The 132,104-nt window shown below is 37.6% G+C and overlaps 5 protein-coding genes across 10 annotated transcripts; 4 read left to right on the forward strand and 1 right to left on the reverse strand.

Moving 5' to 3' along the window:
• The first annotated feature begins 6,823 nt into the window (after window positions 1-6,823).
• LOC127427443 (semaphorin-4G-like) lies at window positions 6,824-39,294 on the forward strand. Its single transcript, XM_051675054.1, has 14 exons — window positions 6,824-7,001; window positions 18,625-18,776; window positions 18,889-18,951; window positions 19,947-20,045; window positions 20,167-20,257; window positions 22,088-22,201; window positions 22,635-22,789; window positions 28,856-29,031; window positions 32,378-32,516; window positions 32,797-33,019; window positions 33,141-33,256; window positions 34,172-34,326; window positions 35,430-35,491; window positions 35,858-39,294. The coding sequence occupies exons 1-14, from the start codon at window positions 6,872-6,874 to the stop codon at window positions 36,835-36,837; spliced, it is 2,655 nt and encodes an 884-aa protein (XP_051531014.1). The 5' UTR covers window positions 6,824-6,871; the 3' UTR covers window positions 36,838-39,294.
• Window positions 39,295-39,437: 143 nt separating this feature from the next.
• LOC127427455 (39S ribosomal protein L43, mitochondrial-like) lies at window positions 39,438-45,582 on the reverse strand. The gene is made up of 3 exons (XM_051675074.1): window positions 45,320-45,582; window positions 43,288-43,394; window positions 39,438-43,099 (listed from the first exon to the last, which is right to left on the reverse strand). The coding sequence occupies exons 1-3, from the start codon at window positions 45,448-45,450 to the stop codon at window positions 42,891-42,893; spliced, it is 447 nt and encodes a 148-aa protein (XP_051531034.1). The 5' UTR covers window positions 45,451-45,582; the 3' UTR covers window positions 39,438-42,890.
• A 240-nt stretch (window positions 45,583-45,822) lies between these two features.
• Window positions 45,823-53,343, forward strand: LOC127426923 (twinkle mtDNA helicase-like). 3 transcript variants are annotated; one of them, XM_051674083.1, is made up of 7 exons: window positions 45,823-45,883; window positions 47,571-47,716; window positions 48,514-49,904; window positions 50,109-50,349; window positions 51,775-51,882; window positions 52,076-52,217; window positions 52,375-53,343. In XM_051674083.1, exons 3-7 carry the CDS (start codon window positions 48,539-48,541, stop codon window positions 52,717-52,719), a joined length of 2,202 nt encoding a protein of 733 aa, XP_051530043.1. In that variant the 5' UTR covers window positions 45,823-45,883; window positions 47,571-47,716; window positions 48,514-48,538; the 3' UTR covers window positions 52,720-53,343. The 3 variants fall into 3 exon arrangements, with proteins under 3 accessions (XP_051530043.1, XP_051530042.1, XP_051530044.1); XM_051674082.1 differs by having other exon boundaries at window positions 45,829-45,878; XM_051674084.1 differs by lacking the exon at window positions 47,571-47,716 and having other exon boundaries at window positions 45,829-45,883.
• A 1,323-nt stretch (window positions 53,344-54,666) lies between these two features.
• On the forward strand, window positions 54,667-60,629 carry galk1 (galactokinase 1). The gene is made up of 8 exons (XM_051674085.1): window positions 54,667-54,994; window positions 56,719-56,908; window positions 57,240-57,359; window positions 58,467-58,602; window positions 58,709-58,890; window positions 58,973-59,123; window positions 59,332-59,494; window positions 60,351-60,629. The coding sequence occupies exons 1-8, from the start codon at window positions 54,788-54,790 to the stop codon at window positions 60,420-60,422; spliced, it is 1,221 nt and encodes a 406-aa protein (XP_051530045.1). The 5' UTR covers window positions 54,667-54,787; the 3' UTR covers window positions 60,423-60,629.
• Window positions 60,630-69,059: 8,430 nt separating this feature from the next.
• LOC127426922 (LLGL scribble cell polarity complex component 2) lies at window positions 69,060-118,240 on the forward strand. Of its 4 annotated transcripts, XM_051674078.1 has the most exons (27): window positions 69,060-69,269; window positions 72,534-72,640; window positions 82,397-82,540; window positions 85,863-85,960; window positions 86,481-86,562; window positions 90,210-90,325; window positions 91,236-91,394; window positions 92,949-93,111; window positions 93,246-93,378; window positions 93,927-93,981; window positions 98,617-98,771; window positions 98,995-99,206; window positions 99,468-99,535; window positions 101,607-101,760; window positions 101,902-102,006; window positions 103,985-104,277; window positions 106,056-106,203; window positions 106,382-106,532; window positions 107,656-107,772; window positions 111,325-111,491; window positions 111,582-111,843; window positions 111,978-112,140; window positions 112,255-112,283; window positions 112,793-112,840; window positions 113,274-113,316; window positions 113,401-113,462; window positions 117,234-118,240. In XM_051674078.1, the coding sequence occupies exons 3-27, from the start codon at window positions 82,466-82,468 to the stop codon at window positions 117,236-117,238; spliced, it is 3,063 nt and encodes a 1,020-aa protein (XP_051530038.1). In that variant the 5' UTR covers window positions 69,060-69,269; window positions 72,534-72,640; window positions 82,397-82,465; the 3' UTR covers window positions 117,239-118,240. The 4 variants fall into 4 exon arrangements, with proteins under 4 accessions (XP_051530038.1, XP_051530037.1, XP_051530040.1 ...); XM_051674077.1 differs by lacking the exon at window positions 72,534-72,640; XM_051674079.1 differs by lacking the exons at window positions 69,060-69,269; window positions 72,534-72,640 and adding an exon at window positions 69,655-69,872.
• Window positions 118,241-132,104: the final 13,864 nt, after the last annotated feature.

Consider the following 132,104-nt stretch of genomic DNA (forward strand, 5'->3'; position numbering starts at 1 on the left):
TTGCGCCTCATTTCGTAAGCGGAGCCTGCTGATATCTCAGCACGCAGGTGAAGGTGACTGGGAATGAGTGCCAGAAGTGTCCTTTAAAAATACCGCAGTGTGCAGTCTGATGGTAGAACACATACCGACAAAAACTGAAAGACTTTACTCATGATAACCTGGTCCTGTATACTTTAATTTACAGGCGAGGTAGTCTATTTCTAATTATAGCCCAAAATGTAGTTTAGGAGGGATAACAGGCTAAATGTAAACATGATACCTTTTTAAGTTGCTTAAATGGTTGATCTATCTATCTATCTATCTATCTATCTATCTATCTATCATCATCATAGTTGATCTATCTATCTATCTATCTATCTATCTATCTATCTATCATCATAGTTGATCTATCTAACTGTCTATCTATCTATCTATCATCATCATCATAGTTGGTCTAACTATCTATCTATCTATCTATCTATCTATTATCATAGTTTATCTATCTATCTATCTATCTATCTATCATCATCATAGTTGATCTATCTATCTATTTATCATCATAGTTGATCTATCTATCTAACTATCTATCTATATATCTATCTATCATCATCATAGTTGGTCTAACTATCTATCTATCTATCTATCTATCTATCTATCTATCTATCTATCATAGTTCTATCTATCTATCTATCTATCTATCTATCTATCATCATCATAGTTGATCTATCTATCTAACTGTCTATCTATCTATCATCATAGTTGATCTATCTATCTAACTATCTATCTATCTATCTATCATCATCATCATCATAGTTGGTCTAACTATCTATCTATCTATCTATCTATCTATCATCATCATAGTTGATCTATCTATCTATCTGTCTATCTATCTATCTATCTAGCTATCATCATAGTTGATCTATCTATCTAACTATCTATCTATCTATCTAACTATCTATCTATCTATCTATCATCATCATCATAGTTGGTCTAACTATCTGTCTATCTATCTATCTATCTATCTGTCTATCTATCTATCTATCTATCATCATCATCATAGTTGGTCTAACTATCTGTCTTTCTATCTATCTGTCTATCTATCTATCTATCTATCATCATCATCATAGTTGGTCTAACTATCTGTCTTTCTATCTATCTGTCTTTCTATCTATCTATCTATCTATCTATCTATCTATCTATCTATCTATCTATCTATCATCATCATAGTTGGTCTAACTATCTATCTATCTATCTATCTATCTATCTATCTATCTATCATAGTTCTATCTATCTATCTATCTATCTATCTATCTATCATCATCATAGTTGATCTATCTATCTAACTGTCTATCTATCTATCATCATAGTTGATCTATCTGTCTAACTATCTATCTATCTATCTATCATCATCATCATCATAGTTGGTCTAACTATCTATCTATCTATCTATCTATCTATCTATCTATCTATCTATCTATCATCATCATAGTTGATCTATCTATCTATCTGTCTATCTATCTATCTATCTAGCTATCATCATAGTTGATCTATCTATCTAACTATCTATCTATCTATCTATCATCATCATCATAGTTGGTCTAACTATCTGTCTATCTATTTATCTATCTATCTATCTATCTATCATCATCATCATAGTTGGTCTAACTATCTGTCTTTCTATCTATCTGTCTATCTATCTATCTATCTATCTATCTATCTATCATCATCATAGTTGATCTATCTATCTATCTATCTATCTATCTATCTATCATCATAGTTGATCTAACTATCATCTATCATAGTTCTATCTATCTATCTATCTATCTATCTATCTATCATCATCATAGTTGATCTATCTATCTATCTATCTATCTATCTATCTATCTATCATCCTCATAGTTGATCTATCTATCTATCTATCTATCTATCATCCTCATAGTTGATCTATCTATCTATCTATCTATCTGTCTATCTTAGTTCTATTTATCTATCATCATCATAGTTGATCTATCTATCTATCTATCTATCATCATAGTTGATCTATCTATCTATCTATCTATCTATCTATCTATCTATCTATCTGTCTATCTATCATCATCATAGTTGATCTATCTATCTATCTATCTATCTATCATCATAGTTGATCTATCTATCTATCTATCATAGTTCTATCTATCTATCATCATCATAGTTGATCTATCTATCTATCTATCATCATCATAGTTGATCTATCTATCTATCATCATCATAGTTGATCTATCTATCTATCTATCATCATCATAGTTGATCTATCTATCTATCATCATCATAGTTGATCTATCTATCTATCTATCTATCTATCTATCTATCTATCTATCTATCTATCTATCATCATCATAGTTGATCTATCTATCTATCTATCATCATCATAGTTGATCTATCTATCTATCTATGTCTGTTTGCAATACATGTACTTTGCAGGACTGTGCTTTGCGCTTTTTTTGATCATTGTCTTTATGATACAAACAAAGGCTTACATAGGATGGTATGACCCAAATGAAAGTTAAATCACAAATGAGATCTCTAATATATCTATTATTTTTCCTAGACATAATGAGTTATTGTCCACAACTGATTGTGGTCATATTTGGCAAGATACTAAAGTCTGCAATCAAAAGTCAGATATTTTATTAGCTCAAAATCATTTCTCTTCAGTTCTTCTAAGACCAAATAATCTGAGCTACACTACCGTCATTACTTTAGCTCAATACTCTTATACCGTATGTCAACAATGGTCTCGTTCGTGTCTATTTTATTTATCCTAAGGGACTTCTAGGAGAAACATCTGAGTCAAAGTTGATACATGAAAAATAATAATTGAAATCTCTTAATATCTCTCCAGAGCTAATACAGTTTTTCTCAATCGCTTTGGCTCATTTTTTTAAACAGTCTTTACATTCTCTAAACTGTAAGTGCAATTGTTACAACTGTTTTATGGGACATCACAACTCTATTGCATGTCTGCAAAATGTAGTAACTCACCCAAAGCATTTCATTCATGCTTCAAAACCTAGTTATTGTGTCAGTAAATTGGCCAATGCCACCAAAATGAAAAGTTTTTTTGTCATCGTGTGAGCCGTACTGGTCAAAATGTTTAGATGTTTTTTCACCATGGCAGTCAACCCTGGAAATGTTTGTTATATACAAATTTCATTTTTGTTCTACTTTTTTGTTGACACTGACTGCTTACTGCTTACTGTACTTACAAGAATGTCAGTTTTGTCTAGCTGAATGCTATTGTGTATCACACTGAGCTTTTTAGATATCAATTTCAACAGTAGGTAAAAATGTACTGGGAAAAGTCAATACTGTACAATACTGTAGTACACAGAAAAAGGATATGCACATTTGCATACAGTAAATGTATTTTTGTAGCAATGTGTTACATGTAAACAGAAAATTCACATTTGCATGTCCATTTTTACAAATTTCTTACATGTAAAGTCATATATAGTGAACAGAAAATTGCCACAAAATGACATCCATGCAAAAAGAAAAAAAAGAAAAAAGAAAGAAAAAAACAGCAACAATAAAAAAAACCCAGCAGTAGTTCTGTAAAAAACAATATATTGTACCTCCTCACATTACGTAACGCTACAAGTTCCCATCTTCTTGGTGGACATCCTGTCGCTCTTGTTGGTCTGGCCAGAGATTTAGCAGACATCACAATCATTTCATGTCATAGATATTTATGGAATCTACATGTATGTCTGACAGATTTTGATAATTGAATGGATCATTTTGCATGTGATGGCTCACACGATGAAAGACTATTTAGAAGTTGTGAAGAGTATGACAATTTCACTGAGAATTATCTCATCAGTTTTGATCAGCAGGACATGTGCATTTAGTTATTGTGCAAATTGTAGACAATTGTACTTACTCTTTTGCACACGTGCCAAAACACATGCAATTTGCTTAAATGAATAAGAAGTTCAAATCTGGTGTGAACAAGAAACTAATTGTTCATAGATTTGAACTTATTGTTTTGAAAAAAATAATTCTCATTCGAGAATTGAGCCAAAGCGATTGAGAAAAACTGTAAAATAAGCAATCCCATGTCTGTGTGCATGCTGACATACCGTACAAGATTTGTATGAACTTCATGATTTTGAACTCCTAACAGATCCAGTGATTAGAGGATAGCTATTATCATCAGAGGTATTAATGGTCACAAAGTTGTCAGTTGATGTATTTTGGCACAAAATCTTAGGCAAGTGCATGACATTTCTTTACCAACCAACTCATGAAAACGTCTTCTAAAACTGAAAGTATCAATTGATTTGATTTGATTGTAATTTGATTAAATTAATCCAAGTAAGACAGATAATATGCTTGTTATTGGTATGAAAGGAACATTAACTTTGTCTCTTAATCTTGTCTCTAATGCACTCTTCCACTAATTGTGGATGATGATTTAATGAGAGGTTATGAGCAGGGCAATGTTCCAAGTTATTTCTGTTTGTTTGTTTGTTTGTTTGTTTAGTCACTAAATTACTGAAGTTATGAGTAACACTCTCCTGGGAGAAAAAGACTATATAACCTTATAAGGAAATACATAATGTACAATAGTCAGTTAACATGAAACATGACCATTCTATATATTCAAGAAACATTGGCAGCACCTAGAAAATACCTTAAATAAAAGACATTAAATACAAAATAAGACTGCATGAATAAATACAGACAATTCAAAATGTCATTTCGTCAGGGGCGTAACTAGAGCGAAGGCAGGGTGGGCTGCCGCCCTAGGGCCCGGGGTGAGAGGGGGCCCATAAAAATGACCACGGGCCCGAGGGGGGATGAAAAACTACCAAGGCCCCCCAAGGAGGGGGCCCGACAGTTTCTTTGACCTGGGCCTGCAAGATCCAAGTTACGGCACTGCATTTTGTGTATATAATTTTAAATTCATACGTGCTTTTTCTCAGTTTGACAATAATGTTTCTGAACCTCAGATCTGTCATGGCATCAAAATATGTGCTATGCTGGAAACTCATATAAATTATATAAAATCATTATGCATGGTCTACCCTTAGTGTGGTGCGGTGGTAGCATAATATGGGTGAGCAGTTCTAAGGTTCCAACCCGGAAAAGGGTGATTCCTGATGTTCCCGAGAACTTTGAATCAGTGCAGTTTGCTTTAATTTATTCTTCCCATTACATCAGATCAAAAACGTTATTGCTGTTTTGCATATCTCAACATAAATCAGAAACCTTAGTTAAATTAGTTGTCATGATTACTGTATGATGAAGTGCATGCCTGAAATTTTTTTAATTTACATGAGTAAAATAAGTTTTAAGTAAAAAGAAATGTAAGGCATTTTGGGAGGCAATAATCAGTATTTTATGAGAGAATTTGAAATTATACTTGAAAATGTTCATTACTCACAACTCTATTTTAGTGCAGCTAAACCAGATTAAGTGCAGATGGAGAATTAACGAGAAATGCCATAATATCCCACATTTGGGTGATTGGAGGTATTTCTTTGCCATCTGTGGAAATGTCAAGCTGGATATATTGCACTTATAATTGTTTGCCTGACAGATGGCTAATTCAGAGTTTATTCTTAATTTTACATCTTTCTACATACTTATAAATATTAATTTAGCTCAGAATATTTTAGAAAAGGTGAGGAGCCATGAATATGACACTAATTTAATATGTACAACAGTGTAATAAACATGGTATGCTAATTTTGAATCTGAAATATGCGTAGTGGATATAGTTAATAATTAAGATGGCTTTAATAATTAATTATTGATCCTTTGAGGGATATGGTGCAGTAGATTTTATATGTATATATATAATATATTATTATTATTATTATTATTATTATTATTTTATTTATTTATTTATTTTTTTCTAAATTGATCGATACACATATCGTATCACATAGTAGTTTTTCTTTTTCCAGTGCACCAAGCAGGCATACATATTTACTTTTCCATGTGGAGTGTTTATGATGGCCAAGGTGACGTGTTGTCAGTCCATCCCATCCCAGACAGGGTGCTCATTGAAATAAGAGAGGTGTTAACAATGACATTTCCACTAACCCCACTAACCTAACTGCACTAAACTGTATGACAAATCAGTTTAAAACACTGGTTTGCAGAGACACTCAACAAGCAATTTGATTCAAAAACTGAAATACTTTCCTTATCTGGGAACCTTAAGATGCATGCAATGCATATTTAAGGATTTTTTTGTTTTAATCATTAAGCCCTGTTTTGCCAAATTTACTTTTTTACATTTACATGTATGCATTTGCCAGATACTTTTATCCAAAGCAACTTACATTTCATTCGAGATATACATTTTATGCATATGTGTGTTTACTGGGAATCAAACCCATATACCTTGCCATTGCCAGTGCCATGCTGTACCAGTTGAGTTACACAAACTTTAATTTTCTTAACCAGTTTTATGTGATTCTCAAAAACAGGCTATTTTTTAATATCATTAATAAATAGTTTGATGTTGAAATATTTTATCACAGCATTTCATACAGAAGACCTGCATTGCCTTTGGACAGTCACTGCTGAGAATGTATTTTTATTTTTTATTTTTTTGTGCATGCATATGAGTATGATGTGTTTCTCATCAACCTATCTGCTCTTCTTGTTATGCTTCTTTGGGAGAAAAGACTTAGTCATTTCTTTTTGCGGATGCAGTTGGAAACCTTTGACAGAGCAAGACTGAGTTAGCAGCAGCCCATGACTGCACTGCTGAAGGGAGAGCCTGCTCTAGTGAATCAGCATCAGTTACACAACAGCATTATCTTCAGCACAGTGGTCCTGAAAGAACCTGTCTAGTTCCAAGGAGAATCTCAGTGTTTACCACAACCTGTTGATCATGGGGCATACCAAACAGCCTGACGTCATACTGGTTGTGCTTGGATGCCTAATACCCATCACTTGGAGTTTCCCATTTGGCCCTGTCCTTGACCTGGATGTCACCGCCAGGGTAACTGTACACATCAATGGTAAGACTCACATTACGTAACTCGATATCACAATGTCGTGTTACGTGGCATGTACTTGGTATGTTTAATAGTTTATTTTCTTATTAAATAATATTGGTGTAAAGCTGAAGTGTGAATTTTTTACACGTAAAAAATATTTATTTCCTTTTTTTTAACCCAGTTTAATATACTTAGTATAAGTAAGCCATTTGTAGGTTGATTTTTCCCATAAGTCTAAACAGTGTAGCTGTTTGATGCTTTAAAACTCTGTTTGTATGAGCATCCAGACCCAGACTGATCTCACAGTGAAATGGCAAACAGTAGGTTGACTTTTCTTTAGCTAAAATCGGTCTGTGCTTACCAAAATTTGAAACACTGCCCCCAGTGGCCAAAGCGGTAAGTGTTGTTGGGCGTAAGGGCAAGTGTGAGCTCCATTTTCCTGGTGAAATGGCCACAGAGGGGCACCAAAAGCGAGTTGTGAAGCGAGTTGTTTTCAGCTGTACAGGCTGTAATACAGTGAAGAGGAATGCATATTTTATAGTGGAGTAAAATGTAATGTAAGAGGGGAAAATTCAACCTTTGAATCGTGCTCGTCACTGATAATGCGAACACTATTACTTCCTGGTTTCAACGCACGATCCGAACCCAGGTCTCTCCAATGCGCTTCCAGTCGCACCACAGAAAAAGGTAAACGCATTAAAATGAAGTATTGAAAAACAAATTCAAGTGGCCATTTCTCCCTGTCATCTCTACCCTTTTAGAAAGAAAGCTTGGCTTTCAAGTATGTTCTAAAGTACACAACTAGTTGGATTCCAGTCAAAAATATTATTTAACATGTCTGAATCAAACTGATTACAGTATGTTACATCATCAAAACAAATTTTTAAGGGTTAGATCAGGTAGAAAAAGTTCCTTAAGGTAGCAATAGAAGGTTACCACTTTTTTTTTAGTGTAGAAATGAAGCTAGTGCAGCAGTAAAATGCAAAAAGGCATGGATGAGCAAAGGAGTTATCTATTGTTTACATTTACATGTGTTTTGTTTTATGCTTTTACACAATACATCAGTAGGGATCTGAATAAAGTGTAGGTGGACAGTAGTAGCTGTTATTAATGAATTATGCCTGCAGTTTGTAATAAAACCCAAGGTTTCTCTACAGTGGAATGTTCTCTAGGAGTGGATTTGCCCTCAGGCTGCACTGATTAAGATAAATGTCTATAGGAATATCATGGCTTTTTTATTAAGAAGGTAATCTGCTTAATTTCAGGCAAGTGTCGTGAATGCTCAGTTTTGTCAATGTTAAATAATTACACTCACTGGGCACTTTAGTAGGAGCACTGTGGTCCTAATAAAGTGCCTAACATGGTTTTCTGCTGTTGTAGCCCATCCGCCTCAAGATTCGACATGTTGTGCATTCTGAGATGCTATTCTGCTCACTACAAATGTACAGAGGGGTTATCTGAGTTACCTAAATGGTTACCTAAAGTTTATGCATTGCACTGCTGCCACACAATTGGCTGATTAGATAATTGCATGAATAAGTAGGTGTAGAGGTGTTCCTAATAAAGTGTTAGTGTGTGTAGGTAATGTATGATAATGTCATTATTGCATACAAGCTAAATTGACATACTGCAGTCAACACAGTGACACTGTAAAAAATTACTGGGTATGTTTTGATACCTTCAAACTTATCAATTCGCGTAACGCATTCAACAGCTTTCCTTTACTGATGTAAGGTCATTAGTGGCGTAATAATATACCAAACAGCACAAGTAGATTTTTACCCATTACCAAATTTTTTTAAGTAAGCTGATTTTTTTGAGTAATCAGCGTATTGGTGTGCATGTCAACGCCCTCAATGTTGCTATGTTGGGCTGGTCGGATGCTCAAAGAAACAGAGCAAAGTTTAACCACAATGTTTACACTTTTCGGGAAATCAGCCTAGAAAGAGCTTACCAGTAGCTCTCTGTTCACATTAAACTATTAGAGAAAGCATTTTAACAGTAAAAATGACACACTTAAGCTTTAAGTTGTGATGTTGATGCTGTATAATAACACATACGATGCATTTGTGCTTGAAAGTTTAAACACATACGCTACAGATCTTGTTCATGTTATTTCTTCTCCATCATTTTATTTTTCTCCTTGCCCTGTTTGAGTCCTTGACCTATATTTGGACTCTCATGGGAAGAGAGAGAGAGATAGAGCATAAAGAGGGAGAGAGAGAAAAAGAGAAAGCATACAGGCGAATGCAGGAGCATCAGTGCTCTGTTAAATCTCTTTAAACATCACAACTGTATCTCACATTCTGGCTATTTGGATAGAATGTTAATATGTTATACCCAAAAGAGATCGTCATTTTGATGGAGGGTGTAACAAAAGGTGCTAATTTGTTTTGTTGTGGTTTGCTGTGTGTGAGTATTTGGAGTGCTCTTGCTTCTTCAGGTCACCGGGTTCATGGTTGTCTGGTTTTTGTAGTGTTTAGCAGACTTGAAGTAATGCAGAAATGAAATATGTATACATGTGTAATTCGTCTGGGGGAGCAGGAAAAGGGGAAAAGTGCATCTGGGGTCTTTTGAGAGAAGCACTTTCTCTCTGATGTTGTTATGTGTCTGTCTAGTGAAGGTCTAATTGTATTGAAGAAGTTATATGATGCATGATGGAATGCCAAAACTGGCATAATTTTGTAGCTGTTGTTGGGTTGCAAATCCCTAATGTGCTTTTATATAATCTTATTTAAGTGATGAATAAGCTTGAGGTAACAGTTTTCTGCTCTTGTAGTGAGTAAAATTGTTCCTAGTTTTAACCGTAAATGGTGGTAAAAATGCTATAGTAAAAAAAAACTTTATTTATTTACCAGAAGTTACCATAAGAAAAATTATAATATATTTAATTGGATAGTTCACCCAAAAATAAAAATCCTCTCATTATTTACTCACCCTCATGCCATTCCAAAGGTGTGTGACTTTCTTTACTCTGCAGAACACAAATTATGATTTTTAGAAGAAATTTTCAGCTCTATAGGTCCATACAAAGCAAGTGAATGGTTGCCAAAATTTTGATGCTCCAAATATCACATAAGGCAGCATAAAAGTATGATTTTACCATTTAGTTAACAGTAAAAATGTAGATCATGATTAACAAGAGAATAGGTAAACTATTGTTAAACTTACGGTGAAAAACAACAATCGGGTGTTCCCAGAAGTCCCTGCGTGACCCATCACATTTCATTATATTTTATGGGAATAGTTATGTTTCTTCTTATTTTTTATATCAGTTATGTACATTGGGTTGTTCTGTTATATTTCATGTTGTTTTATTCATGTTTATTGCATTATTTTACTGTTACATGTGTTACCCTGATGGTGTTTTATGTTTGTGAGAGTCTCTACATGTGTGTTAATACTAATGTATTATGTGTATTAAGATTTTTATAGTTCCAGAAGGTCTGTATGTCAGGTTTATATCATTTAATATGAACGATAGTGAACCATAAAATATACAAACATCAAAATCATATCTTGTAAAGCCTGAAACATGGTCACCGTATTTTTTTACGGTAAATTTCTGGCAACCACAGCTGCCGGTATTTTACCATAAATGGTGCTCAGCTGGTGTAGGCCAGTTGAAAATTGCTCTAAAACCAGCTATCAGACCAGACTGACATACCACCTTAGGCTGGGTTAAGATGTGTTTTTTCAGGCATGGTTATCCTCAATAAAATATTTCACTGGTTAGAAATGATTTTTTTTATGAATGCAATCTCTCTGATATTATTTATATAAAAGTCTTTTTAAAGAATAATCACAAAACTCAAATCACAAACTAATGGAAAAATTACAAGGTACTGAATGGGAACCCTGGCTTTTCTGCTGTACATCAGATAAATAGCCTCACAGATTGAGGTTTGTAATGTGCACTGTGTACAAAGTCAGGATGCTTTTGAGTCCAGGTAAACAAAAGCTGCAGAAAATAGCTAGATCTATATTTGCTGTTTGGACAGCTAGATTACATTTTTTGAAAACACAGAAAAGGCACTTAAAATGCACATCTAACATTTCCAAATTATGTGCGGTTTGTTTTAGACACTCTTTAAGAATGATAGCTCTTCTCTGGCACTTGTAAAGGGTAGGTTTCTTAATCCAAAACCAAAGAAACCAATCCTCTACTGGATGGGGTTTTATCTGCGTGGGGGTGGTTGTTGTCTTGGTGACAGGATTTGAGCAGTGGCATCTACTTCCTTCTTTAAGGACAGAAACAACATCAATAATAAATCCATATCTGGGGTTGCTTATGTTGCACTTGCTACAAATGATATCTTACAATATGTGAAAATTATTTAGTGTGTTTGAGACTGATTTTATTGATTGCATTGATTTGGTAGAGTACTACTTGTTTTTAGTTTTCCCACATGTGCTTACTTGACATTTAGGCCAATTTTAAAACTGTTTGGCATTGGATTACCAGCCTCCACAAATGCATTGGGGTAACTGAGGAACTGGAGCATTGATCATTGACCATCAATAATCATTATGCGCTTTGGGCAAGACAAAAGTGACTCTGACACCTAGAAACTTGTAGGTCTGAAAAAGAATAACAAAAACCAGTACAAATAAAGTAGAGTTTGGACCCCTAATGATGCATTTCAGAGCTTTTCAGATGTAGATTTCTGAAATCCAATAACTACATATACATAGGTATTGCACTAACTGCAGAGCCAAAGGCACTTTTTCTTAAAGGGATAGTTCACTCAAAAATGCAAATTCTCTAATCATTTACTCACCCTCACGCCATCCCAGATGTGTATGACTTTCTTTCTTCAGCAGAACACAAAAGAGGATTTTTAGAAAAATATCTCAGCTCTGTAGGTCCATACAATGTAAGTGAATGTTGATCAGACCTTTGTAGCTCCAAAAATCACATAAAGGAAACATAAAAGTAATCCATATGACTCCAGTGGTTAAATCCATATCTTCAGAAGCGATATAATAGGTGTGGGTGAGAAACAGAACAATAATAAAGTCCTTTAATATTAAATACTTAATTTAGATACAATTATTATTTAATTTCTAGACACAATTTACAATCATATTTAATCAAACTACACAATGATCACTCTAAGACTTTATAGATATTACAGTTTCATTCATGATTTCCTGTAAAGCTGCTTTGAAATTATGTGTGTTGTGAAAAGCGCTATACAAATAAAAATGACTTGACTTGTCTTTATTATTCTAAACCTCCACTTTAACTTTCACTTTCAGATAAGAAAGTGAAAAACACAGACCGCATGTGACTTTCAGGTGTAAAAGTGAAAGTGGAGGTTTAGAGTAAAAAAAGGACTTAAATATTGAACTGTTTGTCAATAACAAAATACTTGGTAAATGTTGATCCATGGCATTTAATATTTTGGCTTTCATCATCATTTATGTTTATCTTTCTTTAGAAAATTTGACATGAAACAATATAATACAATATAATAAAGTGTATAATAGTGCATCTAATAGTGTTTGTTGATGATTTACATTTGATGCACTATTAATGTAGTATATTGTGGTAAGATTGTTAGTGAGTGAAATATATTGTAATCCTGCCAAGTCTGACTGGGGTTGTGTAATGTTGATCACATCTGCAGCTCAGTGTTCCTCTCCCAGTGTCAGTATAGTCAGCGTGTGCTCCCTAGCAAACACGACTCTGACTGGGCACATGACCACCCAGTCTGCATGCCCGATTTTGTTTGGACCAAGGTTGGAGTGAGTCAACAGTCAATTTGCACACACACTCGCACATAAACACAGTTATATATTCATAGTCACATAATTACACTCTCATGTCAGAAGAATCGAATCTTATTGCAAGTTCATATAGATACACACATCCTTTGCACACAGTTTGCATAATTCTAGGTTGGCCCAAAGGTCATAGTTGGATATGTGGTTGAAATGTGGTTCTAGTCTTCATTCTAGAGAACAGTAAACAAACTGTACACACACTCTGTAACACAACAGGAGGCCTCGGGTGCTGTGTTGACTCTGCTCATGGATTTGTTAGTCCAGCGTGAGTCTGTTTTTATTGATAGGTACAGTTGGTACACTTACTGTAGTCCTGTAAGGCATAAGCAACCTATAGAATCCATAAATGACTGTTCTTCACATAAACAGCTCAAATTTCTGCTTGGTCGACCTTCCGTCTTACCCTAAGTTCCATGAATATTTATGCAGTGCATCATGAAAGGCTATTTGCAATCCATTTTACTTCCATAATCTGAAATATTTCTGAGTGAAACAGGATATTCAATGGGAAATGATGTGCAGTGAGATTTTATCCATCTGTAATTGATTGGATCATAAAAGTGGGGTAAAACAGCCCAAAATGGAACCAGGTGGATGGAGAAAAGGGCTTTAAAAATAAGAGGTCTTGGTGACATCAACTGAAAAGGAAAGTTGTTTCAAAGGCAGAGCTATTACATTTTGATGAAAGACTTTTTTTTATTATTTATTTAAAAATAAATGGTGCACAGATAGATTGTACAAATTAACATACATTAAGAAAGAACATTTTTATTGCATGTTGACTTTTATTGCATGAACAACAATCGGTGGGATGGCTGTGTGTGTGTGTGTGTGTGTGGCTGTGTGTGAATATTGTCCAAGGACACACTATGTGTGCCTTGGGCTCAAAGGCTTTTGTGTGATCTCTGTTTAACGTCATCACTGCACTCATCGTGAATGTGTGTGTGTGTTAGATCACAGTCACTATCTTTTTTCTATCTACACGATGAGACACAACGATTAATCACAAACACAGGATGTCGTCACTTAGCCTGAGGTCTTGAATCATGTTTGCATAACTTAATATTTTCTTTCCTGTTATGAGTAATATTTAGACTAACCTCTGGCCCTCCCATGCACACAGCAACCCTTAGGTCTGTGCCGACCTTTTCTTTGATTGATAGTTAAGATCCTCCTTGCATTGACTTCTGGGTTTAGACACTAGAGAGATATACTGCCACTCACACTAGCTCACACACTAGGTCAGTGCTGCTTGTTTTGTTCAGTTAACAGCTACTAGTGTATAGTCAATCTGTAAAAATGACATGGCATTTAGTCTTTATATATCTAAAGCTAAAATTTAAATCTCTTTAAATTTATTGCCATTTCCACTCACAAAAAAAGTACCAGAAAATACCATGGTATTACGATGATTTCTTAGTCATAGTACTACTGTAATGCTGTCTTTTTTGGACATTTCTAATCATGTTTTTCTAAGTACCTTGGAGTGCATTGTAAATACCATGGTGCATGAATTAAAAATGGTAATCATTTTGTATGGTATACATCAAAATACCATGGTATTACCATTTGATATCATCACTGTACCTTGGTATCGCCACAGTACTTTTTTGTAAGGTTAATTGCATCCAGATTTTTCTAGTTTTCAGTCCATGATTTATTATTACAGAAATAAGTAACATTGTAATTCCAACTTCTGTACTTTTAAGATATATTTAGATTTTTAAATTTTCTGATGAAAGAATGTGTGGTGCTAGTCCATGCAAAAATCACTGCAACTATGCTACTAGAGCAGGGCATTGCTATGCTGTTGCTATGGTGTTCTGAGTGTTTTCATGACATTGTTATGCAGCTTTAATGGTGTTCTGGTTGGCTGCTAGGGCATTACAAGGTGGTTGCTAGGGTGTTCTAGGTGGTTGATAGAGCATTGCTATGCGGTTGCCTGGGTGTTGCTTGGGTGTTGTTAGATGGTTACTTGGGTGTTCTAGGTGGTTTTCAGGGCATTGTTTTGTGGTTTCTGAGGCGTTCTGAATGGTTTTTAGCATGGTGCTGCTAGGGTGTTCTGGGTGGTAGCTTGGACATTAATAACTGGTTGTTAGGGGGGCCTGGGTAGCTCAGCGAGTTTGAATCCAGGGCGTGCTGAGTGCCTCCAGCCAGGTCTCCTAAGCAACCAAATTGACCCGGTTGCTAGGGAGGGTAGAGTCACATGGGGTAACCTCCTCGTGGTCGCTATAATGTGGTTCACTGTCGGTGGGGCGCGTGGTGTGTTGTGCGTGGATGCCGCGGAGAATAGCGTGAAGCCTCCATGTGCGCTATGTCTCCGCGGTAATGCGCTCAACAAGTCACGTGATAAGATGCGCAGGTTGACGGTCTCAGACGCGGAGGCAACTGAGATTTGTCCTCCGCCACCAGGATTGAAGCGAGTCACTACGCCACCACAAGGACTTAGAGAGCATTGGGAGAAAAGGGGGAGTTAGTGTGTTCTGTGTGGTTGATTGAGCATTGCTAGTTGGTTGCCTGGGTTTTGATGGGTGGTGAGTAGAATGTTGCTTGGTAGTTTCCAGGGTGTTGCAAGGTTGTTGTTAGGTGGTTGCTAGGATCCTTTGGGTTGTTGTCAGGGCATTGCTTTGTGGTTGCTAATGTGTTTTGAATTATTTTTAGCATGGTGCTATGCAGTTGCTAGGGTGTTCTGGGTGGTTGCTAGGTGCTAGGTATGATATTCTAGTCCCTATATGGCCTTCAGTGTAATCTTTTGCCTATTTTATTGTCCACCAGATGAAAATCGTAAGTCTGCTCGCATAGAAAAGTAAATGCAGACCTTTCCTTTAACAAGCCAAATAATTTGAGGGTGAGGAATAGCAATAGTATGCATACTAGTAATTGATTGTGATGTTTACCTTAGCAAGCACCAGTAAGAAGCCTCAAAACCAAAGTGATGCCAAATCCTTCCAACCTTGGATGATGGATTTGATATGTATGGATGCTGATGCAGTATTTTGACAAAGTATATGGGGGAATGGATGTTTTGACTGGTAGGAGAAGGGCATCTGAGGGGTACCATGGTTTATACGTATGTGGCCTAATACTGCCAAGTTTCATCAGTGCAGACTACCCATCTCTCAGTATGGGGGAGGAAATCTCAGCATGAATGCAGTGTGTTGTTGATGGGTAATACAAAACTGCCACTATTTGAATCTGTCTTTGTCTGTGTTTACTGTATGTCCTTAATTTAAAGAAGCTGTATGAATATTTCAGAGAGGATGGTAAAGTATATAAACAGGAAGTGTTTGAACAGAGAAGGCTTAGGAAAAATCAGTATCTTAGAAGATTACAATGGCTGTTTACATCTGGTATTAAAGCTGTAGTGTGTAATTTTTGGGATGTAAAATTATTTTTTTTAATACCAGCTTAAAGGAATAGTTCACCCAAAAATTTAAATTCTCTCTTCATTTACTCACCCTCATGCCATCCCAGATGTGTATGACTTTCTTTCTTCTGCTGAACACACACAAAGATTTCTAGAAGAATATTTCAGCTCTATAGGTCCATACAATGCTTGTCAACAAGGTCCAAAACTTCGAAGCTCAAGAAAGGCAGAATAAAAATAATCTATACGACTCCAGTGGTTAAATCCATGTCTTCAGAAGCGATATGATGTGTGGGTGAGAAACCGATCAAAATGTAAGGAGGGCTGTTTGAAAGTTTAGATTTATAGTAGACAAAAGGACTTAAAGATTGATCTGTTTCTCACCCACACCTATCATATCGCTTCTGAAGATATTCATTTAACCACTGGAGTAGTATGGATTACTTTTATGCTGCCTTTAGATGCTTTTTGAGCTCCAAAGTTTTAGATCTTAACTTGCATAATATGGACCTATAGAGCTGAAATGTTCTTCTTAAAATCTTTGTGTTCAGCAGAAGAAAGTCGTACACATCTGGGATGGCATGAGGGTGAGTAAATGATGAGAGAATTTACATTTTTTGGTTAACTATTCCTTTAAAATGCGCAGAAAGCATGCCATTTTTTTGGTTGATTTCCCCAAAATGTATAAACACTGTGGCTACTATCTGCTGTGGCTGTTTGCCCGGCCACTGGCAGATAGAGGGAGTGTTCGGAAAGCCTGTTTGAAAACAATCGTTATTTGTGCAATTCCATTTGGTGATGAAAGTAGAGCAAAAAGTACACACTTTAGCTCTATTTTTTCCCCTCTCATTCTCCTCTTCTAATTTTAGTCTTCAAGCTCTGGCCATTATTTCTGTTTCTGATTTTCATGGTCATGTTTTCTATGTACATACACATACTGAGTCAAGCACTTAGCCACTCACTTTGCTCAGGTTATGATTCACCTCTCCATTCATTCATCTCAGTTCAAAGATTTCCTAGAACAGACAAAAGAATGGAGCTATCTGGAATGAGTGTGTCTTTATGTTGTTGACACTATTTGATCATATTTGTCCCTGTTTTTCTAACTGGGAATAACTCTCTCAATCAAGTAAGAAGCCTCAAAACCAGAGTGATGCCAAATCAAGTGATGTAACTCTAAATAAAACTAAATATACAATGTGTTCTTGACAAGTAAGGTAAAAAGTATAGTGTTAAATAATAAAAAAATTACACAAGTTTAAAGTTACACATAAAGGAAAAATAAAATATTACTAAAAAACTAGAAAGAGACAAAGTATGTTGGAGATGCAGACTCAGGTCAGTTCACTCATTGGTAGACAGACACATATTGTGCTGCTATCACACAGCAGTCCTTGTATTCACCTAATAAGAAGGGCAGTTTTTTATTGTTTGTTAAATGGTCAAATGTGTTTTCCCAGATGTCTGTGTATTTTGTGCATTCTGTTGCAGCTCTGTCACAGTGTAGACACAACCTTTCTTCCTGTGGCAGCCATTGTTTCCTCTATCTGCCCATTCTATAGTGAGGTTGTTTCCACAGAGTCTGTACTTTTTCAAAGTGGCTCTCAATTTTTTTGTCTGTCACTGTGTACAGATAGTCTGCCATGGTATATTCTCTTTTTATGGTCAGATAGTATTGCATTTTACTCGGATGTTATGTTTGAGTTTCTCAATAAGTGATATAATTATGTTTTATTTGTGCTGTAATTTGGCTGTATCTAATTAGTTTAGCAGTATTGTTCTGGTCCAGGTCTCCAGTGTGATGAGGGTTAGTAGATGCTGGTGAAACATTAGAACTAAAACTCCGGACCAGCTGAGAGAGGGGATTGGTTTCTTTGCTCAACTCTTGGTTTTTCAGGGCTTTATAATAGTATGAGTGGGGGTCACTAAGTTTTATATGTTTCCAGAATTTGATTGCCTGATTTTGTATTTTTATAATTAGTGGATATTTGCCTAATTCTGCCCTGAATGCATTATTTGTTATGTGCCGTGTACTTGTAGAATATTTTGACAGAATTCTGCATGTAGGGTCTCAATTGGATGTTTTTCCCATTTGGTGAATTCTTGATTTGGATATGTCAGTGGACCCCACACCTCACTGCCATGCAGGGAAATCAACTCAATCACTGATTCAAACATTTTTAACCAAATTCTAATAGGCATCTCTATAGGACATTGTCTTTTTATGGCATAGAAGGCCCTGCGAGCTTTATCTCTCAGTTCATTCACTGCAGGGTTAAGGTTTCCAGTGGAAATGATTTTTAGTCCTAGATAATTGTAGTGTGATGAGTGTGTTATTTGGTTATTTCCTAATGTGAATTTTCGTTGCATTCCCTAGGATCTGGATCCTTTCTGGAAGGTCCTGATTTTAGTTTTATTGAGGTTCCTATCTCTCTCTTTATCTCTCTCTCTCTCTCTCTCTCTCTCTCTCTCTCTCTCTGTTTGTAGGCCTCTTGGGCTGTAATCATTTCCAGGGGGCTGCAGTGAACTACAGCACTCTGTTGTTGGAGGATGGTCAAGGGTTACTGTATGTAGGGGCCAGAGAAGCCATTTACGCACTGGATACTTCTAATATCTCTGCCACCAATAGCACTCTTTCTGTGAGTTTTTCCTTTTTAAACTTGCCTAAAATATATTTAAATATGTATCATTCCTCTGATGCAGCTTGGCTGATAATATTTGTTGTACCTGTTGTTCATATCTGTATAACAGTTGGATTGGGCAGCATCTGCTGAACAGAAGAGACAGTGCCTGAGCAAAGGAAAGAACAATCAGGTATTGTCATTCTTGCTGTATAAGATATCCTCACCTAAAGCTTTTGGAACCGTTAATAAATGCCAGCAGTAAATGAAAATCTATTAAAGCCTCTGAGGTATTTAGTGTGGTGAGCAACATAGAAATTAATGTCAACATGAATTTAAATGGACCCTATTTACTTCATACACGGTCTTGTTCTTATCGTGCATGAATCATTTGTGCATTTTGATTCAAATGTAATTTTTAAAGGGATAGTTCACCCAAAAATGAAAATTCTCTCATAATTTACTCACCCTCATGCCATCCCAGATGTGTATGACTTTCTTTCTTATGCTGGACACAAATAAAGATTTTTAGAAGAATATCTCAGCTCTGTAGGCGCATACAATGCAAGTGAATGGTGGCCAGAATTTTGAATCTCCAAAAATTACATAAAGCCATCATAAATATAATCCATAAGACTCTAGTGGTTAAATCCATATCTTCTGAAGCAATATGATAGGTGTGAGTGAAAAACAGATTAATATTTAAGTCCTTTTTTTTACTATAAATTTCCGCCTTTGACCAGCCTCACTAGTAGGTGACGATATGCATGAAGAATGTGAATCGCCAAAAACAAAAGAAGAATGTGGAAGTGGAAGTGGAGATTTAAAGTAAACAAGGACATCAATTTTGATCAGTTTCTCACCCACACCTATCATATCTCTTCTGAATACATGGATTTAACCACTGGAGTTGTATGGATTACTTTTATATTTCCTTTATGTGATATTTGGAGATTCAAAGTTCTGGCCACCATTCACTTGCATTGTATGAACCTATAAAGCTGAGCATTCTGTATTTCAATCATATATATATATATATATATATATATATATATATATATATATATATATATATATATATATACTGTATATGTTCACATGCATTTTACAAAATATTTACATTTCAGTGTAGTCTCGTAGTTTTGTGTTTCAAAATCATTTATTTTCTTTTTTCTTTTTTTACCATAGACGGAATGTTACAATCATGTGAGATTCCTGGACAGATATAATGACACTCACCTGTACACCTGTGGGACTCATGCCTTCAGACCACGCTGTGCCTACATAGTGAGACATATACCTCTCTCATTCTCTCTCCATCATTTAGCAAAGAAATTGTGATCATGAGTGTTTTATGGCTTATTATCAAAAAAAGCATGGTGCTTTAATATCTCTTTGTCTTTGTTAGGATGTGGCACGCTTCACCTTTGTGCGTTTTGAGGAGGGAAAAGAGAAATGTCCTTATGATCCTACAAAGGGCTTCACTGGATTTATAATTGGTAACTAGCATAAGGGTTAACAGATTGAAATGCATTTTGTTTTGTCAACTGACCAGCTAGGCACCCTGAATTTTAAGTGAAAAATAATTTAAAGCTGAGTTGTGTCATTTTTTTAAATGTGTCTTTTGATACTTTCTCCTATCCTAGCTAAATACGCAGGGACAATTAAATAAGCCATTGGTACTAGATTGATTTACAAGTGCAAATACTGTAGCTCTGTGATGCGATCAAAACATTGCTCAGTTTGTTTGAGCATCCTAACTAGCCTGACATACTGACCACATTTACATGTACTTAAGAAAATGGCTTATTCCAGGGTTTTTTTCAGGTGGTGTTCTGAAACGTCATGTAAAGTAGAATGCGGATTTCCTTACATCGCTAAAGGGATTAAGAGAAAGCGATTTAACACACCTAGGTTTCTCTCAGAAAACACGGCTTAATGTGGCCATGTAAGCAATTTCTGGGAGTACAGTGCGAAAAGCACATAGACTGTAAACTATACCCATTTATACACATGAATGTAAAACATTGACTGTCCCTAACTTCCGGGTATATGCGCTGGTTCATTGGGGGAATTCCAGAGTTTTACGTAAGAGGGAAACCCCACTCTTGCAGCGCAATTCTACTGCAGGTCATGATAGAAAATGAAGGAAACAAACACAGCAACAACTCTGGAATAAAGTGAAACAACGGAGAATAAAATAGCTAAGTCTTCCTCGGATCCATTGTTTGTTATCCATTGCTGTGGAGAAAGCTGCTTACTGACCGAGCCATGTGTATACAGGAGTAAAGAGTACACTGCTTATACAATGCATGTAAACCGAAACGCAGTTTTCTTGCAATAAGCCGCTTTCTGGTGTCCATGTAAACGTAGTCAGTGTTTCAGACTGTAGCAATATTAGCTCAACCAATGCTGTGAATTTGGGGCAGGACTATATACAGTGGTGGAAAAGATTACTGATTTTTTTACTTAAGTAAAAGTACTCCTATTGAAGAAATAATTCACTTGAGTAGACGTAGAAGTACTGAGAAATATTATGACTCAAGTAAAAGTAAATAAGTAGTTTGTCAAAAAAATACTCAAGTAATTACATTACAAGTTACTTTATGAAAATTATATTATATATAGGATATACGCTTCCATTTTTAGAGCACAATGACATTTTTGTTCTTGAAAGAAATTGATGCTTTCACCCAGGATGCATTAAATTGATCAAAAATACTGCCAAAATCATTAATTGCAAATTATTATTATGGTTTGAAATAATTATTTTAAGTGGTATTTATTAAATTTTTTTCTTTACCCGTGATGGCAAACATGTACTGTCACCTATTCCTTGTAGTGACAGGGCAGAAAGTCTTGGAGAAGCTAGAGAAGAAAGGACACCGGTGGCAGTTAATACAAGCTGCTGTGCTCATGATGCTGTGCCCTGCAGGCTTCCGTACTGCCGCACACAGCACGTTTTAGTTTATAAACTGATTTAGCGCTTATAACTTTCTTCTTCCCAAAAATTCAGAAATATTATGTATTTTTTTGTACTTTGTAATTGTGGTGAAAAACAACTGTAGCGAAGTTGAATACTTAATTTTTAATCAACTCAAGTAAAAGTAAAAGTACTATTATTTATTTATACTTAAAGTAGAAAAATGTGAAAAATGTACTCAAGTACTGTAATGAGAGTAGTTGTAATTCGTTACTTTCCATCTCTGATTAAATAATTGGCCAACCATTGGGAAATGGGGGAGTGTTTGGAAAAACCTTCAGCTTTAAGTTAATACATAATTATTTTACAACTTGCATTGCTTACAATTTACAATTTGACTTCACAGATGGTGAGATGTACTCTGCTTCCCAGTACGAGTTTCGTTGTACACCTGATATTAGACGCAACTTTCCCTTCCCCAACTTGAGGACGGACGATTCTCCAACAAGATGGCTTCTGGGTAGTATAGCCATATTTTTCAAAATAGCAAGAAAAACTAGATTTTTACATTTGCTGAAGAAAATGTGAATGGTGCTTGCTCCAGGGTCAGGATGTTGTAGGTGGTTACCAGAGCATTGTTATGGAATTGCTAAGGTGTTCTGAGTTGTTTTTAGAGCATTACAATTCGGCTTCCAGGGTGTTCTGGATGGTTGCTAGGTGGTCAAAAGAACCCTCCCCCAAAATCTCTATGTAATTCTGTTATGATATTGTTTCTTCTCAATAAAAAAGAAAGAAATATGATTAGAAGGAACAGAACATCCCAAAAGACTCACAATATTTTAATCAATAACCATTGTACTTTTAAACTTCTCACGGACACAATAATATCTGTATGGCTCATAATTGGTCCATTGTGGTGTGGGCAGCTCTAATGCTGATGTTCTCTCCTGCAGAGGCAGATTTTGTCGGCTCAGCGTTACTGAGAGAGAGCGCCAACAGCTCTATCGGGGATGATGACAAACTCTACTTCTTCTTCACAGAGAGGAACACAGAACCAACTGCTTACTCCAGCCAGACCAGAGTGGCCAGGGTGGTCCGTGTATGTAAGGTAGGAATAGGGTGATAAGGAATGTATGATGTGGAAGTGTTAACAAATCACCATTATTTCACTAGTTATATCATTAACAAGTTGGATCTCCTCTTATATATTTTGCATAAAGAAATTGAAGCCCTTTTAGGACCATTATGATGCTCTGTGATTATATTCATGACAAATAAACACATTTTCCCCTAACATTTGCAAAGTCATAATGAGCCTGGCCATTTAATTTTTTTACGTTTCGTAATTGTAGTGTTATTCTGTAATTTTGTTAATCTAATGGCGATTCTCATTACTGTAATACAGTACTTTTTTATTTTATTACAGTAAAAATACTGTAATACAATGTTTTTATTAGGGGTGGTAAAAACATAGATTTTCCGATCTTCATTTGAACTACTTCGATATCGATTCTTAAATCCCAAGATTGAACTTTTACTCTCTGCGCAACTCTACTACAATGAGAGGAAATCTCTCACATTTGCCACCAAATTTCACTCAATGCGACTAAAATGTATATATTTGGCAACTGCTGGTAAATGTTTAGATTTCACTCACCAGTGATTGTGTTGAATATAGTGGTGGAGTGTTCAGCAGCGAGATCCTTCCATAGCATGTTGAGAGTAAATTTGTTCCGTGTACTGTTTGTCTGAAGACGAGATCCACGCAACCCATGTCATTGAATAATGTCTCTTTTAAAACCCTTTCTGTTCTCTACAGTCAGTTGTTGATCAAAACCAACAAAAAATAAACATTTTATTCTAATCATGCATAGCACGGTTGAGGTAAAGCCATTCAAGTCCTCTCTCATTTATAAGCGCTCATTTACAGACACTATTTACAGAAATGCTGGTTTTCTTAAAGAGATAGTATCGGTTTTTAGCACAACAAATCAATGTAAATACCTGTAATCAATCTAAATGTAAATACTTGTAAATAGTACAAATTATGCAATAAAACAATAAACATGTAACAAAAAATTATATATGCAATATAATATCATATTTATTTATTGAATACATGGATTTATTCATTTTTAAAAAGCTAAAATGGGACCAAAATGATGAAAAACTAATAAAATATAATTAGTAAAATTTATATTTTCATAATGTACCTAGTTAGAAGGTCCCCATTATAATTAACAGCATTAGCTGGGAGAGAATTGTAAGCAAATGTAAACAAAAGGGCCATTATAACTGAAATATACCCATATGAATCGGTGAAAAAAAAAAATCGAATCGAGAGCTTGTGAATCGGAATCAGATCGAATCGGGAAATCTGTATGAGTACCCAGCCATAGTTTTTATATTTATTTAAAAGAGCATAAAAATATATTATCTCTCTTGTCTACTACTTTTCTGCAGTTAAACTTCTACTATAGCTTTTGTACAGTAGTTGTAGTCTTGAAACTTGGTGTTGTGGTACTTGTGTTAATATTTTTAGGTCATGTATGTTAAATTGTTTGTGATTGTTTTGGATAAAAGTGTTAATGATTAAACGTAAATGCATAAATTAAAGGCAAAGCAAAAAAACAATACCATTATGTATTAATACATGACAATTTAAATTACACACACACACACATATATATATATATATATATATATATATATATATGTAGTGTATATATATATATATATATATATATATATATGTGTGTATATATATATATATATATATATATATATATGTATATATATATATATATATATATAAATAATGTTTTTTTGTTTTTTGTTTTTCCAGTATGCTAATAAGAATTGTGAGGGGTGTTTAAGAAATAGAATTAGAAATAGAACTCATATACCCCCCCCCCCCTTGTTCTTGACAAAAGGAAAAACAAAAGGACACGTTCTTGATGATAGGTTTTGTGTGATTCAGCCAACAGCAGTCCATCAAAACTGACTAAAAATAGTCCATGAAGCTCCTGAATGGTACAGCTAATCGTGTTGTATCTCTGTGTACACACTGTGAATAGCATTTCATGCTGTAAGTGTACTGCCCTATGAACTGTGGTATAAATAGAAGGCTTATGTTTGTGTGTGTTCCAAAGTTTGTGCATTTGGAAACATTTGTTAAATTGCACAATAACAAGGAAGTTTTTTGCCCATAAGTACAATTCAGATGAGCTGAAATTATTCAGAGCTTTGTGAACTTGTGACTGTGCCTGCCTTCTGTTCACCATGTTCCTGGAGATTCTGTGATTTGCCACTGTTGTTGGGCAGATAAAACCCCACTCCCCAAACTTTCTCTCTCTCTTTCTCCTACACATACTCTCCCACCTGCATTATCTCACTTATTGTCTTCATTGTGCTTGAATGAACCACCCATCATTTTTACTTCACTGTTACAGTATATCTTCATTACTTCATGCCTGCATTCACTCTGCAGCTGAGACCTCACGGCTCTGGGAAGCAGGTCAGGTCCCCTTCTGGTTGACTTACTGAGTTACAAGAAAGAGTAGTCCAAAGTAGGCCACACTAGACACACATATCCATATGCGCAAGCACACACATGGACTCATTCACATAAACACACTTGTGCACATATAGTACACAAGTCCAATAGAAGTATTCATGAAAAAAATCATGATTTTATTGCTGTTTAGGTGGTGCTTTTATGGTTGCACCATTGCCATTTTTATTAATGAGATATTTTACTACAGAATGCACATTTGTACACATGAGTATACAGTACATTTACATTGTTTTTCTATGGACATTATTTCATTCTTCATTGGAATACACTTTAAGGAATAGTTCACCCAAAAATTTTAATTCTCTCATCATTGTCAAAACAACCTTGAGCTGAACACGCTCAAAACGGTGGAGATCATTGTGGACTTTTGGAGAAACACCCCAACACTGACCCCCCTCACCATTCTAAACAGCACTGTGGCAGCAGTGGAGTCATTCAGGTTCCTGGGCACTACCATCTCACAGGATCTGAAGTGGGAGACCCACATTGACTCCACTGTGAAAAAAGCCCAGCAGAGGTTGTACTTCCTTCGCCAGCTGAGGAAATTTAATCTGCCACAGGCGCTGCTGATACAGTTTTACTCAGCAGTCATTGAGTCTGTCTTCTGCACTTCAATAACTATCTGGTTTGGTTCAGCTACGAAATCAGACATCAGAAGACTACAAAGGACAGTTCGGACTGCTGAGAGGATTATTGGTTGCCCCCTGCCCCACCCTTCAAGAACTATACACTTCCAGAGTGAGGAAAAAAGCTGCAAAAATCACTCTGGACCCCACTCACCCTGCCCACTACATTTTTGAACTGTTGCCTTCTGGCCGACACTTCAGAGCTCTGAGCACCAGAACCGTCAGGCACAGGAACAGTATTTTCCCTCAGGCTGTCCATCTCATGAACAGTTCAATTGCCCCATTGAGCAATAACTATGTGCAATACACAGTTTAGTCTTTTTTATATTTATCCAACACATCCAACCTCTTCTGCCATTTCATTCCTCAAAAAAAAAAAAAAAAAAAAACATTTGCACTGTACATAACAGATTTGTTTTTGCATTGTACGTAACAGATTGTATTAGATTTGCACTACCCATGTGTATGTGTGTATGTATGTATGTGTGTGTCTGAACGTATGTGTATAATTAGTTTTATTTTTTATTTTTTAATATTATCTGTGTCTTGCTGCTGTTTTTGTGTTGTTTTTGTATTGTTGTACACTGGAAGCTCCTGTCACCAAGACAAATTCCTTGTATGTGTAAGCATACTTGGCAATAAAGCTGATTCTGATTCTGATTTACTCACCCTTTTGCTATCCCAAATGTGTATGACTTCCTTTCTTCTGCAGAACATGAACAAATATTTTTAGAAGAATATCTCAGCTCTTTATGTCCAAACAATGCATGAATGAAGCTCCAAAACTTTGAAGCTCAAAAAGCACAAAAATGTATCATAAAAGTAATCCATATGACTCCAGTGGTTTAATCAATGTCTTTTGAAACGATTCAAATGTAACTTCTTATTCACTGTACATCTTGCCATTGCAGTCTCAACAAAGGGACTGCAGATGTCAAGATTTGTAGTGAACATGGAGTTATATTTTGGTTTGTTCTTATCCAACCTTCATTTGAGTTCAGCAGATCAAAGTCATACACATCTGGGATGGTATATGGGTGAGTAAATGATGGGAGAATTTTCATTTTTGGGTGAACTATTCCTTTAAATAATCAAAATGTTCATGGGGGGCCAGGACCATATCCTTGCAGTGCTTGTGGATTTGGTGAAGGTCAGAGTGCAAAGAGACAGTGGAAATTACTGGCTGAAATCACCAGTTTCGGTTTGATTGGCTGTCTTGACGCAACTTCCTGTAGTAAGACACACTTTTTTTTAAATGTCAGAAAATGAAAATTCAGTTATCATTTATTTACTCTCATGTTGTTCCAAACCCAATTGGCTTTCTTTCAAAATTAGATGTGTAAGTCAAGAAATCGTTGAAAAGAGTATTTTGAGACACTTAACTAATTAAATTAATTTAAATATCCACAAGCAAAAATGGTTTGCCAGATGACACTCCCATATTAGTAAAAGATCATTTGACTTGATCTGCATCACACTGACTTGAAATTCGCATGTGTGATGCATATCTACATAATCAAAATCAGACATTTAAACTAAAAATGTCACATCCCATCATAATGGAAGCTGGAGTGATATTACTTTCAGTATTTGTTCATATTTTTACCGCTGCCTTAGTGTGACTCACGTCCCTTAGGAGAAAGCTTTCAAAGAGCTACAGACTACTTGTGATACATATTGACACTGGCGGCCAAAAGTTTGGAATAATGTACAGATTTTGCTGTTTCGGAAGGATATTGGTACTTGAATTCACCAAAGTGGCATTCAACTGATCACAAAGTATAGTCAGGACATTACTGATGTAAAAAACAGCACCATCACTATTTGAAAAAAGTAATTTTTGATCAAATCTAGACAGGCCCCATTTCCAGCAGCTATCACTCCAACACCTTATCCTTGAATAATCATGCTAAATTGCTAATTTGGTACAAGAAAATCACTTGCCATTATATCAAACACAGTTGAAAGCTGTTTGGTTTGATAAATTAAGCTTTGTCTTCGTGTTTGTTTTTGAGTTGCAATATGCAGTATGCAATAGACTGGCATGTCGTAAGGTCAATATTAGGTCAAAAATTACAAAAAAGAAAACGTTTTCTCTAGAAACTCGTCAGTCAATCATTGTTTTGAGGAATGAAGGCTATACAATGCTTGAAATTGCCAAAAAAAACTGAAGATTTCATTCTAAGGTGTACACTACAGTCTTCAAAGACAAAGGACAACTGGCTCTAACAAGGACAGAGAGATGTCTAGATGTACAACTAAACAAGAGGATAAGTACATCAGAGTCTCTAGTTTGAGAAATAGACGCCTCACATGTCCTCAGCTGACAGCTTCATTGAATTCTACTCGCTCAACACCAGTTTCATGTACAACAGTAAAGAGAAGACTCAGGGGTGCAGGCCTTATAGGAAGAATTGCAAAGAAAAAGACTTTTGAAACAGAAAAACAAAAAGAAAAGGTTAGAGTGGGCAAAGAAACACAGACATTGGACAACAGATAATTGGAAAAGGGTGTTATGGATCTTAACCCCATTGAGCTTTTGTGGGATCAGCTAGACTATAAGGTGCGTGAGAAGTGCCCGACAAGACAGCCACATCTATGGCAAGTGCTACAGGAAGCGTGGGGTGAAATGTCACCTGAGTATCTGGACAAACTGACAGCTAGAATGCCAAGGATCTGCAAAGCTGTCATTGCTGCACGTGGAGGATTTTTTGATGAGAACTCTTTGAAGTAGTTTAAGAAGTTCTGAACATTTTTTTCAAATTGTAATAGTAATTTTTCACGTTATTAATGTCCTGACTATACACTGTGATCAATTGAATGCCACTTTGCTCCATAAGAGCAAAATCTGTACATTATTCCAAACTTTTGGCCACCAGTTTATATTTTATTGTTCCTTCCACCCTATTGAGTTAGAAAAGTAGTCATACATTTGTATATAATATACTGTCCATCTCTTTCTCATTCACAGGGGGATATTGGGGGTCAAAGGACTCTACAGAGGAAGTGGACATCCTTTCTCAAGGCCAGGCTGGTGTGTTCCATTCCTGATTATGAGCTTCAGTTCAACATCCTGCACAGCGTTTATGTCGTTGAGGGGGCCAGCGTACAAGACAGTGTCTTTTATGCCGTTTTTGGACTTGAGTGGTAAGAAAATTAACTGAAGTGATACTTACGTGAGATTTGATGGTAACACTTAAAAATAAAGTTTTCATAAGGTATTCATTAATATTAAAGGAATATTCAGGGTTTGCATTTGACAGAATCTGTGGCATAATGTTGATTACCACTCAAAATAATTTTGACTTGTCTCTCCTTTTCTTTAAAAAAGCAAAAATCTGGGTTACAGTGAGGCACTTACAATGGAAGTGAATGGGGCCAATTTTTGGAGGGTTTAAAGGCAGAAATTTGAAGCTTGTAATTTTTATAAAAGCACTTAAATTAATTTGTCTGTTAAAACTCATGTATTATTTGAGCTGTGAAGTTGTTTATATTGTTGTTTTTACGGTCGTTTTAGGGTTTATAGTGTTACATTGTTTGTGCCAACAAAGTTGTAAAATTTTATTTAACTTTACACAGAAAAAGGTAGTAAGTGATTTTATCACACTAAAATCACATTAACATGCATAATGTTTAGGTCTTGTGGCTATACTTTTGAAACAGTGAGTATTTTAACATTTACAGATTGGCCCCCATTCACATCCATTGTAAGTGTCTCACTGTAACCCAGATTTTGCTTTTATTTAAAGAAATGCATTTTTGTGGTAATCAACATTATACCACAAATGCTGTCAATTGAGCTCTACTTGTTTTGAACCCAGAATATTCCTTTAACTATGCTAGTCAACATGAAGTAACAATGAGCAATAGATTTACAGCATTTATTAAACTATATGTTAATTTCAACATGTAATGCATTTTTTTTTTTTTATTAAAAGTTGTATATATTAACATTAGGACCATCATAATAGTATTAGATAGGGAAATCTACAGATTGTAAAATGAATACATTAAATGTTGCTGACTTCTGAGGCCTTACCATAATTTTGGGAATGTAGAGAATCTCATTACTGAATCCAGTTGTATCGGAGTGGTATTCGAGAGTATGATAGGTGTTCTCTGCAACAGTCTCATTAAATGTGATGTGAACAGAAGTAACAGTAATCTGCAAGCATGTGACTGTGTGTTATCTTCAATCTCAGAGCTTGTTTGACTAAAGAATTTTCTAGAGAGCACGAGAGAAGCCATCTCTAATTATTCCCATGTGCTTAACTCCTTTAAGCAGGGACACTCACAATAGAACACAGGGCATGGGCAGTATTTGAGTGGGCAGAAACAGAACACACACACAGAGAGAGAGAGAGAGAGAGAGAGAGAGAGAGAGAGAGCGAGTTATGTGGAGTCGTGCTGCATCAAATTGTCCTTTAAATGTCTACAGACTAGTTGGGACCAAATTCTCCTATCAAATTTATTTTCTGATAGTAAACAGGACAGGGCACTTAGTAGCAACCCCATAATCGCCCAGAAGAGAGTTATAACATCAATATTTCATTTTAAGGCTTTCCAGTGTTTTGTCCCACAGGTAACAAGAATAGCATCCTAAAACTTGTATGATTCTGTTGCCTTTGTGTTTTACAAGTTTAGAGAAATTTTTCTGGAGAGGCTTTCTCTATTAGGCTATAACCTAAGACAGAGGTTCTCAATTGGTTTTAGACCATACCAAAATTGTTCCTCAGACAATATCCTTAAATCAAACATTGAAATCTCTTGATATTGACTAACTGTTTGTGCACTTCAGTATGCCAAATTATTAACATGACTTTGGCTGAATAGGAAAATTTGCCGTTTTTAAATGCACAAACAACTGCCAAATACAGGTGCATCTCAATAAATTAGAATGTCGTGGAAAAGTTCATTTATTTCAGTAATTCAACTCAAATTGTGAAACTCGTGTATTAAATAAATTCAATGCACACAGACTGAAGTAGTTTAAGTCTTTGGTTCTTTTAATTGTGATGATTTTGGCTCACATTTAACAAAAACCCACCAATTCACTATCTCAACAAATTAGAATACATCATAAGACCAATAAAAAAAACATTTTTAGTGAATTGTTGGCCTTCTGGAAAGTATGTTTATTTACTGTATATGTACTCAATACTTGGTAGGGGCTCCTTTTGCTTTAATTACTGCCTCAATTCGGTGTGGCATGGAGGTGATCAGTTTGTGGCACTGCTGAGGTGGTATGGAAGCCCAGGTTTCTTTGACAGTGGCCTTCAGCTCATCTGCATTTTTTGGTCTCTTGTTTCTCATTTTCCTCTTGACAATACCCCATAGATTCTCTATGGGGTTCAGGTCTGGTGAGTTTGCTGGCCAGTCAAGCACACCAACACCATGGTCATTTAACCAACTTTTGGTGCTTTTGGCAGTGTGGGCAGGTGCCAAATCCTGCTGGAAAATGAAATCAGCATCTTTAAAAAGCTGGTCAGCAGAAGGAAGCGTGAAGTGCTCCAAAATTTCTTGGTAAACGGGTGCAGTGACTTTGGTTTTCAAAAAACACAATGGACCAACACCAGCAGATGACATTGCACCCCAAATCATCACAGACTGTGGAAACTTAATACTGGACTTCAAGCAACTTGGGCTATGAGCTTCTCCACCCTTCCTCCAGACTCTAGGACCTTGGTTTCCAAATGAAATACAAAACTTGCTCTCATCTGAAAAGAGGACTTTGGACCATTGGGCAACAGTCCAGTTCTTCTTCTCCTTAGCCCAGGTAAGACGCCTCTGACGTTGTCTGTGGTTCAGGTGTGGCTTGACAAGAGGAATACGACAACTGTAGCCAAATTCCTTGACACGTCTGTGTGTGGTGGCTCTTGATGCCTTGACCCCAGCCTCAGTCCATTCCTTGTGAAGTTCACCCAAATTCTTGAATCGATTTTGCTTGACAATCCTCATAAGGCTGCGGTTCTCTCGGTTGGTTGTGCATCTTTTTCTTCCACACTTTTCCCTTCCACTCAACTTTTTGTTAACATGCTTGGATACAGCACTCTGTGAACAGCCAGCTTCTTTGGCAATGAATGTTTGTGGCTTACCCTCCTTGTGAAGGGTGTCAATGATTGTCTTCTGGACAACTGTCAGATCAGCAGATTGTGTAGCCTAGTGAACCAAACTGAGAGACCATTTTGAAGGCTCAGGAAACCTTTGCAGGTGTTTTGAGTTGATTAGCTGATTGGCATGTCACCATATTCTAATTTTTTGAGTTAGTGAATTGGTGGGTTTTTGTTAAATGTGAGCCAAAATCATCACAATTAAAAGAACCAAAGACTTAAACTACTTCAGTCTGTGTGCACTGAATTTATTTAATACACGAGTTTCACAATTTGAGTTACTGAAATAAATGAACTTTTCCATGACATTCTAATTTATTGAGATGCACCTGTATATGGAACAATGCAAATGTTTTTACTTCCTCTCTCTTTCTCACTGCCAGGAGAAATGTTAAAATGTCTGCAGTGTGTCGGTACTCCCTCAGAGATGTCCAGACAGCTTTTGATGGGCCTTACATGGAGCTACATGACTCCAAATGGAGAGAATATACTGGGAAAGTTCCAGATCCAAGGCCTGGCTCGGTAAGGTCATTAAGATGCCTTTGCTCCAAATCAGTATTCATTGAAACCATGACAAGCCATGAATAAATGTTGTATAATATCTGTTGGACAGCTCTGTATCATTATTCTAGCTGTACAGTATATTCAGCCAACCTGAGGACTGTAGATATCATATAATCCAGGAATCTGAATAGTTTTCTCTCAGGGCCCTGGCTCAGAGTCTGGGACTCAAATTGCAGTCTTGAATCTATTTTCACTCTTCTGATGAATGTTATATAACAGTCTCCTTGTTTCTTTTCAGTGTATAACCGATCAGCATCGTGCTCTGCTTATAAATTCCTCCCGGGATCTCCCTGACAACATACTGAATTTTGCTCGAAGACACCCTTTAATGGCCAGGCAGATCCAGCCAGTTGGAGGACGCCCTCTTTTGCTCCAGAGAAGTGCAGACTACACCAAGATTGCTGTACTTCAAGTTGCAGGTTTGGATGGACTTGTTTATGACATGCTCTTCATTGGAACAGGTACTTTAGAGTTACTTCACATCAAGCATTATATAAATATTTTTTCAATTTATCAAGTTGCTGCATCAATGTAGATTATTTACTTACAATGTTTGTTTTTTGTGCTCATGTTTGTTTTCAGATGAGGGCTGGTTACACAGGGCTGTAAAGATCAGAGACCATGTGCACATTATTGAGGAGCTTCAGCTGTTTGAGGAAAAACAACCCATCAATAACATGGCAATATCACAAAAACAGGTGACCCATTAAAAGCAGTTTAAAAAGCAGTAATGGTTGCTTTTAAGCTAATTAGTAAAATACAGTTCAGCCACTCCACTACACACTTGGATATTTGATGGATATTCTGTCATCATTTACTTGCCTACATGATGTTTCAAATCTGCATGACTTTATTTCTTCCTTGGAACACAAAATGTCTTTGGCTGAACTTGATTCAACCATGTACAGTGGTTCCATGTGCTTGAAATGAGTTTTCTTTCTTTCTTTTTACCCCCTTTTCTCCCAATTTGGAATGCCCAATTCCCACTACTTAGTAGGTCCTCGTGGTGGCGCGGTTACTCACCACAATCCAGGTGGCGGAGGACAAGTCTCAGCTGCCTCCGCTTCTGAGACCTCCAATCCACGCATCTTATCACATGGCTCATTGTGCATGACACCGCGGAGACTCACAGCATGTGGAGACTCATGCTACTCTCCGCAATCCACACACAACTTACCACACGCCCCATTGAGAGCGAGAACCACTAATTGCGACCACGAGGAGGTTACCCCAGGTGACTCTACCCTCCCTAGCAACCAGGCCAATTTGGTTGCTTAGGAGACCTGGCTGGAGTCACTCAGCACACCCTGAATTCGAACTCGCGACTCCAGGGGTGGTAGTCAGCGTTATCTTTTTTTTTTCTTTTTCTTTTTTTTATGGAAAGGAGATGACATTAGAAACTTTTATGATACTTTATGCCTTATCATTTTTGGTGCTTGACAGCTCGGTCCCCCTTTCACTATCATTTTATGCAAAATATCAGAGTGAACATTCTTCATAATGTCTTTTGTGTTTCATGTAAGAAAGAAAGGTTTGGAATGATATGATGGTGAGTAAATTATCATTTACATTTTTAGGAGAACTAAACTTTTAAGATTTTGCTCTTTCAACAGAACAGTATCTATGTGACTGCCCCCTCTGGACTGGCTCAAGTACCTCTGTCATCCTGCAAGCGCTACACCTCTTGTTATGACTGTGTGTTCGCACGAGATCCACTTTGTGGCTGGGATGGAAGAGTGTGTGCTGAGATATCATCTTACTCTAACAGGTAAAAGCAGACTTGGGGTGTTTATTTTCAGTAACAGACACTTTCATACATGTACTGTGTTTTTTTTTCTTTCTCCCCAATATGGAATGCCCAATTCCCAATGCGCTCCAAGTCCTTGTAGTGGCGTAGTGACTCGACGCAATCCGGGTGGCGGAGGACGAATCTCAGTTGCCTCCGCGTCTGAGACCGTCAATACGTGCATCTTATCACGTGGCTTGTTGAGCGTGTTACTGCGGAGATGTAGCGCATGGAGCGTGTAACTGCGGAGATGTAGCGCGTGTGGAGGCCCACGCTATTCTCCGCAGCATCCACGCACAACTGACCACGTGCCCCACCGAGAGCAAGAACCACACATTATAGTGACCACGAGGAGGTTACCCCATGTGACTCTACCTTAGCCAGCAACCGGGCCAATTTGGTTGCTTAGGAGACCTGGCTGGAGTCACTCAGCACACCCTGGATTCGAACTCGCGACTCCAGGGGTGGTAGTCAGCGTCAATACTCGCTGAACTACCCAGGCCCCCACATGTACTGTGTTTTAACAGGGACCAAAATGAACTTTTTATTAATGAAGAATGAATTAAGAATTTTTACTAGAAATAAATATTTTTAATTAATAATGGGATTACTTTGCCATCTTTTCAGTTTAAATTTATAAACAGTCCGGGTCATCCTCTCATGAAACTAGATCAAAATACAATTTTGTTTTGCATACGATTTTGTTATTCTTGTTGTTGTTGTCTTGTTTTTATTTGAAATGCATCATATCAACCTTTACTTTTTTTTTTTTTTTTTTTTTTAACTTTGGTCACCCTAGATTTTCATCTGAGGTAAATTTGAAGAAAGATTTTTTGTATACACCGTTTACATCAGCAAGGGTCAGACTGTTGTTTTTAAAATGAAATTTAAACAATGTTATGTTGCATGCATTTCCTAATAAAATTACTAGCCAACTAGTGAGTAAGATTTATTTACTTGCCAAAAGTCGGTTGTACTTGCATTTGGCAATTTGAGAGCATTACTGTTGGACCCTGTGTGTTACAATGTGTTCTGCATGTTCAGTGTAAGGAAGTTTATAAATGTAACTGATGTGCTTCTTTTAGGTCCAGTCTTGTCCAGGACATACAGATGGGGAGCAGAGGCTGTACAAACATTACAAGTGATGGTGTGTTTCATGCATGTGATTTTGTTTCTTAGCAACCTAGTTAGGTCAAATGGTAAAGTTCACCCAAAAATGAAAATTCTGTCATTTACTCACCCTCATGTTGTTCTGAACCTGTGTGACTTTTTCTTCATTGGAACACAAAAGGAGATTGCCTCAGTCATCATTCACTTTGATTGCATTTTTTTTTTGCATACAATGAAAGTGAATGGTGACTGAGGCTAACATGCTGCCTAACATCTCCTTTTGTGTTCAATAGAAGTAATCAGAACAACACGAGGGTGTGTAAATGATGGCAAAATTTTATTTTTGGTGAACTATACCTTTAAGAGTAGAATAATAATACTAATATGTCTTATATCTTGCCAGGTTTTGTCACGCACCGGATACGTGCGGTGATGGCTGGAGATGATGTGCTTTTGCAGTGTGAGATTCGCTCCAACTTGGCCTCCCCTCATTGGACACTGAACGGTCAGCAGCTTCAGGGGTATGGTGTTGATGTTGGCTACCGCACTGGCAACGACGGTCTCCTAATCATTGGAGCTCATAGCCAGCAGAGCGGACACTACCGCTGTTACGCAGTGGAAAACGAAGTTTGGATTCCTGTCAGCAGCTATATTGTGAGAGTGCAACCCGTACCACCTCCTGCAACGCATCTGTCAGCAAGACCAACGGCTCTACCCGAGAGTGTCTTCACCACCACAACTGTACCAACTCAGAGCCCGTCCAGTGGTCCTGTTGAGCAGCTCCTGTCCCCTCCACCTGCCCCTTTACCTTCTGGACCAGAGTTCCAGACCTACAGACACATGGAGGCCATGTTTATCTCTCTGGTGGCTGTTCTTGGAGGACTGTGTCTAGTTCTTACAGTTGTCTTGCTTTATGTGAGCTTCTGTGCACGTAGCACTCCCAACACCAGGAAGTACTCTCAACAAGGTCTTTCGGTAACCGCGGCAACCGAACGAAAGATGAGTTCGCACTTTGAGCTTAAAACTATCTCAAGCCACTGCAATGGCCGAAACGAGGGGCGGAGCAGAGCGGTGTCAAGGGATGGAGAGTTTCTACAGTTTGTTTCAGGAGACTCCCAGTCCACACCCTGTAAGGAGCCTCCACCTGCTCCACCACTTCCAATGCCTCCACCCCTACCATCATCTGACTGTGCCAATGGAATGTCGGCTACGTTACCCAGTGTGCTGAGAAAGATGAATGGAAACAGCTATGTGCTCCTGAAACAGATGGACTCCGAGATGACGTCGCCACTTTACCACTCGTTTACAGAGGAGCTCAACAGGATCCTGGAAAAAAGGAAACATACACAGCTGGACATCGAACCAGATGAGAGCTCAGTGTAGCTCCAGGTCACACCATTACTGTATCACCCCCTTGTGGTGGGAAGCTTTACTTTTGTAAAAGGAACACCCTTCCACCACAATGATGGTTTATCGTGGCATTTTTTGTAGGATTCGTATATAAAACTTAAGCTTCCTCGGACTGATGCTTCATGGTTTTTTTCTGGTGACTTGTTAAAATGAGTTTCTCAAACACAAATTTATTCTGGCCTACTGATCGATAGAGGTACAGACTCTCGGTAGACCTCAGGAAGGACTTTGTTATGGACCTCAGAGGAATAAAATGCAAGTTGATGCTTTTTTCACAGAATCAAGAACACTGAAAATCTGGACTTATAGTTGAGCTCTTTAGTTTTGCAGAAGGAAATTTTACAGAATATGTACAGACTGTCCAAAGACTGTCTAGGCAAAGCAATGCATATTTGTACATAATCAAGGAGAGACTGTTGTTCAAATGCAGATATGTTTACAGATGTGTTTTTACCTAATTTAACCTAATGTAAATAACACACATTTTAAAGGGGTTAGTTCACTTAAAGGGATAGTTCACCCAAAAATGAAAATTCTCTCATGATTTCCTCATTCCATCCCAGATGTGTATGACTGTCTTTCTTCTGCAGAACACAAATTAAGATATTTTGAAGAATATTTCATCTCTGTAGGTCCTTACAATGCAAGCGAATGTGTGCCATAATTTTGAAACTCCAAAATCCATACAAAGGGAGCATAAAAGTAATCCATATGACTCCTGTGGTTAAATCCATGTGTTCAGACACAATATGATAGGTGTGATCCTATATGATCCTCCCTGTGTCAGGAACAGTAGAAGAGAGGGTGAGAACTCATAGAAAAGTGAGAAGACTGGGTTTTCATTTAATATTCAAAAAATAAACAAAACAAACAAAATCGACCCTGAAGGGGAAACCTCAAAGGTCCAGGGCAGAACACTGCAAAACAGACTGGGTTCGATGCTTGGAACAGACACGGCAAGGCAAGGCAAGGCAAGGCAGGAACTGACACAGGAGAACCTAACAGGGTGATAAACCATAACAAAAACACAATGGGGTTAAATAGGAAAGAAAACGAGGAGGGTAATAAGGAAAGCAGGTGAAGAAAATGAACTAATAATGAGGTAACAAGGGGCCTAGGTCAGGACAAGAGGCAGTAGATCACATGGTAAACAACTTAACAAGAATCATGTGCTCACAAAAATCACAACAGACCGCACAGGAAGAGCACCTGGCAATGAAGCCGTCATTGGCCATGTGCTCAAACAAACACATAAGACAAGATAATAAAGCACATGGCAATAAAGCCATCATTAACCATGTGCTCAAACAAAAAGACAAGACCAGACAAGAGTGCATGGCAAGAGACCCGAAACCAAACACGAAGCCATGCACTCACAAAGACAAGACATGGAGCATGAGTGTCTGGATCCCGACACAGAAACAAGACTGAACCAGACCGAAGAGTCAGGATCCAGACGCCATGCTCTGAACATGAAACACAGACTAGACAGAAGAGCACACGCTGTCCTTTGCTGCATATTGCTGCCCCCTTCGGCATATCACGGCACAGTTTTGTGGCCCGTTCTGCATAACGTGACGGCTCATTTCAGCTTATCGCGGCTCATTCTGCCCGTTTTGCAGCCGGCCCACTGGCCCGCCCGGTTCTCCCAATGGCCAGTCTGCCCCTGATCAGCCCCAAAGTGCGTCGGCCCACCGGAAAAATGCCAGATTACCAATCCAGCCCTGTATGAGTTGAGAAATACTTCTAAGTTCAGCAGAAGAAAGTCACACATCTGGGATGGCATGAGGGTGAGTAAATGATGAGAGAATTTTCATTTTTGGGTGAACTAACCCTTTAAAAATGAATATTCTGTTTGCATTTACTCACCTTCATGTTCTTTCTGAATGACTTTCTTTCTTCTGTGGAACACAAATGGACATAATGTTTGTGCTGCTCTTTTTCATACAATGAAAATGAATGAGGACGGATACTGTCGAGCTTCAAAAATGACGACGACAACAACAAAAAAAGCACTATAAAAATAGTCCATACAACTTGTGTACAATATTCCAAGTCTTCTAAACCCATGTGATAGCTTCGTAAAATCAAAGTCAATAAGTCAAGTGAGTTTGGATCTACAAAAGTGTGAGTAAATGAAGAATTTGCATTTATTTTTGGGTGAACTATCTCATCATTAAACCTAGTGATAGCAGCTCATCAAAATAATAGGATCACAATATATCTAAAATGGACTTAATTGTTCTTTCAGGTAAGGTTCATAAAGTGTTTGTAGATATAAATGGTTTGAAGACTGATGGAAACATGCCATGAGCCTTAAAGGCACTGGCAATTAGTTTTTGGGCTTTGATAATAACAATATTTTACTCAAACCATTTCTAAAATGTCAGATTGCAAGAGGATCAAGTTTTACCACATGCATTGTTGACATCTGCAGATACGTATATTTTCCATGCCACTCAAAAAGCCTCAGAGTGGAGGAATCACCCTTGCCTAATATTGTACAGTAAATGCTTTCAAATGAAGCAAAAGATGCCCAGAGAGGAAAGTGCAATCAATACATGCTAGGATAATTCCATTACACTGTAGTTTATTGAGATGTTTTAATGCAATCATGGAATTTGCAATCCGTTCATTTACTGCATGACAATGTGCCTGGCTAGTTATGTTTCATTCAGATTCACAAATTGCTTCAAACACAATTCAGACATTTATGTATTTATATATAGTTGTATTTCTTGTCTCCAGTGTGTGTAATGTGACTCTGGTTTTGCACTGGTTTGTAAACAGTGTTAATAAGCAGTGATGATGCCTTGTACAAAGTATTGAGTCACTGCCTGTCTCTCCCACGTGGCTTTCCCAGCTCATGCTGCTCTATTTGTTACTGTTGCCGACAGGACAGCAATGGTTAACAAGAATTTATCAAGATGTAGATAGCACTATGTAGTCTTTTTCTTAAAACACTTTTGGAAAAACTGACACTGCTGCTGTCAGTCTGACATCCTGCACCTGAGTTTGTCTTTTGTTCACCGTGTAACTCACCATTTTTTCCACAAATTATTGTTGTTTTGCATTCGCACACTCTGACACCATTGTCATAACATTTAATTGTTCATTTTCCCCTATACATTTGTGAGGAGTATGTGCCCTGCTATCTTTCCTTTAAACCCAGATGGTGACTGTCACTAGGTAATTCTGTTGCCTTGTCCAACCTTTGTCTGATCTACTTAACATTTTTTATCAGTCCTCCTTTTGTCTTTCTATTGCATAAAGTTGCCCCAAAAAGTATGTGGTCTAGGGATGGGAATTTTAAAGAACTGACAGTTCCCAATTCTTAACGATTCAGAGTCCTTAACGGTTCCATTAATGATTATTTTAGTACTTTTGAGGAAGAAGTATCTGGAAATAAAAAACAATTATTTTTATTGGATTTAGATCCCTCAGCAGCCTGTTACCAATGAATGAGATCATTTCATATTTTATCAGCACAGATTGTTGTGAAAAGGTGTGATAATAGACTTTTTAATTGAGATATTTTAATACCACTAATTACAACAAAACTCATTTTGTGTGTTTAACTACACATTGTCATATCAACAACCATACAGTAATTAATTTGATTTAAAGGAATAGTTGACCCAAAAATTAAAATGTTCTCATCATTTACTCACCCTCATGCCATCCCAGATTTGTACGATTTTCTTTCTTATGCTGAACATAAACAAAGAAGAATATCTCAGCTCTGTAGGTCCATACAATGCAAGTGAATGGTGACCAGAACTCAGAATGCCAAAAAGGACATAAAGGCAGCATAAAAGTAATACATAAGACTCCAGTGGTTAAATCAATGTCTTCTGAAGCGATATGATAGGTGTGGGCGAGAAACAGATCCATATTTAAGTCCCTTTTTACTGTAAATCTACACTTTCACTGTCACATTCAGCCACTTACTAGTTGGTGCTGGTCAAAGGTGGAGAGTTATAGTTAACTATCTCACGAGAGTTGCATGCAACAGAATCAAAATTCGAATTGGTTATGAATAAGGTTCTCGGTTTCCATCCCTCACACTTAAAAATGTATGAATGTCTTTGCATCAGATAACAAAATATCAATCCCAGTGATATTTATTTTAAATAAAGATAGCACGGGCACATACAAAACCACCTTGGAGGCAGTTGGTTAAAAGTCATTGCAAAAATGGCTGCAAAAGTGAAGTTTGCATAATGTACACTTCTATTCATGAAATGCGATTCATAGTTTGTTTGTTTTTTAAATGTTAGCAGTGTGGCAGTTATTGTGTTTGTGAATATCCACTGCCTTCCCTGTAATCTCACAGAACTTTTTGCACCTAATATTTTCCCAAAGGTTTATGCTTATATATCAGAGTATATTAGGCTACATATTGTTTTAAACAATATCTGATGAGTACATCCTATGAAAGGATTTATTATTGTCGTTAAGTTTTCTGTATCTTGTGATTCCCAAAGTTAAGTATTATTTTGCATGAAAGTCTTAAAATGAAATTTGACCAAACCAAATCACAAATGTTTGTCACAGCAGGCGATTTTTAACCAGACCCCCATCTGTATCATGCCTGTTCCTATGTCCCCTTTGTATCTGTTACTTAGCAACACAGCTCTTAATTTAGAACTTTCTTTAATCCACATAATAGGTCAAGCTAGTTTTCACAGGGGAGAAAAGATGTGATCAGAGCACTAGTCTCAACTGGTTGTAATAAATGGGACATTTTAATAAATATACTTCTCTCTTGTACACTGATTCATTAGAACATGGCTTTCATTGATTAAATGCTCAGCCTTGGGTTATCTTTCTAAGTTATTTCTGTGCAACCTTTCATCTCCCTGGAAACTTGGTTTTCGTCTACTGTGTTGCTCTAAGTGACAGCCACTACATAAATAAGCTGAAGTCATCACAGATGCATTATGCTGAACAACATTGTGATTAATATTATCCAAATTCTGCTAACAGAGGTGCTGCTTTTGAAATCAAGTGCCAAAATTGTTGATACTGATTACATTCAACATAATGTTCTCACTGCCAACCTGATCAAGGTCTATGGCCCGCTGTCTTTTGCTTTTTTTTTCTCTGATATACCGTATGTGGGAGAGAGCCAGGCTTTTCTCATTTGTTTGTAAAGTTTGTGTTGCTGTTACTGTAGATTTATGCGCATAGACTAATGCATGATTCATCAAACAGAAAAGTATCATCTTAAAGGGCTAGTTCACCTAAAAATGAAAATTCTCTCATCATTTACTCACCCTCAAGCCATCGAGGATGTGTTTGACTTTCTTTCTTCTGCAGAACACAAACAAAGATTTTTAGAAGAATATCTCAGCTCTGTTGGTCATTACAATGCAAGTGAATGGTGACCAAAACTTGAAGTTTCAAAAAGCACATAAAGGCAGCATAAAAGTAATCCATACGACTCCAGTGCTTTAATCCATGTCTTCTGAAGTGATCTAATTGGTTTTGGGTGAGAACAGACCAAAATGTAACACCTTGCCATTGCAGTCTCAAGGCACGTTCATGATTTCAAGCTCGATTATACTTCCTAGTGCTTGACGCATGCGCTGAGTGCTAGATGGCGCTAGGAAGTGTAATCAAACTTGAAATCATGATCGCCAAGAGGACTGCTGATGTCAATATTTAGGGTGAAAAAGGCGATTGGATCGCTTCAGACGACATTGAATTAAACCACTGAGTCGTATGGATTACTTTTATGCTGCCTTTATGTGCTTTTTGGAGCTTCAAATTTTTGGTCAGCATTCACTATCATTGTATGGACCAACAGAGCTGAAATACTCTTCTAAAAATCTTTGTTTGTGAAAAATGTCATACACATCTGGGATGGCATGAGGGTAAATTGTGAGAGAATATTTATTTTTTGGGTGAAATATTCCTTTAAATCATCACAGTATGAATGAATGAGTGCTGAACTTAGTGCTGTGGCAGAGGACGTTCACACTCTTGCAGCTTAAATAAGTCAAAATTAAAATACATTGTTCTTATTTTGATCGTGGGCCAACTGGATCTATGCTGGGGGGTCGATTTGTGAAAAGATGCCACTGGCCCTGGATACTGGGGCTGTCTGTGTGGAAGGGTTTACGAATGCGGATGATGTCTAATCCTGACTGGTTGGACAGCTTCGTTATAAATTCAGCAATCTGCTGTGATGTTTTGTTGGTGACGGTCTCCTCCTTCACATTGCCGTTCACTGCATAGATCAAATGGAAACAGTGAGTGCACAGGTATTTTCATCTAAAATGGCACAGCTGCTAAATTTTATACTCATAAATATGATCACATGTGTTTTGAAAATAGATCAACAGTCAACTTTGCATGAAACAACAATATTCTGCAGATAAAATGTTTAAATGAAGTATGAGGGAAAGTAATACTTACAATATTCAGCTACTATTTTTGGAATTCTGGAGGACTGAGGGGAGATGTAAACCACAGTTCCTGGGTTCTTCTTGGCAAAGTCGACCACGCCTTCCTCAACAAAGTCCCTGGAGGAATTTTATATATATATATATACATACACACACACACACATATATATATATATATATACACACACACACACACACACACACACACACACACACTCTACCGGTCAAAAGTTTTGAAACACTTGACTGAAATGTTTCTCATGATCATAAAAATCTTTTTATATTTTGAAAAGTTTTTGAAATTGATGACTTGGACCAAATAATAAAGAAAAGCATCCAATAAGTGCCCAACATAGATGGGAACTCCTTCAATACTGTTTAAAAATCATCCCAGGGTGATACCTCAAGAAGTTGGTTGAGAAAATGTCAAGAGTACATGTCTGCAAATTCTAGGCAAAGGGTGACTACTTTGAAGATGCTAAAATATAACAGTTTTGATTTATTTTGGATTTTGTTTAGTCACAACATAATTCCCATAGTTCCATTTATGTTATTCCATAGTTTTGATGACTTCATGATTATTCTAAAACGTGAGAAAAAATAATTATAATGAGATTATCATTCTCATTAAAGAATGAGTGTTTCAAAACTTTTGACCAGTAGTGTGATATATATATATATATATATATATATATATATATATATATATATATATATATATATATCTTTAGAAATAAATGATTCCCAGTGAATGACACACAGATAATGAGGACTGAGTGCCAGTAAAAGATATGTCACATGATCTTAATAAATCATGGGGAAAAATACATAGTATATTACATAGACACAGGAATACTGTTTGGCACTGTCTGGCCCAAATTACATACAGATCCTTTTGAGACTCATCAAAAAGTCCCTTAAAAAAACCCTACAAAAATACTGTGGGTTACCTGCATAATATTCCTGCAGAATTACTGTGTAAGGGTTTTAGCGTTTCGATTTAGCCTAAACGTTACAGTGTCTGATATGTGAAATATCGCACCGTTTTTAAAATAATTTCGCAGTATGTTATCATATATATATATATATATATATATATATATATATATATATATATATATATATATATATATATATATCACATCGTGTTATTAAAATATCAAACAGTAGCAAATATGGTCTCAGACTAGTGTTGCCACCCGTCCCGTAAAATACGGGATCGTCCCGTATTTAAACATGAAATGATGCGTCCAGTATTGAATCAATACGGGACGCGATTTGTCCCGTATTTAAGCTGGTCATATTTCATCACGGTGAAATCGTTCCAGATCGCCAATTTAATATTGATACAAGTTGAGAAATTTGCCTACGGTGGGTAAGGGACCGTCTGACAAGTCCACATATTTGGCTAAAACGTGCTAATACTGTGGGGTGTGGTAAGGGACCGTCTGAAAAGTCCACAAATGGTGGTAAAACTGTGGAGTTTTTTCTATATAAATGTTCAATAAGATCAAACAAAGTATGAATACAATCATAAAGACAAGTACAGGTGAAGGGGAAAAAAAACAAACAAATAAAATTATAAAAAAATTAAATAATAAAAAAAATATGCATAAACCATCCAAAATGTATACATAAATAAGATAAAGAAGACAAATAATCGAAAAAATTAAAATAAATATAAATATTTTATAACATATAAATGATGTATTTTTTTTTTTATTATTATTTTTTAAAAGTCATGGGTCAGGAAAGTTCTCATTTTAGCATATAAGGAAGGATATACATTTTTTAAAAAATTTTATTTATTAATAACGCACATTAACTCAACGCATTTATTGCTAAAAACCCATTTAATTGTCCCTTATTTTAAAACTTCAAAAGTGGCAACCCTATCTCAGACATACTAACGAAAGAACATGTTCTTTATAGTGGTCGAATTCTGCATGCTGGGTCTAATGAAGGTGCAGATTTATCTACATACAGAGTAAATATTTTGGGGGTAAATTATGTAACATGTTATTATATGGGTGAAAACATACCTGACTCCTAAAGAACCCTGTCCTTTCTTGGAGAAGATCAGAGATATTCTCTTTAGCTGACACACGTACCGACCTTCTCCATTGTGAAGAACGCTCTGTAAGAAACGACTCGGTGATCCTCGAGCAGTCATCTCCACCTCGTCCGAGACACTACATTCAGTTTAACTTACTCTTAGATGACTGTTCGTTTTGGTTGCAGTAATATCAGGCACTTTGAAAGTTTATATTTAGAGGACAACCGTCAGGAGGCATGTGTATTACCATGTGCGTTAGAAATTGTCGTCCGGGTAAAAACTGAGTCTGAGCATCAGAAATGATTGAAATATATTGTTGAAATAACACGATGTTTCCCAGAATTGAAAGGCGAAATAATTGTCTAATAAATTTTTTAATTATTTATGAATACATATTTAAAAGATTTGAAGCCACACAGTTATATTATCGGTGTCCTGATTAACAACGATAAGAGTTTGATGTTTCATACGGAAGTATTTTGGAGTGCGGACATGATGGGACTCAGCATGCAGACACACGAGAACAGTTTGGCGCCTTTCTTACAGTTCAGTGAGTTTATATATGTTTGTGATATGTGATGTCTAATATTTATGGTATATAAATCGAGTTGTGTATCTTGGCATATTTTCTGCAACATTTTCTCTTTGATAGTGTTATGCATTTTATTGTACACTTGCATTATAGCTGAGTAGGAACGTTAGGGGTCACGCATGGACATTATACAGTTTGGCATTTTGGTGACACTTTATAATAATAATAGTCTTTATTAATAAAGCAGTAGCGACATTACACAAGATTTTACAGATAAGTGGTTCATATTCAAATAAGATATATATATATATATATATATATATATATATATATATATATATATATATATATATTACATATACAGTGGTGTCCAAAAGTCTGAGTCCAGGTAACAAAATATGGGACTTTTTTTTTTTTGTTTTTTTGTTTTTGTTTTTCCTCATTTGTTTAAAAACATGTGAGAAATTTTGTGGCATTGACCATGTAAAATAATTATTCGGGGTTCAATACAAGTTAAGCTCAATCTACAGCATTTGTGGCATAATATTGATTACCACAAAAATAATTTTTTTCTTTAAAAAAAGGCAATAATCTTGGTTCCAGTGATGATGTAATGTCAACAAACCCCAAAACGACTGTTAAAATTAAAATGTAAACAATTTTACAGCTCAAATAATGCACAATTTTTAACAGAAGAATAAATGCAAGTGCTTTTATAAAATTATAAGCTGCACATTTCTGTTTAAACCCTCCAAAAATTGGCTACATTCACTTTCAGTGTTCCCCATTCACTTCCATTGTAAGTGCCTCACTGTAACCTCGATTTTTGCTTTTTTATAAGAATGGATAGGTCGAAATTAATTTTTGTGGTAATCAACATTATGCCACAAATGCTGTCGATTGAGCTTAACTTGTATTGAACCCGGAACATTCCTTAAAGGTGCTTTCAGTAACTTTTTGTTTGTATCATCTTGGACTTACAGTGACACCTAGTGGTGTGGATACAGCGTCTTTCAAAATCAATAGTTTTCAGTTACAGATACCATTGTAGAAATTCACTATTCACAATCAGCCATGATTAATTTAATCCAAGAGTGAAAGTATCCAGTAACCAGTGTTGCCAACTATTTCTCATGGGAAGTCGCCAAAGACTCGCTGAAATGTCACTAAAAGTAGCTAAATCACACAATGACGTCATTTATTATGGAATACGTCAAATTTACATATGTAAATGAATTGCTGTAAAGAGCTATGGCAGTTCTTTAAAGGTGTAGAACCATGTTTTTTTTTTTTTTTTTTTTATTGAACTAATGGTTTAACGAATAGTATTTTACTACTAATCATTTAGCTATCACTAATTGAACTTGTCAAACATTCAGACAGTGGGGGATTTCTATTTATTTATTTATTTATTTTTCTATATGCTTATCTATATGCCTTATAATGCCTCACATAGAGCTGTTTTGGAGATAATATGTAATATATCTTTTATTTTTTACATATCTGTTGTGTGATGCTGAACCATCAGTGTGTACTACTTGTGTCAGTGTTACTGTATCACAATGACTTTTTGATAGTGACACCTCATCTGTTCATATCACTTATCTCTACACGTTATTATAGATCAGGGGTTCATATCCATTCTCTCTCTTTCTCTCTCTCTCGCCCTGCTAAATAATTTCTCAATGCACTTCTATCCCTGTAGGCTGACTTTTCTTTTCTAAACGGAGAGCATGCACGTGAATAGAGGTTGAGATTGTGGCAACAAATATCAACAACACGTCAGCTCATCAGTCATTCGATTTATAGAACATCCGTATGCACAGAAATCCAACCCATGATGGCATGCAGGTCAGTCATATTATTTGAAACACAGGGGGCGCTAGAACACCATGAAAAATTCATCATTCACGATAGAGCTGATGTTCTTTATGTCGCCAGATGTGGAATAATGTCACTAAAGCAGACTACTAAAGTTGCTAAAATTGTCGCTAGTCGCTAGATGGCTCTTTTACTCGCTAAGGGGTTCAAAAAGTCGCTAAATTGGCAACACTGCCAAATAACAAGACGGTTACTGAGATTAAGCGAGTAGTATTCAGATGGTCATGTGATTCTAAAATAGCAGCCCCCATGAGGGCGCCCCTCCCCTATGTAGAATAAAACAGCTTTTAAAAGGTTACTGATATGACTAGATTCCTCATCTCATGTGAGCGGTCATGATTTTATACATATGTTTCAAAATTACAGTCAATTTCTTTAGGAGTAAATCTTTTTTAATGGGAAAAAAATTCATATTTTTGCTTTCATTGAAACACACAATATGTTCTTTTTCACTAAAATTGTTATGCTGTCATTTAATCATCTGTAATGAACAAATTGCTTTAAATTAGAAACGTAAAAAAAATTAAAATAAATAGGTTTCATGGGATTTCAAACTATTTGAAAGCACACTGGCAAATGATCTGTTATGCATTATATAATATTATAATGATTCCTAATGTTATTGTATGTTAATTATATGTATTATGAAGTGTTATGTAGCAACTTTTAAGATAAATTTAAAGCTTATTTGTTTTTGTTCTGTATAACTGCATATTGAAGCCTAATAATTTGCTGTGAAGACATTCTCTGTAATTTACATCTTGCAGGTCTGATGTCCTGAATTAACAGAAAATGTGGAGGAGCAGGTTTCTCAGGGGGGCAGCCTGTCTCTCACAGGGGGCAGGCCACTGTAGTCCCTGTAAACTCTCTCAGCATCCTCCCTGGAGATATATCTCTGTCTACCAGCCATGCCTCCACTCAGCGCTGCAGTACTCTTTTAGAGGACCAACTTGGTATCGCTTTGAAAGCAAATTAAGGCCAACAGTTGCCTTACATTTCTGCAGAACTTTAAGAAAAGATGCAAAGTCTATAATAGATTTCCCTCTCCACCCCCTCACAGTGACTGATATCAAACAGTATCTTCGTTCTAAAGATATCCCTTTTCGTGATGCATACAGCTGCTTGCATGCTCCTAGTATCTTTTTGGAACCAGCTCCTGGGGGTTCTGGAAGAGAGAATTTCTCACTGTATATTGATAAAACCACCGGACAGTTTCTTTGCAAGGAGACTCTAGTGGAGGGAAGCTGGGAAGACCTGCAGGATTGCATAGAGGTTATGTTGAATGAGGGTCAGGCCTCCATCAGTCCTAATGTACTGTTGGGGTTTCCAGAGAGTCTGGAAGAGCAAGAGGAGAGAGAGATGGAGCTGAGGGAGGTGCGGCGGATCTGGAGTAGCTCCGTGCCTTTTTCTGATCTCCTGGAAGAGGAGGCACAGCTTGTTAAAACCATGTTCCAGATTAGGAAACTCACCAATGCCACACTGAAGAAGTTTGGGGTCAGGTTCTTTAAGCCCACCAAGAGTTTGGTGTTCCCTTGGTTTAGTGGGCGTGACTCAGGTCTTCGGGGTGTAAAGCTGCTTTCTGCTTCCACGAAAGATGACGGACAGGTGGTCTACACCGAAGCCACAATTCCAAAAGTTTCCAGCTACCACAATCTCTTTGGTCTCCCTTTGATTGGATGGAAGGATGTTGAGGTGGTGCTCACAGGTCGTGAGGTGGACAGCATGGCGGTAAGTCAGGCCACTGGCCTCCCGTCTTTGGCATTGCCACGGGGTGTCAGCTGTCTACCCCCAATACTCCTACCTTTTCTGGAGCAGTTCAAGAAAGTTACATTGTGGTTAGGGGGAGATATGCGCTCCTGGGAAGCCTCGAAAATCTTCTCTAGAAAACTTGGACTTAAGCGCTGCTCTCTGGTCAGGCCAGGAGAGTTTCAGCCGTGCCCCAGTGAGGCACTGGCCAAGGGCAGGAACCTGGTGCGCATTGTCAAGGCTTCCATCCCTGCTGCCCACAAGTCCATTGTGTCCTTCAAGCAGCTCAGGGAGGATGTGTATGGAGAGCTGGTGAATGTGAAGCAGGTGGCTGGAATACAGTGGTGTAGATTCCCAGAGCTTAATCGAATTCTTAAAGGTCATCGCAAAGGGGAGCTGACTGTTTTCACAGGTACAGCCAACATGATTGTGTAATTGCATTTAGCTACAAATATGTTGCTCAATTGTTTCAGCAGATTAATATTATTTAAGGATGTGCATAAATGTTGTAAAGTGTATTCGGGCATTTTCCATACTGTCCCAACTTTTTCGGAATTGGGGTTGTAATATAAATAAAAACAAATTTATTTATTCTTATGTGTTTTTATATATGCAGGTCCCACAGGCAGTGGAAAGACCACCTTCATCAGTGAGTGTGCCCTAGATCTGTGCATGCAGGGTGTCAACACATTATGGGGCAGCTTTGAGATCAACAATGTGCGCTTGGCCAAAATTATGCTGACCCAGTTTGCCGAGCAAAGGCTGGAGGAGAACCTGGACCAATATGACATGTGGGCTGACAAGTTTGAGGACTTGCCTCTATACTTCATGACCTTCCATGGGCAACAGAACATCAAGTAAATCTTTTTAAAAATAATTCTTAGATGAAATTGAATGCATAGTTTGGAATGGATTAGAGGTAGACCGATATATCTGTTTTGCCGATTAATCAGTGCTGATAGTTGCTTTTTGAAACTATCGGTTATCAGCAAAAATCTATGCCGATAGTTGCTAATACTTTTTTTTTTTTTTCAGTTGTACATCTGGCCTTCTACATCTCTTTCTGTCCTTGTTAGAGCCAGTTGTCCTTTGTCTTTGAAGACTGTAGTGTACACCTTTGTATGAAATATTCAGTTTTTTGGCAGTTTCAAGCATTGTATAGCCTTCAATCCTCAAAACAATGATTGACTGATGAGTTTCTAGAGAAAGCTGTTTCTTTTTTATATTTTTGACCTAATATTGACCTTAAGACATGCCAGTCTATTGCATACTGTGGCAACTCAAAAACAAGCACAAAACAATGTTAAGCTTCATTTAATGAACCAAATAGCTTTCAACTGTGTTTGATATAATGGCAAGTGATTTTCTAGTACCAAATTAGCAATTTAGCATGATTACTCAAGGATAAGGTGTTGGAGTGATGGCTGCTGGAAATGGGGCCTGTCTAGATTTGATCAAAAATAACTTATAGTGATGGTGCTGTTTTTTACATCAGTAATGTCCTGACTATACTTTGTGATCAGTTGAATGCCACTTTGGTGAATTAAAGTACCAATTTCCTTCCGAAACAGCAAAATCTGTACATTATTCCAAACTTTTGGCCGCCAGTGTGTGTTTGTGTGTGTGTATGTATATTTAATTTGTTGAATATATGTAGGTTATAAAAAGCTTTGTTTGGTAAATACTTAATTATAGAGGATTCAGTCTTGAAAATTCAAAATTCACTTGAAACATCAGCCAAATAATCAGTTATCAGCCTTTACCACCACCAAGTTTGCAGAGTTATTGTATCAGCAAAATCCAGTATCAGTCACTATAATGTATATTGATATTAACAATGTTTATTTGATAGTAATGTGAAGTTTACGTCAACTTAAACACTTCATTGATTACTTGATAACACTAGCTTTTACTTGATTTTGCCTTTTTATTATTTTATTTTTATTATTATTATTATTTTGAATCGTGTTTTATTATTAACTGTTTTTGATGCATGCTTATATACTCTGTTTTAATCTCTGTACTTCTGTTTTCAATTTCTTTTTCCTATGTAAAGAGCCTTGAGAGGCCTTTTTAAAGGCGCTATATAAAATAAAGTCTATTATTATTATATTACTATGTAGTTAGTTATTTTTCATTAATTGATGAGTTGCCAATGTACTGTTATTGTGGTGCAAGTTTATGGGACTTGTGACGTTTTTGACATTGTGTGAAGAGCTTTTTTAAATTATTTTTCAAATGCAGAGGACATTATGAACTACCGTACTTTCTTCCCTTCACAGGACTGTTTTGGATACGATGCAGCATGCTGTTTACCTGTACGATATCAGTCATGTGATCATTGACAACTTGCAGTTTATGATGGGCCAGGAGAATCTGTCTTTGGACAAGTAGGGCAACAATATTTATTTATTAACAATAAATATGTATTTATTTAACCAGTGCAGATGTCTCTATTAATGATCCTTTTAGATGAGAGTATACTATAAAATGTATAAAAACATACGTATGTCTGAATGTTTCACACTGAAGTGAAAAGGCAAACAAGATTAAAAGATGATTAAAAATTACATTTACTCTTAGGTTTGCAGTACAAGACCATATTATTGGAGCCTTCAGGAAGTTTGCCACACATAGCAGCTGTCATGTGACCTTAATTATCCACCCTCGGAAAGAGGAGGATGATAAAGAGCTGCAGACAGCTTCCATCTTTGGCACAGCCAAGGTTGGTAGATAAAGACTGTGTCCACATGATTATTTTTCTTTAGTTGTGTTTTAAACTTGACATACAGATATTCATATGTACATGGTTGTTCATTTTATACATGATGTATTTGTAAGAAAATGTACAGGATCTAATGTATCACTTTTACCCACACCAGGCCAGTCAGGAGGCAGATAATGTGCTCATCCTTCAGGAGAAGAAATTGGTGACGTGTCCAGGCCGTAGATCCCTACAGGTAGCCAAGAATCGCTTTGATGGGGATGTCGGGATCTTTCCCTTAGAATTTAATAAAGCCTCGCTTACCTTCTTGGCTCCTGTGAAGGGCAAGCAGAAGCTCCGTAAGGTCAAAGTGGACAAGAATAACAGCGGAGAGGAAATAGAGGACACTGAACCCAAAGAAAAATTTGATAAAGCTCTCAAGCTTGCCAAAGTGAAGACGTCAAGGACAGTTAAGGGGTCAACAGCAGGAGAGGAAGCCGCGGATGGAGAAGGAAATAAATAGTAGAGAATTAGATGAATTGAGAGATCAAATGAAGCTTACATGAGACTTCTAGGAGACGTTGAAGGGTCAAACAGTAAAAGCTACATATCAGTCTGTAAATGTGTTATACATGAAAATGTAATGTTATGTAGCTGCAGCATTTTTACTACTGTGCTGGCAAATATCAACGACTGGTTCTGGATGGACTGATATGAGTACAGTGTGTATGTTATCATACATTGTCTCATTAAGTAAAGGAGTGAATGCCCAAACTGAATGCTTGTTAGTATTTTAGTTCTCCCTATGCAATTTTTTGTACCCCTTGATGTTTTTATACACCTTAAAATATGCAAACACAACTAATGAGTATTTTAGTTTTCAAAATGATATTCCTGATCAGTTGTAAAAATCAGTTTGATGGTTTAAAGCAATTGAAAAACGTATTCAGGACCCCAGTGCTGAAATCACTTGTAGAAATCCTGCTATACATTTCATCAATGTAAATATATTTTCTGGATAATGTTCAAAAATATAATGTGCGCTCTGTCTTAATGTTCATTGTTAGGAGAAAAGTGTCAAGCGCAAACAAGTAAGCTCTATTGTAAAGGAGGCTGTGAATATTGTTAATAAAAGTGTTTTATAGTATTGGTGGGTTCTGCTCATCTATCAGTGGTTTGATTTCTTAAAGCAGACTTTATTTTTGGTTTTAAAATAGTTAACGTATGCTTTAAAGTAATTCAAAGTGCAATAAATAGCGAATAAACAGTTATGAGCTCGAAAATTCAGTCCCAAGATAATGTGTTTATTCTAGCCTTTGTAATCTAAATATGACATGTGGGCTGACAAGTTTGAGGACTTGCCTCTATACTTAATGACCTTCCATGGGCAACAGAACATCAAGTAAATCTTTTTAAAAATAATTCTTGGATGAAATTGAATGCATAGTTTGGAATGGATTAGAGGTAGACCGATATATCTGTTTTGCTGATTAATCAGTGCTGATAGTTGCTTTTTGAAACTATCGGTTATCAGCAAAAATCTATGCCGATAGTTGCTAATACTTTTTTTTTTTTTTTTTCAGTTGTACATCTGGCCTTCTACATCTCTTTCTGTCCTTGTTAGAGCCAGTTGTCCTTTGTCTTTGAAGACTGTAGTGTACACCTTTGTATGAAATATTCAGTTTTTTGGCAGTTTCAAGCATTGTATAGCCTTCAATCCTCAAAACAATGACTGACTGACGAGTTTCTAGAGAAAGCTGTTTCTTTTTTGCCATTTTTGACCTAATATCGACCTTAAGACATGCCAGTCTATCGCATACTGTGGCAACTCAAAAACAAGCACAACGACAATGTTAAGCTTCATTTAATGAACCAAATAGCTTTCAGCTGTGTTTGATATAATGACAAGTGATTTTCTAGTACCAAATTAGCAATTTAGCATGATTACTCAAGGATAAAGTGTTGGAGTGATGGCTGCTGGAAATGGGGTCTGTCTAGATTTGATCAAAAATAACTTTTTCAAATAGTGATGGTTCTGTTTTTTACATCAGTAATGTCCTGACTATACTTTGTGATCAGTTGAATGCCACTTTGGTGAATTAAAGTACCAATTTCCTTCCGAAACAGTAAAATCTGTACATTATTCCAAACTTTTGGCCGCCAGTGTGTGTGTGTATGTATATTTAATTTGTTGAATATATGTAGGTTATAAAAAGCTTTACAATACAAAGCAGACTTTATTTTCGGTTTTAAAATAGTTAATGTATGCTTTAAAGTAATTCAAAGTGCAATAAATAGCGAATAAACAGTTATGAGCTCAAAAATTCAGTCCCAAGATAATGTGTTTATTCTAGCCCTTGTAATCTGAATTGTTCTTGCAATTCGGGACCTTCACAAAGTGTAGAAACAGTTGCTTATTATTACGTATCATATGACTTTTTGCGCCAATAAAATCTAGTTCGCATAAAAACAGGAAGTATTCGTTTCAGTTCCTTCAGAGGCCACTTGAACTTATGGATTGAATCTATTTCACACGCGTTATTTCGCTTATTTACTGTAGTTAATGATTTTTACTCAGTGATTCCATTTGCATGACTTCAGCAACCGGAAATCTCCCAATCGTCACAATGGTCAAAAGTTGTCCAATTCAAAATGTTGCTGATTTACTATCAGAGGCGCGTCGCGTGTACCGGGAAAGATTTGACGGCGATGATGCAAATATTGCAGTTTGCGCCCCAGGACGCGTGAATTTAATCGGAGAACACACCGATTATAATCAAGGATTTGTCCTCCCAATGGTAATGACACTTTCATTACAATGTTAATAAATGTCTTATGGGAGTAAGAGTTGTTCAAGTAAATGTAAAATGTAATTACCATGCTGTAATATAATGTAGGCCTACTGACATTGTAAGTGTGTGCATGTTTACGACATTCTTTTGATGCACAGGCAAATAACATGACCCATTGTTGCGTCATAGTATATTGTCACGTGTTGATCCGATATGCAGAATACCTTATACTGTTGAACTGATATCCTGAATGATTCTGTTCTTCCCACTAAATCAGTGGTTCTTCCACGTCCTTGGGGACGTCACGTGAAATCTACTTCATCATAGACAGTTGATGAGTTGACAAAAATGGCACATTTTTAAAACTTTGATGTGTAATATCATCAGCAGGAGCAGATTGGCATCTTGAACCAAAATCATCATCATCATCATCATCATCAAACGGATGGTTCCAACTCTAAATTCTAAACATTGAACGCATTTTTTGTCCTTATACGCTCTTTTCCGTTGTTTTTCTATGTAAATATGCGCTAGATGGACATCTGACATCTTTAAGGAGATTTAAAGGGATAGTTCACCCCAAAATGAAAATGATCTCACCCTCATGCCATCCTAGATGTGTATGGTTGCTGCAAAACACAAAGATTTTTAGAAGAATATCTCAACTTTGTAGGTCCATACAATGCAAGTGAATGGTGACCAAAACTTTAAAGCTCCAAAAAGCACATAAAGGCAGCATAAACGTAATATGTATGACTCCAGTGGTTTAATAGCCTATATGTCTTCTGAACCGATCTAGAGCCCAAAAAAGAACTCCTTTTTCACTATAAATCATAACAGTCTCCTCTGCTATCACAGTTTCAAGCTTGTTTACACTTCTTAGTACCATCTAGTGCTCTGCGCATGCATCAAGCGCTAGGAAGTGTAATCCGTCTTGAAATCATGATCAGCGTGGAGACTGCAATGGCAAGATGTACAGTGAAAAAGTAGTTACATTTTGGTCTGTTCTCACCCAAAACCGATTAGATCGCTTCAGAAAACTTGGATTTAACTACTGGAGGAGTCATATGGATTACTTGTGTGCCTTTTGGAGCTTCAAGGTTTGGTCACCGTTCACCAGCAATGTATGGACCTCCAGAGCTTAAATATTTTTCAAAAAATCTTCGTTCATGTTTGTAGATATTCTTTTAAAAATCTTTTTGTGTTCCTGCAGAAGAAAGAAAGTCATACACATCTGAGATGGTATGAGGGTGAGTAAGGGATGAGATAATTTTCATATTGGGGTGAATTATTCCTTTTAAAACGTGAATAGAAACACTTGTGTTCAGTTCGTTGCGCTGCGTCTAGCTTTTTGTAGCGCAAGAAAGCATTCAGTTTGAACTGAAATGCAGATAAATGCTCACCTGTAACCGCACATTTAGTTTCTTTGTTTACTGTAAAAAGCCTACAGGCTAATGAACTATATTGCGGAATAATTGTTTATTATGAATAGGATTAGTAATAAATTCAACATTGGTGTGTTTTGCCATGTTGTGTTTGATGCTGTTGTTTTATAAAAGCAATAAGCCACACGAGGCAAGCTACATTGCTTAATTACCACTGTTAAGATGAGGGTTTGCTGTCCAAGAACACCCCTTTCCCATGGTATAATAACACAGTGGCATCTCGTGCCTTATTGCTTTAATTACCCACTCACATCTGTGTTGTAATGTTTGTTTGAATGGTCTCAGGCCTTGCCTATGGTTACCATTGTGGTGGGCAGCAAAATATCTGGCCAGAACTGCTGTGTTGTAACTCTGACTGAAGCTGCCGATGAGCCCAGGGTGGTGGACTTTGATCTCCCAACTGAATTGACCCCTCTTTTAAGAGGGCAGCCAAACTGGGCCAATTATGTAAAGGGAGTTGTACAGCACTACAGAGGTAATCATTTGCAATAATGTTTGTCTTTCTGGCACAGAAGGGAAGTAAGGAGGAAGCGTAGATTTAGTCTGTGTCCAGCACGTAATGTCACCCTAGGGGCCCATGTCTTGTCTTTGGACTAACTTTTTAAATGCAATGTTTCCAATAACCACTTGCAGTACTGCAGAATAGTTGCTGAGCACACTATTTCCTTGAACTCAAATGAACTAGAGCTAAATAGTTAAACTTGGTGCAAAATGTACATATTAATAAGATGCATACATTTCTAGCCTGAACTGGAGCCTTATTAAAACAATGTTTTCATGAATGCTCATGTCTGCCTTTTACACAGCACGACCCATACCTGGCTTTAGAGCTGTAATAGCCAGTAGTGTGCCACTAGGGGGAGGGCTCTCTAGCTCAGCCTCACTTGAAGTGGCAGTGTACACCTTTCTACAGCAGTTGTGTCCAGGTAAGGTCTTCTGGTGTTGGTCTTGTTTCTCCCACACATTTTAAATAACCTTGGGCTTTAGTGAGGGCCAGAAAAATAAAAAATAAAAATAAATAAATCAACAAGCAACAACAGCAATGAAGAGCTCTCTAGGTGCAGAAAGAAATAATTGCCCGAGTCTTAAAGACGTTATTATTTCTGAAATATATGTACAGTAATTATTAGTCCCATGTCTATTTATAGAAGATAAAACACAGGAACAAGTGCAGAACTTAAAGGAATAGTTGAAAAAATGAAAATTCTTTCATCACTTACACACCCTCAAACCATCCCAGATGTGTATGACTTTCTTTCTTTTGCAGAATGCAAACAAAGATTTTTAGATGAATATCTCAGCTCTGTAAGTCCATACAATGCAAGTGAGTGGTGACCAAAACCTGGAAGCCCAAAAAAGCACATAAAGGAAGCATAAAAGTAATCTATACGACTCCAGTGTTTTAATCCATGTCTTCTTAAGTAATTAAATCGGTTTGGGCAAGAACAGACAAGAAAATAACTCCTTTTTCACTGTACATCTTGACATCAGTAGTCTCCTTGGCTATCATGAATTCAAGCTCGATTACACTTCCTAGCGCCATCTAGCACTCTGTGCATTCGTCAAGCACTAGGAAGTATAATCGAGCTTGAATTCATGATCGTGAAAAATGTTTTTGTCGGTTCTCACCTTAAATCACTTTAAAAGACATGGATTAAACCACTGGAGACATGGATTACCTATAGGCTGTCTTTATGTGCTTTTTGACGCTTCAAAGTTTTGGCCACCATTCACTTGCATTGTAAAGACCTACAGAGCTGAGATACCTTTCTAAAAAATCTTTGTTTGTGTTCTGCAGAAGATAGAAAGTCATTCACATCTGGCATGGCATGAGTGTGAGGAAATGATAAGAAAGTGTTCATTTTTGGGTGAAATATTCCTTTTAAGGGGCTTATCATACAGTTGTATTGCTTAATAATTTTTTTCACAGGTCCACTTATAATGTTTGTAACATTTTGTTCTCAAAATATCATGGAAAACTTTCTTTTTTATGAAATGACCCCCTTAATATAATTATTTCTGTCCATCCACAGATGATGGGGATCAGGTAGCAAAAGCAGTGGCCTGTCAGCAGGCTGAGCACTCTCATGCTGCTGTGCCCTGTGGCATCATGGACCAGTTTGTGTCTGTTTTGGGTAAAGAGGGCCACGCATTGCTCATTGATTGCAGGTAGATGTCTTTTGCATATCCTTGTATGATGTGGCATTTAGGGCTTTAGTTGCTCTCTACAGAAAACTATTTACTAATTTGTGTATTACATTGTTATCCCTTTTAGATCTTTGGAAGCCATTGCTGTCCCCTTGGCTGACCCTGGACTTGTAATCCTGATCACTAATTCCAATGTTAGACATTCACTCACAGGCAGCGAGTATCCCACCAGACGAAAAAAGTGTGAGGAGGCAGCAGTCATTTTGGGCAAAAGTAGCTTAAGGGATGCTACATTACAAGATCTGGAGGGTAAGAGAACAATATTCTTTATGAGGCACCGTAGTGTATCTGCTATGCATTTTCATAAAAATACTGTATGCTAAATTCATAGCTGCCAAGGATCGAATGGACAGTGTGACATATAGACGGGCACGCCATGTGATTGAGGAAATCGAACGCACCTCACAAGCAGCGGAGGCACTCAAGAAAGGGGATTACAAAGAATTTGGAAAACTGATGGTCGAAAGCCACAATTCTCTTAGGTAAACATCTATATTAGATGCGAGATTATGAGGGTGAAAGAGTAATGAAGATCAACTATGTAAAAACATCCCAAAATGTTTTTAGAAGTGCTTTTAATTGACTAAATGTTGTTTGCTTAACACATTTGTTTGATAGGTGGAGTTAACTGCTGGTTAAATGACCTTAAATGATGTGTTCTTTGATTAGGATTAATATTGTTTATCGTAGGGAAAATTACGAGGTCAGTTGTCCAGAACTGGATGAGCTGGTGTCGGCAGCACTGGAGGTGGATGGAGTGTTTGGAAGTCGGATGACTGGGGGAGGGTTCGGTGGATGCACAGTAACTTTGCTACAGGCTCATGCCACAGAGAGAGCAATGGAGCACATTCAGGTTTTTACATGTTTATGATCTTCTGTGTTTCTTTATGGTATTCCATTCAAAGAAACAGTCGGCATAGATGACAGTGTATGTTAGAGATGTGTAGTATTCTGGATAATACAGAAACAACTTCATTACAACTCTGTACTTGCTCTTAACTTTCTCTTATAATATTTAAAGGGATAGTTCACCCAAAAATTAAAATTCTCTCATCATTTACTCACACTCATGCCATGCCAGAAGTGTGACTTTCTTCTACAGAACACAATATTTTTTTTTTAAGAATATCTCAGCTCTGTTGGTCAATCCAATGCAAGTGAATGGTGGCCAGTACTCTACAGCATAAAAATAAGCCATATGACATGATAAATCTATTTCTTCAGAAGCGATATGATAGGTGTGGGTTTTTAAGCCTTTTGTTTTACTATAAATCATCACTTTCACTTCCACATTCTTCTGTTTTTTTTTGCCGATTCACATTCTTCATGCATATCACCACCTACTGGTCGGGCCGGTCAAACGTGGAGATTTATAGTAAAAAAATCCATCACATCTATCATATCGCTACTGAAGATATGGATTTAACCACTGTAGTCATATGGGTTACTTTAATGCTGCATTTATATGCTTTTTGGATCTTCAGAGTTCTGGGCTGAGCTGAACTGAGATATTCTTCTAAAAATCTTTGTTTGTGTTCTGCAGAAGAAAGAAAGTTGTACACATCTGGGATGGCATGAGGGTGAGTAAATGATGAGAGAATTTTCATTTTTGGGTGAACTATCCCTTTAAGGATTTATCGACCAGGTATTAGACCTTTAACAGGAATTCTTAACAATATCACAATACTTTTTTTTCTGTTTCTTTACAGGAGAAATATCATGGATCTCCAACTTTCTATATAACTACACCATCAGAAGGAGCTCGTGCTCTCAGGCTTTGAGTTTTCTAACAAGTGCTAAAATGAAAAGAAGTACTTGAAATTTAAATTCATTTGCATTGTTTTTCTTTTTGTGTCTCACTAATCAGAATAAATTATCTTTAATCAGTGGCAAAAATGGTGCTTATAATATTAGTTCACACATATGCCTAACATCCATATCCAAAATGGTTAGTGATTTCAATAAAAATTATTTATGTAATGAGTGAATTGTGTTTGACTTCATTGACTTTGAAATACTGATATACAATATAGCAGCAAAACTCTCTGAATATCACTCAGGCATCCTTTTAGTTCTCTGAGAAACATACTCTTAGTTCCTGCAAGAACTCTAAAGAACTCTAATTACTGTCAACATTTTCTTCAGTAACCCCATCGTAATCTTAAAGTGGTCATGACATGCCTTTTTTTATTATCTTAATATGTTACTTGAGGTTCACTTATAATATTAGTAATATTTTTTTGCACAGACAAACAGTCATATATTTGTAAAACATGACTATTTTCCATCCCTATTCTGACTCTTTGTCAGAAACGCTCGGTTTTGGTGCTGCTTCTCCTTTAAGACTTAGCAGTAAACGCCCACTGTTATGATTGGCTCTCTGATCTTGACTGACCTGCTCTCTCTTTGCCATCTCTCTGCAAACCACTACTGGGCGGGCTAAAGCAGTGATAAGGTAAAGGAGGCATTGATTTATTGTGGAGGAGGTCAGATGCAAATGTCTACTAAAGCATCACAATGTGGAGGAAGTTGAGAATGATTCATTTTGGCAGCTTGGTTTCAATAAATGCTCTTTTTACAGTGAGGAGGAAGTTTTGAGTTCTGAAACTTACAGTATGTTTTTATAGTACAATGAACTCTTACATGTGAAAAGATCAAGGAAAATTTGATTCCTCGTGTCATGACCCCTTTAAAGTTATAGAGTACATAAACAGGTTATTTGAGGCTCCTTTAAAGCAGAGCTCTGCAGTGCGACCATTGAAAATTACCCTGTGCGACTGAAAAATTATTTAGGCACATCAGTGCGAGTTATCCGATTGAAGTTGGGGTGGGAGAATAAATAGATTCTCTGATGGATCGATTCTGAGAACGCGGCAGCGCAGTGGCGCTTATGCATGCGCCAGCGACAGATGTTAGAAACGCGCATATCCTAAAGCCAAGCGCATCCTACAAAACTGTTCACAGACTGGATGTATCAACCACACACCATTCGTCTCCTAATGAGACTGCGATCCCAAAATTAATTCACAAACTCGAGCACATGGCAGCAGGAGAGTTGATTTCGTGATTACATGTCACCAAAGAACATGAAGTACGAGCTCACGCCCGTTATTGCGCTAATTTGCACAAGGAAAAAACACCTGAAAGTAATGATGAGACTGCGGTTCGGGAGACGTGGGTGATGTTTTTATTTTCTAATTAGGTCAATTTTTTTTCTGCTGTTTCCCAGTGTCTTTTAGTCCTCTTGCAGCCTTTCATTTCCTGTTGCACGTTGCCGGTCTCTCGCTCGTCAGGAAGAGTGCGCACATCTGACGGCTCATTAGATAAATGTATTTTTTTTTATTAACAGTTTTTATTGATTCCATCCACAAGACGGATAAACAGAACATAAAATACGGAATCAATTATATACATTAAACCCCTCCCCCCGAACCCCCCCCCCCCCGACACAAACATGCACTATAGTGGTCACTTCTAATTAGAATATAAAATAAATTAAAAACAAGAATGCACATGCACATTAAACAAAAAATTAAAAATCCCTCTCCTCTGCCCCTCCCCGAGAACCCTCCAAAAAAGCCAAATATCTACCCCACTTCCTATCAAACAAATCCCATTTTCCCAGCCTTCTAAAAATCACCTCCTCAAATGCTGCCACCCCACCCATCTCCCCGCCCCACTCCCGAAACAAGGGTGCCCCAGTCGTCTTCCACCCCTAAGGATAATTTGTCTGCCAACCATAACTCCGGCTAGGACCCAACTTTTTAAGTGCCTATTCCCAAAATTAATGACTCTGCACCAAAGAAGCAGAGTCTGAGGCAAAATGAAAATTGAGTATCCAATACGTCACACATAAATCTCTGAACCCTCAACCAAAATTCATGGATCTTAACACATCCCCAAAAAACATGGGTTGTGTCCCTGTCTTCTGATTGGCATTGCAAGCAGGTGAGTGTGTCTTTAAGACCAAGAGCAGTAATCACCACTTCAAGAGTATCTGCCGCTTTAGGGGGGTGTATGCTACTCCCAGAAATAATACAGAGCAGGTGGCGCAGCTGTAAATGCCTAAAGAGCTGAGATCTGGGAATCCTGAAATGTTGAACCATATTTTCAAACGATCTCAACACTCCACTCTCATATAGGTCACCGAGCGTATTAACCTCCCTCACAATCCACTCTGACCAGCAAAAAGGGGACTTATTAATACGTAATTTTGGGGTTCATCCATATGCTCGAGGCAACATTTAAATAAATGTCCGAATTAAACACTCTGGACACTTTTGTCCATACCGCGTGCGATATGACGGGGTGTGACGTAACTTCTCCGGTTAGTTTAACAGAAAAGCTTTGCAATGGCAAAATAGGGGCAAGAACTTCCTGTTCAATACAAAACCAGGGAGGGGCTGTCTCAGGTGGAAGTGACCAATGAGCCAAATGTCTGAGACCAAATGCATAATAATATAAAACAAAATCTTGGGTAGGCCAAGCCCACCTTTGTCAATCGGCCTATGTAACTTACTGAAATGTAATCTGGGACGCTTACCATTCCAAATGAAGGATTTCGCTATGCTATCAAATTGCTTGAAATAAGAGATTCCAAAATTCCAATGTTGAATAACATAATAACATTAACCTTCCCAATCATGGATAAAGGTAATGAAGCCCACCTGCCCACATCGCTCAAAAATCTTTTTATTAAGGGGTCAAAATTAACTAACTAAATCACACAAATTTGCTGGGAATAAAATTCCGAAATATTTAATGCCCTGTTTGGGCCACTGGAAAGCACCTGGCTGAAAAGCCGTTGCTGGGCAGTACGATGTCAGAGCCAAAGCTTCAGATTTTGACCAATTGACTCTGTATCCAGAGAACTTAGAAAAGGAATTAATAATTCTGAGGAGGCAAGGCATAGATCTAGTGGGGTTGGAGACTAATAATAAAATATAATCTGCGTAAAGCAAAAGCTTATGCGCCATACCTCCTGCCACCACCCCTGGAAAATCATCTTCCTTTCTTATCGCGGATGCTAATGGTTCCAGGGCAAGACAGAACAATAATGGGCAAATAGGGCAACCCTGCCAGGTGCCCCTGTCCAGAGTAAAGTAATCTCAAATTAATCCATTTGTTTGTACCGCCACTACCGGGTGTCTATAAAGTAACTTAATCCATCCAATAAAAGTATTCCTGAACTGTATATTTCCAAAATCTTAAAAGATAATCTCATTCTACCATATCAAACACCTTTTCGGCATCAAGTGAAATGGCAGCAACCATAGTCTGATCATTCGCCACTGACCACATGATATTGATGAGATGCCTGATGTTATCAGAAGAGCTGCGGCCCCGATTAAACCCCACTTGATCTATATGTATATAAGATGTCATAACTTTACTTAATTGGTTAGCTAAAATTTTTGACAATATTTTAACGTCTAGCTGGATCAGGGAAATTGGACGGTAACTCTTACACTCACTTGGATTTTTGTCCTTTTTAAGAAACAGACTGATCCGGGCTTGTGTCATGGTTGGTGGAAGCTTTCCATTCTTTAATGGTTCTGTATAAACTTCTTGCAAAAGTAGAGCCAGTTCTGTAGCATAAGATCTAAAAAATTCAGCGGCAAAGCCATCTGGCCCCGGAGCCATGCCAATAGGCAAGGCCTTAATTACCTTGCCAAGCTCCTCCAAGGTTATCTCAGAATCAAGAGAATTTTTTTGCTCAGTCGTTAGTTTAGGGAGTTCTAATGGTTCCACAAAGTTTCTAATATCTAATATCTTCATCAGTAGATGAAGACGTGGAACTATAGAGATCAAGATAGAATTCTTTAAAAGCATTATTAATATCAATGGCTGAGGTAAAAAATTCACCACCAGCAGATTTCACTGAGGGAATGGTAGAAAAAGACTCTCTCTGCTTTATATATCTAGCCAGAAGCTTCCCTGCTTTGTCCTCTGACTCAAAGTATGACTGTCTTACCCTGAATAGCCAAAACTCCACCTTCTGTGACAAAATAGTGTTATATCTGTATTTCAATCGGGTCAATTCTCTGAGGCCATCAGATGACATTCGGTGCTTCAGCTTTATCCTCGGCACTTTTAATATTCCCATCCAACTCCACAAGTTCTCATGCTTTGGATTTTTTGATGAATGAGGCATACTGTATAATCTGAACCATAAGAACCACTTTAAGTGCCTCCCAATCCACGCCCACAGAGGATACTGAGGACCAGTTGATCTCCAAATAAACACTGATTTCAGCCTTTAACATTTGTTGGAATTCAGGATTTTGCAAAAGGGATACATTAAAGCGCCAACTATATGATTTATTTTTCTCCGTATGTGGCAACACCTCTAAACTGACCAGGGCATGATCTGAGACTAAGATGTTTCCAATTGAGCAATTCACAACAGAAGAAATGAGGGACTTATATATATATCTATATGTATATATATATATATATATATATATATATATATATATATATATATATATATATATATAAATCTATTCTAGAATAAATCTTATGGACTGATGAAAAAAATGTATAGTCCCTACCAGATGGGTTCAAAAGTCTCCAAATATCTGTAAGACCATCAAAAGATTAAAGTCTCCTCCCAATATTATATCATGAGGGGTGCCAGCAGCTTGCAACATCCCTTCAAGATCTATAAAAAAGCCCTGATCATCAGCGTTAGTTGCGTTAATATTAGTCAAAATCAACCTTTGCCCCTGAATTTCTGCTAAAACAATAATGACTCTTCCTAATTTATCTTTAATCTGTTTGAAACAGTTTAATTGTAGATGCTTATTTATCAGAGTAATGACTCCCCTGCTCTTACTTGAGCCAGCACTAAAGAAAACATGTCCACCCCATATCTTCCCAAATTTTTCAGCTTCCTGTGGGGAAAGATGCATTTCCTGAAGAAACACTATATCATATTTCTTACATTTAAGAAAATAAATAACCTTCCTTCTTTTTATGGGGTGCCCCAACCCATTCAGATTCCACGTGGAGAGAGACAATCTGCTCATATTAACATCTGACATTTTGACATATTAGAAAAAATAGATTGTGTCAAAAATAAAATTCTAACGACCACATTCCAACATTAGTGCAACAATCAAACCCTGAACATTCCCCAGAACAAAAACAACAAAAAAAAAAAACAGAAAAAGAAAAACGTGTGCATTAAACCCGTGCATGACAGCACCAACCTGCGTCCATCCCTCTAAACTCAAACAGTCCATGTACACCTATGAGAGGCCCCGTGACAACTTTGCCGTCGGATTGCTCAAGTCTGGTGCTTCTGTACAAATTTTGTGAAACAGAATTACACAACAGAAAATAATCTATAAAACAAACTCCAGCCAATAGGTGGGATAAACACAAAGACATGTAGATTCATCCACATAACTGTTCCGAAGGTGTGTTCTTCCACAAAACAAACTCCAGCCGCTAGGCGGAACCAGCACAAAAAGGAACAAAGAAGGCACTCAGTTCCTCGGACGGTCAAGTGAATGTTCAGTGAGTCAGGTCCACTCGGCTGTTACATGAGTGCAAAAAATGCCCTAATCACTCCAATGTTTTGCAAAAAATACTCCACAGAACAAACTCCAACCAATAGGAGGCATAAGCACAAAGAACGTGCAGATTCATCCACAAACTGTCCCAAAGGAGTGTAACTCCACAAAACAAACTCCAGCCGCTAAGTGGAACCAGCACAAAAAGTAACAAAGAAGGCACTCAGTTCCTCGGACGGTCAAGTGAATGTTCAGAGAATCAGGTCCACTCAGCTGTATAGACTGTATCACACAATAACTTACTTATTGCATTGACTTTATGAAGGACATCGCTTGTGGGCATGTAACTATTTTGCGACCATCCATAGTATCTATTCTCAATTTGGCCGGGAACATCAGTGCAAAAGCGACCTTCCGTTGATGTAAATGTTTCTTGCATTCCTTGAATTGATCACGTTTCTCTCTTGTCGAATTCGCAAAAATCTGGGAACAAGAAAATGCTGTGGTTCTTCCAATAAAGCCTTCCTTTACTCCTCACCTCATGTACACAAAATCTTTATTGGATGATCTCAGAAATTTGGCCAGAATTGATCGGGGCCTGTCTCCCTGTGAGCTCGCTCGATTTCCAGCTTATGGCCTGTTATGTCGAGCAGACATGGGAAGAGCTCGTCTAGGTATTTCACCATATCTCGGCCTTCTTCCAACAATGCGGATGTTGTTTCGCCGGCTACGATTCTCTAAGTCTTCCGACTTTTCCCAAACGCGTTCCAAGTCTGTCTTGGTCGCTAATGGGTAAGCAGCTAATTCCCTCTCCGATGACTCCAGATAATCAATCCATTTCTCAACATCTGACACTCTTGTAACCAACTCAGAGAATTTCGTCTCCGTGGCAGTGATCAATCGACATATTACAGCAAGATCCTCCAAGTCAGCAACGACCTTCGCCAGCATTGCTGACATGCTCGACAGTTGACGCTGAATCTTTCCCGCCGCACCATCCAAACTGAGTCCCTGGTCTGCAGTCCTGTCTGGGGTATCAGCTTGAGCACTTAAGTGTCTTTTAATGTCTCCAGAGCCTGAGGATTTTGAATTATTTTAAATATTGTCTTCATAGAACAGTTATGGAACAGATTGTATCGAATCTCACCGGTTTCTGACACAAAAAGTATTAAACACTAGCAAAGTGCACAGAGCTTGCCATTCACACGTCCGACCCTCACATGGTGCCACACGACTCCTCATTAGATACATTTTAAGCAGGCGAGACCTCTACTCACAGAGCAAACAGAATGAACAGCGGAAACGAGATGCTTGATAGATTTTCTAAATAATAATCCCACTATTTGTGCCACTTTATCACCTGTGGTGAGGACAGGAGAAGCTGACATCTGCGCTCTCACAGAAGCAGATATCTCATGTAATCAACCTGGAACACCAACCTGTATTTATAGTTAAAATAAAAAGATCAAAAGGCCTTGGATAGATTTATTCTAATTAAAAACGTAATACTATAAAATAAAAATTATTAACAATGCTTTAAACATATAAAAGTTATTTAACATAATCAGCTGAATTATTTAATTTAATAGTACTATTTTTTTAAACCAATTTTTATTTTCTTTAATTTATTTTCTTGTGTAAAGAGTTCAGTGTTTATCACTTTTTATGATGACAATAATGCCATACAAATGCTGAAAATACACTGTACACCAACAAAACAGTTATTTGATTTGAGTGTGGATTTTGTAGTAACTGCAATTTTCTCAAAACCTGGTTATAGTTGAGCGAGACCTGTCTGTCATAGGGCAATTTACAGCCTAAGAACCCCAATTTTGGTCAAAATGTGAAGTTACTATGTTTTGCCTTTGCACAGCAGAATAATCAATAAGAATATTTTTTAGATGTATCATGAATCACAAGGTTCACAAGGGTTAGCATGAGCTTTTTTTTTTTTTTTTGCAGACAGCCTTTCAAACTAACTGAAAATATTAAATTGGCTTTATAAGAATTTAAACTCTATTGTCATTACTCACACTATGTTCCTGAATATTGCCATATTTGATGTGCTCAGTTTTCTCATGCCTTTTTGTGCATGTTATATTTGTGGCACATTAATGTTACCATTTCTTAAAAAACAAAAAACAAAACTGGACTACAACTGTGTTCCTAAATTTTTGACTGTGCTCCTAATTTTTTTTTAAATTAGGAACACAAGTGCTCCTAAAACAAATGTAAGCTTAGAGCCCTGCTTTAAAGGATGTCTGGAGGATCTCCAGATGAGCTGTTGCGGCATGTGTGGAACCCCAGATGGTGCCTTGAGAATCCTTACATTTTTACAGAGTACAGTCATGTCTGTACTAAGATACATGGGTGAAGAACACGCGAGGGATGCGGAGGACACATCCCCCTCACTTTCAATGAAACCAAAGTTTGTCCCCGCACTTTGTCACAGGGCAAATGTGTTTACGCTGTGTCTTTCATACAGCAAATGTCTATATGTGTAAATGCAAAAGTTAAAATTCACTGGTCAATCATGTAATTAGTTCAATAAAAAATTTTAATCGACTGAGAGCCTTAAAAATATAGCTTATATATTTATGTTTGTCTTGCGCTAATCGTTCTGTCCCTCTAACTTTTGAAATGATTGCTACGCCCCTGCTAAGATATATGCTATTTTTTCCATTTAATTTAACATTTATATTTTCGAGCTTCATCGTGTTTGTATTTGAAGGGCTGAGTATTTATAGACATACTTAAAATACGCTTAAAAGCAGAATTTTGTGATGTGTGGTTGGTTCTAGACAGAGTTAGTGTCTATTGTCCAGATTGTTTCGTGCGCCCCCTGCCGGCCGCACACTGAATTGTCCCGGAAGACGCTTGTTCAGGGAGGAGCCAGAGTGCAAATCAGCAGTGAGTGCAGCAGGAAACACTCTGCTGCTAATCCTCAACCCCTCTGGCAACACACGGACATCGAAGGCGAGGTAAACATCATTTGAGTCTGCTCTGCATTACCGCCCAGTCTGGTTTACTTCTTCACCTCAGGATATTTGAGCTAACCCGCTTGAATCGTGGACAGTGCCTCCGGAACATCGGGCCGCGGTGAATCAGGTGAGTACTGCCCGGGCCCGTCGACTGCTGACCTGGCCACAGGTGTTACCACTCACCGACTCTATGGTTGTGTCTCAAAACCTAGTGAGCTGCATAGCTTGCGAACGTTCGAGCGTTCCTATGATGCTCAGAATTGCTGTCTAGGTGAGCAGCTCACTAGGTTTTAACATGCAACTAATAACTTAAACTTATATCTCTGTTTTAACTTATCATGCATTGTACATACTGTGTGGTTGCATACCTCCTCTTCACTTTAATCTCGATATATCTGCGTCTTTTTTATCTTGAGTTTCATCAAGTTGGTTAATAAATAATGTTATTTACTCTAGAACGAAACCAACACCAATTCCTGACCTTGTTCTCTACTGCTGACCTTATTATCATGAACTACACCTCTATTGAATGGGAAGTGAATGTATAGACACTGGTTACTTTGATATCACCTGTAAACTAGATATCTTTCCCATACAGTTACTTTCAATAGCTTAGTGTAAACACATGAGTTTCTATGATATTGGCCTCATTTATTGATTTATTACACCTATAAAATATTCTCACTGTGTCCAGATGCAGACTTGGATGAAGAACCATCTAAATATACTAGTATGTACTAAATATAGTGTATTGTCATATTGTGTACCATTATGTAGTCTTAAGTGTATAATATAGTTATATGGTGTGCAATTATGTACTTATATACTGTGCTATTATATAGCATATGTAGTGTCCTATTAGGTTGGGTATAGTTATCAGTGTACTAATAGGCCTATATGCTAGAATCAGTACTTGTATAGTATTGGACATTATATATAGTTAAAAGCAGAGACCATGGTCTGTTCTCTGGGTCTGAGTGTAAAGTTTAAATATCTTGGGCATGGGCAGGGTAATAAAGGATATAGTTATATAGTGTACTGTTATATTATTGCATATAGTTAATAGTGTACTACTATATACTGTATTGGTATCAGCACTATTATATAGTTCAGAGCAAAGACTGTGTTTTTTCCTCTGGATTTGAGTGTAAAATGTTAGTTGCCTAGCTTTGGCATGGACTGGGGAATTAGGTTGTCCTTGGCATAGATTGGTAGATGGCTGTCCCACCGGTTTGACAGGTTGAGAATCGAGAGTGATACAGCCGCCGCCTCTTAGCACCTCATGTTAATTCACAGTTCACACATGGCCATGTCCTGTCATCTTTTGCTCTGTTATTGTGAGCAAAGGGTCTTAAGTTGGGTAATTTACATTCATAGCTCATGCAAGGATTAAACATATTGTTACAGACTGCAAATGTCATTTGTGCCTTGGACAATAGTGTTATTAGGACTGTAATTCATCATTTTTTTTCAGTGGCTGGTTCATAATATGTGGCTAGATTAAGCTTTGCCCTTAGGAGAACCCATGCAAAGTACTCGTGAAATGTGGTCTGAGATGTAACCTGTTTAAGGAATAGTTCACCCTAAAATGAAAATTCTCTCATCATTTACTCACACTCATGTCATCCCAGATGTGAATGACTTTCTTTGTTCCGCAGAACACAAACAAAGAAAAACCCATAATAAATTCTTAAATTTAAAACAAATGGCAAACTGAGTAGGATCAGTGCACCATGAACAAACTCAATGAAATCAGCCCTATTGTTGGCAAAAGAAGTTCCTCTCTGTTTTCAAATCGCTGGGACCAGATCGTCTACACCCGCTGATGAATAGGTCACTCCAGGATGACACAAGTTTTTAATATTAGGAGAAGATTCACCAACATGTACCTTCCGCCAGAATCCATTATCCCTGAAACATGTTTTATTAGACTGTACTGGTCTTAACCCCGTGAGAAACCTTTTTTATTCAGTCAGCACTCTGGAAGAAATTTTTAACAAAGTCAAACCGAACACAATTTTAGAGTTTTTAGGAAAAATAGATTTAAAAAACCTTTTATAGAATTCCTTACACATTTCTCGCCATGGAAATAGCCATAGAAGCTGGCATGGCGTTAAAAACAAACAAACAAACAACAAACAAAGATTTTTAGAAGAATGTCTCAGCTCTGTAGTTCCATACACTGCAAGTAAAGGTGACCAAAAAGCACATAAAGGCAACAAAAAAGTAATCCATACATCTCCACTGTTTTAATCCATGTCTTCTGAAGCGATATAATAGGTGTGGGTGAGAAACAGATCAACATTTAAGTCTTTTTTTTTTTTTACTATAAATCTCCACTTTCACTTTCACTTCCACATTCTACTTATGTTCTTTGGTGATTCGGCATTCTTCGTGCATATCGCCACCTACAAGTCGGGGCTGGTAAAAGGTGGAGATTTATAGTTAACAGAGACTCATATTGATCTGTTTCTCCCACACCTATCATATTGCTTCTGAAGAAATGAATTTAACCACTGGAGTCGTTAGGATTACTTTTATGCTGCATGTATGTGCTTTTTGGAGCTTCAAAGCTCTGGACACTATTCACCTTCATTGTATGGACCTACAGAGCTGAGATTATTCTTTTGAAAAACTTTTTGTGTTCTGCAGAAAAAAGTAAATCATACACATCAGGGATGGCATGACGGTGAGGAAAGGATGAGATCATTTACATTTTTGGGTGAACTGTTCCTTTAAAATTATATTAATTTACTTGTAAAACTAGGCTGTTGTGTCAAGCACAGTTATAAACCCGTCTGATGACACACTTGTGTTAACACAAGACTTCACCTGAAATAAATGTCCAAGAATATTACGCTGGAAAGCACAATGTGCCAAAAAATATTTGGATATTTTGTTTGAAGAAAAAAATTAGCAAGGCAGGCACAGAAAATGGCAAATACAATGCAAAATTGTACTCTTTTTACTTTGTTCTTGTGCGTTCCAAATTTGGGACAAAAGACAAACACCTGTTTGATTAAACGCAAATGCAACCATGCATCTAGACAGTCCAGGCTGTCCTAATGTGGCCACAATGTTACAAGAACTGAAATGATCTTGCTCATTGGCATGGCAATGGTTTCATATTTTATGACAAAGTCTCTGCGATCCGGGGAACTTGAACCAGTTATAATCAGTTAATGATGAGCTGCGGATAGACGATGACTGTTTACATAAGGTGTTTGTAGGTGTGGCGGTACTTCTTTTTTGGTATTTACCTTATACAAGACTTGACACTCAAGCAGCCCATATCAACTACAGTTAATTAGTTATCAGTCTAATATAAAAGTTTGAGGCATTTGGGTGTAATAGATGTGGTTTATACATGTCATTTCATGGCCCTTCTTAGAGAAGACAGGAAGGGCTGGAGTCTGGGGACTGACATCCTGTGATGGACCACACCCCACAACCATAGACAAGATCTTATTTTGGTGTTTGCAGAGAGAGGAAAAGAAGGTAAACAAAGGCTTCTCACTTCCACAGCAACAAACAGTTGATAGTGTGTACTATAAATCATTGCAGATCAGGTTTTTCAACAATGACCAGTATGAATGAGAGGAAGTTCGTTCAACACTTCCTTATCCTCTCCAGCTGTTCTTTTTTTAAAGCACAGTGAACTTTTGTCAGCGGGATGTCTGACTCGGATTGATGTTTTTAGTCCAGACAGAATTAAATTCATCATCTAAGTGTTGGTCATAAATTACTTATTATGGACTTTGTTATATTGAGTATAACAAAAGATATTCTACAGTTCTGTAATATCTGAAATATTGGTTGGTGGTTAATTGATATGAGATTTCAATGACTGATGCCGATACCAATAACTAGAGAGTGGGGTGGCAAATGGTGATATAGATATATACAGTGTGTATATATACACTGGCAGACAAAAGTTTGGAATCATGTACCGATTTTGCTCTTATGGAAAGAAATGTATTCACCAAAGTGGCATTCAACTGATCACAATGTATAGCCAGGACATTAATAATGTGAAAAATTACTATTAAGTTCAAATTGTAAACTACTTCAAAGAGTTCTCATCAAAAAATCCTCCATGTGCAGCAATGACAGCTTTGCAGATCCTTGGCATTCTAGCTGTCAGTTTGTCCAGATACTCAGGTGACATTTCACCCCACACTTCCTGTAGCACATGCCATTGATGTGGCTGTCTTGTCGGGCACTTCTTACGCACCTTACAGTCTAGCTGATCCCACAAATGCTCGATGGGGTTAAGATCCATAACACTCTTTTCCAATTATCTGTTGTCCAATGTCTGTTTCTTTGCCCACTCTAACCTTTTCTTTTTGTTTTTCTGTTTCAAAAGTGGCTTATTTCTTCCCGTAAGGCCTGCACCCCTGAGTCTTCTCTTTACTGTTGTACATGAAACTGGTGTTGAGCGGGTAGAATTCAATGAAGCTGTCAGCTGAGGACATGTGAGGCGTCTATTTCTCAAACTAGAGACTCTGATGTACTTATCCTCTTGTTTAGTTGTACATCTGGGCCTTCTACATCTCTTTCTGTCCTTGTTATAGCCAGTTGTCCTTTGTCTTTGAAGACTGTAGTGTACACCTTTGAATGAAATCTTCAGTTTTTTGGCAATTTCAAGCATTGTATAGCCTTCATTCCTCAAAACAATGAATGACTGACGAGTTTCTAGAGAAAGCTGTTAATTTTTTAGCCATTTTTGACCTAATATTCACCTTAAGACATGTCAGTCTATTGCATACTGTGGCAACTCAAAAACAAACACAAAGACAATGTTAAGCTTCATTTAATGAACCAAATAGCTTTCAACTGTGTTTGATATAATGGCAAGTGATTTTCTAGTACCAAATTAGCAATTTAGCATGATTACTCAAGGATAAGTTGTTGGAGTGATGGCTGCTGGAAATGGGGCCTGTCTAGATTTGATAAATCAAAAGTGATGGTGCTGTTTTTTACATTAGTAATGTCCTGACTATACTTTGTGATCAGCTGAATGACACTTTGGTGAATTAAAGTACCGATTTCCTTCCAAAACCACAAAATCTGTACATCATTCTAAGCTTTTGGCTGCCTGTGTGTGTGTGTGTGTGTGTGTGTGTGTGTGTGTGTGTGTGTATATATATGTGTGTGTGTGTGTGTGTGTGTGTGTGTGTATATATATATATATATATATATATATATATATATATATATATATATAATATATATTTATTAAATACACATATATATATTAAATACACACACATATATATATATATATACACACACACACACACACACACACACACACATACAGTACTGTGCAAAAGTCTTAGGCACATAAGATGTTTCACAAAAGCATTTGTCTTAAGATGGTTATTTATATCTTCAGCTTTAGTGTATCAATAGGAAACATAAATGTTAGACTCCCAAACATTACTTTTGCATATAGAAAAGATTAGAATAGAAGAAGAGGGAGCCCTGCAACAGATCTCATGGCCCCCACAAAGCCCTCCACTGAACATGGTGTCAGTCTGAGATTACATAAATAAACAGAAGCAGTTGAGACAGCCTAAATAGATAGAAGAACTGTGGTGAATTCTCCAAGAAGTTTGGAACATCCTATCTGCCAACAACCAAGAACAACTGTGTCCAGGTGTACCTACGAGAATTGGTGCTGTTTTGAAGGCAAAGGTGGTCACACCGAATATTGATTTAGCTTTTTTTTTTTTTATGTTTACTAACTTCTGTTAATCAGCCAACTGGCTGAAGTTATCAGCTGATGTTGATAATTTCAAAATGGTTTTAGGCCTGATTGACAAATCAGATGATAATTTGGTTTAATATTACCAATATTGGCTTCCACATTAGTGCCAATATTTATTTAAAAATGTTGAGCAAAGCCCACAGATTCTGTGTCCTAAAATAGTACATTGCCAACAGTGAATTCTCACTACCAGTGTCGTCATCACACGGTGGTTAAACTGGTGGTTTTTTTTCTCTCATCAGGGTGGAGCTAATGTTTATTGCAGAGTTTGTCCGGTTTGTACTTGACGGATTTTATCCTGACCTCATATATCAATTACAGACTGATCTCACAGTGAAATCAGAAACATCTAGGTTAACTTTTTTTTTTTTAGGTAAAACCAGTCTTTACTTACCGAAATATGAAACACTGCCCCCAGTGGTCAAAGTGGTAAGTGTTGTTGGCAGTATGAACATGTGTCAGCTCTATTTTCCATGTGAAATGCCCACAAGGGGCGCCAAAAGCGAGTTATTTGCAAATGTACATTCTGTAATACAGTGAAGAGGAATGCGTATTTTATAAACTTTACCCCCTGACTAAAATACTAAACCTAACCATCTGTTAGTGGAGTAAAAATTTGAGAGGGAAAAAATGCAGTGTCCGAACTGCGCTCATCACTGATTATGCAAACATAATTACTTTCTGGTCTGAACATGGGATACGAACTCAAGGTCTCCAACGCTGCTGACGCAATGTGTGTCTGGAATTGCCTCAGGGGAAGGTAAACACACTGGAGCCATTGCAAAAATGCCGCTTGTCGGCATAATGTGGTCAGTCCGAAGGTATTGGAACTTTTGGAAACAACATTCTGACTTCCTGTGTGATCATGTTGTTTAATTAATTATTTTTCTTTCACTTTTACCTGTATAAAGTCTAAAAATGATTTTTTTTTAATGACTGTCATGACATATTTGAACGTGCTGTCTGAAACCAGGTTGTGCGACCGAAGGAGAAAGTTTATTGTGAGAGTTCACTGACAGTTCTACTCTCATGTCAGGGCAGGTTCTCTGCTCTTGTCTTCTCATCTGATCTTTGGTTCCTGTTTGATGCTATGCTGAGAATGTAGTGAGGTCACTAGTAATGTGTTCTGTGGGGACAGTTCACTGTTGAGCTTAATATGTTCAGCTGAGACTCCCTACTTTTTATCTTAAGAGAAAATTTCATAGGGTTACAAAGTTAATTGAAATCCTGGAAATATCAGGGAGTTTAAAAATGATGATTTCCATGCCTTATTTGAATTTCCAAGTAAAAAGACATGGAATGGTCAGAAACTTCTATAGCATAAAGTGTATGCTTTATTTTTTATTTTATTTTTTAGTAATTCTACCCACTCATAATTTTACTCTTTTTGATTGCAATCTCTGTAACATGATTTTGAAAAAGCCTAATCACAAACTACTGGAAAAATCATGGATATATATATTTTTTGGCCATAAGATGTGGGAACCTCGATTTCAGGTACAAAATCTATGCTGTCTGCAATTTAAGAAACATTTGCCATACTTAATTGTTGTCCCTGGTATCTCTGAATATTTTTTTTTTATTTTTTTTATTTTTTTAAAACAATCTGTGAACAACAGTTTTCCTTTTGATAGTAATGTGTCAGGGCTCAGAGCTGTTTGTAAGGGAGCGCTTGTCCTCTGAGACTATTGTTTTTTAACAGAGGCACCTCTGTGAAGTAGTGAGATACCAGAAAAGAGGAACCTGCTTTACTGAAACTGACCATCAGAAACTGCACCTTTGTGACATGAAATTACAATGGATTTGTTGATTCCCTTTTAACGATTGCTTTATACATTGTAGTAGAGCTAAGCTGCTTTGAGTAGCACATTTAAAAGTCAAGGAGACGGGTGGGACATTTTATATCTGGCAACATGACTCTGTTTGTGTTATGCCATGTCATTAAAGTTATCCCTTGTGCGTCAATAAAAAAAAGTTACTCCGAGTACAAAAATGTCCACGGCAAAAAACTGCCATAATAATATTATATATTAATATTATTTTCCACTTTCAATTAGTACATTTTTTTTAACCAGTATCAGTCCTGATCATAACTACCAAATAATGCATTCATTTTCAGGATTTTAACCCTTTAAATGCCAGTTTGTTTACTTAATGCCACTGTTGTTTTTTACACACACACACACACACACACATACATTTTTCAGTGCACATACACACACACACGTTTCTCAATACACACATACAAAACACACTCTGATATCCATACCAACACACCCACACAATTTTAGCTGCATCATTTATTCAGTTGGCCTGCAGTGCTCTATAATACAAAAAAAGCATGTATTTGCTCCATAGGCTAAACATGAAAAAAATGGCACTATCTGGTGGAAAATATTATACATTTAAATTTTGAAGCCAGAGCTCCAGAATGAAAGCATAATATTATAGAATTCATGATTTTATGCTTTAATGGCACTGGGATCAAATATTGTTTTAATGGGTTTCAATGGGGATATTTTTGTCCTGAAGGTCCTGAGTGTAACTGTTTTGTGTACACAGTGTATTATAGATGTATTTTAGGAACTGAGGTTGAACCATCAAAATTCCCCCAAAAATACACACCTTTGACAAAATCTATGCCATTGGCATTAACACAGCCAAAATGATCGAAAAATGTCCCGAAGGTCACACAAGGATTAAGTAACTGACTGTATATTGATTTCCAGTTTACTCTGGGTTTGTGCAGGCTGTTTTTAAAAACTGCAGCTGACCTCTCCTGACCATGGGGTGCTATTTTTTTGTTTAGTCTGGGACGGGGGATCAAGCCACGTTTCTATTTTCGCGGGAGTTTGGCTCTCTGCTGAGCGCTACTCAGAGCGCTTGAAGCATTTCACGTGTTCTTCCAGACAGGAGCTGCTCTGGTTAACGTCTGTGATGCTGCTCAGAGACGCTCGGAGTTCAACTGAATGACACACATGGCATGGTGTTCGTTTATATATTCCCTTAAAATTCCCTTATTTGGCCATTAAAATATGATTGGAATTTGAAGTGCACAATAATCGCGGTCATCTCAAATAACCGCGAACAGACGATTATTTAATAATCGCGATAGGCCTACTAGGGGTGGGAATCACAAGGTAACTGGCGATTTGATAAAATATAAATATTTAGGTCACAATACAATTATTATTGCGATTCTTTTTGGTGTATTGCAATTCAAAACTATGATGTGTTGCGATATTTCACTCAATGTTTCTCATTTTTTTTCATCGGACTTAAGATTTAATTGATTTCCCCTAAAAGGTTAGCCTGGCACATGTGCGCAACAACTGCTATGAAACACTGGACTATTTCTCTTCAGGAGTTTAGACCCATAAAAACATCTTGTATGTTCCTTCAGACGCTAGTTACACAATTGCAGGTATTTCCTGACCTCCTTACAAGCTCTTGACGTGCACATCCACTGTAGTTGTTTCTACCTTTTGTCTCCTGATGTTTAGCGGCTATTACATCTTTTTCTAGCACTTCTTTATGACCGCAGCTGTCACCTTGTGACCAACTAATTAGTGCAAATAATTCTTGCACATGCACACACTGCATGTTCACAGTATGTGCTGTTAGAAAAATAGGACCACACACGTTCAGTGCTCGAGCACTCTGCTCATGACAAATTTTGCTTTACACGTCTTATACGCTGATGCTTAGCATTTGCATCTGACCAAAGTATACTTTGGCCTTAAATGTTAAAACTTAGTGCATAATTTGTCAAGGGGCGATGATACAGCAAGTTTAAAAATATTGACTTAACATCAAAATTCAATAAAATGGAAAAATTTAGTTTTACAATAGTCTTGGTTTCTCTAACAATCTATATATAATTCTGCCATAGTTTGCTTGGCTTCAATCCAAAAAATGCCTAATCTGTATGGTTGAGTTGATTACGGTGGAGAATGCTTAGCTCAACATACCGTTTCTTCTTAATGTCTATAAACTCTCTGCACAGGCCTCCCACCTCTATTTTTGACTAGCTAGAGGCACTACTCCCACATAAAATGCCCTCACATGCACCTCCTCTATAATTCCTCCCAGCACAGGATTCAAAACAAACCAGCGTTTATTTTTTCTACATCTAATTAACCCAGGATTAGATGGATGGATGTGATATTGATCTTTAAGAGCAAATTCACTGGAGTTGCTTTCAGACGGTATCACGGAAGAGTCCCAAAGATCAATAATGTGCTAACAGATTTGTTTTAGACTCTCTGGCCTCTTTAGTTCTGAATGAACTGTGCCTTTTATACATTGTTCACTCCATTCCAGCTCTCACGCTGTGAGTTTTCCCTCATAAAGCCAAGCTTACTCTTAAGTAGAAGACCTCCCATTTTACTATTGTCCCTTAAGCTAAGCCTGATAGACTTTAGTTTTTTTCTTTTTTTTTTTCTGGCTGGTTCCTTCAGGGTCCTGGAATCCCTGTTTTTTTTTTTTTTTTTTTTTTTTTCTGGTCACAAAAATAAGGAAATAGGATCTCATGCCCTTCTGTGGAAGCATTTGCAGCCACATTCTTGATGATGACTAAATGTTCTTGGCTAATAATTGCGATAATCACAGAAATATGTTCCTGAGCCGAGCATGGCAACTGGCTCACTGGGAAGGTTGTGTTTGGAAAGGATTGACGAAAAATGCCCCTCGTCCTGTTGATCGTTCCGATGTGTGCTCCTCCAGAAAATGTGATAAATTATGAGGCCGATTTTGATAGGCTAAGTCTAGACATGCTCTCAAGGGAGTTCCAGTGTAGATGTGATGTAAATTTTACCTGAATGTCTCACTCAGAATGTGCATTCCTGAGGGTAACTTGAGGGTTGTAGACTCAGACTCAGTGTTTGTTTTATTTTTATTTTTTTGCTTGGCTGGGATTTAATTTTCATTTTTTCTGAATTTCTTTTTGCTCACAGAAATGTATGTGAGTGGTTTGTGTGTACACACATTAGCAGTGTAGTACAGTAGAACAGCCTCACCCTACAAAATTTTTACCATGATAACCATAACTTACGTCGAAATGCTGAAATAGTTACTACAATTATTGAGTGCATTTATATGCAAAGTCTCATGCTGATTATGCTATGCTTAATAAGCCGACAATTCGTAAGGTCATGGAAACACCTTAAACGTTTTTCCTTCATCGGGATAGGGTCATAAACAGCTTAAGAATGAACTGATCCGCACCCATTATCCCATTTTCGCATTGCATGTAAACACCTTTAGAGGCGTTCTTACAGGCTTGTCCGATGTGCGTGATTGTTGTGTGTTTGTTTACGTTTTGATCTCAAATGCAGAGAACAACCCGATTATTTTAAAACTCAAGTAAACGTGGTTTTCTTGCATTGTCAGATTTATTTTTAATAAGTGGATTTTTTGCTGTTATCAGTGTACTGGTGTGCATGTGTCACCGGTCCTACTCGACCCACCCTGAGCGGGATTCGAACCGGCGATCCCCGGGATGGGAGCCAGATACGCTAGCAAGGAGGCTATAAATGCCATGGTCTCTAGCCTCGGTTGCTAGTGTGTCTCTTAAGACCAGGAGAGTGAGGTTTACACACTGCACAGCTATCACGTACCAGCTGGCTACCGTTACGCATGTAAGCGCACTAATTGTTTTAACACTAAATCTAACTTGGTACTAGGCACCACTGTCATCAAAAACAAAAATGTAACATGATTTTCAACATTTTCTGAAGAAATGGCACTTGCCTGTGCACAGCTTTCTAGTGTATTCTTAGTAATTGCCAGGTTGTTTACTGGTAAGAAAGTAGATCTTTTTGACATTATCTACTGTGCTTTATCTATAATGTGCTTGGATTAAAATAACAGAGATGGAGCAGAGGGATCTAGCAACAGTTGAGTTAAAAACTTTATTAGAATTTAAATCAAAACAAAATAACCCATGCATTTCGGCACGTAGGGCATCATCAAGGTTGATTACTGGTAAAGTTAAAAAGGCCCACCCACAAATCTTCCCAAAGTATGATATTCTGGTCCCTATATATGGCTCGGTTCCTGACTTTATTGTAAATCTATGGGAATGTTTTGCCCATTTTGATGTTTGCTAGGCAAAAATTGCAACATCATTTGTTTAGAAAAGTAAAAGCACAACTGTGCTCAATAAGCTAAGATATAATTTTGGTATGAGGCAGCAGATGGAGCAAAACAGCCAACATGGCCTTTCTATTTGCACCCAAAACAAATGCAAAATGTTTTGCATTTACCAGGTGTGAGAAACGGTCGCCCATACAGACGTTGTTGTGTATTGTTAGGGCTCTCTCTCCGCCTAAATGAAGCCCTTTCTGCATTGGCTTCCCAGTGCAACAGGTGTTTTCATCAGGTGCTGTTTGCCCAGATGAGGGGAGGGACTTTGATAGCACTCAGCTCTGTGCTGCATGAGAACAAAAGGTGCTTCAGTCAGGACTGCAGAGATCTCTAAAACTCCCCACGGGGGCTGTCCAGTGAGTGAGAGTGAAAGAGAGGGAGAGAAATTAGGGGGTGGTGGGGGGATGGTGTAGTTTCAGTCAGCTCCTTCTTTGGAATTCCTGCCACTATCACAACCATTGTTTTCTATCAGAATTTACAATTACCTTGTGCAAGATCTGTTTGTCCTGATTGTTCCTTTTTTACCATTTCTGTTGTCGTCATAACTATTGATAATAGGGCTTGGCCGAAACAGAGACATGTACTGATACAATACTTTATATTTGGTGCTCGTCGATACAGATACCTGTATTTTAGACAGCAATCAAACTCACCAGAGGAAGAGAAAAGCTAGCGTATTGAGAGCACTTTGCTATGTCCTCAGGTAGTGCTGTGAAGTCCATGGCTATGAATTTTGAAACATCAGAATGAAACAAATCATTGTTGTCATCCAAATGAACTAATTAATTACAATTAATCAAACTTGCTAGAGAGGAAAGTGTGCTCCATATGACTGTGACTCAGCTTGCGCTAAATGTTAAAAGTAGGGATGTGCACGAATAATTGAGTAATAGAGTACTCATTCTAAACCAGCTACTTGAGGATTAAAAACACTTCTCGAATATCACAAATTCATTTTAATTTACAAGTAATTGGGTACTCGTTTTTTTGTGGTTTAGAGTACTCGACTACAGAATTACTCAAAAATGCCCATTCCTAGTTAAAAGCTATGCAGTTGTACTTGCATTGTGGTATTGATTTTCTCTCACTCTGTCTCTCAAGCCTATCATTGTTGCGACATTCAAACAAAATAATTAACTACATTTAATCAAACTTGCGAGAGAGGAAAGTGCACTCCATACTTATGTGGTTTTGGAGCATTTTAACAAGTGTGAGCTTGCTATTGGAACTGCATTGTATCGGTGCATCCCTACTTAAGTCCAAATTTTCCCAGTGGTTGGTTTTTACTTTGTTTGTGTGAGACGCCTCTAATCTTGTATTTCTCCTGTTGTCAGGTGGCTGAGGTGAAACCGTGAGCGAGGGCAGCGCGAGGGCAGTGCGAGGTCCCTGCTCGACCAGGGAGGATGAAGAGGTTCCGGCGTCATGGGCATGAGTCTCAGAAAGACAAACACAAACAGGATCTCTATCAGTTTAACAAGGTGATCAAGGCTGTATATTCAGTAAACGAAATGTTTTGCTGATACATGTACATTTACCTTCAAACTAATAAAACAAAACAGATTTTGTGCCATTTTAGGGACTAATACTGATGTGACAAGGCTGATTAGTAGGGGTGGGGTAAAAACAACTTTGCAATTAGTGATTCTTGAGACAAATGATTTGAAAAGTGTCTCTCTGAAAAATCGATTTTAATTTAATTTGAAAAAAATCCCATTTAGCTTAATATGCTTGTACAATGATTGATAGATATAGGAAGCTTTATTTGTGCCGTGTTCCACATGAACAGGATGTCAAATCCTCTGCTGTGATCAATGTTCTTGTTATTATGCATAATCCACACAGATGTATTTGTGAGGTGTTGTGGAGATTATTTGTCAGGAGTCATTCTGCAGATTCTGTCTGACACGAATTGTTAGCTCCTCAAACTGTTGGATGATGTGAACTACATGTTGTGCCCCTGCAATATTTAGAAGCAATTCTGAACTTTTGAATGCGGAGTGAGATCACCCTTTGACTCCAAGCGCTCCGGTTACATTGAAGCACATCATACTGTGTCAGGTATGCGCATAATGCATTGAAGTGCATTTGTGTCGTTCTGTATTGGAGCTTGTCTTCTTTTCTTACAATGATTGTATTGTGGGATAAGAGATTATAGTTATTTAGCCTGTTTATTTATTGAATATTCCATTAGTTACTATGTTAAAAGGCTGATCGTAGCGTCCATATATCTTTATGAAACGTGTCTAATCGGGGTCACATGGACATAATACAGCTTAGTAATTATACATGGGTTCCTTAACACTGACTAGTCGACTTATTAGCGATGGGAAGATATATTGAATTTCGACATAGAGTGAACCAAAACAATTACGAACCATATCGAGGCAAAATTCGATATTTCAAATTTGCAATTTGTCCATGTGATTGCAAATGAAATGACTCCTCAGACATTGTAATCTCACTATCACTTGACTTTACCCCTACTGCGCTTTATTCTACACTGTTTACAGGGTTTAGCTTTTAGAAGTGTAAGTACTGGAATACTTGGAAAATCACCTTGTTGAAAAGTGTTTAAGACTAAACCAGACCATTTCTTTAGTGCAATGTGTGTCCATCAATGACGAGATCCCGCACTCCACTTTCATTGGAAAATGTGTCTTTTAATATCCCTTCTGTTCTTTACAGTCAGATAAAAAAGGAAAAATAAATATTACAGTAATTTTTATCAAAAAGAGTGTGTTAGATGCATGTTGAACTCTTAAAGTGACAGTACCATTTTAGAGCGTGTTATAAAAATGAATGTAAACTCAGTGTTTTTACTTGTAAATTTTACACATTATTTCAGACATTCACAGCTCAATCAAATTTCATGATATAATATTAATTAATAGAAGTGTAATTTTTTTATATTTTTAAAAAGTTAAAATGTGATTATAATAATGATGACAAATTATTTAAAAATATACATAAACTTTCACATACCTTTTTCAGGACATGTTCTGTTCAGACCTATAGCTTGTTCTACACCTGACCAGCCTGAACATAGCCCGCTATTTTTGAAGGCTTATTTGTTTGTGATCTTTTCTTATAGTGAATGGTATATGAGAAGCTCTAATTTAAACTTTGAGCATTTATGTTGTGTATTAAAGAACTTTATTTTGATGAGAAATTATAAAATGCATTATATATAAAAAAAACTTAAACTTTGTCATTTAAGTGATATTATTTCGAATCGAGATATCTAATCGTGAACCCGTATATCGAACCAAATCATGAGATAACCATATCGTCCCATCTCTATGACTAATAGTTCAGACAGCGCACTGACCAATTGATTATGAAAATTGTTTGTTTTGTGCACATCCCTACCTTTTACCAGCAAATTCTGAATTACAGTTAAACAAATGTCATGTCAGACACAACTGTTCTTCAATAAATATTTCTATCACTTTTAGCAGCGATAAATATTTCTTATTGGTCTTTTTTGTCTTTATGTAAAATAGGTTTTAGCAGGGGTTTTCTTCTTTGCATATTAGTAACAAATACCTCAGGTCACTGTGTCACCTGAGAGCTGGTCTCCACTCTGTGAAACAACACCTTATAGAAAACATAGAGAAATCGTGATTTTACTTGTCATATTTTTGCTTTGGTGGCTTAATGCAAGGAGTATTACATGTGTAACCACATGGATTTCTGAAGGGAAAAAAAACCAAACTTTTTATAATACATTTTCCACCGTAAGCTGTTAGAATGTCTTTGATTTGAATAGCTCAACACTAACTTTAGAGAGCGTCCAACTATAATTCTTACAGTTTGACGTGTATTATGTTGCATTTCTTTGTGAAGAGACTGGGCATTATCAAGTAGCTCAGTTTTATTTACTCACCAAAGCAAATAATTACTCTACTCTCCTTTGGTGCTTGGCGAATGTTAATTTTGATCTCTGCTCACAAGTGACTGATTTTGAATGTTCTGTAAAGGCAGCAATTCCATGCTCGACACAAATAGCGCTCCTTATACCAAGCTCACAGTTAATTTCAGTAAGAGTTTGGTGTTAGCATGTTGCTAACCCAAGAGACGTGATAATCAAATAAGCACAAAAATTAGGGCTGTCAATTAATTAACATTTTTTATTGAATTAACAACATGATATGCTGGTTAAGCAAATTAATAGCAATTAATGGCATATGTCAATATTTGCAGTGAAGGCCCCCCCCCCCCAATAAAAAAAAAACAACAAACATTATTCAATATCTAATAATTAAATTATTATAAATTCTAACATTTAAATAATATAATAATTAAAATACATTAGATTACATTATTGTGACAGACAAGTACTATATTGATTAAGCAATATAAAAAGTGGCTTTATAAGGCAATATATTGTTTATTTCCATATCATTGAACATAAGCCTATCATTGGCCTGCAGTCCACAGCAATCCTTTTTGCAGTTGAACTTGTGGACATGATTAACATTTTTGTTATTGTTAATAAAAATTATTTTTATATAGTTAATCGCACTGAATTAACACATTAAATTGACAGCCATAAAGAAAATACATAGCACACACCCAAATATTGGGTGATATAGTCCTTTTTTATTTGATTGAAGTGAATGGCAAAAGCTCCTTGCAATTCAGTACAGGGATTGCCTTCTCTTCAAAGAATACATGCAATGGAAGTGTGCCTATAATGCCTTAAAAGGCTGCCTACTCAGGCAGCTTTCTAGATTTTGGAACATAACCTGTGTAAATGTTATTAATATCTCACATGCATTTCTCTCCTCTCTGCTTTAGACTGTAGAACATGGCTTCCCCCATCAGCCCAGCGCTCTGGGATTCAGCCCCAGCCTGGAGCTCCTGGCCATCGGTACCAGATCAGGAGCCATCAAACTGTATCCATCTACAACCAGTACACATTTACACACTTTATTTGATCTGTTTTGTGTTGAATTACACTTGAACAATTCTGATTGGTCACATTCCATTCCGCTTTCTCTGAATCCCCAGGGCAAAGTGAGTAAACTGTGATATTGTGATGTACAGAGAATTCCGGTATCTGATCTCATGTTAGTTGTAGTGGAGAAAGAGTACACACCCATCATGCAGGTACTCTGGAAGGCGGAACAGTTTATATAAGTGTGCAACACTGAGAATGCATGTTCCCATACTGTTGCGTAATTACCTCTGTTAGTCATTTACAGGAGAGGAAATAGAAATTAATAATCTGGGATGTGGCCCATGTTAAGTGCCTGCTATTTAATCTTATTCATTGCTAGAATACTTGAGTCTGATTGGTTCATTGCGGCATTCTGCTGTCAGATGTTTTTGTATGACTGCTAAACTGTATATTTGAATTCTATTTCAAACTGTGCTATTTGAGTGGCTGTGTGTACTTCCTTATCCAGTTCTCAGGTATGGAGCTCCAGGTGTGGAGTTTATGGGGCTTCATGACGAGAATGCGGCAGTTACACAGGTGCACTTCATGCCAAACCAGGTACACCTTTGAACTTTAATCCTACCGCCTTTTGATCTTACCTGAATTTTTTCATAGTAATTTAGATTTCATTCCTGATCTTTGGGATTTGTTATTTGGTGAAGCATCACTGGTTTGGGGCGAGGTTGAGATGCTGTTTCAAGACATTGCGCATTGCACCTTGACTTGCTGAGTGACATGTATATATTCAAATTAGGGGTGGGTGGTTTAACCAAATCCTTGGCCCATGGTCTAAATGGTGTTACAAAATCTATACCGGTTGACACATGTCTACCATTGCATGGTATGTATAGTCATACCACCCAGCCTTAAATCAAATCGTGGTTTTTATAAATTTCCTTGAGTAGGGGTTAATTTGAATGATCCAGATATGTGTGAATATCCACTGGCTGGTAAATGTTCAAATTTCACTTAGTGTGAAGAAGTTTAGCACCGAGATCCTTTCACTGCCTGTTGAGAGTAAAAGTTTGGTTCGAATCCTTCAGTGTAATGTGTGTCCAAAGTTGAGATCAGCAATCAATTTTTGTTGAAAAATTTATCTTTTAATTTCCTGTATGTTTGTTAGTGTCAGTTGTCAAAAAAAAAAAAAAAACAATATTAGTATTAATTACACAATAGCACAGGTGTGGAAAAGAAACTGTGCAATTGCTTTCATCTACGTGTGCATACTCATCCAAAACACTTCTCTTGTTGAACTGCCACTATTCTTAAAGAGACAGTACCGTTTTAGCACTTGTTCTACATATCAATGTAAATATTTGCAAATAGTACAAATTATGCATGTAAACTATCATGTAACAAAATGTATATATGCAATATAATAAATGCACATTCAAGACATCATATTTATTGATGGATGGAATTTGGACATTTAAACCTCCTGAGACCCCAATGTGTCTATATATATTTGTGTGTATATATATATATTTTTTAGAGCAAATAGTTGTCCTAAAAATGGATGTCCTCATATGCGGACAGCAGAACTAAGTTGTGAAATTGTAAATAATACCAAGCTATTGAAAGACTTTTTTCATTAAATTATTTTATGTTTTCAGGAGTGTTGGTTATTCATGATTTTGAGACTTTACAGACATTACAGCTGATTTTCTGTAAAGCTGCTTTGGAAAAATTTATATTGGGAAAAAGCACAAATAAAAAAACTTTACAAATAAAAACATATTTGACTTGATTTGACTTGTTACAAAGTTTTTTTTTATTCTTTGGCAACAAAATCTCAATGTTCTCTCTGTGCACTGTCAAACAAACAAGTGATAGCCAGTGCTGAAGCATTTTACCAATCATACATTATCATAATTAATTCTGATGCAAGTAATAGCCAGCATTGTCCAATCACTGCCAACCATGTTAAAATAAAATCATACATTATAAATTCTGAATTGTACTAATTACCATTGTCCCATGCCTGCCAACCATGTTGAGTGGTCCAAACATCATCTGCAGCCTGAAACTTTTGGTCGGATGTTAGGAGTGAATGCACTTGGCTGCATAGAAAAGCTATAGGATGCTCCCTTGCTCCCTATTTAGTGAATGACTTCACCAGTGTGCTGTCTGTCTGCACTGGCCTCAGAACAGTTCGAAATGCACCTTATTTTCATCCTAACACAATATATACAGTTGAAGTCAGAAGTTTACATACACTTAGGTTGAAGTCACTAAAACTAATTTTTTAACCAATCCACATTTAATATTAGCAAACTATAGTTTTGGCAAGTCGTTTAGGACATACATTTTTTCAACAATTGTTTATAGATAGCTTGTTTCACTTTTAATTGACTATCACAATTCCAGTGGGTCAGATGTTTACATACATTAAGTTAACTGTGCCTTTAAGCAGCTTGGAAAATTCCAGAAAATGATGTCAAGCCTTTAGACAATTAGCTTCTGATAGGAGGTGTAATGAATTGGAGGTGTACCTGTGGATGTATTTTAAGGCCTGTCTTCAAACTCCGTGCCACTTTGCTTGACATCATGGGAAAATCAGAAGAATTCAGAAAAAAAATTGTGGACCTCCACAAGTCTGGTTCATCCTTGGGAGCAATTTTCAAACTGAAGGTACCACGTGCAAGTATAAACACCATGGGACCACGCAGCCATCACACCACTCAGGAAGGAGACGCATTCGGTCTCCTAGAGATGAACGTTGTTTGGTGCGAAAAGTGCAAATAAATCCCAGAACAACAGCAAAGGACCTTGTGAAGATGCTGGAGGAAACATGTAGACAAGTATGTATATCCACAGTAAAATTAGTCCTATATCAACATAACCTGAAAGGCTGCTCAGCAATGAAGAAGCCACTGCTCCAAAACCACCCTTCAAAAAAAAAAAAGCCAGACTACAGTTTGGAAGTGCACATGGGGGCAAAGAGAAATATCCTCTGGTCTAATGAAACAAAAATTAAACTGTTTGGCCATAATGACCATTATGTTTGGAGGAAAAAGGGTGAGGCTTGCAAGCCGTAGAAAACCATCCCAACCGTGAAGCATGGGGGTGGCATCATCATGTTATGGGGGTGCTTTGCTGCAGGAGGGACTGGTACACTTCACAAAATAGATGTCATCATGAGGAAGGAAAATTATGTGGATATATTGAAGCAACATCTCAAGACATCAGCCAGGAAGTTAAAGCTCGGTCGCAAATGGGTCTTCCGGATGGACAATGACACAAGCATACCTCCAAAGTTGTGACAAAATGGCTTAAGGACAACAAAGTCAAGGTATTGGAGTGGCCATCACAAAGCCCTGACCTCAGTCCGATAGAAAATTTGTGGGCAGAACTGAAAAAGCGTGTGCTAGCAAGGAGGCCTATAAACCTGACTCAGTTACACCAGTTCTGTCTGGAGGAATGGGCCAAAATTCCAGTAACTTATTGTGAGAAGCTTGTGGAAGGCTACCTAAAACGTTTGACCCAAGTTAAACGATTTAAAGGCAATGCTACCAAATACTAACAAATTGTATGTAAACTTCTGACCTACTGGGAATGTGATGAAAGAAATAAAAGCTGAATTAAATCGTTCTCTCTACTATTATTCTGACATTTCACATTCTTAAAATAAAGACAAGGAATGTTTTCTACGATTAAATATCAGAAACTGTGAAAAACTGAGTTTAAATGTATTTGGCTAAGATGTATGTAAACTTCTGACTTCAACTGTAAATAAATATTGCTGTAGTGCACGTCAGTGGTCATTGTGTTTAACAGCTCACATTTTTTAATGGCGAATCAGATGAAACTTTGAGACTAATCTTTTGACTCAATCAGGTTGCAATATAAAAACTTGAAAAATATAAAATGTGATCAAAATTGTAAAAACTAATGATAAAATAACTTTGCAGAGTTAATATTTTCAACAAGTAGGAAGGTCCCCTGTATAAATGCTAGCATTAGCCGAGAGATAATTTCTCTTAAATGCAAGCAAAATGTTCTATATTGCTGAAATGTACACCAATGAATCTAAATCAAATCAATGGGGAAATCTGTGTCAATACCCAGTCCTATACTTGAATTTAAACATCAGTAACTTCTTATTTCACCTTTCACAAAGCTGAGCATGGGAGTATAAGATGAATTCATAAAATTCATCATAATTGCTTTTAGCCAATTCTGATTTCTGTCTGTGCTTTTTGCAGGTTGAGTTAGTCACTTTGCTGGATGACAACAGTCTGCATATGTGGACACTTCAGGCCCATAACAGCATGTCTGAGCTGCTTGAGATAGGACGTTTCACTCTTTCTGGTCCACCTGGGTGAGTCGTAAACACACACCTACAGACTTGCCTCAATCTGATATTTATTTAAGATGTCTTGAATTCACTAGGACGTGTACACACACCTAACCAACCAGTCAAAGTATTAAGCATGAGCACTGACTCACACTCACTCAGACATGACTGATACTCACTGCTGATCTGAATCCTTAAACGTGTACATAAACTCTCAGCTGACCTCCATGAATCAAAATAGCTGCTTGCAATCTGGTATCATATCCTATCAGCGCATGAATGACTTTGCTATAGGTGTTCAAAAGATGTTTTGTAACACTTAATGTGAATTCTGTATAGCTTTATAATGCATTATAACGCCATGATCAAACCAGGTGCAACATGATAAAGCGAGACAAAAACTGTACAGAAAAACAACAATCACTTGGTTTCTATTTTTGTTGCATCATACTGGGTAGCCCCTCATGATGCAGTACATTATAAAGTCTTTTTTTAGTTATACCTTCAAAGAGTAAGATGCACCCTCACAAGTTCAATGCCCCATTTCATGTGCCATTCCTTTAATCAAAAGTTATAATGCATTATACTCCTTAGAAGTGTAACCATAAGTAGGTCAGTTTCATAACTGTGGCTATGATTATTTATGAAAAGATAAAATACATTACAATGTTTATTTTAAAGCGTTATGAATACCATTGGTAATGCGTTAAATATAACTAATGTAATTAATTGTATTCAAAGGCTTCAAGGAAAGTGTTACCAATATTTCTAAAGTAACTGAACTATAAAAATAGTTATAAATAACTACTATACTATAACTATACTATAACTACTAGTTATAAATCATAGTAGGAAATCTAATCTAAGGGTTACTGGTATAGAAAGCCAGTCACTTACATTCAGTTTGACCTCTTGTGATTTCAATCACTGGCAGTGCCCCTCCCAGCGTAACACGGATCACAGCTGTCCTTGCACACTCTTCGGGTGAGCTGCTGCTGCTGGGCACAGAGGCAGGGCACGTGTTTGTGGTAGAGGTGCCAGGCTTCAGAGAGCTGGAAGAGAACAACATCAGCGTGGAGGATGTACAGAGCAGGTGAGGCATCACATAACTTCCACTTATGAATGCATGCAAAACCAACCCAGCTACAAGAAACATTCTTACCTTAATATTGGGTATTCATGCCATTAAATAACAGATGGAAATGCAATAAATAGATTTATTAATGTAAAGCAATTATTTCTTCTGCTGGCTTTGTACGTTTAAAGGTGTAATTTTTTTGGATGTTAAAATACCTTTCACCTCCTTTTTCCAGTTTAATATGCAGAGACAACTTACTAGAGTAAACCATTTGTAGGTTTATTTTCCCCAAAAAGTGCAAACACTGGCCCTGGGGCACTATCAAAACATTGTTCTGTTTATTTGAGCATCTGAACAAGCCTGACACAGTAACATTGGCTCAACCAATGGTGTGACTTTGGGGGAAACTGTTTGTTTTGTGACCAATGGTAGACGGGGAATGTTCTGGAGACCTTTTGAAAACAGTAATTATTTTAGCAATTCTGTTTGGTGATGCTAGTGGCACAGAGATTCAGAAAGTGCACATATTTTTGCATTTTACCATAAAGGAATAGTTCACACAAATTAAAATGTTCTCATCATTTACTCACCCTCATGCCATCCCAGATGTGTATGACTGACTTCTGCAGAACACAGAGAATATTTATAGAAGAATATCTTAGCTCTGTTGGTCCATTCAGTGCAAGTGAATGGTGGCCAGACATTTGAAGCTAAAAAAAGCATATAACGGCAGCATTAAAGTAATCCATACGACTCCAGTGGGTTAATCAATGTCTTCTGAAGCGATCAAATCAGTTTTGAATGAGAACAGATCAGAATGTAACTAATTTTTCACTGTAGATCTTGACAGCAGTCTCCTTGGCGATCATGATTTCAAGCTCGATTACGATTTAGTGTAATCAAGCTTGAAATCATGGTCATGCCTAGAGACTGCAATGGTAAGCTGTACAATGAAAAAGGAGTTATATTTGGTCTGTTCTCACCCGAAACCAACTGGATTACTTCAGAAGACATTGATTAAACCACTGGATTCAAATTGATTACTTTAATGGTGCCTTTATGTTCTTTTTGAAGCTTCAAAATTCTTGCCACTATTCACTTGCATTGTATGGATCAACAGAGCTGAGATATTCTTCTAAAAATATTCTTCTGTGTTCTGCAGAAGAAAGTAAGTCATACACATCTGGGATGGCATGAGGATGAGAGAATTTTCATTTTTGGGTGATCCATTCCTTTAAAATGCAGTAGTGTCTGATAAACTAATTCAAGTTCTTACCTCATCTTCCACAAAATATTGTTAAAATGAGTAAATATTTGGTTACTTTACATATGAAGACAGTCTCTGAAGGGATGAACTTACATTTGCATTTTAATAGACATTTCTTTGATCTGTGCACTTGTATATATCCCTCAGTTCTAGAACCTCTCATTTCATTTTGCCTATGTACACATGGCTCACATTCTTCACATAGTTTCTGTGGAATGACATTATGCAACAATATCACATGCCTGAGACGACTTTACATTTGCCCTTTGAGATCGTTGATCTGTTTTCCTCCACTTTCCCAGAGTTCCGGAGGACTACGTTGGCCGCAGGAACCTGGAGTGTGTGGAGGCCCTGCATGAGAACCCGCTCAACACACGGCAGGTGCTGATTGGCTACAGCCGAGGCCTCATGGTTCTCTGGGATCTGGATCGCCGGCGTAGTATCCAACACTTCCTGAGCACACAGGTACTGTATAACGGGGCGAGAAAAAACTTATTTGGTTGTCATTTAAGCACTGTAACACAACAGACAAGCAGACATCGTGTTAATGTCAGTTCAAAGAAGAGGCCTGTAATTGTCTCTAATTGTCTTTCCTGCAGCAACTGGAGAGTGTTTTTTGGATGGAGGATGGAGGGAACATTCTCAGTTCTCATAGTGACGGAAGCTACTGCCACTGGACAGTGACTGGGGAGGATCCACAAACAGAGCCTGAAAAACAAGAGACGCCGTATGGTGAGACCCGTAATTGGGATGACTTTGAATTTACTTTGACAAAATGTTGCTCTGCTCCGAAGCCTACATAGGCAGCTACCTTTGTGAGAACCCTAACCGTCATGAAACCTCACAAGTAAATGATATGGAACATTCTACATTGGCGACAACAACATGCGCCACACACATACCACTTTCTCGTGAGAAGCACATGAGACTTGAGTTGATTATAAATAGAGTTTGATGTTAACATGATGTTAAACTAGGCCATGTGTAAGTACATTTAAATAGTTTTATCAATACTTTTCAGTATTGAATGAAATTTATTTATAATAGTTTCTCAATTGCCATTGTGGATTAATTTTTTCATGCTCATCGGGCTTGCCTTCTTTACATAGTATACATGTGATGCTGCCTTAGAATTTGGCTTCACATTTACCCAATTAAGCCTTAAAATTCTGTCTAGTTAGGCAGTTTACTACGTTTTGTAACAGAGTTTTTCAATTCTAAAGTATTTCATACCAAACTGCTGGTCATCACTTCCTCAAATGAACAATTTCTCTGTACAGGAGCCTTCCCCTGCAAGGCTATATCCAAAATTATACAGCTGCCGACAAGACAAGGGTGAGTCTTGTGAATTATTTTATTAGACAGTACTCTGTGTGTGTTTTCATAGTCTCCCTAACTGATGCTGGAACAGGTGTGTTTGCTTGAGGTGTCATTAACCCAGAGTGCTTCACTATGACTCATACTGTCTGGTTAATATTTACACCTCCCACTGAGGTTCATATTTTCCACTCAACCTTCAAATCCTCCATTTGGTATTTTTTTAAAGCCTAAACTCAAGCCTAATTTATAACACTGCCCCTTCGTTTCCCATGTTCTGCTTCACTCACACTCATGTGATTTTTTTTTTAAGTTGCTAATTTGGAAAGTTCTGGAAAAGCCAAGGGGAATTTTGTAGTTTTTATTTGTCATTTAGAACAGGGGTTTTCAAACTCGGGTCCGTGAAGGGGTGCTAGGGGGTCCGTAGAAAATTTCTGAGAAAGTATTCATAAATGTAAAAAAAAAAAAAAAAAAACGGTATTTACTGATTTTGGCATTATTGCCATTTCAGTTTAATGGAAATGTTTCTCTTCAGGTTTATACATGTAACATTACTCAATTATAGAGTGCAACAGTGCCCCGCCCATTTATTCAGTGTTTGGGTTCCGGAAGTATTTTTTTCCATTGGCTTTTCATAAATTCCTCCATAAAAGGGTTCTAAGCCATGAACCAAACCAACCACCTCCGAAGTGAATCACAACATTACAAACTTTGTTTTGAGACAAAAAAGCAAGTCCGTAACCATGTCTTGAACACTGGGGGGGAACAAACCATTTTGGCGGTGGGGGTTCGTGGGTTTTGAGGTCACAAATATAATATTCCTCTTTGGTCCTTTAATATAGTAAAGGCGCTGATGCAATACGTTTCTGAATATAGGCTTAAAATGCGATAAAGGCCCAAATATTATATTTTGTTTGTAGAAGATACATGTAAGTTCACACAGTACAAGACAAACACTGTGTCTGCATTGCTAGCAATTTGCCTGTTTCAGTCATCTTTTCTTTTTTGTGCTGTCTCAAAGAAAATATGAATAAAATTAGAATTTCTTTTCATCATTGATGAATCTGTAAAATGACATGACTATGTCAGCTGGCTAGCAAAAAGAAAATACACAAAATTATTTATTGCCCTCAAGTTGTCCCTCATTGTTTTTTCCTCCCAGTAGAATCTTAACACAATATTTTCTTCAAGAATTTTAATGCTGGGGCCTGGGTAGCTCAGCGAGTATTGAACCCCGAGTCACGAGTTCGAATCCAGGGCGTGCTGAGTGACTCCATCCAGGTCTCCTAAGCAACCAAATTGGTCCAGTTGCAAGGGAGGGTAGAGTCACATGGGGTAACCTCCTCGTGGTTGCTATAATGGGGTTCTCGCTCTCGGTGGGGCACGTGGTGAGTTGTGCGTGGATGCCGCGGAGAATAACGTGGGCCTCCACACGCGCTACTTCTCCGCGGTAACGCGCTCAAGCCATGTGATAAGATGCGCGGATTGACTGTCTCAGACGCAGAGGCAACTGAGATTCGTCCTCCGCCACCCGGATTGAGTCGAGTAACTACGCTACCATGAGGACTTAGAGCGCATTGTGAATTGGGCATTCCAGATTCGGTAGAAAAGGGGAGGGGAAAAAAATTTAAATAAATAATAATCCTTAGGCTGCTCTTTTCCATACAAAAACAGTTCATAGTGAACTGTTCACACTGCTGTCAAGGTCCAAAGAAGGGAAAAAAAAAAATCATAAAAATACCATAAAAGTAGTCCATACAGCACAAAGCTGTTGTATGGCCCCAGAAAGCTTGGAATATAGTGCACTTGTTATATGGACTACTGTTATGATGTCTTTATACTGAACCTTTAATAACAATTTATAGTATTTGCCCTTTATGAAGCTTGACAGCTCCTGCTCACTATAAACTGTTATTCTATGGAATAGAGCTGCTTAAAATATCTATTTGTAAGTTCCAATTAAAAGTAACCGCATATGGGTTTTGAACAACATAAGGGTGAGTAAATGAGTGAGTAAAAGTACATTTTTAGGTGAACTACTCCTTTAACTGGTGGCTCATTTTTTGAGCACAAACCTGACTAGACATATTCAAAATAAAATGGTCTCTTTTCAAAGTAGACTCTTGGGAGATGCTGTACAAAATTCAGAATTAAAGTCATAAAGAAATTATTTAGAAAATCTTACCTAATGATTACCTAATAATATTTGCATTAAGAATATATGACACTGTCATATAGAAGTCACAAATCAGGTCTTACCATGTTCTAGTTCAGATCTGGGTGATAACGCTCTACTTTGTGATTTATAGATCACTATTTTAGACAATGTCAAGTGAATTTTCTAAAAAGCTACTTCAGAATCCTGCCAGATTACCATATTCATTGTTCCTTTACAATATACACACATTTGCTCTTTGCCTTAAGCCTGATTCGCTGAAAACTACTTCGTTAATGTTTTCACATTCACAATTATGAATGACATACGAATCACAGACTGTAATGACATATTTTAAATTCAAAATGGCGAATTTCACCAAATGGTAAATAGTTTGCACCCTTGGAAATTAATGTTGGTCGGTACAACATATCAATCATTAAACAGCGGTCAAATATTGCATGTTTATTTAAATATTACATCTCACATGACATGAACACTCTTAACCTGAACTGCTTGTTGCTGCGTAGCGCTGGAATATAAATAATCTACAAGGTTCCCGCTTAGCATCTTAAACTTCCTGCCTTCATCGATTTGATTGGCTGTCTCATACGACATTGATGAGCGGTGTTAGACTACTGAGAGCAGTACAAATATAACTTTTTTTTAACCAGATTGTTATTCCTGCAACAACTTAATGACAAAGCATAATGAACTGCAGCAGAACAGCAACAAATATATCAATTATTGGGGGGAACAATCTGGCCATATCTGATTATGGAGGGGGACTTGTCCCTGCAGAAATGTATTTGAAAATTGGACAAAAAGATAAAGGTACAAGGCAGTTTACTTACCGTCTTTCACGAGGGCACAAACTACAATCCCATGAAGCATTGCGAATTATGTAATTTAAATTTTGTTTTAAGGGAATATATAAAAATATTGATTTTAGGTTATTGATTAGAAATATAGAGACAATATATTTAACATTTATTGCGAAATATTCTGATATATACAAATAGAAATGTTGTTTAAGGGTGAAGGGAGACCATCTCGATTACATCACTCACAGTGCATCATGGGAGTAGGCAGTCGCTCTGAGGCTGATTTCACGGGCTTTGTTGGCAGCGGTTCTCTGATTGGGGAAGTGCTCTCTGCTGTACCGTGGGTAGTTGTGTACCATGAATCCTGTTATCAAACACAATTTTTAAGCAATGAAGTCGAAATAACGCAGATGGATGGCTTCAACATAAGCATATACCATCACTGAACAACTCAGAACTAAAGATAGTTCTGTCTTGAAATGTTTAAAAGTTATCGATGAAAATCAATTTGTCTATGAAAAAAGATTAATGGGATTTTTACTTCCGGAACCAGACTGTTGCGCTCTATTAGGTAGAAAAGATGTGTCAATGAACTTCAAAAGTATATTTTCTAGATAATTAGGGATGCACTGTAAGAACATTTTTGGCCGATACAATACAGATTTTAACAAAGAAACTATAGGCAGATACCGATATTTTACCACTTATCAGATCCCTGTTTTGCTTTAAAACAATTTCAAAGAGGTACAAAAGCTATTTTACTGTCCTAACAATAAATAGTTTCCATTGAACAGGGATTGGATCTGTTGAACGCATGACAGGCCAAAATTTTAAGAACCACAATAAAAGATAAATACAAGATAAAAATATCCAAAATAACATGGTGATATTTATTTATTTATTTTTGCAACTCTAAACCATTTTTGCACTTTTGTTTTTGCATTTCTAAACAATAGAACTCACATTTAAAATATTATGGTTTATATGAATTATTATATCCGTCAAGCTTTACTTTTCTGGATTTAATTTATTTTGGTAGGTATTTCTTTGTGTTACGCATAGAAAAGTTATTACAAACTTAATACAACGGAATAAACAACATAATTTATTATAAATAAAACATTGGTTTTTGCTTGTATGAAACACATATGGTTTATATTGGCGGTTTATAACAATGGTGCCGATGCTGCTTCCCATTTCCTGCAGATAATAATTTAATTTATTTTGGCTTTAGTACAGTAACAATATTAAAACTAATTATTTACATTTTCTTTAAAATAATTTATATTATAATTTTTCTCTGGTCTTTGTACACAAAAAATAAATGGCTATCTATATATATTTTAGGAGGGGGTCCATCGCAAGGTGATTGTCATATTTGGGTGTCAAAAATTTTGAAAACCCTTGATTTAGAAGACACTTTTTTTTTTTTTTTATCCAAAGTGACTTGCAGTAAGAAAGTCCCCCTGGAACAACATTCATTTTAGTGCTAAAGTCAAGGGCACAACAGTAGAGGGCCAATAACTTTCCTTCTGGCTTTGAACCTACAACCTTTGTGCTACTTCAACAGATCTTTAACCACTCAGCCACCACCACCCATGATTCTGCCAAATCCGTCACTTGTTTAAAAGGTGTTCAAATGTTGATGTAAAGACTAGTCTTCTGTCCTTTCAGTCCCCCATTCCTCATCTTCAGTGGAGGGATGCCAAGGGCTAGTTACGGGGACAGACATTGCATCTCCGTCATCCACAGCAAAACCCACGAGGCGCTAGATTTCACCTCCCGCATTATCGACTTCTTCGTCATTTGTGAGGGGGAGCAACACAAAGGTAAAGACTTTGAGACTCATCCTGCTCTTCTCCTCTCTAAGGAGGTATTTACACATGGTCACTTGATGCAGGTTTACAGACCGGATAGCTATCCAGCCATGAAAAGACCAAGTGTACTGTAAATCACCTCCAAAACGTATTTGAGACGGATAGCAATCATTCAAACAACCTCAGGTGGTGGTTTCCTCTGAGCTTTGTAAATGTGTGTGTGTGTATATTGTAGGTGACCCCAGTGCTCTTGTGGTTTTGGTGGAGGAGGAGCTGGTGGTTGTGGATCTACAGACTGAAGGTTGGCCCGTCATCCAGACGCCCTACCTGGTGCCATTACACTGTTCAGCTATCACATGCTCTCACCACGTCTCCTCCATCCCACTCAAACTGTGGGAGAGAGTGCAGGTGGCCGGAGCCCAGCAAAACACTCACTACTCTAAGAAGGTACATAACTACACGTACACACACACACACACACCGAGAGATAGTGTTCAAACCACAAAGAATACTTCCATTACTCACATAAAACTTTGCACTGTTTGTTAGGTTAAATATTAACTACTGTTGGCTTCAAAGCACTCCCACAAGTGTGTCAAGTGTCATGGTGGTGGTTTTTGTTTGGCAGCACCATGGACTACTTTAACTTTTGACTTTGATTCTTCCGAGCCGTTCAGTTCTCGTCTTTCTCTGTCTGTCTTTTTGTAGCCTTGGCCTATAAATGGAGGGCAGAATCTTGCTCCAGACCCTCCCCAGAGAGACCTGCTGCTGACAGGGTGAGTGGACCAGTATGATCTAATGCTGTCAAAATACACTGACACCTTCAGCTCTGCTTTCCTTTTAAGGTTGTACGCTGTAAAATGTTCGAAGTCCTGCTGTTCATAATGATGAACATAATATCAAACATTTCAAGATGCAGTGAACACAGTTAGGGTTTTTCATCTCATGGAAACCATGTGAATAACAAGGAAAATGTTCTGTTTAAGAAATATTTCACCCAAAATTATTCTAAACCCGTTTGACTTTTTTCCGTGGAACACAAGAGAAACAAACTGAAAAACTATTTGAGCTGTGGTAGAGGTCAACATTTTAAGTTACATTTACCTTTAAGGGATTTAACAGATCCAGAGCGAATTCACATGACCACACGTTCAAATTTGACGCGTCACAAGAGATCTAAGAACTAAGGCTGTCAATGAATTAAAAAAGGTTAATCAAATTAATTGTGTGATATGCCGATTAATTAATCAAATGAATCGCAAGTAAAGGAATATACTGGGTTCAATTCAAGTTAAGCTCAATTGACAGCATTTGTGGCATAATGTTAATCACCACTTAAATTCATTTCGACCCTTTGTAAAAAGCAAAAATCTGGGTTACAGTGAGTGAGGCACTTACAACGGAAGTGAATGGGGCCAATCCGAAAACATTAAAATACTCTATCAAAAGTATAGCCACGACGTAAACAATGTGTTAACAGGATTTTAGTGTGATAAAATCGCTTGCTAACCTTTTCTCTAAGTTCTTTGCAATTTTACAAATTTGTTGCCATGACATCATAATATTGTAGCACTAAAACCTTAAAAAGACTTTACAGCTCAAATAGTACGTGCGTTTTAACATACTAATGAATTTAAGTGCTTTTATAAAAATTATAAGCTTCACATTTCTGCTTTTAAACCATCCAAAAATTGTCCCCATTCACCTCCATTGTAAGTGCCTCACTGTAACCTCGATTTTTATTTTATTTTTTTAAGATAAGGAGGGACAAGTCTAAATTATTTTTTGTGGTAATCAACATTATGCCACAAATGCTGCTGATTAAGCTTAACTTGTTTTAAACTCAACCATATACATCAATATAATAATAAAACAATTCAATATATAATGATTAAATAATTACAATTATTTGTATTTAAATTATTCAAAATATAATTTATAACTATTAATTCATATATTTAAAATACATTAACCTACATTGTTGTGGCAGATGAGTAAAGAATTGATTAGGCAATACAAAAAGTAGCTTAAAAGTAGCTTTAGAAGGCAATATAGGCTATTGTTTATTTCCATATCATTGCACTTGAGCCAATCATTGAATTTGTCAATCTGTCCGAAATAGACTTGCTGTATTATAAGGGCTTTTCAAAGGACACAAATATGTACACGTGTCTGATGGACACTTTTGGAGCTGTGTCAAATTAAACTAGTTAGTTTGAAACATGACTCAAGACCCCTGCTTTTTGTTTGAACGCAAGAACGCGTCCTCGTCCTATGCTGTTTGTTTTCTGTTTTATGGTCTGGGGGCATGACTCGTGTAAATCTTTAACACTTTTTATTTTTATTTTTTCATTAATTTCACTGAATTTACAGCAGTCCTAGTGAGAACCAATAGCGTTTCCCATTATCGATGCACATATATGAGAAATGAGAGCTACAATGGAGGAAAAGGTTTTCAGTGAATAACAATTAAAATTTTAGACTTTACACATAATAGTGTGTTTTTATAGTGTCTTTTTTTATTTTTTTTAATTTTGGAGCTTGATGTGTCATGGTCACTAAAACAAAGGGCAGCTTGAACAACTACCTAACATTTCCTTTTGTGTTCCACAGAAGAAAGAAAATCATTTGGGTTTGGAACAACAGTCGAGTAAATAATGACAGAATTTTCATTTTTTTGGGAACTGTTCCTTTTAGGCATTGCAATGCCTTGTCTTGTATGTCTTAGAATTCCACAAATTCATTGGAAGAAGACCGTTACAATACCTGTAAGGAATGACAGTGGAAAGATTAATCTCACCTTTCGCTTTTAATTGTTTTTTTTGTAACCCTCTTCCTCCTAAAAAGGCATGAAGATGGCACAGTGCGTTTCTGGGATGCCTCAGGGGTCTGTCTTTACCCCATGTACAAGCTCAGCACAGCTGGAGTCTTTCACACTGACGCTGATCCAAATGATAACATGAACCAGGGCAGTGAGGGAGAGTGGCCTCCATTCCGCAAGGTTTGGCTGATCTAAAAACCTATGTGACTCGTACACTACTAAACATTTTCATGATACAAGTCAACATTTCATGATTGGGAAGTTACTTGTAATTATTGGTTTTATAGCTTTGATTTTCATTTCCTTATTTATGATCATTAGGTGGGCTGTTTTGACCCATATAGTGACGACCCTCGACTCGGCATTCAGAAGATCCACCTGTGTAAATACAGCGGATATCTGACAGTGGCTGGAACCGCAGGACAAGTGAGTTTTCATATGGACATTTTTTCTTTGTATCTCTAGTTTCAGGAGTGACAAACGCAAACACAGTTCACACCCATAAATAAAACATATTCTATACTGGTTACGACACAGAAATTGTACCGTTGTTCAGTTTTTACATAATTTCATGGAGCAGTGTTTATTTGAAAAGAAATTTGATTATTGACTTATTTGCTTATTTTGGCCTATAAATGTTTTATCTTTCAGTGCATCCAGCTGTCACGGAAACTATCTGATATCTCGTCTTTTAGCTCTAATGATTTAGCTGCTCATTAACAATCCACTACACATCATGTCCTCATCTGCCTTTAGGAAATGAGTTGTGCTTTGGTAAAGAGCTTCTTTTCATGATCAATAGCTCTCTTTGTCTGTTCACTGAACTACATGTTTAGGTTTCTGAACTGTTACACAAATGAACCGGGTGCACACTACAATTATTGCTATAATTTAATGTCTGAAAAAAAAATTGAGGATAATAAAATATTTATTTTTTGTCTTATGTCATTTATTGGTTTTGGATCACTTAGTCCGATATGCTTATTGACTTCGGATTAATGCCTTTGCGATTTCTGTCAGTGGCCCTTTGAGTACTGACTTTTCAAGGCAAAAGATTGGCAACGTTAGCACAAAGTTTGCACAGTTTTGCACATATCAATTCAATTTAGTGTGTCAATGAGGATGTCAGAAAGTGATACAGATTTATAATGTAAAGAACCCAGTCAGCAGTATCAATCATGTCCAAAGTCATCGCGGAGAAATATGTTATACTGTGTCTGACATAAAAGACAGTTGATGTCAGTCTTGGATTTTATCCACATACAGGGCCGTAGCAAGGAATTCTGGGCCCCATGAATATATATTGCTCTGGGCCCCTTACCTATTAAATTAATACGGTTTCAAATTTGATGTGGGCCCTCCTGGACCTTTGGGCCCCTAGAATCATTACCACTTTTCACCCCACTAGCTACGGCCCTGCCCACGGATCAACGAACGCATCTGACAAGCCACCATCGACAATCGTAAAGGATGATCATAAAACAAATGTACACATTCCGTAGAGCCGCTTTACAGGTTCATTGAAAGGAAATGCAGAACTGAGATATTACTGTTTAATTACCTTCCACTCCTATCAAGAGAAAGTTCCTGGGGGGCCTGGGTCACTCAGCGAGTACTGACACTGACTACCACCCCTGGAGTTGTGAGTTCGAATCCAGGGCATGCTGAGTGACTCTAGCCAGGTCCCCTAAGCAACCAAATTGGCCCGGTTGCTAGGGAGGGTAGAGTCACATAGGGTAACCACCTCGTGGTTGCTATAATGTGGTTCTCGCTCACGGTGGGGCGCATGGTGAGTTATGCGTGGATGCCGCGAAGAATAGCGTGGGCCTCCACACATGCTACATCTCCACGGTAACACGCTCAACAAGCCACGTGATAAGATGCACGGATTGACGGTCTCAGACGTGGAGGCAACTGAGATTCGTCCTTATCCAACCGGATTGAGGCGCGAGTCACTACACCACCATGAGAACTTAGAGCACAATGGGAATTGGGCATTCCAAACTGGGGAGAAAAGGGGAGAAAATCCACAAAAAAAGAGAAAGTTCCTGTAAATTAGCTGGTAGAGCATAAAACTATCAATGCCAAAGTTGGGGGTTCAGAGAGCATATGTACTGACATTTTTTTAATTTTTGAATGCACTTCGAGTCATTTTGGATAAAAGTGTCTGCCAAATGCTTAAAGGGATATTTTATCCAAAAATGGAAAACCTAGCATCAATTACTCGCCAACAAAGATGGCAATAAGTTAGCCTAGCATCTCCATTTGTGTTCAATGGAAGAACATCAACCTGGTTTTAAACAACATGAGGTTGAGTAAATGATAGTTAAACTTTAAGTGAACTATCCCTTTAAATGTATATGGAATAAAGTGTCATGTCTCTCTCTGTCTTCCTCCCACTCAGATTCTGGTTTTGGAGCTGAACGATGAGGCTGCTGAGCAGATGGTTGAAGCTACAGTGGTGGACCTGCTGCAGGGTCAGGAGGGCTTCCGTTGGAAGGGCCAGGCACGTCTAGACATGCGGGAGGAGCCGGTGCTGTTCCCTGCAGGCTTCCAACCTTTCGCCCTGGTGCAGTGCCATCCGCCCGCTGTGGTCACGGCAATCACTCTCCACTCGGAGTGGAAACTGGTGGCTTTCGGTACCAGCCATGGATTTGGTCTCTATGACTACCAACAGAGGAATAACGTTATGGTCAAGTAAGAAGAAAATACTTACAAGATTTTAAATACCATTAAAGTTTTGTTAAACAGCAAAAGGGCAGTTTGTAAGTGCTACAAATAAAAGCAGACAGGTAAATGGATAGCTTACCTGTATATCATCTGATTGGTAATGACTCAAATCATATGCTTAAAATCATAAAGTATATTAGGTTAATGCTGTTTTAGCAAGAATGTTCCGTGTTCTGACTGGTCAACATAAAAGCCTGATTTAAAGAATGTTCCTGTAAGTAAGGGAAGTCTTTATTATAGCTACAGTGCTGGTCACCATGGTGTAATTTTATCATTGTAAATTTCATTGCAGAAAAAACAGCTCTTAGTCTGATTCACTTAGTTAGCAATAACTCTGGCTAGGCTTTTCATTCAAAACCGTTCTTATTAAAACATTATTTTGTTGTTTTATATTAATTCTAGAGCTGTTGATTTAATGCGTCAATTCAATGCGATTAAGTAAATAAAAAATAAAGCGTTAAAAATATTAACACAATCATGTCCTAGGACCGTAATTAGGAATATTCCTACCATCGGAGCAATTCAAGCTTGAAGTACCACCTGTTTTCAGCAGGGGGCAGTAAGCGAAACTCCAGCTGTAAAGGCAACCTGCTGTTGTACAGACAACAAACCACACTCATGCTTGACACTAGCGGTAGCAAAAGATGAGGATGCGTTCTTGCATTAAGAAATAGCTGAACAGAACCCAATTCTGAATGCCGGGATCTCGAGATATGTTTATCTAAGCTTCAAACTACAATTAACTTGACACTGTGTTTATGATGATGTAACTGAACCAAAGTGAGACGCTCCAAAAGTTCCGTCTGGCGCATGTGTACATTGATGCATCCTTAGGAAAGCCATTATAATCATTCTATATTTGACAGATTGACAAATTAATTTGTGAAATGTATTGCTGTGTGGACTGTAGGCCAATCATAGGCTTATGTTCAATGATATGGAAACAAGGGGGCCTGGGTAGCTCAGTGGTAAAATACCCTGGCTACCACCCCTGGTGTTCACTAGTTTGAATCACAGGGCGTGCTGAGTGACTCCAGCCAGGTCTCCTAAGCAACCAAATTGGCCCGGTTGCTAGGGAGGGTAGAGTCACATGGGGTAACCTCCTCGTGGCTGCTGTAATGTGGTTCGTTCTCGGTGGGGCGCGTGGTGAGTTGAGCGTGGATGGCGTGAAGCCTCCACACGCGCTATGTCTCCGTGGCAACGCGCTCAACAAGCCACATGATAAGATGCGCGGGTTAACTGTCTCAGACACGGAGGCAGCTGGGATTCGTCCTCCGCCACCCGGATTGAGGCGAATCTCTACGCAACCATGAGGACTTAAAAGCGCATTGGGAATTGGGCATTCCAAATTGGGAGAAAAATAAATAAAATAAAATATGGAAACAAACAATACATTGCCCTCTAAAGTCACTTTTTGTATTTTCTTATCAATAAATTATAATATAATAATAATATGTATAATATAATTATTAAAATATTACTAATTATATTATTATTTTAATATAACAAATTATTTAATCATTTTATTGAATTGTTATTTGTGTACCTTTTTTAGCGAATATATATATATATGATAAAATATCTGTGATTAATTGTGATTAATTAATCGGTATATCATGTAATAAATTTGATTAAAAACTTTTATTGATTGACAGCCCTAATTAATACTTTAGAGTTGACCATACAACGTTTTCCTCTTAGAAAACTCAAATCAAGTAGGCTAACAGTTCATTGTTCATTTGCAGGTGTACCCTAAACCCCAGTGATCAGATGGCCATGGAGGGGCCGCTGTCCCGTGTCAAGTCCATCAAAAAATCCCTGCGACAGTCCTTCCGTAGGATTCGTCGCAGTCGGGTCTCCATGCGGAAACATCACACTAATAATGCTGCCAAGGTGCATGTCATCTCCCTTTTTCTTAAATGTTTCAGTAATTTGTTACCACACTGTACACCCTAAACACAAGACTATGCATCATGTAGTTATTTCAGTAGGTGTGATCAGCATTGCAGGCTTCGTTGTTGCTGGAACTACAGAGATGGTTTAATGGTGAACACTGTGAATGTTTCTGTAGCTGCAGGAGATCAATGCGAGGCTGGAGGCCGAGGCTCTGCAAGAGATGGAGCTGGCTCCCGTACAGAGAAAGATCGAAGCCCGTTCCTCTGATGACTCCTTCACAGGCCTCGTCAGAACACTGTATTTTGCAGACACATTCGTCAGTGATAGTGAGTAGCACGGTGTTTCTAATTGCATTTGAATTTTTTCAGCCAATTTTAAAATTTGTAAAATCTTAAAAATCTTAATTTCTGTAGTGAATATTCTTTTATCTAGTTTTCCTCTGTATTAAATTTATCTCACCATTATTTCAAAAATTTTAGCTAGATTTCGCACTTGTATAGAGTAAAACGTGCTCGCATAGTGATGTCTGATTTGTGATAGAATAGTTCTTTTGAGTCAACGAATAGGTCAAAACGGTCCACAAATCGGTCTGAATGATGCATTCAGAAATTGGTCTGAATCAAAATGGGTTTTTTTAGTTTTTTTTTTATCCCATATCCAGTAACCACAAATGACTGAAAACATCATGGAAAAGACATGTAGTTTTCATTGTTTAAAGGGATAGTTCACCCAAAAAGTACAATTCTCTCATCATTTACTCACCCTTATGCCATCCCAGTTGTGTATGACTTTCTTCCTTCTGCTGAACACAAGGGAAGATTTTTAGAAGAAAATCTCAGCTCTGTAGGTCCATACAATGCAAGTGAATGGGTGCCAAAATTTTGATGCTCCAAAAAGCACATAATGGCATCATAAAAGTAATCTATACAAGGCCAGTGTTTTAATCCATATCTTCAGACGTGATATGATAGGTGTGGGTGAGAAACAGATAAATATTTAAGTCCTTTTTTGCTTGAAATTCTTCTCCCTGCCCAGTAGGGGGTGGTATGCATGAAAAATGTGAATCACCAAAAACACAAGAAGAAGAATGTAAAAGTGATCTGTTTCTCACCCACACCTAACATATTGCTTCTGAAGACATTGATTTAACCACTGGAGTCTTATGGATTACTTTTATGCTGATTTATGTGATTATGGAGCTTCAACATTTTGGCACCCCTTCACTTGCACTTTATGAACCAAAAGAGCTGAGAAATTCTTCTAAAAATCTTCATTTGAGTTCAGCAGATGAAAGAAAGTCATATACATCTGGGATAGCATGATGAGAGAATTTTCATTTTTGGGTGAACTATTCCTTTAAAAAGTGTGGGAAGCCTGTAGATAACAGACAGCACGTAAAAGGCTAGCAGAAGACATCATCATCATCATCTCATCTTCTCTGTTCCTCAGGTTCTCACAGTACACCCTCACTGTGGGCAGGGACCAATGGCGGAGCTGTGTTTGCATACGTGCTCCGCGTCCCCTCAGTGGAACGGAGGACGGAGGATGCTGTGATGGCTCATCCAGGTGAAAAGTTAATAATATGTAAATTAAATAATAAAATAAATAGTTCCAGTTTAAACCAGTTACAAAACCTGTGTAAAAAATAGTCTAAATACCCTTGTCACTTGTTACCGGACAACAATTGAATTCTATATTAATGCGCCTAGTTGCTTTCTCTGTTTGCAACTGTAAACTACCTACATTATTTTTGCAATTGTAAACAGCCTACAGTTAGGCTAATTAACCATATTCGTTGATGGAAGATCTTTAATAAATGTAATTATATTTTTGAACATTGGTGGCATTTTTGCTGCTGTTGTATACAAGCAATAAGCCACTTGAAGCTGTTCATTACCAAGGTTATGGGATTTTTTGGCACTCCGCTTCACCTAACAAAAATAATGCACAGATCGATCTGCCACCGATTTGGATTGGCCGATCTTCGTCTCAAATCTTTGATCGGGGATCGGCCAATCGCACCTAAATTAAAGGCCCACATTTTGTTTACACTTTGACATCATGTAAATTAGATTAATATGCCAGTTTGTTTTTAAAACGTGTATGAATTACATGCGTATGAAAAATATTGTGCCCATTTTCAAGAGTCATTAAGGTAATAATTTTGACTCGATGTACAGTTAGAGACGGAGAGGACAAAGATACTGCAAATGGATGTAAAAATAAATTAATACCACTAATAACTGTTTAACCTTCAATAACGGCACCGCATCTTCACGCAGTTGCTTAATTCGTTATTTGCATTACAACAAAATGCCTAAAGACAGTAAACAAATCATGGATACTAATGATTTCTTACTGGATCAGTTTTTGAGCTCATAATAGATATATTTCTCTTATTTTTGTATGTGTCTCTTCTCTGTGTGATGCTCTCATGGTGTTTACTGGTTGCTAGTATGTCACAATGATCTTTGATAGTGACAACAGAACTGTTTAAAATTGTTTTCAATTCAAATGAATGTTAGCATTTCACAATTACTTTAAATTGAATGTTATTTTACATTGAGTGGCATTAATATACACCGATCAGCCACAACATTAAAACCACCAGCCTAATATTATGTAGGTCCCCCCTCGTGCTGCCAAATCAGCACCAACCCGCATCTCAGAAAAGTATTCTGAGGTGCTATTCATCTCACCACAGTTGTACAGAGCGGTTTTCTGAGTTATCGTAGACTTTGTCAGTTCGAACCAGTCTGACCATTCTCTGTTGACCTCTCTCATCAACAAGGCATTTCTTTCCACAGAACTGCCACTCACTGGATGTATTTTGTTTTTGGCACCATTTTGAGTAAATTCTAGAGACTGTTGTGTGTGAAAATCCCAGGAGATCAGCAGTTACAGAAATACTCCAAACCAGCCTGTCTGGCACCAACAATCATCCATGCGATTATCTAATCAGCCAATCGTGTGGCAGCAGTGCAGTCCATAAATTCATGCAGATATGGGTCAGGAGCTTCAGTTAATGTTAACATCAACCATCAGAATGGGGAAAATGTGATCTCAGTGATTTTGACCGTGGCATAATTGTTGGTGCCAGACAGGCTGGTTTGAGTATTTCTGTAACCGCTGATCTCCTGGGATTTTCACACACAACAGTCTCTTGAATATACTCTGAATGGTGCCAAAAACAAAATACATCAGGTGAGCAGCAGTTCAGTGGATGGAAATGCCTTTTGTTTTTTTCTGATTAATACTTTTATTGATTCAGACACATGAAACAGAAAAGCAAACATATGTACACCGAATCAACTTTTAACCCCATAATTCCCTTTTGCCCTCCCAATCCCCAACCCCACCCTGACCCTCAACAAATATCCCTGTGGTCCAACACAAAAAAAATAAAATATATATATATATATAGCACCCAACTGTGCTGTATAAAAATAAGTCAAACACATTTAAAACTACACATCCCTCTCCACTTCCCCTCCCTGAGAGCTTTCCAAAAATGCCAAATAGCTACCCCATTTTTTATTAAATAACTCCAGGCAGGGCCTTCTATATGACATTTCTTCGAATGCCGCCACCCTGCCCATCTCTATGCACCACTCCTGAAATGAGGGTGCTCCAGCCGACTTCCATCCCCTAAGGATGACCTGCCTGCCGATCATAACACTGGCTAGGACCCAATTTTTTTATATATTTATCCCCTATATTAATGACCGCCCCATCGCCTAAAATACAGAGTCTGGGGCAAAATGAAATTTGAGTGCCCAATACGTCACACATAAAACTCTGAACCCTCAACCAAAAATCTTGGATCTTAACACACCACCAAAAAACATGGGTTGTGTCCCTGCCTTCTGATCGGCATCACCAGCAGGTGGGTGTGTCTTTAAGACCAAGCCTATACAATCTAGAGAGGGTCCAACAGAATCGAAGTAAAATCTTAAATTGCATAAGGCGCACCCTTGCATCTCTAAATGTTGCCTTTTGATGTTTTTTAGAATCCTGGTCCACACTTCCTCCTCCAAAACCAAGTTTAACTCTTTCTCCCATAATCTCATGATAGAAGTTAAAGCTCCGTCCCCCAGACTCTGAATTAGCAGGGAGTAATACACCGATGCCTCATGGCCTTTCCCAAAAGCAGTAATCACCACTTCCAGAGTATCTGCCGCTTTAGGGGGGTGTATGCTACTCCCAGAAATAGTACAGCAGGTGGCGCAGCTGTAAATACCTAAAGAACTGAGATCTGGGGATCACAAAATGTTGAACCATATTTTAAAAGGATCTCAGCACTCCACTCTCATACAAGTCACCGATCATATTAACCTCCTTCACAATCCACTCTATCCAACAGAAAGGGGACTTATTAATACGTAATTTTGGGTTCAGCCATATGCTTGAAGCAACAATTAATGTCTGAATTAAACACTCTGGACACTTTTGTCCATACCGCGTGCAAATGCGAGATAACAGTGTAACTTCTCCAGTTAGTTTGATAGAAAGGCTTTGCAATGGCGATATAGGGGCAAGAACTTCCTGTTCAATACAAAACCTGGGAGGGGCTCTCTCAGGTGGAAGCAACGGAAATGCCTTGTTGATGAGAGGTCAACAGAGAATGGCCAGACTGGTTCGAACTGACAAAGTCTACGGTAACTCAGATAACCGCTCTGTATAATTGAGGTGAGAAGAATATCATATCAGAATGCTATTCTGAGATGCTGGTTGGTGGTGTTTTGGCGGCACGAGGGAGACCTACACAATATTAGGCAGGTGGTTTTAATGTTGTGGCTGATCGGTGGATAACTGCAGACAGTAAATAACTTGCAAAAGTGTGGCAAAAGGCACTTTTAAAAGAAATCTCGGTGGTCGGATCGGTATCGGCCGATCACAGTGTTAAAAGATCGCTGATCGGCATCAGCCTCAAATTTCCTGATCAGTGCACCACTACCTAACAACACCCTTTTAACCATGGTAAATATTAATAAGCCAGTGTTTCTGGTGGCTTTTTGCTTTTTTAATACCCACACATGCACACAATGCCCTACATACACAGCATTAGAATTCTTATCCAGGCAGATCTGCTATAAAATGCTGCTTCTCCATCCCCAGCTAAAGAAATTCAGCTGATGCATCGTGCTCCAGTCGTTGGTTTAGTGGTTTTGGATGGGAAGGGGTCCCCTCTGCCTGAACCCCTGGAGGTGGCCCATGACCTGGCTCGCAGTCCTGAAATGCATGGTTCCCACCATTTATTGGTTGTGTCAGAGGAGCAGTTTAAGGTGAGGATTTGCACTACGCAACATAATGACTATCTGCACCTCTATCCCATCATGGATTGTATGTTTTACAGTGTGTCTGTTTGTACACAGCTGTTTTCACTGCCTAAAGTGAGCAGTAAGTCAAAGCTGAAGCTAACAGCGGTCGACGGCTCTCGTGTGCGGCGGGTGGGTGTGGCTTGGTTTGGAAGTCGGACCAATGAGCAGTTGGAGAGCAGTCTGGTGGTGCTGACCAATCAGGGCGAGCTTCATGTCATCTCTCTGCCCTCCATCAAAATGCTGGTGCATTATCCTTGCATACGAAGAGAGGACGTCAGTGGAATTGCATCCTGTGTCTTCACCAAATATGGACAAGGTAAGAAACACTCTTTTACTCACTTTACTCTCTTTAAAGGTAAAGTGCACAATTTCTGCACCATTAGCATCAGCAAATGGAATCGCAAGCAGCACAGCTGTTTCCTTTCCAACTTCCTGTCCTGATGTCTTTAGGTTTCTACCTGATCTCTCCATCTGAGTTTGAGCGGTTCTCTCTTTCTACCCGCTGGGTAGTGGAACCACGCTGTCTGGTTGAGGCTCCCCTTCAAATGAGATCCAAAAGCCCATCAAGTCCCATCCACAGGGACCAACCAGATGGAGTGTCCACAGAACACAGGTGTGTGTAGTTGTCAATGATGAGCTGTTGCTTATAGTACTAAGGGTTCAGAATTCTGTTGTCAGGAATTGACATAAGTGGGTTTACTGATGTTTGTGTTTTATGTCTTTGCAGGAATTTCAAAAGAGGGAGTGAAGGATATGGTAAAGTTTATTGTGCTTTTTTTTTTTTTTTTTTTTTTTTTTTTGTGCGCAAGCTAAACATCAAGACTAAAACATGCATGTTGTCAGTGCTTATTGAATGCTTCACTAAGTTATTGTACAACAAGAGCTCAGTCTGTGCTTAAGAACACGATCTGTAATTGATGAAAGGTGCCACGACAATTCCTAGAATTAACTTGGAAGCTAAATACAAAAGTTTAAATTTTAAATCATTTATGCTCCGCAGAAACATAAAGATACTACATGGTAAAATACAGCCTTCAAGTGCAGTTAGAAGTATCGTAATTTCAATTTAACTGGAATTAGGAATTTATCCATTGCATTGAAGGCAGATCTACAGTATATTATATGGCATTAAATAATTGGTATTATTGAAGGTCATTTGTTTTCACTTATGGCCTGCCAGATGCAGCAATTACGGATTGTTTTTAAGCTACTTAAAAGCGTTTGCAAGCTTGCGCAAAACTGATCAATGTGCTTGTGTGTTCCAGACAGTTCTGCTAGCCAAGTAATGGAGCATGCTTTGCTCAACGACGAGAGTGAGTACATGAGGAATTAGACAAGTTAAACATTTTAGAACAAGAAGCTTAGAGTCAAATGTCAGATTATCGGTTTGTTTGTATTGTGCTTGCTGTGTATGTTTTGTCACATGCAAATGTGCAAAAAGTGGCTAATTGTTCCAGTAATCATGGCCTGTTCTGTGCAGTCATGTGTGTGCATGATGATGTGTAACACTTTCATTTGTCTGCACAATAATATTCTTGTTTATTAATATCTTTGCAATACTTTAAAGAATTTGTTGTCTGAACACAGAAAAATTACTGTATACAATCAGTTACTGAATTCTAGTGAGGGCATTGTTTGCTGGAATATGGCTGTCCATTAGCTTGTTAGTATTTACAATGTTTTTGGTAGTGATTTGAGAGGAAGTCTTTTGAGGATTTGTTTGAATAACATCTTGCTCTAATACAGGAGTGCTTCAGGAGATCCAAAAGTCCCTAGAAGGAGATCAAACGTAAGGAATTTCAGATCATATTGCTTTATTAATATTCTTAAATGCTGGTTTACCTTTATTAATGTTCCATTTGTTTTTTTAAAGGACGTTCTTAGAGAACAATCTGAAGACTAAGCCAAAAGCAGGCAATTTGCTGAGCAATGGAGGCAAGTAAATTCTTCAGTGTATCCATATATGAAAAACAGTTACATGAATGTTTTTAGACATCTCTAATTATTGTAGTACACTAGTCATTTAAAGCAAGTGATAATTAGCATAAATTGTAACTAGCCTGTCACGGTTGATTCAATTATTGGTGGTAATTGTGATCATTGCGCACTTAATATCCCAATCACAAATTGCCTCCCCAAAAAAGAAAATAATAGTTATAATAATAAGAATAATAATGGAATATAATAATTAAAAAAGGGGAAAAAAACAGTATGAATGGAAAGTGGACCAAAAACAAAAAACATTTTGTGTAATTGTTTTAATATTATTTAACATATTTTAATATTTAGATGACATGATGTGAATAAAGACAAATTAAATTGTTACTTGCAATTATTTGTACAGTGCATTCATAAAGTATTCAGACCCCTTCATTTTTTTGCACATTTTGTTATGTTGTAGCCTTATGCTAAAATGCTTTAAATTATAATTTTTTTTTTCACATCAATCTACACTCCATACTCCATAATGATAAAGCACAAACCAGATTTGTGATAACTTTGCAAATTTGTTAAAAAGAAACAACTGAAATATCATATTGACATAAATATTCAGACCCTTTGCTATGACACTTGAAATTTAGCTCAGGTGCATCCCATTTCTCTGGATCATCTTTGAAATGTTTCTACACTTTAATTGGAGTCCACCTGTGGAAAATTCAATTAATTGGACATGGAAAGGCACACTCTAGACTTGCCACGGTATCATAATTTTCACACCGGTGCAGTGTTAAAGATTCAAACCGACTAACACTGGTATTACCACTGGTTGGACGCTAGGTGGTACTATTTGTTAATTTTCGTTAAGCAATAGCCTACACAATAACGCAAGGCATCTTGATTTCAAACTTTGAACTTTATTTTTTATTTATTTTAACTCAGATTAAAAAAAAAAACTGAAGTGCAATTAAAATGTGTGTTGTTGTTTGAAAGATGGCTTTTAAACAGTTGTGAAGGGCAATGTCTCTTTGGCAACGAACCAATTTCATCTGTGCATTCTCTCAATCATGGGCTACTGGTCGGGTATTTTGTTGTCCAGGCAAATACATCACTTATTGTGGGTTGTTGTGGGTTTCAAGTTGATGTTTTATTACCTTTCATCCCAGAGCTCAGTTTAGCTGCTTCAGAAGACTAATGACTTTGAATGTGTTAATAAATCTGTTCCCTCCTAGGACTGGGCGATATGCAAGAAATATGTTCACAATATTTTTATTTTATATATATATATATATCTCACAATATCCAATTACATTGTCAACCCCCTAGCTGAGGGATCGGTGAATATTCTTGCTTCAGTGATTTTGCATTGAAAATTACTTTAATTTATTTAAAAAATGAAAAACTTAAACCAAAGACATTTCTAAATTCAAATTGCACTTCAAACGAAATGAAAAGCAATTAAAATAACGAAGTGGTAAAAAAAAACATATATAACCACCTTTCCATTTAACCGTTAGGCAAGTATCCATCTATGAAAACGGTGGAAAATTACCAATACATATTAAGATCTAAAAACAATTCTAAATGTAAAAATAATAATGATGATGATAATCACTAAAGTATAAATCATGGTTTGAGGTGAATGTATTTCTGTATTATTTTATGATTTAATCACAGATGTATCGGCCCTAATATATATATATATATATAAGTGACCCTGCAGAGTTGCTCTCACACCTAACTGCTCTTTGGAAATAAAGCGAACTGAACTCGAAGCTGCTGAGATGAGATGTCTGAGGTAATTTACAGCATTTTTATAGACAATACTATTCTTGCAGAAAAAATTCAGAAGACTGAAACAAAGAAAGAGTGAGAACCCTTTACATACGCGTGTTCCACGAAACTGCACGCCTCCGAACAAAAAGCGCGTCAGACATACGCATAGATGGGTTTTCTGTCATCTGTTCTTAAAAATATAATAAAGTGTGTTTCTTCAAGCGTGTGTCTGTGTCTAACAGCATTTCTTGTGTTATTCCAAATCCGAGACATCTTACAGTTATCCACCATGCACATGATATTCTCTACCTGCAATTAAACTCTTCTGTCAGTGCGTACTTTGCTGCCTGTGTAATTTGATACGTTGGTTTATTTGATCTGGCTCTCAGTGCGTTATTTAGGTTCATTTATGATGGGTCACAAACTATTATTTAAGGCTGTTCTATTCATTAGGCTATTGTATTGATATTGGAAGTTCCATTCATAATGTTTCCACTGGTATAAAATTTCACACCAGTGTTGTCCCTTGTACCAAGTAAAACCAGTAACACCGTGGCAACCCTAGCACACACCTGTCTATATAAGGTCTCACAGCTGAAAATGCATATCAGAGCAAAAACCAAGCCATGAGGTCAAAGGAACTGCCTGCAGAGCTCAGAGACAGGATTTTGTCGAGGCACAGATCTGGGGAAGGCTACAACAACAACAAAATTTGGCTGCATTGAAGGTTTCCAAGAGCACAGTGGCCTCCATAATTCTTAAATGGAAGAAGTTTGGAAGATCCAGGACTCTTCTTAGAGCTGGTCACCCGGCCAAACTGAGCAATCGGGGGAGAAGGGCCTTGGTAAGAGAGGTGACCAAGAACCCGATGGTCACTCTGGTTGAGCTCCAGAGATCATGTGTGGAGATGGGAGAAACTTGCAGAAGGACAACCATCACTGCAACACTCCACCAATCTGGGCTTTATGGCAGAGTAGCCAGATGGAAGCCTCTCCTCAGTGCAAGACACATGAAAGCCCGCTTGGAATTTGCAAAAAAAGCACCTAAAGGACTCTCAGACTGTGAGAAACCAGATTCTCTGGTATGATGAAAGGAAGATTGAACTGTTTGGCCTCAATTCCAAGCGTAATGTCTGGAGGAATCCAGGCACCGCTCATCACCTGCGCAATACCATCCCAACAGTGAAGCATGGTGGTGGTAGCATCATGCTGTGGGGGTGTTTTCCAGCGGCATGGACTGGGGGACTGGCAGGGTTGAAGGAAAGCTGAACGCAGCAAAATACAGAGATATCCTTAATGAAAACCTGGTCCAGAGCACTCAGGACCTCAGGCTGGGCCGAAGGTTTACCTTCCAACAGGACAATGAACCTAAGCGCACAGCCAAGACCATGCAAGAGTGTCTTAGGGACAACTGTGTGAATGTCCTTGAGTGGCCCAGCCAGAGCCCAGACTTGAACCCAATCGAACATCTTTGGAGAGACCTGAAAATCGCTGTCCACCGATGGTCCCCATCCAACCTGACAGAGCTTGAGAGGATCTGCAGAGAAGAATGGCAAAAAATCCCCAAATCCAGGTGTGCAAAGCTTGTCGCATCATACCCCAAAAGACTTGAGGCTGTAATCGCTGCCAAAGGTGCTTCAACTAAGTACTGAGTTAAGGGTCTGAATACTTATGTCAACGTGATATTTCTGTTTTTTCTTTTCAATAAATTTGCAAAGTTATCAAAAATCTGTTTTTTGCTTTGTCATTAATTTAAAAAAAATTAAAACAAAAAGTTCTTGTCACTACCACAAGCCTGCAGTAAAGATTTGCATTCAGAGCTTTCTGGTTTGATTTGGCTGGAAACTTCAGGCAAGTAACTTGCGATTTTATGTTTCAACCACAGATGTTGATTGAATTGCATATATTGACCTTTAAAAGCAACTATTCTCTTCTGCTCCTTGTCTTTGCTTTGAGCTTTATGTTCATTGCATTTTTAACTCTGTGTCCACAGATTGAGCCTTTTATTCCCAGTGCCTGAATGAATCTGGATCCTTTCTTCATTCCAGAGTTGCTTACGATCTGAACACTACTGTTAGTACCACTACTGAGAATGCCTTGCCCTGGAGAGAGAAATCTCCCACTCAGAGCTTCTGCACTCAGGGGGAAGAGAAAAGAGCGAGGGAAAACCACATGTGCCGGCTAAGACCAATCACTGTATCTCTACCCAATTCTTTACATGCTGACCAATCACCGTTCTCACCACCAGCATCCACCTTGCAGACTGCTGTGTGCATATGCACCCTATCAAACTGAGCAGAAGCAGTGGAAAAGACAATGGAGGATGAGGATATTTTTCTAACTTTTAACTTAATTTTAAATGAATGATTTTCTTTTATACCAGATTAAGTACTGCATAGATGGTGTATATTACATAGGAAAAGATGTCAATGGCTGACAATTGAGGGTAGGACGACAAGGCAACATTAGGACTTGCACAATCAAAGTTGCTGTTGAACTACATATGAAGCACCCTACTGACTATTTCACAAGAAGTAGTGTTGCCGTTTCCCCTGACCACACCAATGAGATCAGTGGGTAGAAAAAAGTTCTTAAAGGTACTTTGACACTACTGTGTAGTACATATGCTGTAGCTTCTAGGGTGTACAGCTTTCTGAGGGGCTAGGTTTTTAATTTCATTTTTTTTTTAATGTAAAACATTTTGTTTTGCCAATTATCATTGATGTAATTTAGGAATGTAATTTTTAAGATATTGTAGTCATAATGTTTTAATATATGTGTATATGAAAATCTGAACTGGTTTTAACAGTGGGTTCGTTTTACGGAGGGCTGTATTTTCTGATCTAAGGGAATATGTTGGTACTGTCTCAAACGCTTTCAGCGTTTTCTATGGGGGGGGGGTCTAAAATATATTTTTGTAGAGACATGATTATGTATGAGAAGAACACTAATTATTATCCTTTGTAACTACACACTACAGTCTTCGAAGTAAACATTTTTCACAAATTTTTGTCTGTTCTGCTTTAATTTCTAAAAGAATATTCAGCTCTTTTTGTGTCTGAGCTGTAGTTAAGAAATGGATACAGTAAAAAAAGAATGCATGATCAGGAACAGTCTCTAGTACTAGCTTTATTAAGATAAAGATGATTATTTGGCTTTATGGATTTTTAAAATATAAAGCAACCGTATTCAAGTCAAGCGAGTTCAGTTCAGTTTGTTTAAATGCAGAATATTCCTATAATTAGACCATCACAGGAAGCAATCTTACAGTTGTTGTTTTGAGTTTGTGTCCAGGCTTCAGCTAATGGAACTAAATTTGAGCGGTGTAATCCATGTTAAACAGACAATAATATTATAATAAACTTGATAGACCACTTTCATAGAAGTAGTAGCTCTAGAAGTAGTACTTAAAATAAGTTAAATGTATGCACAAAATCTGTAACACTGTGAGGACATAATGTACCCAAAACATGAAATACTAATATTTCTGTAAATGGACACTGTACAGAATTTGACTCCTGTCCACTTTTTCTGTATTTCACACATGTGGTACTTGCAGAAAGGGGTTTTTAGACTGTTTTTAAATGATAGAGAAATCTAGCAAGGGTCTAATATTGTATGCATAGCAGGCTAAATGTAAATGTTTCTAAAATTATATCGAGTCTAATATAGGTATTCCTGCCCCTTTCAATTTGCCTCAAGGCCGGCGAATCGCATAGCAGTAAAGTTATGAGTGATGGAAAATGTAGCCAATGAAAAGACGATTCCAATTGCGCTCTTCTCTGGATTCTGGAACCGTTGGGGAACTTTCGGTGCTTGTCGCTGTGCTGTACCTACTGTCTAAACGGCTTCAAATCCATGGTTTACTCTAATTTGCTGATATTTTTTTTTCTGCATTTGCTAATGAGTTCGCAGAGGCTTTATACACCTTATGTATTCTCAGACGAAAACATGCCATGTAGCGATGATGAGGAATCCTACAATGTCAGCAACACCAGCATAGTCTCCATCACTGAGGAAATGATCAGTGAGGGTCTTGATCCCATTCTAAATCAGTGATTTTCCACAACATTTATCTCAACCTCAAAGGTGCACCCAGTAATTCTAATCCAGTACATTTTTTGTCAAATTCTGCAAATATTTCCTCTCAGTCTGCTAGCTGTCCGTTCTGTGGGTGGGCTAAAAAATCTAGTATTTGTACACAGCTCTGGCTCTGTAAATGGGACAAAAACAAAGTGGAACAGACCGATCCACACAACACTACTCCAGCCAGTCAACAACAGGGGGTGGTTCTTGTGCGTGCACAGGATGGGGGATGGGGGCAGAGCGAAAGGGAAATTAATTAGAAGAGCAAATCTGGCTGATGCGAACTTTCTAAACTCCAAGGAGGACAAATGGCTGAGAAACAGACCAAGAGAAAAAAGTCAGAAAAAAGAAGGATTATGATAAGTGTAGAGCTAGGAGCCGTGTCAATATCGGTGAGGCTTTTCAACGGTTGAGAGACCTCCAAGAGGTAAAAGGCTTGAAGACGAATGCAGAAATTGCTCTTCTTCTCGATAGGTGGGTAACATAAATTTTGCTATGTTTCACAGTACCCATATATGCTGTTGTTGTGATATTACATTTAGTAGCAGGAGAGTTGTGAGTGTCAACTGGGTGTGCATAAAATTTGGGGGGCGGAGCTTCCAAAGAAGCACTGAAGGGAGGGGGGTGTTTGTTTTGGTGGCTGAATTCCAGTATCAACAGTGTTTCTCAGGAATCATTGAGTGCGCCTTTAATTATTCTTTAACACAAACTATACTTAAAAATACAACACCTACATGTTTGGTGGGAACAAGTGCTTCATAAACCTTAAGACGTAATTTATTCATATTTAACTTTTACATGATTTTCTTTACGGCTTTATGAATTACATTAAAAATAATATTTTAGAAACCAAATTACTTAAAATATGTGTCTCACTTTTTGGTCAACTTTAGTCTTTGTCAATTTTGCATTTACATTGTTGTTGTTGGAACCCAGCCAAACTGAATAGCTACTATATTATTATATTATGCAATAGTAAAATATTTCTGTCCAAAATTCTTCAATTTCACACCTTATGTTAAGGCTCAGACTCCGATTACACCCACGAGCCCTTATTTCACATGAAGAAAGACCTGTGAGATTCAGTTTAGTGATGGGAAGTCTGATTCACTTCCGTGATTCACTTTCCATGAACCGGTTCAAAAACCGATTCAACGGTTCTTTTACGTCATCACTTAATGACGTCATTAGTACTTAATTCTAACATCCCAGAGTCATGGTTTTCAAGCTCAAACATTTAAATAAAGCCATATGTTAACGCATATTGTTGATTATTACCTTTTGTTCAATTAAATTATAATAAAAATGGTGTTTATTGTCATCAGTGTTTCATTCTGTGATCCTGCATGTCGAAGACGACTGACAAATATGTATTACATCTTGGATAAGTTTCCTACATTAAAGTTTTGCACCTAAAGTACCCAATACAGACACTAATGTACAAACGCGGATATGTTTTATAGTCTTAATCGACTCACCAGAAACCATGATTCAGTTATAACAATTTAAAATATAATCTGCATGCACAATAAACAATAGCAAAATTCATTCACATCTCTCGATTGAAGTTTTAGCATGTTTTAATAAAAAAAATAAAAGAAATAATAAAATAAGTCATAAGCATATTTCCAGTACGTTTTGTTTGTTATTAAAGAAACAAACTTACATTTCACCCCAGGCTCGTTCAAGTCCTCGGTACACGGCATCATCATAGTATCAGCAGCTCACTCGACGCCTCGGTAATCCTCGGCAAACTTCGACAGTTCGTGGCACCGACTCTTTCGCTTCTTTCGATCTTTTCGGATACGACCGAAGAACTGACTTTCGATTCTGCCTGTAGGTTTGATTCCTTCATTTCGAATGGGTTCTTTGGTTTAATAACGCTGTAGTAACTGTAAGAGCCGTCCAACTCATTCATTTAGAACTCTGTCTCAGGCTAATGGTCATCTGCATTTAGATTCGTTTTAGTTTGCTGTTGCTGATACATAAGTTAATGAAATTTTGATTTCTTGAAAATGTCAATCACGGTTCGCTACAAAATTCATTAAGACTAATTAAAAAATACAAACACAACTCCAAATCTAATATATTATTAATAATTTGTATTAGTAACATCATCGAGTAAAATCGCCTATTGAATTCTCGAGACCTTCATTTGCAAATAATTTTTAAATAATTCAAAAATAACACAGAAACAAACATCTGTAGGTTTATAAATGTTTTCTTCGGCTACTGCCATTAACATCTCAACACATTGCAAGTCCTCGGTAATTCTCTGCAAACTTCGACAGTCAGTGGGACTCACGGAAGGTGGAGTTTTGTCTATTCAGGGTAAGACAGTTATACTTTGAGTCAGGAGACAAGGCAGAAAAACATCTGGCTAGATATATAAAGCAGAGAGAGTCTTTTTCTACCATTCCCTCAGTGAAATCTGCTGGTGGTGAAATACTTACCACAGCCATTGATATTAATAATGCTTTTAAAGATTTCTATCTTGATCTCTATAGTTCCATGTCTTCGTCTGCTGATGATGATATTAGAAACTTTGTGGAACCATTAGATCTCCCTAAACTGATGACTGAGCAAAAAAAAAATTATCTTGATTCTGAGATAGCCTTGGAGGAGCTTGGCAAGGTAATTAAGGCCTTGCCTACAGGCAAGGCTCCGGGGCCAAACTGCTTTGCCGTGGAATTTTTTAGATCTTATGCTACAGAATTGGCTTAACATTTGCTAGAAGTTTATACGGAATCATTAAAGAATGGAAAGCTTCCGCCAACCATGACACAAGCCCGGATCAGTCTGATTCTTAAAAAGGACAAAGATCCAAGTTAGTGTAAGAGTTATCGTACAATTTCACTGATCCAGCTAGATATTAAAATATTGTCAAAAATTTTGGCTAATCGATTAAGTTATGACATCTCTTATATATATAGATCAGGTGGGGTTTATTCGGGCCACAGCTGTTCTGATAACATTAGGTGTTTTATTAATATCTTGTGGTCAGTGGCGAATGATCAGACTCCGATCGCTGCCATCTCACTTGATGCCAAAAAGGCGTTTGATATGGTAAAATTGGATTATCTTTTTAAGATTTTGGAAATGTACAGGTTTGGGAGTACGTTTATTGGATGGATTAAGTTACTTTATAGACACCCGGTAGCGGCGGTACAAACAAATGTATTAATTTCAGATTATTTTAGTCTGGATAGGGGCACCCGGCAGGGTTGCCCTCTTTCCCCATTATCGTTCTGTCTTGCCCTGGAACCATTAGCAGCCGCGATAAGAAAGGAGGATGATTTTCCAGGGGTGATGTCAGGAGGTATGGCGCATAAACTTTTGCTTTACGCAGATGATATTTTATTATTTGTCTCCAACCGATTGCATCCCGCCAATGTGACATAAGCGCAATGCACTCACGCCAATACAAGACAAGACATGGAACATGAGTGTCCGGATCCCGACACCGAAACCGAACCAGACAGGGATATCAGGATCCACACACCATGCTCTGGACACGAGACATGAGACCGACCGAAGAGCGCACGGCACGGAAATCAAAACCGAAGCTGTGCGCTCACACAAAGACAGACAGAACACGGGGCATGAGTGTCCGGATCCCGACAGACCACAGCCGAACCAGACAGGGAAGTCAGGATCCAGACACCATGCTCCAGACTTGAAACAAGACAGATCAAAGAGCGCACGGCAGAGAAATCAAAACCGAAACGGTGCGCTCACACGAAGACAGACAGCGAAATATAAGACAGACATGGGACGATGATGTCACGGTCCTGTCACACAAAAACACAGAGTGACAGGACCGTGACAGATTACATTTACTGTATGCTGCCTCTATGTGCTTTTTGGAGCTTCGAGATTTTGACACCCATTCACTTGCATTGTATGGACCTACAGAGCTGAAATATTCTTCTAAAAATCTTTGTTGTGTTCTGCAGAAGAAAGACAGTCACAGACACAGGGATGGCATGAGGGTGAGTAAATGATGAATGAATTACATTTTTGGGTGAACTTTTCCTTTAAGATTTTTGTTCAATTTTATGATAGAATCACATAACTCCTGAGATTTCTCGCTCTCATTTGCCAGTGGATGTTTTGCCTATTCTTGAGAGCATTGGAAATGCCAAGACCATACTTAACAACAACTCTAGCCAATTTGGAAAGTATCTGCACATCCACATATGCCAGTAAGTCTATTGCATGTTGTAGCTCTGATTTAAAGGGACAAGACCATTAAATTACCAAAATATGATCTCCCTTAATCACCTTCCTTTTCTTCCTTGGTGGTGTTGTTGTGGGCAATTCTTTGTCAAAGTATCTCCTTGAAAAGTCAAGAGTTGTTTTTCAGGAATGGGGTTTATTTATTAGATATGATTTGTGACATCTTACATACTGTAAGAATTGAGTTCATGGTAAACTACAGAACATCCTTTGTCTTTTTTTAAGAATTTATGCTCGATGACGTCAAACTGTAAATACTGATGTGCACTGCATGCAGAGTGAATGAAGCTCTGACCTTTTCTGTCTCACCCAAACCAATTAGATCACTTTAGAAGACATGGATTAAAGCACTGAAGTCCTATGGGTTACTTTTATGCTGCCTCTATGTGCTTTTTGTGAGCTTTAAAGTTGGTCAGCATTTACTTGCATTTAATCTTCTAAAAATCTCAGTTTGTGTTCTGCATTGGAAAAAAAGTCATACAAATCTGGGATGGCATGAGGGTGAGGAAATTATGTGAGAATTTAAATTTTTGGGTGAACTTTTCCTTTAAGGATGTTAGTAAAATGACATTATTAAATTCACAGTTACCTCTTATAATGATTTTTCAGTGATATAGCTGAGACACAGAGCTTTTGGAATACTGACACATTGCTCTTTATTCAGAGATGCCATTGCCAAGATGCTGTACTCTGTGCTGTTCGATAGGATGCTTGAACGAATCAGTGAGTGGTTGATCCCCACAGTGATGGACAGCACTGTTGGTATCGTGGACATATACGGCTTTGAGGTATTTGGTCCCTTGTAATGAACTTAAATTGCCATTTTTACTCTGACATTTCTTAGTCATTTTTTTACTCAATAACACTGAATTCTCACCTGCCTTTGTTAAGAATATGGTAAACCTCTTATTAAGTACAGCATGAATATATACAAGTGTCTCTTTTACAGGATCTGAGTGTGAACTGTTTTGAGCAGCTGTGCATAAACTTTGCCAACGAGCAACTGCAACAGTTTGTGAACTAAGCCTTGGTGTCACAAGAGCAGGTTCATGTATTATTCATAACACACTTTAAAGGAATATCTTGACCTTTAATAACTTTCATTATAAGTGCATAACCCTGAATTTTACCTAATTACATTTTTCCTTTTTTTTACATTTAGTAGCCTTTAGCTTAAGACTTTCCGCCAAACCATGATTTGCTACTTTGCAATTGCTGGTCAGTGGCAACAAACATTCCTATTCTAGAGAGCATTTTATTGGACAAAGAATTGTAAATGTCACCCTGTGAACAAGATGAGTTATCAATATTTTTGGTTCCTTCTCCTGGAAAAGAAATACTGTACATTTTAAATGTGTATATCTGCAAAAGTTTATTGTGTTACATTTTAGGAGTACTTTAGCATATAGAAAACCGCAAAACTTACTCACATGGACTGAAAAGCCACAAAATTCCAATTTAAAGCTTACTTTCTCCTTCCATTTGGGTTTTTTGTCTTGATTCATTCCTTGTGTGCTTTCTTGTTTTTCGTGATTTGTTTTCTTTTGTTTGTCTTAGCTGGAGTTTTTGGTGGTTGTTTTTGTGTTAGGAGGAATACAGTGCAGAAAAGATCCAGTGGTTTCCAATAGCGCTGGAAGACTCTCATGGATGTCTGGATCTCATCTCAGCACAGCTGTATGGAATCCTTTGCATCCTGGATGACCTGCCTGCCTCAAGTAACCACACATTACAGATTCAAACCACAGAACTGTTGGGCCTCATGTATTCAGATAGAAGACAAAGGCAGGCCTAACACAGTCGTAAAAACCTAACTCAAGCCCCCACATTCCAAGTCGTAAATCTTACTGATAAAAATCATGCCAAAATCAAACAAAGGGAGTCCAAAACAGACTACAAATCCCATGAAGCCTTGCTCATTAAAGGATCGAACTCTCAACTCCTATTGGATGAGGCACACAACAGAACGCACCTCAAACCATGACATCATCAGGAGTTGAAATACTGTACCTCTGAAATGCTTTTGTGATTTGCTTCCAGCGACTTTGCTTGCAGTGTGTGGACGCAGTTCAACGCTGCTCTCATGTGCAACCTCGTGGCACAAGGAAGTAACGTCCAACTTGAAACTGTAGCCATACAATCTCCATCTCGCTGGACGAGTTGAGATTACTCTGTGTTCAACCAAACACTCTAACGGATCCGAAGGAGACCGCCGAGCAATTCGCATCTTCATCCGTTTGCCTGCAGAAGTGAAGAGATTAAAGATTTCTCTTCCATCTTCAATCAAGTCGACATTTCTGAGTTCTCCGTCAGCGCGCCGAGAATCAACAGCCGTACCGCCCGCCGACAGAGCGAGGAAACGGCCTCCCGTCATCACCCGAGCCTCAAGGAACCGGGTCAGAGTTAAAGGACGGAGAAAAACACATTCTACCTGTGTCCTCATGCGATTCAAGTAAGAGGTTTACGTCTGGGCAGAGATAGAATATTATAGTGTGTTATTCTTGTGTTTCAAGGTTTTTGCTTGTACAGTTTACGTACCGCCATGTCCGCTCATTATTAACACTCAGGGTATTAATTATCACAAATTTGTTTTGCTGTATTGTGGTTCAAGCAAATTGGATTGTTGTGCAATTTCGCCATTGCAGGTGAGACAGCAGCTGAGTTCATCCATTAAAGAGTCAAATAACGCAGGACTTTTACGAGCCGTCCACCGCGTCTCTGAGTGATAAACTGACAGCTGCTTTCTCTCCCACGATTGCAAAATCGGCTTTAGGGCTGTCACTTCTCTCTCTCTCTCGTACTAACCACACACCCACATACACACTGTCACACACACACCTTATGTATTATAGGATTATTTTATTTCCATATCTAATCATATTGCTGTTTAGTTTGTAGTTGTAAGTCGGAAGTTTATTGACTGCATTGTATTAATTATTAATTGATATTACTGCATAAATAAACTTTGTTTATATTACAAAGAGAAGTGTTTTGGTTTGTTTTGCATACACCTGTGTCATGCTGACGGGATGTCAGTGCTCGGATTCAAACCTTCATTCATTGTTTTTTTCCCCGAAAATCAATATTCTTCGGATGTCGATTTTCCTAAGAAAACAATCTAATATTGAGACTGTTTTACTATTTGGTTATTAGTCCCTAATTCCAGGGTGGTGCCCCGTCAATGTTAATCCTTATTTATATTCTTTTGATTTTTGATAATTGATAATTATCTTTGATGGTTGTTGAATTTGAATGATCAATAAGCTAGTGTTAATTTTAATTAATGTTTCATCGATGTTAACAATTAAAGATTATCTTTGATAATTGTTGATTTTAAAGGATTAAAAAAGCTAACATTGATTCTCATCAATGTTCTATTGATTTTAATAATTAATAATTATCTTTGATAATTATTAATTATTGCTAATAACCAAACTTGCTCCTAAACGTAGCACACTACATTTACTGGAGTCCCATATGAGGTTTTAATGAGTTAGATTCAACTGATTAATTTAAATATTAATTAGTAACTACAGAAATAATTATTAATAATTTCTGATAGTAACACTGATCTAAACAACCAGTAAAGCCCTACAGAACTTAATCAACATTTTATCAAGAGGAATCAAAGTCTCCTTGATGTTTTGAGATAATTTTCTATGAAAACACACTGTAACTTTCAGAACCCAAAACATCCTCAATTCAGCTGCAAATCCTCAGGGGAGACCGAGCCTAGTAATCGCACTTTTTTCTAAATGAATTCTAAATTCTAAATAAAATGAAAATGTACCCCTTTAAAAAAAAAGATATTCCAGTGAGGTTTAAGTTATGTTGTGATGTTTGAAAATAATACAACTTAAGTTTCAACTTAAATGACCCAGTGTTATTTTAAATGCAAATTAGTTTTTTCTACAACGCATTTATGGGCCTTCTTTGTCCACCCTTCTCTTTTCTTTGGCTCTCTCTCTCTCTCTTTTTCACTGTTTCAGGTTACAGACCACACATTCTTGCAGAAATGTCACTATCACCATGGCAACAGCCCCTACTACACAAAGCCCAAAATTCCTCTCCCAGTGTTCACAATATATCACTATGTCGGGGCTGTCACATACCAGGCAAGTGGCTAAACCTCATCTGAGTATTCACAAAATTACTTATTCATGACCACAATAAACATTTTCTTTCATGGCTGTTTGACAGCTAAAATGTTTTCTCTCACCACAACACAATCCGCACAACTTTCTAAACAAAAATCACGACCAGTTTTGGCCAGATGTATTGGAGCTTTTTGCTCGCAGCAGGTTACAGGTAAACAAATCTCAACTTGTCATCAGTGATTTCTGATATCTCAAGATAGCAAAGAAACACAATAATATGTCGAGTATTATATATTCATGAGACTGTCTACACCCAAACACAACAGAAGAGTTGCTATCGACAGATATCATTTATAACTCATTAAGTTTTAAAGGTCTTATGTTTGGTAACGAATACCTGTGACAATCAATGAAACCTGATGTTTATTGTAAATTGGTATATGTCTCATCACTGTCATGACTGCTATGTTGCTCGGAACTGCACCCAAGACTTTCACCCACTGTTGCACTTCTGTATATGGTTGAGTGACAATAAAGTGATTTGATTTGATTTGACAAGTAATAGGAGTGTGTTTGCTCTCTGTTTAAATGGTATCAGGTCTCTTCTGAAAGGTTCAGGAGTACTACATTCAGCAGAAAGAGCTGGGAAGAGCAAGAGTCCACTGCAACCAGATGTCAACAGTAGCTGCTCACTTTCAACAGTCACTTATAGAACTCATCATCCGTTTGGAGAGGTCAATAAATGTCATATTTATTTATTCTACAATATTTTAAATAGACAAACCAGTGTGATGTTACTGCCATTTGGATATTTTTTTTCATCTTCTGAAAGCTTATATTATATAGACTTATATACATAATTTATATGTACAGTGCTGTGTTTTTGTATGTATCTTATACTAAATTGTTTCACAAATTCAAACAAAATCTAACATAAAACAAAGGCAACCTGAGTAAACACAAAATACAGTTTTTAAATAATAATGTTATTTATTGAAGCAAAACAGTTATCCAATACCAACTGGGCCTGTGTGAAAGTATTTTTCTAAATCCCCACATCTATGAAACCACATTCATAATGGGGTTCAGCTGGACTAGACACACCCAGGCCTGATTACTGTCAGCCCTGTTCAATCAAATCAACACCTAAATGTAACTTATTCAGCAGCATGAAGTTGGCTAAAAGGTCTCACTCAGTAGCATACTATGCCAAGGTTGAAAGAAATTCCAGAAATCATGAGGAAATAGGTGATTGAAATACATCAGTTTGGAAAGGGTTACAAAGCTATTTCAAAGGCTCTGGGACTCCAAAGAACCACAGTGAGGGCCATTATCTCCAAATGGAGAAAAATTAGCACAGTACTGAACCTTCCCAGAAGAGGCCGACCTTCCAAAATTCCTCCAAGATCACAGCGACGACTCATCCAGGAAGTCACAAAAAGCCAAGGACAACATCCAAGGAACTTTAGGCCCCTCTTGCTTCAATAAAGGTCACTGTTCGTGGCTCCACTATCAGAAAGACACTGGCCAAAAATGGAATCCATGGAAGAGTGGCGAGGCGAAAACCACTGCTAACCGAGAAGTTAAGGCTCATCTGAATTTTGCCAAAACACATCTTGATAACCCTCAAACTTTTTGGGAGAATGTTCTGTGGATAGATGTGTCAAAAGTGGAACTGTTTGAATGACAGGGGTTCCGTTACATCTGGCTTAATTCAAACACAGAATTCCACAAAAAGAACATCATTCCTACGGTCAAGCATGGTGGTGGTAGTGTGATGGTGTGGGGATGCTTTGCTGCATCAGGGCCAGGGCGATTCACAATAATTGAGAGAAACATGAATTCTGCTCTCTACCAGAAAATCTTAAAGGAGAACGTCCAATCATCAGTCCGTGAGCTGAAGCTCAAGCGCAACTGGATTATGCAGCAAGACAATGATCCAAAGTATAGGAGCAAGTCCACCTCTGAATGGCTCAAAAGAAGTTAAATTAAAGTTTTGGAGTGGCCTAGTCAAAGTTCTGACTTGAACCTGATTGAGATGCTGTGGCAGGACCTTAAAAGGGCAGTTCATGCTCAAACCCTCCAGTGTGGCTGGACTAAAGCAGTTCTGCAAAGAAGAGTGGGCCAAAATTCCACCACTGTGTTGTGAAAGACTGATCTCCAGTTATTGGAAACTATTGGTTGCAGTTGTTGCCATTAAAGGTGGCACAGCCAGCTATTAAGTTTAAGGGTTCAGTTAGTTTTCCACATGGGTGATATACAGTGGTGTGAAAAAGTGTTTGCCCCCTTCCTGATTTCTTATTTTTTTGCATGTTTGTCACACTTAAATGTTTCAGATCATCAAACAAGTTTAAATATTAGTCAAAGATAACACAAGTAAACACAAAATGCAGTTTTTAAATGAAGGTTGTTATTATTAAGGGAAAACAAAATCCAAACCTACATGGCCCTGTGTGAAAAAGTGATTGCCCCCTAAACCTAATAACTGGTTGGGCCACCCTTAGCAGCAACAACTGCAATCAAGCGTTTGCGATAACTTGCAATGAGTCTTTTACAGCGCTGTGGAGGAATTTTGGCCCAGTCATCTTTGCAGAATTGTTGTAATTCAGCCACATTGGAGGGTTTTTGAGCATGAACTGCCTTTTTAAGGTCATGCCACGGCATCTCAATAGGATTCAGGTCAGGACTTTGACTAGGCCACTCCAAAGTCTTCATTTTGTTTTTCTTCAGCCATTCAGAGGTGGACTTGCTGGTGTGTTTTGGATCATTGTCCTGCTGCAGAACCCAAGTTCGCTTCAGCTTGAGGTCACGAACAGATGGCCGGACATTCTCCTTCAGGATTTTTTGGTAGACAGCAGAATTCATGGTTCCATTTATCACAGCAAGTCTTCCAGGTCCTGAAGCAGCAAAACAGCCCCAGACCATCACACTACCACCACCATATTTTACTGTTGGTATGATGTTCTTTTTCTGAAATGCAGTGTTACTTTTACACCAGATGTAATGGGACACACACCTTCCAAAAAGTATTGGGGGATCATCAAGATGTTTTCTGGCAAAAATGAGACGAGCCTTATTGTTCATTTTGCTCAGCAGTGGTTTTCGTCTTGGAACTCTGCCACGCAGGCCATTTTTGCCCAGTCTCTTTCTTATGGTGGAGTCATGAACACTGACCTTAACTGAGGCAAGTGAGGCCTGCAGTTCTTTGGATGTTGTTGTGAGGTCTTTTGTGACCTCTTGGATGAGTCGTCGCTGCACTCTTGGGGTAATTTTGGTCGGCCGGCCACTCCTGGGAAGGTTCACCACTGTTCCATGTTTTTGCCATTTGTGGATAATGGCTCTCACTGTGGTTCTCTGGAGTCCCAAAGCTTTAGAAATGGCTTTATAACCTTTTCCAGACTGATAGATCTCAATTACTTTCTTTCTCATTTGTTCCTGAATTTCTTTGGATCTCGGCATGATGTCTAGCTTTTGAAGATCTTTTGGTCTACTTCACTTTGTCAGGCAGGTTCTATTTAAGTGATTTCTTGATTGAGAACAGGTGTGGCAGTAATCAGGCCTGGGTGTGGCTAGAGAAATTGAACTCAGGTGTGATAAACCACAGTTAAGTTATGTTTTAACAGGTGGGGCAAACACTTTTTCACACAGGGCCATGTAGGTTTGGATTTTGTTTTCCCTTTATAATAACAACCTTCATTTAAAAACTGCATTTTGTGTTTACTTGTGTTATCTTTGACTAATATTTAAACTTGTTTGATGATCTGAAACATTTAAGTGTGACAAACATGCAAAAAAATAAGAAATCAGGAAGGGGGCAAACACTTTTTCACACCACTGTAGGTGTTGGATAACTTTTTTGCTTCAATAAAAAAGACACACTTAAAGCTGTTTATTTTTTCACAGCATGTTACAGGTGTTAACAAAGTGCTCCAAGGTGCTCCAAAAAGCACATAAAGGCAGCATAAAAGTAATCCATTCGATTTTAGTGGTTAAATCCATATCTTCAGAGGTGGTATGATAGCTGTGGGGGAGAAACGGATCAATATTTAAGTCCGTTTTTATCATAAATCTCCACCTTTGACCAGCCCATATCAGTAGGTGGCAATATGTATTATGAATGGGAATAGCCAAAAAACAAAAGAAGAATGTGAAAGTGAAAGTGGAGGTTTATAGTAACAAATGACTTAAATATTGATCTGTTTCTCACCCACACCTATTATATCACTTCAGGAGACATGGATTTAACCACTGCAATCTTATGAATTACTTTTATGCTGCCTTTATATGCATTTTGGAGCTTCAAATTTCTGGCCACCATTTACTTGCATTGTGTGGACCTACAGAGCTGAGATATTCTTCTTAAATATCACTTTCTCAAAATACTTTGTTTTTGTAAACACATTTTCTGTTCGGTTTATGACTGTCTATGCTTGGTGTGCTGTTAA

The sequence above is a fragment of the Myxocyprinus asiaticus genome, chromosome 36, assembly GCF_019703515.2.
Source record: "Myxocyprinus asiaticus isolate MX2 ecotype Aquarium Trade chromosome 36, UBuf_Myxa_2, whole genome shotgun sequence".
Lineage (NCBI taxonomy): Eukaryota > Metazoa > Chordata > Actinopteri > Cypriniformes > Catostomidae > Myxocyprinus > Myxocyprinus asiaticus.

What these genes read in the sequence shown, in the direction of transcription:
- LOC127426922 (XM_051674078.1), top strand. Translation starts at nt 82,466, where the DNA reads ATGAAGAGGTTCCGGCGTCATGGGCATGAGTCTCAGAAAGACAAACAC. An exon ending in AGATCAGGAGCCATCAAACT is followed by an intron (nt 85,961 to 86,480) that starts GTATCCATCTAC and finishes TCCAGTTCTCAG; the next exon opens with GTATGGAGCTCCAGGTGTGG. An exon ending in AGAGACCTGCTGCTGACAGG is followed by an intron (nt 99,536 to 101,606) that starts GTGAGTGGACCA and finishes CCTCCTAAAAAG; the next exon opens with GCATGAAGATGGCACAGTGC.
- LOC127427443 (XM_051675054.1), top strand. Translation starts at nt 6,872, where the DNA reads ATGGGGCATACCAAACAGCCTGACGTCATACTGGTTGTGCTTGGATGC. An exon ending in CCACCAATAGCACTCTTTCT is followed by an intron (nt 18,777 to 18,888) that starts GTGAGTTTTTCC and finishes TCTGTATAACAG; the next exon opens with TTGGATTGGGCAGCATCTGC. An exon ending in GCCGTTTTTGGACTTGAGTG is followed by an intron (nt 29,032 to 32,377) that starts GTAAGAAAATTA and finishes TCTCACTGCCAG; the next exon opens with GAGAAATGTTAAAATGTCTG.
- LOC127427455 (XM_051675074.1), bottom strand. Translation starts at nt 45,450, where the DNA reads ATGACTGCTCGAGGATCACCGAGTCGTTTCTTACAGAGCGTTCTTCAC. An exon ending in CAGGGTTCTTTAGGAGTCAG is followed by an intron (nt 43,395 to 45,319) that starts GTATGTTTTCAC and finishes AAATTCCTCCAG; the next exon opens with GGACTTTGTTGAGGAAGGCG. An exon ending in AAAAATAGTAGCTGAATATT is followed by an intron (nt 43,100 to 43,287) that starts GTAAGTATTACT and finishes TGATCTATGCAG; the next exon opens with TGAACGGCAATGTGAAGGAG.
- galk1 (XM_051674085.1), top strand. Translation starts at nt 54,788, where the DNA reads ATGACTTCAGCAACCGGAAATCTCCCAATCGTCACAATGGTCAAAAGT. An exon ending in AAGGATTTGTCCTCCCAATG is followed by an intron (nt 54,995 to 56,718) that starts GTAATGACACTT and finishes GAATGGTCTCAG; the next exon opens with GCCTTGCCTATGGTTACCAT. An exon ending in GAAAGCCACAATTCTCTTAG is followed by an intron (nt 59,124 to 59,331) that starts GTAAACATCTAT and finishes TGTTTATCGTAG; the next exon opens with GGAAAATTACGAGGTCAGTT.
- LOC127426923 (XM_051674083.1), top strand. Translation starts at nt 48,539, where the DNA reads ATGTGGAGGAGCAGGTTTCTCAGGGGGGCAGCCTGTCTCTCACAGGGG. An exon ending in GGAGCTGACTGTTTTCACAG is followed by an intron (nt 49,905 to 50,108) that starts GTACAGCCAACA and finishes TTATATATGCAG; the next exon opens with GTCCCACAGGCAGTGGAAAG. An exon ending in GAGAATCTGTCTTTGGACAA is followed by an intron (nt 51,883 to 52,075) that starts GTAGGGCAACAA and finishes ATTTACTCTTAG; the next exon opens with GTTTGCAGTACAAGACCATA.